We start from the raw sequence: 110,936 nt of genomic DNA, 5'->3' as shown, positions 1-110,936 counted from the left end.
TCTACCACGGGTTGGGGTGCCATGTGCAATGGGCATGCAGCCGCGGGTTCCTGGACAAGACCCCAGCGCCTCATGCACATCAATTGCTTCGAGCTGTTGGCAGTACGCCTCGCCCTGCACCGCTTTCGAGCACTGCTCAGGGGTCAACATGTACTTGTCCGCTCAGACAACACCACTGCTGTAGCGTTCATCAACCACCAGGGGGGTCTACGCTCGCCAGTTGTCCCAGCTCGCCCACCACCTCTTGCTATGGAGTCAGAAGCACCTGAGGTCCCTTCGAGCTGTGTACATTCCAGGAGACCGGAACCTGGCAGCCGACGAACTGTCACGGATCCGCCCTATCTCCGGCGAATGGCGACTCCATCCCCAGACGGTCCAGCTGATCTGGGACCAGTTTGGGGAGGCTCAGATAGACCTGTTTGCCTCCCGGGACTCATCCCACTGCGCCCAGTTTTACTCCCTGTCCGAGGGCACGCTCGGCACAGATGCACTGGCGCACAGCTGGCCTCGGGGCCCACGCAAGTATGCGTTTCCCCCAGTGAGCCTCCTTGCACGGGTGTTGTGCAAGATCAAGGAGGACGAGGAGCAGGTCTTGCTGGTAGCCCCTTATTGGCCCACCAAGACGTGGTTCTCCGAACTCATGCTCCTCGCGACAGCACCTCCTTGGCCTATTCCTCTGAGACAAGATCTACTCACTCAGAGACGGGGCACTCTGTGGCACCCTCGTCCCGAACTTTGGAGGCTACACGTGTGGCTCCTGGACGGGACGAGGCAGGTCTGAGTTCGCTGCCACCTGCGGTGGCGGCAACCATCACTTCCGCTAGAGTGTCGTCCACGAGACACCTTTATGCGTTGAAGTGGAACCTCTTCGTCAACTGGTGCTCTTCTCGTGGAGAAGACCCCCGAAGATGTTCGATCAGTGTCGTGCTTTCCTTTCTGCAGGAAGGGTTGGAGCGTAGGCTGTCGCCCTCCACCCTTAAGGTTTACGTTGCGGCCATTGCCGCATCTCATGATGCAGTAGAAGGTAAGTCCATTAGGAAGCACGACCTGGTCATCAGGTTCCTGAGGGGAGCGAGGAGGCTAAATCCGCCTCGTCCTCCCCTCGTACCCTCTTGGGACCTCTCAGTAGTTTTAAGTGCTCTGCAGAGGCCTCCCTTTGAGCCTTTGCAATCGGTAGAGTTAAAGTTTCTGTCTATGAAGACGGCACTCCTGGTTGCATTGGCCTCCATCAAGAGGGTGGGGGACCTGCACGCATTCTCCGTTGACGAAGCGTGCCTGGAGTTCGGGCCGGCTTACTCTAACGTTGTCTTGAGACCCCGGCCTAGATATGTGCCCAAGGTTCCCACCACTCCCTTCTGGGACCAGGTGGTGAACCTGCAAGCGCTGCCACTGCCACTGTTACACAAGTCCCAAGATCCAAACTGAACACATTTTTTATAAAACAAAAGAGTTAAGTTAAAGATAACATCATGTTTAACGTTAACTTGCATAGAACTATTCAGTAATGCTAGTTTGCAAACGTACGTTTAAAAATGTGGTTAATTGCGATTTTGTTAGTATTCATGTTCACAAACAACATTCATTAACTCATAAACAACTAAAACAAACGTCCAAAAGTTGCATATTTGAGTAAATTAATTAAAAAACAAAACTTCCAACCTACCTTATTCATCCGAGTGCGAAAAAGAAAATAGCGGTTGAGCAGAGTTCCAGACAGGCTCGTGCGTCATGACGTCAGGAAAAAAACGTCTGACGCGAGGGTCCTTAAAGGGAAATTATACTTTGGGTGAAAGCGAGATATCTGAGTGTCTGTGAATTTCTATGCGTTCAAGTTGAATGAGTGTACAATAATCAATTACGATTAGGAAAGCAGAAATACGAAGTAAATAGACTCAAATAGTTCTAGTAATCCAACTTACACCCATATTCACTTTTTACAGTGCATAGCTGTGAACCCTGAATCAAACTCGCTATGCTAGCACATCCGAGGACGGCAGCACAGACGAGCCATCTCCAGAGGACTCCAGCTCACCTTGTGATGCGGCGATAAACATGATTTCATCAGCTGGGGGACCAAGTGAGAACGCGGGCCCGCGGGCGGGCTCCGCCCACTCACTCTGGACCACGTGGGTTGCAACGTGAAAGACGGGGTGTGGACTGAGGAATTTTTCGTCGGTTTAGTTCCAGACCTGACGTCTTTTGGTCACCCTGGCCACCAGCCGAAGTATTATCTCACGTGGAGAAAAATAGTTTTGGTTGTGGATGAGGGGACTCTCACTCTATTGAGCTCATTAAGTCTCAACCATTATACATTGCGATGATCACGTTCCCACTGAGAGAACGTGACACACCCATGAGCACGTCTGAGCGTGATCAAAGCCCAAACACGTCAAACAGCGCTCGCGCCCATCAGCTGACTCTATCAGAATACCGCACTCAGGAATACATGGGCAGATCATCTTTAAAAAGACGTGCCGCGTGCACACTCTTTCAGTGAGAGGAGAAAACGTCTCTGGTTACGTATGTAACCCTAGTTCCCTGAAGGGAACGAGACGCTGCGTGTAAACGCAGTGGGAACGCCTCTGCGTGACGAGTCATGAAGCACGTATGAAATCTGTCCAATGGCGAGACGGAACGTCATAGGCGGGATGACGTATCGACCAGGAAACTATAAAGCATCCCCGAAACACAAGCGCAACAGCTTCTGATAGGACTGAAGCAAGCGCTCACGGGCATGCTGGGAGTATGGCATAGACACGCAGCGTCTCGTTCCCTTCAGGGAACTAGGGTTACATACGTAACCAGAGACGTTCCCATTCAGGGAACTTCGAGCTGCGTGTAAACGCCGTGGGAACGCTAATACCAACGCCGCCATGCGAGCAGGTGTCCGTTGTGTGAAATCAGGCACATATTTAGACGAAAGCACCTGCGCCCCTGGAGCGGAGCTACCATACCCCTGGTTGAGTGAGCCCAGACAGCCAAAGGAGAAGGCTGACCGGCGGACTCATATGCAAATGAGTTTGCCTCGACCACTCACTTACTCAACCTCTGCTCAGATGCGGGACAACCTTTCTTCGGAGGTCCAAAACAAACAGATAACTGTTCAGGCTTTCTCCACAGGGCAGCTCTGTGGACATAAGCATCTAGAGCCCTCAGAGGGCAGAGCAGATTAGTTTCTCTTGGTCTGACCTCACAATACCACGAAGAAAAAGAATTACCAATGGGTATCTCCCGTGAAAAGCTCCACTCAAAGGGACGTGGTAAGCAGATAGGCCACCACATACATCCTTTAGTGTGGAGTGGGATAACCCTGTGGAGAAATGCTCCAAAGGAATTCCAGCACCGCCACACCGGGCAGTTAACTGGGTCCAACTGGTGTTCTCCCCACCAAGAGGTGAAACATTGCCACCTCAAGGCATATAATCTCCTCGTGGACGGAGCTCTGGATTGGAGGATGGTCTCCACGACCTCAGTCGAGAGACCCGATTCTATGAGCTGGGCCCCCTCAGAGGCCAAGCCACAACCTCCATAGATCTGGGCGGGGGTGAAGTATCGACCCGCATCCATACTCGGGCCGGCCAACGCGGGGCTACTAACAGTAGAAAGACTCCGACTCGGTGAACCCTCTCCAGAACTCCTGGGAGCAGAGCAATCGGGGGAAATGCGTACAGGGGTGACCTCGGCCACTCCTGTACCATCGCATCCAACCCCAGAGGGGCTGGTGGAACAGAGAAACCACAGCATGCAGTGTCTCAGTCCCTGGATTCAAATAGGCCTACCTCGGTATGACCGAAATGACTCCATAGGAGCTCCACCACCTCGGGGTGGAGTCTCCACTCCCCGGGCCTCGGCCCCTGCCTCGACAGGATGTCTGCTCCCCGATTTAAATATCCTGGGATATATAATCGCCAAAGAAGAAGCTTTCCCTGGGCCCACAGAAGGATCTGGCGCTAGCCTGAATAATGGACATGAGCGCAGACCCCCTTGATGGTCTATAAAAAGACCCCCGATGTGCTGTCTGACCGGACAAGAACATGGTGACCCCTCAGGTCTGGGAGAAAGTCCACAGACCCCGGGCTGAGCGACCACTCATGATCGCCCCCAGCCCGTGAGGGAGGCGTGTATCGTTAGCTTCTTTGGAACAATGAAGTAACGGCTGTAATACCCCAACTCTCTGTCGGGGGGAAGAACTCGTTCTATCGCCCCCTTCAGTAACAGAGCTTTCACCTCTTGTTCCATGACCAGAGCCTGCTCGGGGGATACCACTGTAGGCAAAATCCCCCGAAAACGAGGCGGACGTGACCTGAACTGGATCGCGTACCCGCGTTCGATAGTCTGCAGGACCCATCGAGATATATTTGGAAGACTTTCCCATTCTGCCAGAAATTCCACTAAGGGTACCAGTCTCTCGAGACTGGCCTCTGGAGTAATTATAGAGACAGAAACAGTGCCCTGTGACCGCGCACAGGCAGGGTTTAATGACTGTTCTGTATCGCTCCTCGGAGCAAACGAGCTTCCCTCGGGAAACCACTCGCTAGGACCGTCTGCGTCCACCCTCACAGGCAGGTTCAGCAGAACGGGTCCCTGCAGACCCCCCTGGTGGTTTATGTAAGAGACCACAGACATGTTGTCTGACCGGACAAGAACATGATGATCTCTGAGGTCTGGGAGAAAGTGTTTCAGAGCCTGAAACACCGCCATCATCTCTAGACAATTTATATGCCATCGGAGATGATGGTCTTGCCACAACCCGCGGGCCGAGCGACCACTCATGATCGCTCCCCAGCCCGTGAGAGAGGCATCCGTCGTCACCGTTACCCGGCGACACGGGGCTCCCAGCGCAGGTCCCAGGGACAGGAACCAAGGTTCTTTCCACATAGCCAGGGCACGGAGACCACGTCGCGTGACCTTGATCTTGCGGAGCGGCTTTCCCCTCGGGGAGAACCCCTCGGTCCTGAGCCACCACTGTAGTGGTCTCATGTACAGCAGGCCGCACGGTAACACGTTGGATGCTGCTGCTATCAGACCCAGAATTCTCTGGAATTCCTTTACAGTGAGTGACTGGCCTAGCTTCACTTGCTTGACAGTCGAGATAATCGAGGCTATACAAGCCGGCGACAGACGTGCCTGCATCGTCGTCGAATCCCATACCACGCCTAGAAAAGTGGTCCGCTGAACTGGCGAAAGCACACTCTTCTTGGCGTTGAGTCTCAACCCCAACCTTCTGATGTGGGCGAGGACGGCATCTCGATGCCGAATCGCCTGATGCTCCGATTGAGCCAGAATCAACCAATCGTCGATGTAATTTAAAATGCGAATGCCCTGGAGACGCAGCGGGCCAAGGCCGCGTCCATGCATTCCGTGAAGGTTCGAGGAGATAACGCTAGGCCGAATGGAAGGACCCGATATTGGTACGCTTCGCCCCAAAAAGCGAACCTCAGGAACTTCCGATGTTGCGGAAGGATGGAGATATGGAAGTACGCGTCTTTTTTTAGGTCTATCGTGACAAACCAGTCCTCGGACCTGATCTGTGACACGATCTGCTTGAGAGTCAGCATTTAGAACTTGAGCTTCCCTACTGACCGATTTAAGAGGCGCAGGTCTAAAATCGGACGCAGCCGTTCATCCTTCTTTGGAACAATGAAGTACCGGCTGTAATACCCCAGCTCTCTGTCGGGAGGAAGAACTCGTTCTATCGCCCCCTTCAGTAGCAGAGCTTTCACTTCTTGTTCCATAACCAGAGCCTGCTCGGGGGTCACCACTGTGGGCAAAACCCCCCGGAAACGAGGTGGACGCGACCTGAACTGGATCGCGTACCCGCGTTCGATAGTCTGCAGGACCCAACGAGATATATTTGGAAGACTTCCCCATTCTACCAGAAATTCTACTAAGGGTACCAGTCTCTCGAGACTGGCCTCTGGAGTAGTTTTTAAAAACAGAAACAGCGCCCTGTGACCGCGCACAGGCAGGGTTTAACGACCGTTCTGTATCGCTCCTCGGAGCAAACGAGCGTCCCTCGGGAAATCGCTCGCTGGGACCGTCTGCACCCCCCATTACAGGCAGGGTTGGCAGAACGAACCCCTGAGGGCACCGAGAGAGAGCGGGCGCCGGATTCAGCGGCGAACACCTCTGTCTCACGGTGGGGACCACCCTCAGTAGCCTGACACCAGTGGCGTCAGGACTTCTTCGACGAAGCCTTCCTGGCGACAATAACCGTCCTCAGATCGGTTCTATCCCGGGAAGACCTCGCCTGAGAACGCCGCGTCTCAGCCCAGTTTTGCTGGGGAGGAGCCCGAGACGCGACGCTCTCTCGACGGGCGGGGCTGCTCTCGCCCAGCAGCCCCCGAAGGATGAGTACGGAGGGGGAGACATTTCTGGAGCGACAGCGGTCGACAGCGGCGCATCCAGGAGAAACGCTTTATCTTTCTCCTTCATATTAGCCAGATTTAGCCACAGATGCCTCTCCGTGGCCACCAGGGCTGCCATAGAGCGGCCGACTGATCTGGCCGTCTCCTTGGTGGCACGGAGAGAAATATCTGCCGCCTGACGCAGTATCTCATTAATCACGTCAGTGCCGACGACCTCCCCCTCACTCATATCTCCTAGACCCAGCAATATTAGCATACATAGAGGTCTGGTGTGTCAAAATTCTAGCTGACACTGGTTTGTACCACGATCTACACACCTCGGTGTGTAGATCGGGGAAGAAGGGCAAACACCGGCATGGAGGTAGTGAGTGTGATATTAAAAATCTCTCATCCATTTTACTCTCTCGACTCTTGTTTCTCAACTGGCCATTCAATGCTTAATTTTTCCACAGCCCGAGTCAAAAACCTCCATTTTTTTTTTTTTCCTTTTATTTATTTATTTTTTTTTTACTACATTCGCGGGAGACTGGGATGGCAAACGAGCTTCCCTCGCTCTCCACTGAGTCCATAGACTCTGCATCCACACTTTCAACATCCAGCTCCTCAGAACTGGATAATTGAAGTGATGGCGCCTCAGCCCGGGCAGGAAAAACCGCAACGCGGACCCCCGCAGCGAGAACTGAGGCACTGGATCTACCAGGTAAGGGCAGAGAAAGGGCGGGGCCCGTCTCAATCCCCGCTGATAGATCCATCTGCGATCCCCACGACGCAAGCCTTCGCTGTGCCTCGGCAGCAGCGGGACCCGAGCCGCGGGGAGCGCGCACCGAACCACTCTCCTCGAAGAGTGCCCGGCGGGAGCGAAGTGTCTTCATGGGCAGACACTCGCAGTGCTCACAGCCGGCCCCCTCGAGAGCCGACTGAGCATACTGCACTCCCAAACAAACAACACACAGATCGTGTGTATCCCCACCCATGATGAAGCGAGGGCAGGGATGAACACACTTTCTGAAATTCTGCTGTTGTTTGCTCGCCATATCAATATATATAAATATACAAAATTAGACAGACAGACAAAATTCATACATAGAGCGCTTGTGAAGACTCAGAAGCTGTTGCGCTTGTGTTTCGGGGATGCTTTATAGTTTCCTGGTCGATACGTCATCCCGCCTATGACGTTCCGTCTCGCCATTGGACAGATTTCATACGTGCTTCATGACTCGTCACGCAGAGGCGTTCCCACGGCGTTTACACGCAGCTCGAAGTTCCCTGAATGGGAACTTCGAGGATGTTGAAGCGACCAGGGAGAGACACACACACTGGCAGACCACTGCTCAGATCGCAAGCAATGTGAAACTCGCTGGGTACCGCCGTCACACCAACACCAGAGAGTTCGCTCATCTCGAAGAGGTGAGTCTCAGTAGTAACTCAGATTGTGTGGCTTGTGGAGTGAAGAAGTTCTCTTGGCTCCGAAGTGAAAACATACTGCGGTTGCATCCGCTTCCTCACTCACGGGGTGAGGCGGATATACGCCATGCAAATTCCGCAGACCTATGGCATTTCTTTGCCATTAGCTCGTTTTTTAATACTCGAAGAGGATTGGCTTTCTGGGCGAAACCCCCATTCTCCATCATCCGACGTAACTCAGAGTGACTACGAAAGGGAACTACAAGAGTTTTCTCAGACTTCTGTATTTATTTAAAATTTCCATGTACTTTTCCCTTAGATGCTGTTGTGTTCTAAGTATCAATACGAAGCCAGGCCATAGCAGGTGAACGGGTTATAACTTTCTTTATTATTCACTCACAGAACTCGTGCTCAACACTTTCCATCACTCTTCTCTTTTTCTTCTTCTCCCCTCTTAATACCTACTTCCCTCTAGTGGTCTCAGCAAGTATTGCACTGAATAACAGGACACCACATCTCCCCCATTACGTAAAAAACAATTTCACGTAGTACAAATTATCTCAAACAGTTCTCAATTTCAATATGAACAAATAAGCGTAACTTTTGTTTTATTACAACCAAATTCCTTTACAGCAATTAAACAACTGTAATTGCATCCATTAAATTCTCAATTTCAACAGAATTACAGAATAATAACATGACTATATTCAATCTCCATCTGCTCTATACCTACATACAGTCACTTTTAATTAGTTTCATAATCTTGCAACCAAATAGGTGGTTTGCACTGTCGAGCAGAACGTCTTTCTGTGCTCTGTTCAGTGTTCGGAACATTTTCCACTGAAGCATCAACAGCAGACTGCTCTGAGGTTGGCTTCAAGGCCTCTGGCACTAAAGACAAGTGAGTAGAGTGCCACACTCTTCCATCTGCCAATTTGTACGTGCTTGGGCCCTCTTGCTTTTCTATTTCCAGTGGCTGTGTGAACTTTGAATGTCCTTTGGGAACATGCGTTGGTTTGCGTACACGCACTCTATTCCCCACCTGAAATGTAGACTTCCGAGCCCCTCGTTTCGCATCAGCGTATTGCTTCATTTTGTTCTGACGAATTGACACTCATGTCTGACTTCCTGGTCCCGTGTGTAACTGGAGTGAGATGTTATCACAGTAAGTTTGGTTCTCATTTTCCTACTGTACAACAGTTCGAATGGTGACACACCAGTCATTGCATGTGGAGTAGAACGATACGTTTGCAAAAAGTCCAGGACTGCTTGATTCCACGGCTGCTTTTGCAAAATGGCCATTTGCACACTTCCATTTGCACACACAGTCCTTAAGAACCTTATTGAACCTTTCCACAGCCCCATTGGCCGCAGGATGGTATACGGAAGTTTTGGTGTGTGCGATGTTTCGTTCGTCCAAGAAAGCGGTAAAGATTGAAGAAACGAGATGTGGTCCATTGTCTGTTACCAGACACTCAGGGTTTCCATGCCTACTGAAAACAGAATTCAGGAATCCAATGACTACAGGTGTAGTAATGGAAGGCGTAAATGCCACTTCAGGCCACTTTGAGTAATAGTCGGTCAGCTTAATAGCATATCTACAGTCATAAGCAGCTGTCTCAAAAGGCCCTACTATATCCAGACCTAACTTCAACCATGGGCCCTCAGGAAGAGGCACCGGCTGTAATGGAGAAGCAGTAGTCTTTGCCATCCTATCTGACTCCTGGCACAATGAACATGCTGCAATCTGAGTTTGGACCATAGCATCTATTCCTGGAAACCAATACAACTCACGCAACAGCTGCTTGGTCCTTACTATGCCTTGATGATTCTTGTGTGCTAAAGTCACCATGGTTCTGCGCAACGTCACTGGCACCACCAACCGTGAACCTCGGAACACTAGATTGTTTGTCACGCAAAGTTCATGTCTCATTTTGAAGTACGATTGCAGTGGGGAATCTAGGGCTTTCACTGAAGCTGGCCAACCCTTTTCAATCTGAGCACGCAGGGCAGAAAGCTCAGAACAAGCCATAGAAGCAGACTCAAACTCCTTTGGAGTAACTGCCGTAAGAGACATTGATAGCAACGCAACTAGCTCAGGTTCTGTGTCCGAATTCATGTCTGTAGTAGATGGCAGGGGCAATCTTGAAAGACAATCAGCTGTATAGTTCAACGAGCCTGCACGATAGACCACGTCATAATTGAAGCATAACAGGCCCGCAGCCCACCTAGCTATGCGCATGCCCGCCCTGTCTGCTCCTTTTGTACAGAGAAGTGTCGTTAGAGCCTGATGGTCAGTTCGTAGTGTAAATTTACGCCCCCAAAGATAGGTCCTCCACTTCTCCACCGCCCACACGCATGCCAAAGCCTCTTTCTCCACAGTTGCATACTTCCTCTCGGTCTGAGTTAAGGATCTAGAGGCAAAAGCGACTGTTCGCTCCGTGTTGTCTGGGTGAATCTGGGTAAACACTGCCCCAAGACCATAATCTGATGCATCCGTAGAGATAATGGAAGGTAAATTTGGGTTGTACAATGCTAATGCTGAACTTGCAGCCAACAATTGCTTCACAGTGACAAAGCAGTTCTCTGTTTCATCACTCCACTGAACTGGTCCCTCTTGTCGAAGACATGCACGTAAGGGTTCAATTACGGTCGCATAATTGGGTATAAATTTATTATACCATGAGAGCATACCCAGGAATGAACGTAGAGCTGGCGCATCCTTAGGAGGTGGAGCTTGTACGATTGCCTGTAAGTGTTCAGTATCTGGCTGGACTCCTTGTGCTGTAACCAAGTGTCCCAAAAAACGCAGGCTCTTTTGTCTAATTTGACACTTTTGTTCGTTCAGCCGTAACCCAGCCTCCTTTAGCCGGCTCAGTACTGTGTTCAGCGCAGCGTCATGTTCTGCCACTGTGCGTCCAAAGCAAATTACGTCATCAAGGTAGTTCTGCACATTTGGTACACCTTTGAGTATGCACTCCATCACCTTTTGGAATACCGACAGTGCTGAAGCCAAACCGTATCCTGCAAAACCGGAACAGTCCTTCATGCGTGATAAACGCTGTCAAATCACGGCTCTCCGGATGTAAAGGCACTTGATGATATGCACTCTCAAGATCGATTGTGGATAAGATTGTAGATCCAGCTAAGGCAGTCAACAATTCCTCCATGTGAGGCAGGGGGTAACTGTCTATTATTACAGCCTTATTTGGTTCCCTGAGATCTACACACATTCTTATGCCACCAGTCTTTTTCATTGTAACCACAATCGGTGACACCCATGGAGATGCATCGATTTTCTCTATAACTCCAGCAGAAAGTAATCTGTCCAACTCAGCGGACACAGCTTCTCTCACAGAAAAGGGAAGGCGGCGTAATTTCTGTCTAACTGGCACGGCTGACTCGGACACCTTGACTTTATGCATAAACCCTGCAACGCAGCCAACTGGGGGTGAGTCCGCCTGAGTAGAAAGCTGTAATACAGGTTCTGAAGAGCAAGATGTGGCAGTTGTAGTATGATCTGGCAGGATTGTATCTCCTTTAATGCACAGTTTAAGAGCTGATATGAGATCCATGCCCATTAATGCAGTTCCTTTATCCAGCACATAGAAGTTCACAGAGCATTTGCGGCAGTCTTTTACTACGGTTGCGTGCAAGCACCCGATCACATGGATTGGAGTACGCGAATAAGTGACTAAGCATGCTGCAGGTGGCTGTAGAGGTACTTCCCCAAAGTAATCATCATAAATGCTCTTTGGCAGCACTGAGACAGAAGCACCCGTATCAACAGTCAGTGTCACAGACCTCTGAACCGCACCGGCTTGGACTTGAACAGTACAGTGGAGTTTAGCGCTTACATACATCCTTATCTTGTAGTTACAGTAGCGTGTACTCAGGCATTACTACTTCATGCACTGTGTGAGTTTGCGTCGTTCTACAGATCTCTTTACCACAGATGCTTTTTTTGCTTTGTTTTTTTTTTTTATTATTAAATCTTAACAATACAAACAGTAAGACACAAATAAAGTCATTAATACAGAAAACACAATATTAAACAAAAACAGAGCCAGGGGAACTTTTCCCTTAGATGCTGTGAACTGATGCCACAGTACGTGACATCATCAATTTAGGAATCCCAAAAGTTTTTACATCCCATGACATTTAACCAAATTACATCTAACCAATAAGTATATACACAGTATAGTGGAAAAACTAGTTTTTTTTCAGAGTGCTGAAAAAGTGTCCCAAAATAACAAAATAATTTACAGCTACCATTAAATTTAAATACACTAAATAAATAAGCATTTTAGAGGATCAACAACATCCATCATAAACAATGAGGATTATTATAGACATTTAATACAAGATATTATTTATTTATTTAACTGTTTTTAACGGTTTTATTATTTAAGTTAACTGTTTGACATGTTTTTATGCCTTTATTGGTTAGGACAGTGTATCCTCCTGTTATACAAAAATGACATTGAGGATTTTTTGCTGATGCTCACACCTTTAACTGGAAAAAGTTAATATTAGATTAAAGTCATACAAAGTCAGGGTCATAAAGGGCTGGACCTTTGTCTCCTTCATTCAGTCTTCGCTTATTTTAAGAGAAAAGCTAATCAAGGACCTTTGTGGTCTGGAGTCAAACTCACCTTGGATGTATACTGAGACAGTTACGGAGCTAGAAGTGTAGAGTTCTTCTCATTCTATGGCCGTCTATCCTCAACTCTGCAAAAGTTTTGACCAAATAAAACAATAATGGACATATTAGGTGTTTATGTTTTAGCAGTGCTATTTTTAATCCATGGACCCTCCATTGTGCAAGGTAGGTTTAATACAATGTTGAAATATTTCAATACTTGCTTTCTTATTCATAATTCTTAATCTGTATTATATATATATGTTCTGAGTGTTTTTTTATTTTTATACAGTAATTCTTTTGTAGAATATTTAATACTAGAATCTGTAATAACATATATCTTATATAATTGATTAGACAATACAAAGTAGAAGGATGCTGTGAAATAATGAATTACTTACATTTTAAGCAGTGATCCTGATATTAACATTGTCCATTTTGCCACTTTGGAGCACTCATTAACTTAATTTAAAAGCATTTGGCATCCCAGACAGTAACAGTAACATAGATTCACCCAGATCTGGCCTACATCTGGTACGCATGCATATGTTATAAAAACAAAAAACAACAACAAAAAAAAAAACACAAAACAAAAACATATTAGTATATATTAGTATATTTTATATATTACTTGGTTGTAGAGTAGATATGCCTGAAAGAATGTGGATTCTGCTCTCTAATTAAATTCTTACTAGTAAGAATGTAATTGCAGAGCTCTGTAATTAAACTAGCTCTGCAATTACATTCTTACTAGTAAGAATTGAATTAGAGAGCTCTCTAATCATAATTAGGTAACACTTTAAAATAATGGTCAGTAGTTAACAAGTAGCTATGCAGGAAGTAATAGGTAGTACTGCATTAACACCTAAGTTAATACTATTAACTAATATGGAAGCAATATTAACTAAGCATTAAGTAATAGGTAATTAGTACAAAGGTAGTTCCTTGGTAGGTATTTGATTGTTACTAAAGAAATATATCCTCATTGAGAACTACTTGTGAACTAAGAATTAATAACCAATTAATTACTAATCACAAAAGTAACATGTCTAAAAAGTGAACAATTGTGGGGGTTTTACTCTTAACGTGGTCATAACATTTCAGAAGCACATGCCTCAAATGGGTTCTTTGTGGAAACCAGTTTATGAAGTTTATATATCCTCCCAAATACATTAGCTAGGTTGAGATTGTGACCACTACTCTTGCCAGGATGGACGCATGTTCTCTGTTTATTTAAAACTTAAACATAAAATAATCCTAATAAAGACAGTTTTTAAAAATAAACCTTAAATAATTATGAAGTGATGCTGACACTCTCATGATTGGATTAGTTCACTATTATGAGCTCTATTGAATGTCAGTCACATATATCTCAGACTCCAAAGACCTATAACTTTATGTTACAGTAGCTGCCTGAGGAGGACTTCTCTTTAGGACATGAAAATAAACATTGATGTTCACTTGTCAAAAACAATTTGTATCTTTAATGAAGAAATTGGCAGCATTTATGTTACGATAAGCAGAAAAACCACATCTTCCAGATTACAGTGTTTGTTAGAATATTAGTGCCTTACAGAACCTGTACAGTATGTGTCAAATATAAAATTAAATTACTTGTATCATTTGTGAAAAACATGTTAACTCCTCACTAACTACTTAAGCGTTACCTTGTTATCCCGCAGGAACTACTAGTGATGTGGCCCATTATTTTAAAGTGAAAAACATGTTAACTCCTAACTAACTACAAGCGTTACCTTGTGTAAACATTGCGGGATGACGAGGTAACGCTTGTAGTTAGTTAGGAGTTAACATGTCATCCCGCAGGAACTACTAGTGATGTGGCCCATTATTTTAAAGTGAAAAACATGTTAACTCCTAACTAACTACTAACTAACTACAAGCGTTTAACGCTTGTAGTTAGTTAGGAGTTAACATGTTTTTCACTTTAAAATAATGGGCCACATCACTAGTAGTTCCTGCAGGATAACAAGGTAACGCTTAAGTAGTTAGTGAGGAGTTAACATGTTTTTCACAAATGATACAAGTAATTTAATTTTATATTTGACACATACTGTACAGGTTCTGTGAGGCACTAATATTATAACAAACACTGTAATCTGGAAGATGTGGTTTTGCGCTAATCGTAATATAAATGCAGCCAATTTCTTCATTAAAGATGCTAATTGTTTTTGACAAGTGAACATCAATGTTTATTTTCATGTCCTAAAGAGAAGTCCTCCTCAGGCAGCTACTGTAGCCTAACATAAAGTTATAGGTCTTTGGAGTCTGAGATATACTGTATGTGACTGACATTCAATAGAGCTCACAATAGTGAACTAATCCAATCATGAGAGTGTCAGCATCACTTCATAATTATTTAAGGTTTATTTTTAAAAACTGTCTTTATTAGGATTATTTTATGTTTAAGTTTTAAATAAACAGAGAACATGCGTCCATCCTGGCAAGAGTAGTGGTCACAATCTCAACCTAGCTAATGTATTTGGGGGGATATATAAACTTCATAAACTGGTTTCCACAAAGAACCCATTTGAGGCACGTGCTTCTGAAATGTTATGACCATGTTAAGAGTATAAAACCCCCACAATTGTTCACTTTTTAGACATGTTACTTTTGTGATTAGTAATTAATTGGTTATTATTTCTTAGTTCACAAGTAGTTCTCAATGAGGATATATTTCTTTAGTAACAATCAAATACCTACCAAGGAACTACCTTTGTACTAATTACCTATTACTTAATGCTTAGTTAATATTGCTTCCATATTAGTTAATAGTATTAACTTAGGTGTTAATGCAGTACTACCTATTACTTCCTGCATAGCTACTTGTTAACTACTGACCATTATTTTAAAGTGTTACTCATAATTGTTATTAGTAAGAACTGAATTAGAGAGCTCCCTAATTGTAATTGCTACTCGTACGAATTGAATTGTAAAGCTCTCTAATTGAATTCTTACTAGTAAAAAAATAAATTACGATGAGTAAGGCTGGGTAAGCTACAAGTTAAGCTAAAACTGCTTTCCATACCTTCGGGTTTCACATGCTCTCTCTGCATGTGTAATTGCGCATTAACGCAGACAACGACACAGAAGTATAATAGGAATGGGGGCAAGTTAGGCTGAACCAATTCACTAGAATTGATCTGATTTGCCACGCCTACAAATGAGAGCAGTTTAGGCAAGTTGTGGACGTGTCCAATGCTTCTTGTTGGATAAAGTAGCTATTTGTAAAGGAAAATATACATTATTATTCTACTGTCAGGTCAATGAAAAAGTTAGCGCCGTTGCAACTTTAGTGGAAATGTTATAACACCCCAACAAAATGAATAGGCTATGACAAATTTTACTAGTCATTGCATGGGTTCAGATGTTTTACACAATAGCTCCTAAATCCATAAACAGAGTTACTCATTGATAAATGAATACTTGCAAAAGTGAGATTTTTTCCTAAAATCCCATAAAAAACTTAAGTCAGGGTCATAGTCATTACGAATTCATTTAACACCAACCTTTAGGTTCGGGTCTGGCATTTTCCCCGACTCAACAAATATGCTAATATGTAATGAGCTGGACCTGGGCAGTGACGCTCACCTCTCAAACCAGCAACACCGCTTTTTTATTTATTTATTTATTTTTATATGTTGACACGTAATATATTTGTCATATATCCAATTGCCACAAGTGGCAAGTGATGTTTTGTCAGATTTAATTAACTCATATTTCTCTGAGCAGGTCAGTGCACCAGCAGCCAGTTCCAGTGTAATAATGGTCAGTGTATAAATCAAGACTGGAGGTGTGATGGAACGAAGGACTGCACGGACGACTCTGATGAACTGAACTGTCGTGAGTATCGCTGACTTGTTGGATTAACCCATGACAAGATGTCACGTCAAAGCATGTAATGCCCTTTATTATTATGCACAGGGAATATTTTCATACATCTTCTCATTGTATTTTCAGCATTATCTACTTGCAGCTCTGTTGAGTTTAAGTGCCTGACAGGAGGGGAGTGTATTCCTCAAGCGTTTGTTTGTGACGGAGAACCGGACTGCACCGATGGCTCTGATGAGCAAAGAGCCTGCAGTAGGTCTACATGTGCCTTAATTTAAATGACTGAAATAATACAGTTAATTCAGCAATTAAAATGGGAGTATTAACACAGGTGACCCTACTGTTTGTTTTCTAAGGTGGTCAGACATGTAGCCCCAACCAGTTCACTTGTCGAGAAGGGCAGTGCATTCCCAAACAATACAGATGTGACCATGTATCAGACTGTGTGGACAACTCGGATGAGAACAACTGCAGTAAGAGTGTTTGTTTATACTGCAAATCTGTTAGACATACAAAAAAGTAAAGAAAAACTACTAAATTCTATATATAATATAATTTATATATATACAGTTGCGGTCAAAATTGTAGCTCTTGTAGAATCTGCAAAATGTTCATAGTTTTAACAAAATAAAAGGGATCATACAAAATTAATGTTATTTACAACTGTTTTTTTTATTATTATTATTATTATTTTGTGATGGTTGTTCATGAATACACTGTTTGTGTACCTGAGAAGTTTAACTGTCCAATAGTCTTCAGAAAAAGCCTCCAGGTCCAGCAAATTCTTTGGTTTTCCAGCATTTTGGCATATTTGAAGAAGTGACTGTGATTTTGTGACCCACTGTGGTTAAAATCAAGCTTTTAAGGTTGTTTATATGTCTATGTGATGTTTTTAATATAGTTTAAAACAAAACGTGTAAATTTATAAGTCAGCACCATCGCTGAGTATATTCTCTCTAAAACTACAGTCAGTGAACCGAAGACAGTCAGAAAAACACAGTTTGAAATCGTTGGTGTTTCTGACGTCATAAACTGCCTTGTCACCAATCACGTCAAAGTGTGACCATCAACGAGAGGATCTCTGAGCTGGCATTAGTCGGTGGAGGCGGGGCTAATTTGCATATTCATAGAACCCCATATACTAAATGAGGCAAAGAGAGTTGTTTTAAAGCTATTTTAAAGCATGAATACATTTATTTTCAAGGGAAAAACATTTAAATATGTCATTTCGGTGATCAAAGATGAGTTTTAGGGGATATAATTATGGAGGTGGACTTGAAGACTCAGGGCCAATCCCAATTCTAACCCTTACCCCTTCCCTTTCCCCTAGCCCTACCCCTTCGCCTTCCCCTTGACCCTTGAAACAGAGTGGCAATGCGTAGGGGTGAAAATATTCCCCTAAGAAATGGGACACCACTACGCCTCCGTTAAACGTCATTATAAGTCGTCGCTAGCGCCTACGTCACAGGAGATGCGCCGATGTTTATCACAACTTCCAAGATCCCGTCGACAGCTGCAGTTATCTCAGTCGCGTGGGTTACAGCTATTTTCTTGCATCTTGTGAAGTTCGCAGGAAACAACGGAGACGACGAAAATATGTTGCGGGACTATCGTTAGCAAACTACAGTCATTTTAGCGATTTTTTTTTTTTTTTTTTTTACAAACGTTTCTGTGAAGAAACTGACCGTAAATATGAACACAATATTGAATGTAACATAAAGCAAATTATTATTTGTCGTTATAATACTTATTAAAGCCACAAATACTTAAATTTATGGGTCTCCTTTGTCGCTTGGGCAGCCAGCCCTGGGTTAGCAGTGACACTTCTCATACCCCTTCGTTTGAAGTGTGCTCGCGAAAAATCTTCGTTTGAAGGGCTATCTGGCCCTTCTCCCTAGCCCTCCCCCTCCAACCAAAAGAGAATTGGGACAGCCCTACCCCTTCACGTGGACGCGCAAAACGGAGGGGAAGGGGAGTAAGGGGTAGAATTGATTGGCCCAAAATAAGTACAATTTACAAGTTCAAAAAGTTTTCAACCCCTTTGTTCATTCTGGAGCATATGTTTCACCTTTCGTAATACATACTTATGAGTCCCTCAATTGTCCCTGTGAAAAACGGATCTCAAAATCATACAGTCACTGCTGGAAAGGGTTCAAATATGCAAAATATGCAAGAAAACCAAAGAATTTGCAGGACCTGGAGGATATTTCTGAAGAATGTTGGGCAGTTTAATGTCTCAGGACTCCTGAACACCCATTACAAAACAAAACAAAAACAGCAGTGATTCATTCAGGTAAGAATCAAGGGTATGTAAACTTTTGAACAGGGAAATTTTCTCTTTTAGACTTTATGTAAGCATCCTTTATGTCAAATATCTTATTCAGGACAGTACTAAATAATAATATAAATAAATAAATAAAAAAACATTTATTTTGAATGACCTAATTTGTTTTTGTTTTAAATAATTAACATTTTGCTGATTCTGCATAGTACACTTTTGACCACAATATTAGTCCTAAATTATTAAAATAAAATGCAAATATATATATAAAAAAATCTAAACATGGCTCAAACATATATTTAGTAACAAATGTGCATGTTTATTTTAGCACTTCCATCATGGAAACAAAATAATGCATCCTGGGCCTCTCTTTCTACTGTACAATGAAAAGAAATCTGCCGTTTACCACTCAGTAGCAATACAGACTCCTACTAATCAATATTTAGAATGCTTAAAAAGTCTCATAAGGTTAAAAAATTAAAAGTATTATTTCAATAAACATTTTATTTTAATAATCTAACACAGCATATACTTGTTAATGATATTATTTGATCCAGAATGAACTTCAAAAACTAAAATGCATTGCAAACAGGCTTCTGATGAATGTTACAAAGGTCTTTAGCAATGTTATCTTTACAAGACAAAAGGCATATGACCACTTTTAATTGTCCAATACACATAAAAATCTAAGATAAATCAGTTACTATTTTAATATGGTATGCTGGTGGTGGGTAATGAAAAAATCATCTGGTTTTGGAATGCCAATAAAATGCATTGAATTTCCTCTTGTTGAATCCAGATTACCCAGCCTGCACAGAGAAGACATGTGCCAACGGTGCTTGCTATAACAACACTCAGCACTGTAATGGGATACTAGATTGTCGAGATGGATCAGATGAATCCAACTGCAGTGAGTGAGAGTGAACCATCAATCATAGATGCCAGTAAAGCATGTTCAGATTAACCCATTTGACCATATTCTTTGTATTTCTTCCCTGAAACAGCAAGGCATTGTCAGTCACATCAGTTTGAATGTGCCAGTGGATACTGCATCCCGATGGCCTTCGTCTGTGATCACTGGGATGACTGTGGCGACAGCAGTGATGAGAAAAACTGTGGTGGGTCCAATACACACTGAGGACAATACACTTCACCTATTCTACCAAAGCTAGCAATGGCATTACAGAAAGTTAATGTATCAGAATGTGAATGTGGGTGTTTTTGGTTCTTTACATGTGTTGTGATCAAAGTACATTAGATCATTAATACAAGTACCAAAATTACCTTGTATTTGGTATTACCATGATTTTTGGACATGGTAGTAACATGTACTTTTGACCATTTAAGTACCATGGTACATAGCTAACTAATAGTTCCCTTTCGAAGGGAACTCAACAATACGTCGAATGACGCAATGGGGAACGCCTCAGGCGTGACAGGTGTCTGAAATCAAATATCAACTCACAGTAATCAGGTTGACCGGCGACAGCCCGTGCATCATCAGCTTGAATGATGAGCGCGTCAATCTGGATGTATAAGAAGGGCGCCTTGAAACCGTGACAACATTCTTTTCGTCTTCAGGGACTGTTTGTCTGTTTGATAGTATCAACGATTAAGCGCGCAGAGACGTGGAGAAACACTTTGCGCGAGTGTGCCGACTTGTGTCCAGATATTTCACACTGGAGGATTCACACGATCTGTGCGTGTTCTGCCTGAGAGAAGAGCATTCGCGGGAAGCTCACGAGGGAGTTTTTTGCGCGAACTGAGAGTTTTCCTTTCAGAACTCTCTGCTCTCGTCTGACCCACTTCTCGAGGGAAGTGGGCGCGGCATCTGAACCCCGCGGTTCCGGTTCCCGCTCGGGCTGAGGCTCAGTGGTGGTTGAGCTCGTGGAGCTTTCAGACGGAGCTGGCAGATTATCGGGAGAGGGGCGTTAACCTCGCGGATGATCTACCAGCTGACGAGGGTAAGTTACAGATTAATGTTGAACATCTAAGAAGAGAGAAAATGAGCACTCTCTCTCTTTGGTGAATCTGTAACTGTTCTCTTCGGGCAGGGCAGGAGTTGGCTGTAATATATATATATATATATATATATATATAGAAAAGGATGTCAGTTTGGTTGAGACCGAACCATTTCAGCCCTCCTGCCCAGTGTACGCTGAGCTGGTTGACATTATGGGGCGCGCCACAGACAGATTGCAGTTGCAGTGGAGGCGCGTCTGGGAGGAACCCGCTCATGGTATTTTGGATGGCTGGTTCCTCCCCACCCATAAGCCACCAGCCCGGATGAGCCTTCCATTCCTTTCTGATCTCCACGCTGGGATTGAGAGGGTATGGAAGAATCCGTTCTCCTCACGTCTCTATCTGCATCAGCGGGCTAGTTTCGCTGCTGTGGAGGGAGCCGTGGAGCACGGATATGTGTCGATGCCGCCAGTGGACGAGACGTTGGCTAACTATCTCGTCTCTGGTTGGTCCTCTTCACTAAGAGCTCTGACCCTGTCATCCAAGCTGCTCAAGACATCTTCATGCTTGAATGACAGAGCGTACATGGCAGCAGGTCAGGCAGGTGCGGTTCTGCACGCCCTTGTGGTCCTCAGGCCTACCAGACTGATCTGCTGCGGGACTCCGGGCCACCAAGCAATCTGCTGTTCCGTCAGTGCTATGGTGGCCACGGAGAGACATCTGTGGGAGCTCCCACATACTGTGGTTGCCGGGTTACAGGCCTCACTAGGCCTTCCTGGTTATGAGCTCCCACTGATTGTGGTCGCCAGGTTACAGGCCTCACCAGGCCTTCCTGGTTATGAGCTCCCACATGCTGTGGTCGCTGGGTTACAGGCTTCACCAGGCCTTCCTGGTTATGAGCTCCCACATACTGTGGTTGCCAGGTTAAAGGCCTCACCAGGCCTTCCTGGTTATGAGCTCCCACACATTGTGGTCGCCAGGTTACAGGCCTCACCAGGCCTTCCTGGTTATGAGCTCCCACGTACTGTGGTCGCCAGGTTACAGGCCTCACCAGGCCTTCCTGGTTATGAGCTCCCACATGCTGTGGTCGCTGGGTTACAGGCTTCACCAGGCCTTCCTGGTTATGAGCTCCCATATACTGTGGTCGCCAGGTTACAAGCCTCACCAGGCCTTCCTGGTTATGAGCTCCCACATACTGTGGTCGCCAGGTTACAGGCCTCAATAGGCCTTCCTGGTTATGAGCTCCCACACATTGTGGTCGCTACGTTACAGGCCTCAAAGGGGCCTTCCTGGTTATAGTTCCCACATACTGTGGTTGCCGGGTTACAGGCCTCACCAGGCCTTCCTGGTTATGAGCTCCCATTTATTGTGGTCGCCAGGTTACAGGCCTCACCAGGCCTTCCTGGTTATGAGCTCCCCCTTATTGTGGTCGCCAGGTTACAGGCCTCACCAGGCCTTCCTGGTTGTGAGCTCCCACATGCTGTGGTCGCTGGGTTACAGGCTTCACCAGGCCTTCCTGGTTATGAGCTCCCACATACTGTGGTCACCAGGATACGAGCTCTCACATACTGTGGTCGCCAGGTTAAAGGCCTCACCAGGCCTTCCTGGTTATGAGCTCCCACACATTGTTGTCGCCAGGTTATAGGCCTCACCAGGCCTTCCTGGTTATGAGCTCCCACATACTGTGGTCGCCAGGTTACAGGCCTCACCAGGCCTTCCTGGTTATGAGCTCCCACACATTGTGGTCGCCAGGTTACAGGCTTCACCAGGCCTTCCTGGTTATGAGTTCCCACATACTGTGGTAGTCAGTTTACAGGCCTCACCCAGCCTTCCTGAATGTGGGCTCCCACATGCTGCGGTAGCCAGAATACAGCCTCACCACCTTTCCTGAGCACTTTGCTCCCACTCTGTGGTCACCAGGCTTCAGGCTTCATTGGCCTTCCTGGTTATGAGTTGTCACATATCAGGTTGCAGGCTTCACCAGGCCTTCCTGAATGTGAAACCCCCACTTTTCGTGGTCGCTAAGTTGTAGTGGTGAGTCTTCACATGTCAGGCTGCAGGCCTCAGCGGCCTTCCTGAATGTGAGCTCCCCATGCATTGGGACTATCGGGTGTTAGGCCTTGTCAGGCCTTCCTGATTATGGGTTCCCACTTGTTGTGGCTGCCAGGTTACAGGCCTCAAGTTCGGCCTTCCTGAATTCAGAGTGAAGTACACAAACCCATACTTCACCTATTATTGTGGTAAGTCACCCGACGAGATGTCTTGTGCACTTTTTAAAACCCATTCCTTATGGTGAGGGTCACGCGCGGTATGCTTCGGTCCCTTCTTATGTGGCTCAGACCCCGGTCTTTCCTCGGGTCCCACTTTAAGAGTTCTTAAGAGCTAACTTCTCGAAGTAGCTCCCACTTGGTGTGGTTTTTCAGGTACACCAGGCTGGGTCTCCCTGACCTTCCTGAGTACGAGCTGCCACCGGATGTGGTCGCCAGGTTACAGGCCTTACCAGGCCTTCCTGGTCACGAGCTCCCACACACTGTGGTCGTCAGGTTACAGGCCTCACTAGGCCTTCCTGGTTATGAGCTCCCACATACTGTGGTCGCCAGGTTACGAGCTCCCGCATACTGTGGTCGCCAGGTTACAGGCCTTACCAGGCCTTCCTGGCCATGAGCTCCCACACACTGTGGTCGCCAGGTTACAGGCCTCAACGGGCCTTCCTGAATTCAGAGTGAAGTACACAAACCCATACTTCACCTATTATTGTGCTAAGTCACCCGACGAGATGTCTTGTGCACTTTTTAAAATCCATTTCTTATGGTGAGGGTCACGCGCAGTATGCTTCGGTCCCTTCTTATGTGGTTCAGACTTCGGTTCTTCACTTTGGGTCCCACTCTAGATGTGTCTTTGTCACAATACATTACGACAGGCACTTCCCTTGTTCAAGCTATCTCCCACAACTGGTGGTTTTAGGTCTCATTAGACCTGTTTCGAGGTAGCCCCATATTGTGGGTCTGTCAGGTTTCTAGCCTCTGGCTTTCCTGAAGGATGAGCTTCCACATGCTGTGGTCGTTGGGTTTCAGGCCGCACAGTGTACGGCCTTCCTGACATGAGCCCTCATGTTTCAGAGCTCCCCACACAGGGGGTCATCAGGTCTTAGGTCTCATTGACCTTCCTGATTTTGATCCCTCTCTTACTTCCTCAGTGCTCAAAGCGAGCACTGGGTGGAAACTCGTGGATTGAGTGTACGATTCCCGTTGTTTTGAGGTTGAGTCACACTCTCTGGAGGATCCCGTCTCTGTGATCCGAAACTTGATGGTTTCTGCCAGCTTCGCGGGCCTTCAGTTTTTGGATGCCTTTCCTAGGCAATTTCCAGAGGCTCTGTCTTGGACGGACAGGCTATGGCCAGACTGTGTGTCTTAGTACAGATCACCAGGCCAGCCTGGGGGCATTTCAGGAGGAGTGTTCTCCTGAATAGTGACTGGCTGGGGGTCCCTTTGGCCCCCTAGCCACACTCCCTAGAAGGGACCCCTTCTATTTTGAAGTTGTGGTCCTAAAGCCTTTGAGCTGGCCCCGATTTACCCACGTTATTACGTTCTGGTTTTTCTTGGTTCATTAGCTTGGGCTATGACCGGTAGGGAGTGCTGTCACTGACAGCCCGATGTAACATAGGGTGAGTGGTTTCAGTGTTCCTTGGAATTACTGGTTCTGACAGTTGTCACTGCCTTTTCGGCATGCACTCCCCTCAGCATGGCGGAGTGGGTATTTCGTTCCCCATTGCGTCATTCGACGTATTGTTGAGTTCCCTTCGAAAGGGAACGTCTCAGGTTACGACTGTAACCTATGTTCCCTGAGAACAGGGAACGAGACAATACGTCTCGTTGCCATGCCTCGGGGCCTGCCTGCAACAGTCCCTTCAGACGATAGGATGTTGTCACGGTTTCAAGGCGCCCTTCTTATACATCCAGATTGACGCGCTCATCATTCAAGCTGATGATGCACGGGCTGTCGCCGGTCAACCTGATTACTGTGAGTTGATATTTGATTTCAGACACCTGTCACGCCTGAGGCGTTCCCCATTGCGTCATTCGACGTATTGTCTCGTTCCCTGTTCTCAGGGAACATAGGTTACAGTCGTAACCTGAGACGTTTTTTTTTCTGCCACATAAAGCACTGCTGTGTTGTCTTCTTTGCCAGAGTATCGGACCTGTGCTGGGTCAGAGTTTGCCTGCAGTAATGGCCGCTGTATGCCTCAGCAGTGGGTGTGTGATGGTATCAACGACTGTGGAGACTTTAGCGATGAAAATGGATGTGGTGAGATTGACACCTCCTTTCTCCTGTCAATATGCAACAGATTCAATCACATCTATTAAATAAGATTTAGATGATAAATAAAAAACATATGATTAATTAGTTAAGCCTATATGCTGAGGATTTCATACTTCAGACCCAGGGATCCGAAACTGTTATCCTGGTGAATGGCCCTGTCCTGGCTCTTCGATGTGTGTGCCAATAAACAAAGTGTGTGACGAACACCCCGACTGCCCTGGTGGAACAGATGAGAGCAACACTACAGCACATCTGACCTGCGGTAAACACCTAAAAGACATTTTATAAAATTATTTTATTTTTTTACATAATTATTATTAGTAATAATAATAATATTATTAGGGTTGCGTTTTAATTTTCACCTGTTATGTATATACGAAATTAGGAAATGCAAATGTAAACCGCGTATTGAGTCGCGGTTTCAAACTCATTGATCAATGGGTTATTGTGACGTTGTGCGGAGAAATAGTGCTGAGGCTGGATCCAGACGCAGTGTAGCTTTATTAATCAAACTCAGGAACAGGGTACATAGACTAGAACAGGACTCGGAATCAAAAAACACCAACGTTACATACAGTACATTAATTCAACAAACAATAAAGACAGGGCAGAAACACAGGGCTTAAATAATCAAGGACAAACGAGCTAGACAAGATAACAAGGGGGCGTGAAAAATAATAGACAGGGAACCACTAATAATGAAAACACACAAAACCCACATTATGACATACCCCCCCCCCCCCCCTCAAGGGCGGCTCCTGACGCCCAGAAACACAACAAAAAATACAGGAGGGCGGAGGAGCATAGGCAGTCCTGGGGGAGGGATGGAGGGCCAGCCCCGTGCAGGGGAACGGGACCAGGAGGTAGCCAGGGCGGGCCTGGGTCGTACAGCGCGGGCATACCAGACTGGGCCGGAGACCAGGGCGGAGCAGGACGAGGCGGAGGCCAGGGCGGAGCAGGACGAGGAGTCTGGGTACGCTCACCGGGGCCTGGCAAACCGAACGAGTCCTCCTTCTCCTCCTCCTGTGGCGGCGTGTCACAGGGCTAGACAAACTCGCTGGGCTGGACGACTCACTCAATTGACTTGAAGATTCATCACTCACTTGAACTGGAGATTCATCACTCACTTGAACTGAAGACTCATCACTCACTTGAACTGGAGATTCATCACTCACTTGAACTTAAGACTCATCACTCACTTGAACTGGAGATTCACTCGCGGGCTTGAGTGAAGTGTATGCTCGTCGGGGCTCACGTGAAGCGCGGGCTCGGCGGCTGGGCTGACGTGAGTCCATGAGTCGCGGGCTCGGCTGGGCTGACGTGAGTCCATGAGTCGCGGGCTCGGCTGGGCTGACGTGAGTCGCAGGCTCGTTAATGCACACGTGAAGCGCGGCCTCAAAACAAGTGCTTCATTGCTCTGAAGAAGAATTTAACTACACCAAAGGACTGGAACTCGTGACCAACATTCGTTAAGGCAGCAGAAATAATAAATCATAAAGATAAATTAGAATTGGCTGAGAGTTGTTCTGAAGGAGAGGTTCCACATGGTATCAAAGGAGGTATCGTAGTCTCTTTACAATGAAAAGGGATTTGGAAACACTCAGAAGCAAGCCATTAGATACTACAACAGAAACAATGGCTAGAAGGGTCCAGGCAAACTCAGAGCTCTAGTACATTGGTTTATAAAAAAAAATCTGCATCTTTTGTGAGAAGTCTTCAAAGTTCAGACCAGGAACAAAAAGTAGAGAGCCGTTAATCTAGTCTGCGTCTTGGCAGTCTGATGCTGCAGTTAGAAATGCAGCTTTAGCCAACCAGGATAAAAGAATGATTGCAGTTACTAGCAGAGAGCTGATAGCAGAAGAAGCTCACTACCGCAAGAGTTGTTATACATTTACATTTTATTTACATGTATTCATTTAGCCGACGCTTTTATCCAAAGCGACTTACAATTGTTATGCATGTCAGAGGTCACACGCCTCTGGAGCAACTAGGGGTTAAGTGTCTTGCTCAGGGACACATCAGTGTCTCACAGTGGATTCGAACCCGGGTCTCACACCAAAGGCATGTGTCTTATCCACTGCGCCATCATCACCCACATGTTATACCAGACTAAACGCCTGGGACACTCTGTATCTTACACATAAAATCTTACAGATTTTAGTTAGGTTAGTCACCTAATTATCAAGCTGGAATATGCCGACGTTGTCTGGAGGCTTGCCCTACTATCCCTAGCCCGGTGGGAAAGGTTAGATTATTTATTGATAATTAATATAATTTATTCTTTGATAAAGAATGGCGACCTGGAGCCGGACTGGATGATTGGCCCAGCAGCTCCAGAGGCAGAGCTTGACTTCATATCATACAAATGTACATGCTCATGCACTCTTCCAAAGTGTACCTGTTCAGACCTATGCAAACTGGATTGTGACAAAAGAGAGCAGAAAGATTTAGTGGAAAGTGGCCTTGACATTGGTGGGGATGAAGATAATGATGACAGGCACTGACTAAGTGATTCTTAAAAGGATAGTTAACGCAAAAATGTAAATTCTGTTAGTAATTACTCTCATGTTGTTCCAACCCCGTAAAACTTTTGTTCATCTTCGGAACACAAATTAAGATATTTTTGATAACACATAAGCATTATGCTGTTAAACTATGTGAACTGACTCGAGGTCCACAGAGAAGGAAATTAATTGTTGAAATAAAGTTGTTGTTGTTTTTTTTTTTTTTTTTTTTTTTTTTTTTTTTTTTTTGCGAGATTGAGAACTTTACAGTGAGAAGATTGAGCCACTGTCATTTGGACTAATTTAACAATGTCTTTAATGACTTTTCAGGGCTGGGAAGTTTCAATCCCTTAGAAGCTTATGGAGGACTGATCCAGCTCTCAGATTTAATCACAAATATCTTCATTTGTGTTCCGAAGATTAACGAAGGTCTTACGGGGTTGGAACAACATGAGGGAGATTAATTACTGACAGAGTTTACATTTTGGGGTGAACTACCCCTTTAAAGCTGCTCATTTGTACACTCTAAGATTTTGATAGGGTTGATAAACCACTCTTGTGCTTTAGTTTTCTTCTTGGGGCTAACATCCAAGGTGGATGTTCATGAAAATGTTTTCCTAAAAATGTAGGGAGATATACTGAATCATATTTGTACAACATATTCTTTTGTGTTCATAAAATTTCAAAATTGTGTTATATTTTCCTTCGTTTTTTGTATATTTTCTTTCCTAAAGAGCCTATCCATTATTTTATTTTACTTTATTCAATTTCACCGTGATATTTCATCATTAAAGAGAAGATCTAAAGCAATAGATATGTCAATATAACACAGTTAATAAATATTGAGATTTATTTTGCATAATTTGAAAATTTCAGCACGTTTAAATGTAAAATTGATCATTTTCATACCTTAAGCTACATTCATGGCACTGCTATCATGCATTTTTGTGGTCAGGGGGCATGCCTGTTTTGAAAAATAAACATTAGAATTGGTGCCCTTTTTGATACCAATTTTCTGCCCGCCTCACGGACTATAATGTGAACTCGGGAGGTGTCGAGAACGAGCCAGTAATAAGAGGTCCTCCAAGGAACAAGCCTGAGCTATATACCGGTCAAGAGTCCAGTTGGGAAAGTCCCGTGGCATCCATCGAGCGATCTTATAATCCAGCCCATTCAGAAACAGGCCCATGAGCTGGATAGACTGGCCCTCTTGCAATAACGTCGACAGGTACAGTATTCTCCCAGAGCCCGGTTGCTGACAACTGCTGGACCCATTTTGTGGTTGGTTGTTCTGTGACGTTGTGCGGAGAAATAGGCTGGATCCAGACGCAGTGTAGCTTTATTAAATGAATTTAATAAACAAATAAATAAATAAATAAATAAACAAATGTGTGAAAAATACCTTTATACATATGGAAATAATAAGTAAATAAGGGCATAAAGAAATAAAAGTAAAAATACTCATTTATTTGTTCTTTTTTTACATTTCTTTGAATATTTATTTATGTATTTATTTATGTATTTTTGCCTTTTTACATTTCTTTGTATATTTATTTATGTATTTATTTATTTTTAAACCAGCTTTGGCATTCCATACTTCAGCTTATTGGTCAAATTCAGATAATTCAGAACTTTTTAGACATTTTTAAAAATTATCGTGAGGTCGAGAGGTTCGGCTCGGCTCATATTTTCCTAGCACACGACAAGAGCCCCAGATTCCCTTTCAGTCAAAAGAAACCTTCGTATGTAGAGCAGGCTGTCGCAATGCAGTTGTGTCCGGCTTCCGCCTCCTCCTGGTGGGGTAATCCACGCCTCCTGTCCAAGGCCTGTAATTTTCGTCCGAGAGTTTACAAGACCTGTGTACAGGCTGCTTCCGCCCTTCATGCCATGGCGCTCTTGCAGGTCCACCAGGCCCAGGCGCTCATGGACATGAACGAGGGTGGTTCTGACCCAGACCTCCTCTGGGGGGCTCCGTGTGGCAACCGACCTCGCCCTCCGGGGGACAAAGGAAACCACACGTTCAGTCGGTCCGGCCCTTTCCATAAATACAGAACGGTCCCTTAATGGCGGGGAAACAGTAAAGTAGATTGTGAAGTACACAACCAGTGGACTAGCCTACTTAAAAATTATGTTACTCCGAATTATTTGTTCACATCTTGTGCAATGTACAAAAATATTTTCAGAAAATGTATTTGTCTGGGTTAAAGTCACATATTATTATAATATTCATGATGACCAGATATTCTTTGATGTGACATTCATTTGCATATTTCATGCATGTGACAGACAAGCTGTGATCACTCAGCTGCCCCAGATACTTACAGTAACTAACTACCTCTGATAACACTCTCTGTCCTGCAGGTTTACATCAGTGTTCTGCACTGAGCTGTGAGTACCGCTGTCATCCCAGCCCGCAGGGTGGAGCCTGCTACTGTCCCGATGGCTTCACTGTGGCCAATGACAGCCGCACCTGTGTGGGTCAGTGCATAAGACCCCTTATCTGATTACAGATCTGATTATTATCACATTATACAAGACATAATAATCTCTGATAATAATAATCTGAGTTTATACAATCCAGTTTTTCAAAATAACCCTTAATATATTGGATTAGCACTTTAAGATGGATTTAGCATGTGGGTTAATGACTAATAAGGTTGTCTGAGATTATGAAAAGGAGAAATCCTTTAAAAAACTAGTTCAAAATGCAAGTGTCAAGTTCTCAGAAATGTAATTTTTGTATTCAGATTGCTTTCATACATTTTTGATAGACATTGTGTCAATATAATACAATGTTACACCTTAAAACTCAAATGCATGTGAGAATACATGAAGAGTTCAGATGCAAAAGCCTCTAAGTGCCATTTGAAATTTTCTTTTAGAACGATAATTTTTATCGAGTAAGAAATTACTGAACTTAAATATACAAGCTTGATAAAAATGATCATTCTAGAAGAAAATTTCAAATGGCACTTAGAGGCTTTTGCATCTGAACTCTTTACATAATCATTGTTTTTTATTTTGTTTTATTTATTTATTTTTTTTAAAGAAAGTATTTTAGGTATTATAGTTTTAATTTTAAATGACAACAAAATGGCTTCTTGTCACATGACAATAAAATGGCTTCCTGCAGTTTGGTTTTGCAGCACTTTGATTTGATGGACAAATATGTTTAGACAGATTTACTGCTTTTTAAAAAAGTGAAATTATATACAATCTCTGGAATTTTTCACCACCTAGACATGACTTTAATCCTAACAAAAACATCTAAATTACTTTTAATTCTGAAATGTAAAATGTATTTCGCAATGCAAGTCATTGTATGTATGAATGCAAATGATTCACTTAACAAATCTGGACAAAAGAAATGAGTCACATCATTGACCCATGTATGTGGTTCATCCTCAGACTATGATGACTGTAAAATTTGGGGTATCTGTGATCATTTCTGTGAGGATCGCCCAGGTACACATCATTGCAGCTGTGCTGATGGATATTTCCTGGAGCAGGGTCATGTCTGCAAGGCCAATATTTCAGGCAAGTGGAAAATAGAACTGAAAATGCTTTTTACATGCTAAAATGTGTCAAACATAATGCTTGCCGTAATGAGTGGTATTTCTAAATTTAATTCTAATGTAACAAGTAACATACAACAAGTAACAAACAAAATACATTAATTCCAATGTAACAATTCTAAAGTTTGAAATTTTAATACAAGATCACAGCAGCCTTTCCCACAGTACTTTGAATACCATTCAAAGCAATTTTGTAAAATATGTAATTTAGTTATACAATACAGATAAAACAAAAATTGTATATTCATATAGTCAAATGTTATAGTATTATATAGTTAACAGTTGTTTTATTTTTTAGGCTGTGCACAGCATTTTAGAATTGTATCTACATTTCGATAGTAAGTTGTAATGTCTCATATCTTCTTGGTGCTGACAGGGGGTTTACCACAGCTGATCTTCACAGATGGGCGTGATATTAAGATGGCAGATATTCATGGGCGGTTTGTCAGACTTCTCGTCCAATCAGACGGTAAAGGTTACGCTGTGGGTGTTGGTTACAACTGGCACACTCAAAGGATCTTCTGGACAGATACCAATTCTCAGAAGGTGTTTCATGGTTTATAGAGTGAAAATACAATGTTCTGTAAATGTGAATGCAGTTATGTTCACAAAAAAAAAACAAAAAAAAAAAAACAACACATTTTTTTCAGGTTTACGCCATAAATTTTGATGGTAGTGATAAGACGGAGGTGCTGTCTGAAGCAGTGCACAATGCCCAGAATGTGGCTGTGGACTGGATCAACTTCAAGCTGTACCTGGTTGAGGAGCGTGTGGAGAGAATTGAAGCATGTGATTATGATGGGGGAAACCGTGTCACGCTGATCGCAGAAAACTTGGTGACTCCTCATGGGCTTGCTCTGGACCCAACTGTGGGGTAAGTACAGTTTGTGTGTGTATGTGATTCAGTGTGTTGTAAAGAAAACTTGTTTAACTCATCTGATCTACCTTATTGTCTATTGCTCTATCCTGTCTCCTACAGATACATGTTCTTCACAGACTCTGGCTATAACACAGATAATGTAAAATTGGAGCGGGCCTTCATGGATGGTAGTAACCGATTTGAGTTGGTTAAGACCAGACTGGGTTCCCCTACTGGAATCACCTTGGATTTGGTTACCAAGAGAGTTTACTGGACAGACAGCCATTTTAACCTGGTAGAGACCGTCACATATAGTGGCTTGGACAGGTATTGTACTCTGCAACTCGCTATTTTAAACCTTTTAGGACCATGTAAATGAGTGGTTCTCAACCAGGTAGCCAGATCCCACTAGGATGCCTTAGCAAATATCCAATATCCTCATTATGACCTAATTTTTTTTTAAAAATAAGGTAAAACAAATACAATTCAGGATATTCTTCTTTTATTGCATCCCCTCAAAATTAGTTTTATATATTTATAAAACACACTTTGTTGGGATTTGGTTAAATTCAGTGGATTTCATCTTATGTCAAAAGTGAGGAACAAATTGGGACTTATATAGACGCTTTCAGCAGTGACAACATAAACAAACGGTGCTGCGCATGTGCATTAATCTGGCCCAAACTTAACTTCCGCCAGACTTGCGGAGACAATCCATAACAAGTAAATACCTAGTAACTGGTATTTCTTGCCAGTCAAAGAAAATAAATGTTACCTGGCCAAACTGAAATGTGACACTACCAGACCATTGAACAAAAATTGGAGACAAGATGTTTTTCTACCGACATGTCTGATTTACCGCAGTGTTAAAAAAAACTGTGGCGAGCGCAATGGCGGGGTTTGATAAGGTTAACATAGCTCTCCTTATTAGCTAGGCTTCTTACATGCTTGCTAACCTTTTTTTAAGGTGGGTCCACATTGACAGCATGTTGGATGGATCTGTGCAGCGCTGTTTATGATACTAACCATTCAATACACAGACTGGTCCGCTGTCAATGTGTTTGCGAGAGAGAGAGAGAGAGAGCGTGCGATTATGCGCTGCACGCAACTCTGCAGTCAGTCAATTACAACTTTTCCCATCTTAAATTGTTAAAAACACGGAAATCAATATGTGGCGGTCAGCGCTGATAATGTGGTGGGCTGCCACTAATAAATGTATGGGAAACACTGTACCGGTTATCACTCGGATAAACATAGGCTATTTTAATACCGCCGTCTCCCTCATAGGAAACCTTGACATTTTTATTTTTTAAAAATTGCGTTTGCTCCCTAGGTCATTGCACCCCACAGCTCAACAACCTGCTCATCACCTTAACTTTCACTGCATTTGTAGTCAATGCCATATTATCCAGTAAACACTAATAAACGAACAGAACGGAAGTTAACTTTGGGCCAGCTAATCACCATGGCAACGCGTCTGATGAAAGCGTCTATTGAGAATGAGGAGTCACGTGCCTATTTGGGTGGGGTCTGAGCCATTCGGCCATGATGGTAGGTGACGCTATCGGTTACCAGGGTTTTTATCGGTTTTTAACGCAGCAGTTACTTCCAGCCATGGTAAAACAGTGCGATATTGCGAGAAACTCCTCTACTACCGAGCTAAAAACACACGTAATCAATACTGTTTTGTCGTGGGAATCCTACCAACATGGCGGAAAGGGGAGGGGCACTGTAAAATGACGTCAACTTCTCATTCTCAATCGACAAAAACTGATGTGAAGATGTTCTTATGCGTACATCAACTGAAGAGCATGCGTACAAACTTTTCGTGCTCATGATATACCAGTAATTAGAATAATCCAACATTTTTTAATAAAATGTAAATATAAATATACAATCAGGTTAGCTAAAAAATGTTGATAAGGTTGATGACGTCTGAACCATAAAGGGGTATTTGTGGGCATTCTGTAGGTGGAGTTGATGCACTGGTTCAATATTGCGGTCAAATTTAAACTGAAAATGGGATTTATAAAGTGGGGTGCATTTAGGAAAATAATTGTGCATGGACATTTTATCAATCGTTCGTAGGATCATTCTTGAATTTTTAAAATTGTTGGATTTCAAACATTTTTGTGGACAATGGGGGTCTTTGTAGACAAAAAATGGTTGAGCCCCACTGATATAGTGCATTTTAAAAAAAACATTCTGATTGATAAATTTATGTTTATATGTTTGTGTAAATTTATGTTTGTGTGCTCTCAAATGTGCCACTAGGAAAACAGTGCTGAATGGAGGTCATCAGGTCCCCCATCCTGTCGGGATTTCAGTATTCGAGAACCATGCCTTTTTTACTGACTGGGTCAAGATGGGTGTGATTCGAACCAACCGCTTCAATGGCAGTGACCCGACTTTTCTCTACCGCTCTACTAACAGGCCTGGACAAATTGTGGTTTCCCATCCAGCTCTTCAGCCCTTCGGTGAGACAAAGTTGAATGTTTATAATACAAACTATAAAATACTCACAAATTTACCGAGAACAATGTTAAGGCTCAATCCCAATTCACCCCTTGTCCCTACCACTTGGCCCTTCCCCTCCATTTTGCGTGTTCATGTCTAGGGGTAGGGAGTCCCGATTCTTGTTAAAATCGAGAGGTAGGGCGAAGGGGTAGGGCAACATAGCCCTCGAAATGGAGATTTTCTTAGAGGCACACTCCAAAAGTAGGGCTACAAGAAAGTTCACAGAATGCATTGCAAATCACAGACAAGATGGCTTCTCAAACGGTTAAACATTTAAATTTAGCACCAGATGATTCCACTATGCACTTTATTTACTCTTATAATAATACTGTAGTCATTTAAATTAAATTAATGGTATAATAAATTACCTTTCCGAATCCGAAAAGACATACATTTCGAGGAAGGAATGTTATAAATTATAATCATCATGTTTCCTCAAAGATAACCCTTTCACACGTACGATCATACCGGTGTGATCAGTCTTGGCTGGTCCCTGGAGCGTACGATCACACCGGCGTGATTAGAACGTTCAGTGCATCTTGTCAGCAACTGCTAAATTCAAACTTGCTCTTGCGCGTTGGCTAGCGCTCAGCCAGAGACAGACGCACTCAGTGCTGTCATATATCACAACTATTGAGTGCTTTCAACCACATAATGTTTATTTTAGGTTTCAGACATTTAAATACACATATGTACTAGCAAAACAATGATTTTGAGTTTGTAAAATACACACAGATGTCTATGGAAGTGGCAATAATAATCCTTTGAATTATAATAAGACGACACGTTTTATTCATATCAGATACACATTGTGTAAGAGCTTAACATTTGACCCTATTCTTCTCCCAGTTCACCAGCCACTTACTATCATGTATTTCGTGAGAAGTGGAGGAATTGACATTATAAATCCAACAGATCCGATTCTCTGAACTGAAAAAGAAACTAAAATGGTGCCGCCCATTGTGCATACAGCTCAACCAACGCGGTTATAAAGATTTCTAAACAACAAAACCCATCCACTTGCACATATTTGACAATCGGAATATCAGTGTTTCATGATATAGCTAATACATTTTTGAATATTTTAAATAAAAAAGGAAAAATTACATAAAAGCAGATCATCATTCATTAAGCGCTCTGTTGTGTTTGTGCTGTGTCGCGTGACACGCAATGACGCGTCACCATGGAAACATTAAAGTGGTTCTATAAAGTTCTAAATAACGGTCGCCTTGAAAAACTCACGCTGGGGGGTCAGTTAGAATATTTTAAACTTACGTGTGGAGCTGCGCTGATTGTCAGTCGTTGTCATGGCGAAATCCTGTAAAAACTCCGTAACGGCAAAGCCATCGACTGATGATGTATTGGGTTCATGAAGGGTTGTTCCATTTCGTAGGGGAATATTTCAACCCCCTGTCCCTTGTAACTCTGGGCCAAGGGGTATACTCGAAAACAAGGAGTACGGCCAAGGGGGGAATTGGGATTGAGCCAAGTATACATTTAAGTATACATCATAATTGCCCTTTTCTGACCGCAGTGATAAACCCATGTGGCAGACACAATGGCGGGTGTCAGCAAATCTGCCTTCTGAGTCACCGCACGGACAACGATGGATTGGGTTACCGCTGCAAGTGTCGCCTAGGATACGACCTTCAGGATGACCGCCACACTTGCTTTAGTGAGTGACAGACAGAGGAAGCCTGCCCGGCAAATCATGAACCTCACCAGGGCCGGATTAACCATTAGGGCAACTATTTACATCATAGCAATAATTATATAAATCATTTTTACATTATTATAATAATTGTTTGGGATCCTAAAACACCATTGATAATGTAATGTAGACTGAGACTCAACTAAAAAGATGTTTGAGCCCTTTTTATTGTCCTGGTACAAATCAATGCGTTTTCTTTGTTCAACAAGCAGTTCATGGGTTGAAGCTCTTAATTTTGATCTCTCAAAGAGTACGAGATTGATGCATTTAACCTTAAAATGTACAAAATTTTCTTGCAGGGGAGCATGCCAGCGGAACCCCCCTAGAGGAACAGTAACTCAGTAAAACTGTAAATGCTATATTAAGGGTCCACCCAACATAGTTCCATAGTCACTTCGAGTTACGTCAGAAGTGACGGAGATTGGGGGTTTCGCATAGAAAGCCAATCCTCTTCGAGTATTTAACCACGAGCCAATGGCATGCAATGCCTTGGGGCTGCGGAAATTTGCATAGCGTACTCCGCCCTACTCCGTGAGTATAAAAGGAGGACTTTGCGCTTCTCCCTGGACGCCTCAGCGCTGAAAGAGTGAATTTCCTCCTCTCTGTTGAAAGAGCTACACGTGGCACGTCTTTTTAAAGATGGTTCGGCCGTGTTCTTCTGGATGCGGTCGATTCATGTCGTCCTCTGATGGTCACGATTGCTGCTCTGTTTGCCTGGGTATTCAGCATGCAGCAGCAGCGTTCGTGGATGACTCATGTTCCTTTTGTGGGGATATGACCATCTCTACACTGCGATCGAGACTCAATGATCTGACTAAAGTGAGAATCCCCGCGTCCTCTACTCGTTCAGCTTCTTCTTCGAGAAGCTCTTTGACTCGCGGACAGGGTGATCTGCTGGTGACGGTGTGGAACAAAAACCCGACGAGAGATCCTCGGGCCACACCCCCCGCCCCAGTGTCAGAGCTAGCGAGCGCTGCTTCGATTCAGGCGTCTGCCTCTTCGCAGGTACCGTCTGTTTCGTTAAAGCAACGGCTATCTTACTGGATAGTGGACGCCATTGCTTTGTCTTACCAGCAGCAAGGTCGACCGTGCCCCCTTGGTGTAACGGCCCATTCCACTCGGAGTGTGGCCTCCTCTTGGGCTCTAGCGCATGGCGCCTCACTTACAGACATCTGCAGAGCTGCAGGCTGGGTGACACCAAACACCTTTGCGAGATTCTATAATCTGCGAGTCGAACCGGTGTCCTCATGTACTCGCTTCCGCCAGTACTGGACCCGCTTAGGTGTCTTCGCTTGCTCGCCATTCCACTCCTCGGACTAGATACGTGCGATATTCCTCAGTAGTCTTCCGTGAAGCCTTGAGTCCTCCAGCACCCATGATGTGGGCACCACTGCTGTTGCTCTGGTTGCCGGCTAGGTGCCTCCATGTGCACGGTTCCCGACGGTAACTGTCTCATGTGTATTTCCACTGTAAGCCTCTCTGAGCATGTGTCTTCCCTTGGCAAGCCATCTGCCACCCCTGGAGCTATTCTAGTAACCACCTGCGGTTGGTGCTCCAGTGATCTTCATATGTGTCCCTATGCGGCCATATGTGTATTCGTAAGTCCTCCCTACGGTAGGCATCTGGTAGCATCTCCATCCCGGGATATGTTTCCCAGTGTACCTTGGTATTCTTGTGTCAAAGTAGGACTCCTGGTGATACCCAGGTTCAGGGTTCAGGGGTCTAGACTTTCGCAGGGCACTGGAAGACAGCTTGAAGATGGCGTGATGGCTTTGACCCCCAATCTCCGTCACTTCTGACGTAACTCAAAGTGACTACAAAAGGGAACGTCTTGGTTACGGATGTAACCCTCGTTCCCTGAGTAGGGAACGGAGACGTTACATCTCCCTGCCACTTCTGCTGTACCGCTGGGTAGACGCCTGAGTTCAGTCTTGGCTCCTCAGCGAAGACATACTGCGGTTGCGTTCACTTCCTCCTTTTATACTCACGGAGTAGGGCGGAGTACGCTATGCAAATTTCCGCAGCCCAAGGCATTGCATGCCATTGGCTCGTGATTAAATACTCGAAGAGGATTGGCTTTCTATGCGAAACCCCCAATCTCCGTCACTTCTGACGTAACGTCTCCGTTCCCTACTCAGGGAACGAGGGTTACATCCGTAACCGAGACATTTTACAAATTCCTATAGGAAAGAACAACCATTTATGAACTTTACTCCAGCATAGTTCAACAAAGTTAATTTTAAGTCGGTAAAACTGTAAATGCCATATTAAAATGTCCTTGGACAAAATATACATTTGGCTTGCCTAAGAGGGGGCCTACAAGACATTATGTCCAGGGGCCTCTGAACTCTTAATCCAGCCCTGAACCTCACTGTTTGTTTTGTTTGCTTACAGTCTTTATTTTCAATTCAACTGCACTAGATTCTCTGAAACAAACATGTCTGTCTCTTTCAGAGATTAAAGATTATTTACTGGTGGCCACTGCACACGCGGTCAGGGGAATTCCTCTGAACATGTCTTCTCAGGAGGATGTCACCCTGCCGCTCGCTGGCATGGCCGAAACCTTCTCTGGTTCTGGAGTGGAGTATGATGGGTCAATGGAGACCGTGTTCTACAATGACAGAATGCGGCAACTCATTTACAAATCAACCATCAATGGCACCAGTAAGTTGTCGGAAAACATGCAGCTTTTTTGTTGTTGTTTTTTAACAATTGGATACTAAACTGTTCAGTGGTTTTCAAACTTTTTTATGCCAAGTAACATCTTTGATTAAATTTAAACAGCAATGTTAAAATTATTCTGATATTATAAATGAAACATGGAAAAAAATAATAATTCCATAAATTTAGTATTTATTACTTTTTAAATTAAATTGAATTCATATAAAAAATTATAAAATGGATTTTCACCATTTTTATTACCATTTTAAAAAAGAACTAAAAAAAATATTTTGTGGTTATATCTCAGATCATGAGATTCTGACAGGTTACAGAGTGGGCTCTGTGGAGTCAATGGCATATGACTGGACCTCTAAGATCCTCTTCTGGATATCCAGCACATATCGCACCATCTCAGCTTTTAAAGTAACAGATGGATCAAGACGGGACATTGTTGTTAAAAACCTGAAATACCCCCGAGGAATTACTTTGCACCCCAGTGCAGGGTATGAGACATCATGGTCAAGAATACATAATTGAGAATTTAATTTTGTGCTAAATAAAACATCTTCATAATGTAGTGTAAATACAGAATAACTTAATCACATATAAAACCTAAATAGTCTAATAATCTAAATAAAGGTCTATTTTGCAATTTTTAGATACCTCTTCTGGTCGGATTGGTACCGTCCAGCTGTGATCACCAGAGCATACACAGATGGAAGCAATGCTGTTCCTCTAATTAACACAACTCTTGGCTGGCCAAATGGACTTGCTGTTGACTACCTGTAAGGAAGTCCTCTTAAAATTAACCGTTTGATTTCTGAAATAGTTTGTAAAAAGATTTTATTCATTTTCCATTTATTCATTCCAACACAAATATCAGTTTGGACAATTAAAAAAGAGACCCAAAGGCTGTGGAATGTGTCTTAGATGTTTGTTGTGCTCCACAGGATGGATAGGCTATATTGGGTTGATGCACAGCTGGACCGGATTGAGCATGTGAGCATTGATGGACTTGACCGACAGGCCTTCTCCAGCATTGGACAAATCACTCACCCTTTCTCACTTACGATACACACAGGTTGTCACTTCTGTGTTTCTTTATTCATCTCAAAGCAACAATTATGATGTTGATGTTGAGATGTTTTTAAACTACACTATTATACAGCATTTTTTTTAGATTTGTTCCACTTGTCACTGACTGATCTGTCTCCACCATTTTTTAGATCATTTGTTTGTGTCAGACTGGAGGACGAATTCTGTTTTCCGAATGAGGAAGAGGGATGGTGGGGAAAATATAGTTCTCCGAAAGGGCATCTCAGGCATAATGAATGTTAAGGCCTATTCAGCTGATCTCCAGGACTGTGAGTGACACAGATAAGCTTGTGCTTACTGAACAGGTTATAAAGTTTATTGTAGCTATGTGGGCGCTCAGTTTGTCTGTAATTTATCCAAAATCTTTGTAAAAGATTAATGCTGTAAAAGATGAAGTGCTACACACTATGACTCAATGGAAAATGCTAGACTAAAACAGACTTCTCCGCTCCTCAAATACATAAAACATTAAGATCTATTTTTTATTATCCTTGTACTTGTTGTTAGATGTAAAGTATTATTTGTCACATGCAAAGTAAGTAATAATCAACTACTGTAATCTCATTGCTGTGTGCAGTATTCAAAAGCAGATGCAATATGATTCCAAACGGTCGCTGCAGCCACTTCTGTTTCCCTACGCCTGCATCCAGCCGTTTGTGCGGATGTCCCTACGGCATGAAGCTGCAGGACAACCAGAGAGACTGTGTGAAGGATGACTCTGAGCCCCCACCAGATAATAACTGTGGAGACTATGCTTTTCCCTGTGACGGGGGCCGATGTGTGCCAAATTCTTACCGTTGCGACGGTGTGAACGACTGCGTGGACAAAACAGATGAAGCCAACTGCACAGATCCAGGTGTGTATGAACATGTGAGTGTGCTTGAGCACCACCTGAAGACCTAGACATGTCTATGAACAACTAATTTATCCTTTTTAATCAGGTACAACCTGCTCTCCAAATGCCTTCACCTGTGGGAACAAGCATTGCATCCCTGCTAGATGGCGCTGTGACGGACATGATGATTGTGGTGATGGTACCGACGAGGATAACTGCCCCACACGTGGTCCAACCACCTGCCCATCCAACCTCTTTGCTTGCACCAATGGAAACTGCATCCCAAAAGCGTGGGTGTGTGATGCCTTCAACGACTGTGGCGATGGTTCTGATGAGAGACAGTGCAGTGAGTATTGAAGAATTTCAGTAAATATGCATACATTTTTATTGTCAAAGACATTTTGATAAAAAAATACACTCTAAAAAACCTTAGCACTGCCCATGTATAAATTTGACACAGCAATACATTAACCCTTGTGCATCCTTATGGACATTTTTGTCCTTTTCATTTTTGTTTTTTTGATCACTTTGCCTGTGTTAAAGGAACACTCCGACTTTTTGGGACTTTAGCCTATTCACCTTACCCCCCAGAGTTAGATAAGTCCATACATACCTTTTTCATCTCTGTGCGTGCTATAAGTCTGTTTGACGCACCCACCGCTAGCCTAGCTTAGCACAAAGACTGGATGTGAATGGTTGCAGCTTTCATACTAATCCAAATGAGTGACAAAATAACGCAAACGTTTTCCTATTTACATGTTGTGGTTTGTATAGTCACAGAGTGTGCAAATATCAAGGCCATATGAGACACAGACATCTTTTGACCGTATAAATACTATATTTTCTGAAGGGGAAGCACTGCTACTTGGGCAGAGTGATAACAATCACCTGAGACGCACCGTGACGAGGAGCAGAGTGTTCGCTCAGTGTTGGAGTAAAGAGTCAGCAATTACTAACGTTAGATAGAAAAGCATAGTTTATCATGGGTGTTTGCTTTATTGTATGAGCTGTGACAATAAACAGGGGAGACCAGGTAATACAGTACCATGTTTCATTGATTTCCAACCAAAAACGCACCCAGATTTATAAATATCACATGAATAAATAATTATTATTACAGGAATCAATATATTTTAAATGCAATTTATTAGCTGAACCAAATGTATTCAACAGTAAATACATTTGCCTATATAATATACAGTATTGCATTACTATAGGATAGAATAAGGGGAAAGTAATAGCACAAATTGTTTTTGCACAATGAACTCACAGCCTATCGTACCCTTTTGCACGCTCAAGTTCGTTATTTGCATGGTTATTTCAAATTTAGGCTACTAGGCGCGCCGCGCGCAGGGTGCAAGTTCAACGCGGTGAACGCGCTCGTTTTTTTTTCCCAAGCGCGTCCGCACCGCATCAAGATAAAAACATATTCATACCCTAATCATATAATAGTGTCTCTGACGTTACATTAGATCTGGCTAAAGGCACTGTTACAGTAGGTCATCTAAAAACATAACGGAACACTTACCTCAGCCGCAGGTGATCCACTTGTCCTGTACTATCGATGGGATGGCCGTATCCTTCAGCACATTATGGTCCGTGTGGCAAATTCCATTTTTTCAAAATAGTCGTCCTCATTGAAATGTACCGAGCAAACATAATGTCCCTTGATAATCTTAGGTGTGTTTGGATAAATATCCAGAGTAAGTTAGCCATTTCTTCATCCAGTCAGCGTTTTTAGTTGGAATTCTGTGAAACATGGTATTACCTCCCCTGTTTACTGTCGCAGCTATTTACAATAGAGCGAAAACCCATGACTCTAAACTACGCTTTTACTATTTATAAATTGCTGACTCTATTACCCAAACACCGAGCGAACTCTCCGCTCCTCACCACGGCGTGTCTCCGGTGATGCGGTTATTACGCCGTCAAAGTAGCAGTGCTTCGCCTTCAGAGAATAGTTCCCAGGTTTTATACGGTTAAAAGATGTCTGTGTCTCATTTGACTTTGTTATTTGTACATTATGTGACTATACAAATCACAACATGTAAATAGGAAAACGTTTGCGTTATTTTGCCACTCATTTGGATTAGTATGAAAGCTGCAACCAGTCACATCGAGTCTTTGTGCTAAGCTAGGCTAGCGGTGGGTGCGTCAAACAGACTTATAGCACGCACGGAGATGAAAAAGGTATGTATGGACTTATCTAACTCTGGGGGGTAAGGTGAATAGGCTAAAGTCCCAAAAAGTCGGAGTGTTCCTTTAAAGCTAACTGCAAAAAACTTGGCACAGGTGTGTATTTTTATTGGAATTTTACTATTTCACCGTCATTTTCTTAAAAAAAATATTTTTTTGCATTAGGTACAAAAAATACTCCCTCTCAGCACCTTTTGGACAAAAATGTCCCCATTGAAACCCATTAAAACTGCCATTTTTAATCCCCGTTTCAGTTAACTATAAAATTATGCAATCTTTGTTAAGAGGCTTTCATTCTGATGGCAAGGCTTCAAAATTTTATTTTGTACTATTTTTTATCTATGGTGCCAATTTGTTTTAAGTTTGGCCTATAAAAGCAATATCGCTTTATTCCTGTTTTCTGGTTCGGCATACTATAGAGCCAACTGGATAAGTTATGCAACAATATTGTGTGGGTGTGTTGGTATGGATTTCAGAGTGTGGTTAGTATGTGTGTTATAAAAAATATGTGTGTGTGTTTGGATTTTGAATTTGCAGTTTTTCTCTCTCAGTATTACAATTACTGTGAGCACCAGTGGGGTTTTGCTGGCACCCAATGGGGAAAATATGTTACTACGCCCAAACAAACTGTTACCGAAAGCTCATTTTTTGAGATATCATCCTCAAATTTGGAACACAACCTATTTAGATTTATTAGCTTTGATTTTATTGCAGTTTTGAGTTCAACCTAATTTATAAAATATATATTTTATATAAAATATTTTGTATAAATAATTTTCATAAAGTTATACCTATATAACTTTTTTTGGATTTACTTATTATTATTTTTTTTACTTCAGCAATAATCCGCAAAGGGTCTTCTTTAAAATGATACCAAACTTAAGTCTGTGCTCCAAAGCGTCACATTTTTATGACAGTTTTTTGACATGGACATTTTTGTCCTCTTTTTACCTATGTGTAACTTTTTTTTAATTGATGCACAAGGGTTAAGTTAATTATAACCATTGTCATTCTCCTCTGTCCTCTTCCAGATTCCACTGTCACCACCTGCCAGCCTGGCTTCTTTCTGTGTCCAGATCACCGCTGTATCTATAACTCATATGTCTGTGATGGAGACCAGGACTGTTTGGATGGCTCTGATGAGAAGGACTGCGGTAAGACAGTGATTTGATTTTTAATGCGAATCACTACAGGCAAAAACAGTGTTTTTTCAGACTAGTGGACAGAAAACATCCAAAATACACTTTAACTGTATCTTTTAAAGCACTTTATCTATTTGGGTCTGTAGATTTCAATTACAGTATATATCTTTAAAGGCCGTTTTCTCAAAAGGAGTTTTTCCTCCTACATTGAGTCAGAAATCTCTACTTTAGTAACACCTTCACACAGCAAACTTATTTTACAGTTTTATTCTTAAATAGATCTGAAGGTTTTTAGAGAGGGGTTTGTTCATATATAATTGTCCTGATTTTATATAACATTTATTTATTTATTTATTATCAGTGGAAAAATGCATTTATTTTTGGGTGTTGACAATATTTTCTAATTTGTGGAGTGATAAATAGAGATATCCAAAATCTCCTTTCTAAAAACCTTTGACTGTAATATATTAAAAAAAATGAAACAAGAATTTTGAAATCTAAAGTTCAGATTTTTGTTCTTGAAATGTATGCACATTAATGCATATTTAATTAGATAATGCCTCATTTGCATATTTAAACACATAATTTAAAATTTTGTAATTATGAATGTAATCAATTAACTGGTGAAGCATGGTAATACAATATAATAGATAATTTGGAGCCAGACTTGTAAGATTTGTATTTGAGCATCATAATCTTAAAATCGACTCGGAACCTAACTGGGAGCCAATGAAAGGACTGGAAAACCTGAGTGATATGGTTGCATATTCCCAGTTAAGCGAATAGTTCCCAGTTATTCCTATACCCAGTTAAGATCCTAGTAGCCGAATTTTGTTCATGTTGAAGCTTGCGTAGTCTAGATTTAGAAACTCCGGCTTAAAGGGCGTTACAATAGTCAATCCGAGAGACGACAAAGGAATTTCAGCTACAGGAAAAGTTAACATTGGCCGCAATCTAGCGATTTTTCTTAGATGGAAAAAATATGTTTTTACTCTGAATGAAAGAATCAAATGAAAGATTAGCATCAAATATAACTCCAAGGTTCCTCATTTTACTTTGGATACCCAAAACAGAGCCATCAAGAGTCAAAGACAGAGAGACAACTTTGGAAGTTTGATGACGAGAACCAATGAGCATAACCCCAGTTTTATCACTGTTCAAACACAGGAAAATATTACTCATCCAGGTTTTTATTCCAGTAATAAAGTCAGAAAGAAGATCAATGTATATAAATCTGCATATCGTCGGCATACAAATGATAAAAGAGGCCAATCTCAAGAGATAGCCAAGTGGTGATAGATATATGTTAAAAAGTAAAGGGCCCAGAACTGACCCCTGGGGCACACCAATGAGAACAGAGCTAATCTCAGACCTATGGTCACCCATTGAGATGATCTGGGAACTGTCAGAAAAGTAGGATCGAAACCACTTCAAAACTGTCCCTGACACACCAGACACTCTCTCAAGACGTGTAAGCATTAGACTGAGATCAACAGTGTCAAAAGCGGCTCTTAAATCTAACAGAATGAGAATAGATGTTGCACCAGAGTCAGATTAAACTGATCATTGTTGATCCATACAGACCAGGCCCCACAGTTAGGTGTGCATGTGATTCTTGGATTAATTGCAAGTTTAACCACCATAGAGTAGGCAAGTTTAACCACCATAGAGTAGGGTGACCACCCGTCCTGCTTTGCGTTGTACTGCACAGCATTTTCACCCCTTGTCCCGCACGTTGCATATTGAGGAAATGTCCCGCATTTTCATCAGTCTATTGTTTTTTTAATTATCATATTAAGAAAATGTGCATGCGTTCTTTTGCCTTTTTAAGAATGCATTTCCTACTTATTACTTTTGCTGCATAGTTCCCTTTCAAGGGAACTTCGAGCTGCGTTGGCTAACGCTATGGGTACGCTCTGCGTGATTGCGTCGTGAAGCCTCTGTACAATCAGTCCAATGAGAGAGTAGGACGTCATGTGACGTCATAGACCAGGAAACTATAAAGCACCCTTGAAATCAGACCGCGACAGCTTCTGTAGCCAGCAAGCGATCTCTGTACTCTGTCCTTGTCTATTTATTGTTGTTCGTCAAAGCCAATATATATCACTATCTATATTTATGGCAAACAAGCAAGATTATAGATGGTGTGTGGTTCCTTGCCCTCGTTACATCACGGGTGGGGACACACATCAGCTATTCGTTGCAATGTTTGGGAGTGGAGCATGCCAGCAGTCAGTTCTCGAGGGAGCTGACTGTGGGCATTGTGAGAAATTGTCCGCGAGGACGCTCCACTCCCGCCGGGCGTTCTCCTAGGAGGACGGTTCGGTTCTCGTTCCCCGCGCGGGTCTCTCTGTTGCCGAGGCATGGAGATGACTCGCGTTTCGGGGTTCACAAATGGATCTGACAGCGGGGGTTGGGACGGGCTCAGCCCTATCTCAGCTTTCACATGCCAGATCTAGTGTGACTGTGATTTCCAGTTCTGAGGAATTGGTATCGTTCGTGTTTTGTTTAAAAAGAAAGAGTACAAAACAAATAAGAAATGTTAAAGGGGGCGTTGACTGCGATTTTACTTATTTCATTTTAAATAGTGTGTAATGTTGCTGTTGGTGCATGAACAGTATCTGCAAAGTTGCAGTGCTGAAAGTTCAGTGTAAGCAGAGAAATCATCAAAAATCAGGAAGTATATTGCCTACAAAAACGACTCGATTGGGACTACAGCTGGGTTATGGTACGTCACTAACCCACACATTTGCATCAACCCCTCCCTCAGAATATGCAGAAAATGGCATGCCATATTTCTGAGGCACGTCGACTCGTCCGAGTGTGTTGTTCACGCAGCTGTCAGGTCTTCTTTGTTCGGGCTTCCCATGGACGCTATACTTCCTCAACAATGGATACAATTTATGTTTGATTATGTTCCTGAAAATGACGATCGTAATCTAGCTCTCTGTGCTGCGCATTTTACGGAAGACAGCTTCCAGAATCTCCACGAGTTCAACACCGGATTCAACAAGAAACTGTTACAAAAACATGAAGCAGTTCCGACTTTAAAACAAGAGGCAGCAGTTGTTGGGCCACAATCTGTAAGTAGGCTAAGACTTCATCATTTTAAATGTATTTGCATGTATAATTCCAGACGTAGCCTTTTGTTTTATTTTTTTCAAATGCCAAGCGCTGGCTTTATAGCCACTACTAGTTAGCCTATGCTATTTTGTATCTACGACAAACGCGTACAATAATAATAATAATAATTCATTACATTTATATAGCGCTTTTCTCGGCACTCAAATCGCTTTACATAGAGGGGGGAATCTCTTCAACTACCACCAGTGTGAAGCATCCACCTGGATGATGCGACGGCAGCCATAGTGCGCCAGAATGCTCACCACACACCAGCTTACTGGTGGAGAGGAGACAGTGATGAAGCCAATTGGTATATATGGGGATGATTAGGAGGCCATGATGGACAGAGGCCACTGGGCAAATTTGGCCAGGATGCCGGGGTTACACCCCTACTCTTTCGAAAGACATCCTGGGATTTTTAATGACCACAGAGAGTCAGGATCTCGGTTTAACGTCTCATCTGAAGGACGGTGCTCTTTGACAGTATAGTATCCCCATTACTATACTGGGGCATTAGGACCCACACAGACCACAGGGTGAGCACCCCCTGCTGGCCTCACTAACACCTCTTCCAGCAGCAACCTGGCTTTCTCAGAAGGTCTCCCATCCAGGTACTAACCAGGCTCAGCCCTGCTTAGCTTCAGTGGGCAACCAGTCTTGGGTTACAGGGTGATATGGCTAATAAAACATTATGGACCCGAATTTTCTATAAGTACTAATGTTTTAAACGTATTTTTCATGTGTATATGCTTTATGACGTTATTTTCGATTTGATCAAGAACGTAAACATGCCAACGCTGTTTGAGTATAACATTAGTAGCCAGTCAGTTGCTATTGTGTAAAATAAACATGTATAAAGTTAAAAAATGTAGCAAATTATCATTCAGAAACATTTAGTAAGATCTGTATGTATGTATGTGGTGAGGTTCTGCTTGACTCTCTTCATCGCGGCTTTCTCGGTCTGATTATGCCTGAAACTGATACTGCAGTTCGACCATAGACTGTAAAAAAATATGAACGTAGTATCCATGATGTCACCCATAGGTTTCTGAAGAGCGTTGTTGAAGCCTAAAGTGGGCGGAGCCGGCCGTCGCCATCTTGGCAGTGCGTCACCTCTCGTCACTACCGGATAAATTAAAATGGGCAAAGAGGCGGGACGCGGGTGGAGCTGAGGTGCTAATGCTATGCTACTGCCTTTTACTGTCTGTGGCTACTGCCCTCGTGCTGAATTGACAGCTGATGGAAAAAGTAAAGCCAATGCTTAAAGTTTATGTTTTTGTTTTTCGAAATATTATAATAGTTAAGACGTAACTAAAAGTGAGACTACTTTACTTTTTTTATCAACTTTATTGATTTCACAAGGGGCAATTAGTTAAGAGCATGTATATACAAGTATACATAATCACACACATTTCACACACTCACAACATTCAAGCAGTCAACTATGTGCATTGTGATGCATTATTATTCTGCTGGTTAAAAATGAATTAGTTACTTACAATATTGCTCTAAGCTTGTGCATGTGAGTGATTCAAGGCAAGCACATCAGAACTATAAGGCTTAAATATATTTTAAACAGATGAGTTGTAAAAAAATTCACCCCCCTCACAGTCGTCATGAAGGGCAAAATTAGCGATATACTGTAAACTAAAACAACCATTTGCCACCAGGCTGTAAACATGTTTTTTTTCTGCTGTGAAGTTAGACATTTTAATTTGGTGGAGATACAGATTTGAGATACAGATTCACTCGATGAATTGCAGTTTAATTCACTTCCGTATTGGCTTCAAGGGAGGTTGCCCCTTAAGTTCGACACATATTTACATCTGGACTGGAGCTCATGGCATGCACGTTTCGCCCTAAAGGTGGGCGTTAAGCTTCCGGACAACGTGAGCGACAGTTTAGCTAATCACAACACACCGGGCCAAACTAACCAATCTGAGCCCACTACGTGTTTCTGATGGAGTGTTTTCATAGAATCAGGAAGTGAACCCACTCGTTCAGGGGACAGAGGAGAGCGCGGCCAAAGAACGTATATTGACAAGAAGTGAAAGCCAATAGAACGTTCCATTGCAACACCAGCGCCCAGCAGCAGCCCTACGCTTCCGCCATTTCGGGGTGAAAGCGACTCGGCAGTCATATATAATATACATATATTTAGTCCAATGCAGAGATCATTTTTAGGTTGAAATAATTAGGCTAGGTGATTATTTAACTTACAACAGTTAACTTTATAGCAGTTAAAAAGAAGTTGCTACTGAACCGGGCTTTTACCCCCACATACACATTGTTCAAGCAAATCCAGAGGCCAGTCTTGAGAGACTGGTTCCCCTAGTACAATTTCTGGCAGAGTGGAAACTACTGCCACACATTTCTCAGTGGGTCCTGCACACTATAGAAAAGGGTTTCAGAATTCAGTTCGGTTCTCGTCCGCCCAGATTTCTAGGGGTCCTCCTCGTAGTGGTGGACCCCAGCAGGCTTTGGTTATGGAGCAGGAAGTATTGACACTTCTGTAAAAGGAGCTAGGCCAGTTACTCACTGTCAAGCATTTTTAGACTGGTGGCTCTCATGGCAGCTGTGTCCAACATAGTTACTTTTGGCCTTTTGTACATGAGACCCATGCAGTGATAGCTCAGGACCAAGGGGTTTTCTCTGAGGAGAAAAACATTTCGCATGATCAAGATCACGCGGCTTTGCCTTCGTGCTTCGGTCATGTCGAAGAACCTTGGTCCCTCGCCCAAGCCCAGTTTTGGGGGCTTCTTATTGATGCATTATACTATCGACCGATGCTTCCCTCACAAGTTGGGGGTGATCATGAGTGGTCGCTCGGTTAATGGTATTTGGCAGGACCATCTACCTTTTAGCACATAATTGGCTACAAGTGATGGCGGTATTCCCAAAAATCTCAATACTTCCTGCCTGACCCAAGAGGTCACCATGTGTTTGTCCTTTCGGATAAAACACTGATGGTCTCGTATATCGGAGCAGATATCCTGTTGAGGCAGGGGCTGAGGCCCAGGGAATGGAGACTCACCCCGAGGTGGTGGAGCTTCTTAGGGAGAACTTTGGTCAAACAAAAGTCAGTCGACATTTCACATCGTTGGTACAACGCATTGCTCTATTTGGTTCTCCCTCACACATCCAGCTCTGCTTGGACGTGATGTGATGTATTCGGTGTGGTTAACACTACACCGGTACACATTTCCCGATATCTTTGCTCCCGGGAGTTCAGCCTCATTTGGAGTTTGGATACTGTGGCTTGGCCTCTGAGGGGTCCCGGCTCATAAAATCCGGTCTCTCGACTGAGGTCGTTAAGACCATTCTCCAAATCCAGAGCTTCTTCCAAGAGAGAAATTATATGCATTGAAATGGAAATTATTCTCCATCTGGTGTGGTGAACATAGCTTGAACGCAGCTCGAAGTTCCCTTGAAAGGGAACGTCTCAGGTTACGTATGTAACCCTGGTTCCCTGAGAGGGAACGAGAGCTGCGTTCACCTGCCATACTTCCTGCATGCCCTGATTGACTTTTCAGAAGCTGTCGTAGTCTGATTTCAAGGGTGCTTTATAGTTTCCTGGTCTATGACGTCACATGACGTCCTACACTCTCATTGGACTGATTGTACAGAGGCTTCACGACGCAATCACGCAAAGCGTTCCCATCGCGTTAGCCAACACAGCTCTCGTTCCCTCTCAGGGAACCAGGATTACATACGTAACCTGAGACGTTTTCAGCACTTCGTGCTGCTGCGTCTTCTCTCTCTGCACTAGGCAAGCACTGTTGCAGGCGTCGATACACACTCGCGTTTAGGAGTCGTGACATGACGGAACTCCTAAACGCGCACTCTCAGAGATGTCTTTCACTGTGTGCACTTACAGTAAAGCCTAAATCCGCCTCACAAACAGCTCGCCAGAAACAAAAGTTTTTAACCCTGGATTATATCACTTTAACAGTTAAAAACATGCAAAATTATGTCAAAACTCTGGTCTTGGTGAGTAACCTCAAAGACAGTCGGTTATGTCTTAAATTAGCATTAAATGCGTGTGACAGACAGACAGACAGACAGACAGACAGGCAGACAGTAGTACTATAATGAGACAGTAATGGATCGGTGCTATAGTTCTTAAAGTGAACGCAGCCATATGTGTCTGCCATTAATTCAGTTGTCATAACAACATAGTATTAATTGTAAGCAATCAGAATGAATAGCCTATGTATTTAATTCAGTCTGGGCTAAAAAGACTATACAGTATTATTTTACATTGGATTACTTTATTCAGTTTCTTTAGTATGTCTGACATACAAAAAAAAAATAATTATTTTTTAATTTATCTCTTTATTTGTGTCTATATAATATATATATATAACAGTTTCAGGGTATGTTTTAGTGTTGGTAACATGTCCCACATTGTCCCACACAAACTTATAATTGTCCCACATTTGGTTTGTTTGATGGTGGTCACCCTACCATAGAGTGAAATTTTATAATTCGCACGCTTTTTGTCTTGCACAAAAAGTTTACACATTCAATAGATTTTAAACCATTCCAGTGCTAGAAGAGGCAAAAAAGAATTTATTGCAGTAATGTGTACACTGTTGTGCGCACAGCAGCATGTACACACAGAGAGGTAGGTTCCAGTTATAAATTCAGTTCTCTGAATTGATTCCTCTTCCAAGTCTCCTTGCACTTGGATGGACAAATACACACAAAATTATGTTAAATCCCCATCTCGGCAATTTTCTCATAAACACTGTTGGTTATGTCTTAAAGGGCGATCCGTTGCCGAATAATTGTTTATTTGCGTGTATTTTATTTGGTAGTTTGAGAAGATTTAAGGGGTTAAGTTTAGTGGGTTTTAGTTATGTTTATTTCTTTGCTTTAGCACCGCTCATTGTCCCTTTCTCCTGTGTTTGTGTTTTTGTGTTATCATTTGTGTATATTTTGTAAATCCTTATTCCTTCACTTTAAAACTGTATAACCATCAGGTTATCATTATGGCCTACTAAAAAAACTATTTACTAAAAAAAAAAAAATATATATGATCAACTCAATTTTAAACCCGGGATAGCGCATCAGCCACCACATTATTCACACCTTTTTTGTACTTTATTTCCAAGTTATAATCCTGAATAATGAGGGACCATCTCATCAATCTCTGGTTCCGGTTGTGCATGCGTAAAAGAAAAGTCAGTGGGTTATGGTCTGTGTAAACAATTGCAGGAAGGACAGTCGAACCAACATACACGTCAAAATGTTGAAGAGCCAACAGTAAAGCTAGAGCTTCTTTTTCAATAGTGGAATAGTTGCGCTGATGTTGGTTATATTTCTTTGAGAAATAACAAACAGGATGATTGATCTCATCCTTACCCTCCATGAACAGGTTTATAATTTCAAACAAACTGCAACTTGACACAGCGAACAAACAAATGTTCCAGTATGAATTACTGACTGCGAAAAACATGAACTTGTAATTAGTATTTATGCCTTCTTTATTCGTCACATTAGTCACACAGAAATAAATTACTAGGTTTCACAAAAGAAAGAGGACACACTTCTTCAGTCGCATCTGTTCCTGTTTATTTGGTAACTTAGTTACAGGATTTCTTATGGGATATAAATATGTCATGTAAGTTACAGGACATATCGGGAGCTTTACCACTCTCTCAACTCCTACAGTAGTAGGCTACAGATATTTTCAGTCAGAGAAAAAGGGAAGCTCCCGAAAAGAAAGTTGCTTAATTTCATGGTAGTCAGGTATAAAGACGAGACGTGGGCTATCTGACAGATAAAATAAGAAAATGATTATGATAGCCTTTATGATTGGTCTGATTTCTTCAAACGTTCACCATGTATTTTCTTACTATGCGCAAACAATGCAAGAACAATCATATGCAATATATTCTTATCGAATTTCTAGGTTACAGAAAGTAAAAGAAAACAGAAAGTGTCTTCTCTACTTTACTCAATAGCTGCTAATGTTATTCATCAAATAGTCTGTTAAACTTTTCACTATAAATGTTCTACTGTCTATATTATAAAATACACAACCAACCAACTCACTCACTCACGTTTAATTTTTCGTTCAATTTGGGACTTTGGTGACGAGGATTTCTTCTCCTGTGGCTCGGCATACGTATGAATGAACCACCATAGAAAATAAAATTGCAATTCAGCCAGGTTTAGACCTCCTATGGTTTAGACAAGCGCTTCTCACCGCTCTGCTCGTCCAGTTCTGCTGCTTCAGTCACGTAACGCTGGCTCTGAATGAAACCGTGTTGTGGAAATGCGTTTGCCTAGTACTTTTTGATCCTCTCTGCTATTATAGTTTTTCAAGATGACGGAATGACATAGAAGCCTCCGTGGACTTACCCGTCCCATGTATATAAAGATAATAAATTCTTTGTTTACGAGGTATTTGTACAACACTGAGGACATATTTATGAATAAAAATATTGATTTTAGATAACAAATCGAATTTAGATAACATATAAAAAGTTACACACAGTCACTTTAAGTGAACATAAACAGTTGAGAAAGATATTGAATGTGTATCAATTTATTGGATTCATTAGGTCTTAAAGTGACAGCAGTATACGTTTCTACCATTGTCTATTTCATTAATGTATATCAAACAACAAAACACAATCTAAACTAAATTTATACAGTGAACATTTAATTACATTCAATTATTATATTTCTGTACCTGAAATAAATACTACAGACCTTACTTTATTTGTAACTTTTTTTTTTTTATATTGTATTCATTTTTGCTTGTAATTACTGTATTCTTTTTTTTACTAACTGCTCACTTGCCTGTTATAATGTTTAAACTTTATGAGTTAGGTAGTTTTTGCTGTGGTATCAGAGTATTTAAAGTGTCCTTTAAGTAATAAATGGAAAGCAAAGTAACCCAATCCAATCAACAATCAATGCATAGAACTAGGTCTCCACCCTACATTTTTTCTTTGTTGTTAATCTGTTACACTTGGATGTATCACAATATGAAAGAAAAGATCTGTAACTTGTTCTGTTTCATTGTGGCTTTAATTAACTTGTATTTGTGTTTTGGGTAGTGTACTCCTGTGCGACGTATGAGTTTGCATGTGCGAGTGGAGATCAGTGTGTGAGTCAGAGCTACCGCTGTGATGGGGTTTATGACTGCAGGGATCACTCAGATGAGAGCAGCTGTCGTAAGTTATATGTTTAGAAGTCCTCTTTCAGCTTGGTTTTAGGGGATCATATGAAATGAATTTGGTTATTTTAAGATTTTTTTTGCTGTTAACTCTAACAAAAAAAAAAAATACAATAAAAATAAAACACATTAGATTGATGTTCTTGGAGTTGGAAGTGAATCAGTTTTTACATATTTAATTTAATTTATGCATGGATTGTGAACAACATAAAAGGTCTTATAATTCTTTCATAATTATTAATTGTCAACCAGTATTTTAATCTTTATTAATTTTCCACAAGGTTTACAACCTTTTATTTTATATCTAAATACATTTTAAAACCCTGATTTCTGTGATATAATATATATACATATAAAAATATAAATATTTATTTATTTATTGTAATTATTGTAAATTGATGTTTAATTGTTGTTGAAAATAATGTATCTAACATATCTAAGAGTTTTCATAACAGAAACATGGGATTGTTCCATATATGTTATCATCATCTTTATATGGATATAAGCTACTAAATGTGTATCTAGCAGTGTTAATAAAATAATGCTAGTGATGACTAATAGCTGTTGTTTTATGTGCAGCCACACGTGGCCCAGGTCTATGCCATGACGATGAGTTCCAGTGCCAGGTCGACGGATTTTGCATTCCGAAAATGTGGGAATGTGATAGCCATCCAGACTGTGAAGATGGCTCAGACGAACACAATGGCTGCCCACCCCGTACCTGTAGTTCTATAAAGTTCCAGTGTGCTAATGGAAACTGTGTGCCTCAAAGTTGGGTTTGTGATGGGGAAAATGATTGTAGGGATATGAGCGATGAGACAAACTGTCCCACTCCACCATTCAGCTGCCCATCTGGGCAATGGTTGTGTCCCACAGACCAGGTGTGCATCACAGAGGCTCAGGTGTGCGATGGCCAGAGAGACTGCCCAAATGGAGCTGATGAGTCTCCCCTCTGCAGTGAGTATTGCTGCTGCTTGAGTAAAGCAGGTTGCTATATGTTGTTGATGAATTTCTCAGACTGTTTTTCTGTCTCTTTCTCATTATTTGTCTTATAAGATGAAAACGACTGTCAGGTAAATAATGGTGGCTGCAGTCATGGTTGTATTCAGGGTCCGTTTGGAGCTCAGTGTACCTGTGACCCAGGATTCCAGCTGCTCAACGACTCAAAGACCTGTGACGACATAAACGAGTGTTTGATCCCTGGATTCTGCAGTCAAACCTGCTTCAATGAGCGCGGCTCCTTCCGATGCTACTGCCAAGATGGCTACCAGCTGGAGCCAGATGGACGTACATGCAAAGCCATCTGTAAGTAACATCTCGATTGTTTATACATCAAACATGGTTGAACTAAGACTTTATGTTGCCGAATTGCATTTCTAGTGAAATGGATAAGAACTCAATGGTTTTAAAGGGTTAGTTTACCCCAAAATAAAAAAAAATCTGTCATTAATTATTCACTTTCATGTCGTTCCAAACCAGTAAGAACTTCGTTCATCTTCGGAGCACAAATGAAGATATTTTTGATGAAATATATTCTTTCTGACCCCTCTATAGACCGCAACAACCACTTTCAGGTCCCAGAAATGAAGCAAAGACATTGTTAAAATAGTCCATGTGACTCCGGTTGTTTAACCTTAATGTCATGAAACAATGAGAATTCTTTTTGTGCACAAAAAAAAACAAACAATAATAACGCCTTTATTGAAGAATTTCTTCTCTTCTGTGTCAGAGTCTCCTAAGCTGTTGATGTATTAAACCCATTGCTACGCTTTCTGGGTTCTACGTAGAACGCGGCTTTGTATTGATTAACTCCTGCTTCAGCATCACACACATGTGTCGTGGTGCTCACATGAACAGCGTCTGCCAATTGACGTCAGCGTTCTGACGTAGAACCCGGAAGAGCTGCACTGTGGTTACAATTTGTGGTTACTCGTCGCTTCACAACATTAAGGTTTTAACAATGTCTTTACTGCCTTTCTGGGACCTGAAAGTGGTTGTTGCATTGATGTCCATGGAGGGGTCAGAAAGAATCAGTGTTGTAGTCGAGACCACCTCACTCGAGTCCGAGTCGACACCGAGACCAGAGAGAGTCGAGTCCGAGTCAAGACCGAGTCCATAGAGAGTCGAGTCCGAGTCGAGTCCGAGACCAGAGACAGTCGAGTCCGAGTCGAGACCGAGACCAGTGAGGGTTGATTACCTTTACTTTTATTTACTTAGAGAAATCCTTTTTTTTTTTTTTTTTTTTTACTGAATTTACTTAGAGTTTAAAAAATATGATCAGTTTAGGGTAAAAAGGCCACATAGTAGGTGGTGTTAAAAGTAATTTTATTACAATTTGTCATGCGCAGTTGCGCACTAGAAAATCACCAATCACTGGGCGTGTCAATCAATTTAAATAAATATTTTATTAACATACATTAATAATCATGAAAAATATTTTTAATTGAACTCAAGTGGACTCGGGAATAATTCCGAGTCCTAAAAAAAAAATGCTCGAGTACGAGTCAATTCCGAGTCCAAATGAACACGAGTCCATGACAAGACCAAGACCATTAAAATATGGTCTCGAGACCGAGTACGAGACGAGTCCGAGTCTCGAGTACTACAACACTGGAAAGAATATATTTAAACTAAAATATTTTCAAGGTTTGAGGATGAGTAATTAATGATGACATGAGGGTGAGTAATTAATGACAACATTTTCATTTTTGGGTGAGCTAATCCTTTATGTATAGTTGCTCCAACTAACACCAAATCCAAAACATTTCTTGTGAAGTAGTTATAAAGTAGTTAAAAAATTATTTGTACAGTAATATAAGAATAGTAAAACCTGAAGTCTGTGAAAAATGTGTAATCTGCTCCAGCCCCAGGTGATGCCTTACTTCTGGTGGCCAAGCGCAGTCAGATCGTCGCTAACCGCATCTACTTCAGGCCCCCCCTTGTCAATCCCGTAGTCAGCGGTGTGAGCATCGTTGCTGTAGACTTTGATAATGTCAATAAACGAGTCTACTGGGGTGATTCATCTGAGAAAATGATCTATAGTTCATTCCGAAATGGCACAGACAAAAAACAGGTAAGTAATAAGAAGAAATAAAGATTGGACTTGTTGTCTTATCGGGCTTATGCATTTCATTGTATGGATATATTGGTTCTGTGTTAATCAACTACAGTTTAGGATTAATTAATTTGTTGATGTCAATATATTAGGTCTTCTCATCAGGACTGATGATGCCTGAGTGTATAGCAGTGGATTGGGTTGGTAGAAACATTTACTGGACCGACTACGTCATGGAGAACATTGAAGTAGCCACTCTGGATGGCCGCTTCCGGAAGATTCTGATTACCAAGAATGTCACCAGCCCTCGTGGACTGGCTCTAGACCCCCGCAACCAGTATGCATATTGGACAAACATTGAGAGACTCTTGAAAATTAAAATTCTATCATCATTTACTCACCATGACATTCCAAACCAAACATTTTTTAAACCGAAATTGCTTGACGCAGGAGAACAAACCTCATAGACCTTATTCAGAGCAGCGCCATGACAGGTATGAAAGTGAGGCTGTGAGGGATAGACTTACCGTGTTTCCAATGGCATCCGCTTTAAAAAGCTGAATAAAGCGGCTAGATTACTTACAATTTTCCACAACTTACATTGTCGGGAGTTTTTTGTCAACTGACATTTCTTGCAAAGATATTTTTCCAGTGTTTCATGAGCAGAACAATCCGAAAACACATTAAATAACAGTACAGCCCATTGTAGAGATGCAAGTCTATCCCTCACAGCCTCGCTTTCATTCTCATTAAAAATCAAAGATGGCGCTGCCGTGAATAAGGCGTATTGGTCCTTGTGGAAACTCCAACGTGCTTGCATGACCAGTGAGAACGAATGTTAGTTCTCTCATGTTAGGCAAGCAGGTTTGATATCCCGTTAACCATATTTGATGTGCTCTCTGTATGTGTGTTAAAGGGGACCCAATATGCCCCTTTTTTACAAGATGTAATATACGTCTCAGGTGTCCCCAGAATGTATGTGTTTTTTTTTAAGTTTCAGCTCAACATACCCCACAGATTATTTATTATACCATGCCCATTTTTGAGTCAAAGGAAAAACTGGTTTTGTGCATGTATCTTTAAATACAAATAAGCTGCTGCTCGACACCTTGCTTTCCAGAAGAGGGCGGAGCCTTTACAGCTTGTGCCTCGCATATTCTGCCAAAAACTAAAACATCTGTTTGGTTTTCATTATCATCTCTATTGCGGTTAATCTCACGTGACATTTTAGTTCTTTATTATCATGAAAGTTTATTATCTGCTTGCTTTTTTTTAAGCAATATCAGTCTAAACTTCTGATAAATGGTTTTCTTAGCGCACACATCCGAAGCATCTGCACAGAAAGCTGGATGTCAGTGTGATTTTTGAATATTCGTTTAGTTGAGTTAATTATAGAATATCGAATAGGTTGTACGAGTATTCTCTAAAATAAGATCTCCATGTTTTTGGTGCTGATGATCTGGTTCATGTAACCAGAGAGTGACGCTGTCAATAGCGCACATAACAGCCGTCACAAGAATTAGCAAAAGTAATGATTACGAATGTGACAAATATAGCAAGGAGGCATTTTAAATGTTTATTAATAATTTGATTCATATGGATTACGATTACGATTTCGTTATGGACTTTTTGAAGTGTCAAGAATGAACTTTCGATAGAGGGACAGAAATCTCTCAGGTTCTATTTATAATACCTTCATTTGTGTTTTGAAGATGAACGAAAGTATTATGGGTTTGAAATGACATGAGTATTAGTAAATGATGACAGCATTTTCATTTTTTTTGTAAACTGTCCTTTAAAGATCACTTAATGTGGAGTCTTGTTTTTATAAAATCATAATTCCTTCTGTTTTCTTCTCAGTACCAATCTAATGTTCTGGTCGGACTGGGGTCAGAACCCACGCATAGAACAGGCTAGTATGGATGGATTGGGAAGAAGAGCAATTGTGACTAGCAAAGTATACTGGCCCAATGGACTTACCCTGGATTACACAACTAGAAGACTATACTTCGTTGATGCCTACATGAAATATATTGACTACTGTGATTATGACGGCAAAAACAGGCATCAAGTCTTTGCAAGTGACATGGTAGGAGTTAAAGTGCCTGGTTAAAATCCATCTATGTTTTACATGAAGTATAAGGGCACAGTCTGAGTTTATTTGGTTTCGTATTTATCACTCATCACACATCTCTCAATCTGCAGGTTCTTCAGCAACCACATGGCATAACCATCTTTGAAGATAACATCTACTGGAGTGACCGCTACACAAGTCAAATCATGAGGACTAACAAATTTCATGGTGGAAACATCACCACCCTTCTGACCAGTGTGTACCAGTGCATGGGTATTGTCATGGATCACCCCGTCAAGCAGCCTTTAGGTTAGGTTTTCATGCAGGTTATTTATGAAAGGATATCTGGCTGTTTTTTCTTTCTTTCACTTGACTAACATAGTCTTTTGGCTCCCATACAGCACTCAACCCCTGTGAGAACCATCCATGCAGTCAGCTGTGTCTGCTATCAACCTTAAGACCCCGATACTACATGTGTGACTGCCAGTCTGGCTGGACCCTAACCGGCGATGGTCGTACTTGTACTAAAGGTCAGAGTCTTTACAAAATGACTGTATGCCATTTGAGTTCTTGATGTCTTATGGCCTTTTACTTGGACTTAATTATGCTGTAATACTTATTTTTTCTAGATGACACACCGTTCTTGATGGTCGTCAGAGATACAGTGATTATGGGAATCCCTCTCAACCCCAATGACACGTCCAACAATGCCATGGCACCAATTTCAGGCATCACACAGGGCAGAGATATTGATTTTGATGACCAAGAGCAGTTTGTCTACTGGGTGCAAGGCACTGTCAGTAAATCAGTCAAAATCTTGACCATTCCATAACATTGTTTCGGAATTAACTCATAACATTACTCTTGAATTAACACTTTTTTCAACTATTCATCAATACTTTAAAGTCAAATTAGTGCAAAATAACACTGAAAAGTTAACTGAAAATAATGAGAATAAATAGTTATAAAAAATAGTAATGTTTATCTTGAAACTAAGGTTGAAATTTTTTCATAGGGTTCAATTTATAGAAGCAACACAGATGGAGCCAATCGAACTCAGTTTGCACCAGCTGCTATCATTGGTTCCCCCTCCGGGCTTGCCTTTGATTGGATTACACGTATCATGTACTACACTAATCCCTCCGTTAAAGCCATTGAGGTGAAAATCATCATTTCTTAAGATCAGTAGCACACATCAGCATATTATATCATACATATCAATTTATTTAATTAAATTGGGTCCCACTTTATATTAGGTGTATATAACTACTATGTACTAACATTTGAATTAATATTTTGATACAATGCACTTGACTTATTGTGTACATACACGGTTTTACAATGTACTTATTTTTTTTAAATACCTGCATGTAATTACAGCTGTAATTAAACTCTGTAATTACATCTATAATTACTCTGTTGACCCTTCCACTACCCCTTAACCCACCCTTAAACCTACCCATCAAACCTGTCTTAACCCTACCCATATTTCACAATTGTTTTGCAATAAAATATCAACACAATAACTTCATTGTACTCATTTTTGTGTAAGTACATAGTAGTTAAGGACACCTAATATAAAGCGTGTCCTTAATTTGTAATTTATTGAATTATTTCTTGTATTATTATTATTATTATGATGGTTATTTTTTGCTCTTCTCCCCCCAAAAGGTCATCAGGGTTGATGGATCTCAACATTACAGGAAGACTATCATCGCAAACACAGGGAAACCAGAAGGAGCTGGAGAGCCAATAGGAATAGCTCTTGATCCAGCCAGGGGGTAAACACTTTTTGTGACTTGTAGACATTCTGTGCTTATTCTTTAGTTATTAATGTACTGTCATCATCCTCTCACCCATGCAGGACACTGTTCTGGACAGACAGAGGTTCAGACAGTGGAGTTCCACCAAAGGTGGCAAGTGCAGACATGGATGGTGGGAACCTCAGAAACCTCTACACTGGTAACTTGGGCAGCGTTGAATTCATCGCTGCAGACATAGAGGCCGGAAAGATCTACTGGGGTGTCCCTCAAACTGGGATGGTGCGACATTACGTCTCATAAATCCACATGCAGAAATAATTCATTATGCGCTTGCATTAAATTCCTGGTATTGGTATTTGTCTGTGATCGGCAGATTGAGTGTGGAACCATGGATGGTGTGAGCAGGGTGACTATCGTGAGTGGCCTGTCTCATCCCTGGGGTATCACTGTATACCAAAATTACCTCTACTACACTGACCTTGACTATGAGGTCATTGAGAGAGTGGAAAAGAGCACTGGCGCAGACATGGTGGTGATGAGGAGCGGCATGTCTGGGGTGCGAGCACTGAAAGTGCATGCCAGAGACAGTGAGTGAAGCAATGCAATTTGCTCTTTATTGGAAGTAAAGGATAATAATACAATAGCTTTTGTTGGCATGAAAAAAGAGCGACCCCGTAGTGATGCAACATAATTGAAAGTAGCAATATTGGACAGTGGTCCAATATTCAGTCTAGCATTTATTAAACAACATTGAACATCTAAATCCAAATATTAACCAATGAGAAACAAGTATTCTTTTCAAAAACAAAATAATACATTTAATAGTGCAATATAAGACCAGCCAAAAGTGTAATAATCTGTATTTTTTTTTCCTTTTCTAAATCATTCATTACATTCTGTTCACCCACAATCCATTAAATCCAGACTCTGCTGGCACTACCAATGCTTGCAGTACAAACAATGGAGGCTGTCCCCACCTGTGTCTGCCTAAACCTAATGGACAGAAGACATGCGCCTGCACCACAGGTTTTATCCCATCCCTGGATGGGTCTCAGTGTGAGCAGTATGACTCTTATGCTATAGTGTCCTCTTCTAAATTTATTAGAGGATTCCACATCAACAGCTCTGACCACTCTGAGGCCATGGTTCCTGTAGGAGCAAGTGAGTATTGGTTACAATATGCTAAGAAGTTTAATTCTCATTACAGAGGAAGTTGTATAAATATGAATTATTAATTGGAATACAAATATATAATAATAATAATAATAATAATTAATATTTAAATATGAATAATAAATATTCATAAAATCACACCACAGGTTAGTCCTATGGTGTAGTGTTGTGTACTACAAAATATAATGTGCTTTTATTCTGTAGGTACTTATTCAATTATTGACAAGCTGGACATGCACATTGCCTCTGGATTCCTGTACTGGACTGATAACAGCACTTACTCATCCTACAGAGGCATTTACAGGACTAAGACAGATGGCTCACGCTATTCTACTGTCATCAGCCAGTTGGGCACTGGAAGGATTCAGGGTTTGGCAGTCGATTGGATCGCGGGTAAATTACTGTGAAAATGAAGTGATACCATGTACACTGTGAAAATAGCTTTATGTGTTTGTTTGTATATATCGGTCTGATCCTTGTTTTTTTTATATCAGGAAACTTGTACTTCACTAATGCATTCCCCTCTCAGACATACATTGAGGTGTTACGTCTGAACACAAGCGTTCAATTGATGCTGCTGAAGAGTTCAGTGGATCGTCCCGTAGATCTTGCCGTCAGCCCCAAATTGCGTCTCCTCTTCTGGACTGATGCTGGCCAGACACCTAAGATCGAGAGTGCGCTTTTGGATGGTACCAATAGGACAGTTCTTGCCTCTGAGAGCCTGTCATCCCCACGAGGCCTTACGATCGACTACACCAATGACTTCCTGTACTGGGTTGACGATACTCTGGATATGATATCTTGCATGGCGGCTGATGGCTCTCAGCGGCAGATTGTGCGTTACGGTAGTCGCTACCCTGCACCATACAGTGTCGCCATCTTTGGTAAGTACATGCTGTGGATCGATCGCAAGCTGGGCAAACTCTTTCAGGCTAGCAAGCTTCCTGGGAATACAGACACACCGGAGGTGATCCGAGATGGCATTGAGGATCTGACAGATGTTGGAGTGTTTGACTTGCATGTTCAGCCCACTTCTGCCAACCTGGTGGGCTTCAACCCATGCCATGAGGACAACGGGCGCTGCCAACAACTTTGTTTTGCAATGCCTGAGCAGCAGCAACCCAAATGCGGCTGTGCCCATGGCTCTTTGCTCAGCAATGGAGTCTCTTGTGGCTTCGGGCTGGATGAGTACCTAATCTTCACCACGGATTACACCGTGAACAGCATGAGGCTGGACCCAGAGGACCACAGTGCACCATTTCCTACCTTTAACCTGGGCTATGGTGTTTTAGCCACAGAGTTTGACTTCCAAGACAAGAGAGTGTTCTTCACCCAGTATGTGGGTTTAGGCAGGAGTAAAATAGGATACATCACAACCACCAGCAGCACTATCCCACCGATCACCATAGCTAGCGGTACAGTCTGATGCTTTAACATTCTCTAAATGAATAAGCAGAAAACAACCAATAACAATGTTAAAGAATTCTCTGCTTTCTTCTAATCTGTTAGATCTGGATGATCCTGAAGGTCTGGCCTACGATTGGATCCACAAGCGTCTTTATTTCACAGATTATTACAATCGGAGTGTGCAGTCAATGGGAATAGATGGCCAAAATCGTTCATTTATCGCACATGGCGACCGCCCCAGAGCTATTGTGGTGGATCCCTGCTATGGGTAAAAACACTTTAGGGCTTTTTACATTTAAAATCGTCATCTAAACCCTGGGTTATCTTTTTCAATGTTTCACATTTTCTTCTTTACCTTGGATAAAATATACCTTGGTTTTGTTGCAAACGCTTAGCATATGCGTAAAACCGAAGTTTCACTCTTGCCAGTCGCTATTTCTCTTCAGAAGCTATGACCAATGAATTTGTGCTTTTTTTAACTTGAGTTTTGGGTATCTCTTATTTGCCTTTCACATGCTTTCGTCACCACAGGCATCTAATTGTTGTTGCCATATCCGTGTTATTGTTGTTACATCTCATTCCTATATTTTTCATCTGTGAAACAACGGGCCAGTGTAGTGTTGGCCACCTTCTGCACAAACTGACATGTAAAAAAAAAAAAAAAAAAAATTCAAGAAGCATGTACGATTTGATCATAGAGAGTATCTGGCATGTGCATGGCTGATGATGACATTTAGGTCACATGCACTGTGCACATACCATAGACTGTAAAAAATATGGACAAAGCATCTGTGACGTCACCCATAGACTCTCAGAAGAACGGGTTTGAAGCTGTTTATGGGGAGTATGGGCGGCGCCATACTGGAAAATCTTGGAAAATACAAAATACAAAAGTTTCAGAAAGGATACAGAGGTAGTATGATGTGTTGTGTCAGATCATGGCCGAGACGTCAAAATCACTCGGACCAGCCCGTTATCAGCTGTCAATAAAAGTTAACCGCCCTTATTTGTCATACATTTTATATCTAAATATGATCTAAACTAACGAGTAAGAGAAAAAAATCACCCCCCTCACAGTTGTCAGGAACGCGGAACATATTGAAGATTACAGTAAAAGTCCATGGGACCAAACTGTAAACATATGAATTTATGCTGTGAAAACGGACATTATAACATGACGTCTATGGATATTTGCTCCCTTTTGGGACCAGCCTCTAGCGGATTTGAGATGTATTGCAGTTTATCGCACTTCCGGGTAGGCTTCATCTTTCAGATTAGAATGTTGCCGCTTGGCACATACCCTAGTGTACAGGTAATAAAGTACACTTTGGCCTTTAATTCTGTACTGTTCTGTATATTTTTTATCACTAGATACCTGTACTGGACTGACTGGGGATCCCCTGCTAAAATTGAACGAGCCACACTAGGTGGAAACTTCCGGGTCCCTATTGTAAACACAAGTCTTTCTCAGCCTAATGCTCTCTCTTTGGATTACGAGGAAAGACTACTTTACTGGGCTGATGCAACACTGTGAGTTTATGCTCACAGTCATTTTACATCATGTTTAGTGCAGACAGATGAGAAACATTCAGCTAATAAAAACTAATTTCACTCTCCCACTCACAGGGATAAGATTGAGCGTGCCTCTTTGACTGGACAAAACAGGGAGGTCATTCTAAGTCAGACACAGCACCCGTTTGCTGTAACTGTGTTCCAACAGGATATGTACTGGACTGACTGGAACACAAGGATTGTGTACCGTGCCAACAAGGACGACGGTTCTGGCCTGACTATAATTGCCACTGATCTCCAATATAGACCCAATGACATCCACGTCTTCTCGGCCAGTAGGCAGGAGAATTGCTTGAGTCCTTGCCAGCTGTTCAACGGAGGATGCAGCCATGTTTGTGTCCCAGGTCGGTCTGGTGTCCCAAGCCAAGTGTGCATGTTATATATAACAATGATATGCTATAACTGAAAATGAATTTTAAATATTTCAAATTTGTAAAAATACATTTTTGTACATACAGTCAGACGATACCTATATATGATTGCAACATGGAACCATTTTTATGTACTCTCAGACTTTCGGACCCAAATTCTAGTGTCTTTGTTTATTTTTATTTTTTCTCTCTTTTCTCATGTCCGTTGTCTCTGGTTTATCACTTTCTCAGGTCCATCTGGTCCAGAGTGTCAGTGTCCCAGCACTGGTAACTGGTATCTGGCCAATGATGGGAAAGACTGCATCCTTGATAATGGGCAGCGGTGCCATGCGGATCAGTTCACCTGTTTGGACGGAAGCTGTTTGTTCCAACGCTGGAAGTGTAATGGCTACAGGGACTGCTTGGATGGCTCAGATGAGCTTGAGAGAGTGTGTGGTAAGTGACTTTAGCAATAAAAAAAATAGTTGAATTTAGTTTTGCATAATTGTTTTTCTTTATACATGAATTTTACATTCTACAGCTTTCCACACCTGCTCACCTACGGAATTCACCTGTGATAACGGAGGCTGTGTGCCTCTGTACTATGTGTGCGACTTCACAAATGACTGTGGAGATAACAGTGACGAGCATGGCTGTCCCTTCCCAACCTGTAACCCTACCACAGAGTTCACCTGTGCTAACGGACGCTGCATCAGTGCGACTTTTGTGTGTGATGGATTCAATGACTGCAGAGACAACGGCACTACGGATGAAGTTAACTGCCGTGAGTGTAGTGTTATTTTAGTATCTTTTAATATTATGAATTAGCTTTTGTTTTTAGAGATTCAGTTTTAATTAAAATTTTTAGTAATTCTGTTATGTGCTTTTGTCATTTTTTTGTTACATTCTTTTGTCATAGTTTTTTAATATCTTTTCAGCTTTAGTTTTAGTAATTTTAGTACTTCAACCTAAACTCATTTTATTTAAGTTTTTTCAAGTTTAAAATTTAAACTTACATTTTTTTTGTGAAAATGATTTTTAATCGTTGTTTTAATAGTTGTTTGAGTTAACAATAATAACACAGGGTCATTGACACCAACTTCTACATTTGCATATCATTTTCTACCTTTCTTCCCTTTTGAATTAAAAAAAAAATGATGTTAAGCCCTGCACGTGTAACTCTTTAACTGGTATGATTAATTAAATGTGATGTGTGCAATTTTTGGACATTGAACAATCATATTTATTTGATTTATTAGCTGACAGAACCTGTGCGCCTGGCTTAGTAAAATGTGACACCACCAACATCTGCATTTCTTCAAGTAGCCTATGTGATGGTTTTAACAACTGTGGGGACAACAGTGATGAAAATCCACTCTTCTGTGGTGAGTTACGGGGTCTCATCTTTTAGATGTTGCCTGCAGATGCCCTTCATGACAGAAGTTTTATGTTTGAGTTAAATGTCCCTTTAATATAAAAAAATACTCTTGCATGTCCTCAAAGTCATGTCCTTTACTGCTATTGGTCAACAGCTGGCCGGACCTGCTCTGCAGACGAGTTCCGCTGTGATAATGGGAAGTGTATTCCCCTGTCATGGGTGTGTGATCACATCCCAGATTGTTTGGATAAAACAGATGAGCCAGCCACCTGCGGTACATGTCGAATCCCTCTTCTACTTGCAAAGCAGAGCTTGGAATCGCTATCTAATACTCTCTTTGTCTCTTTACACAGAGGATCAGGTTTATACATGTAACCCTCTGCAGTTCAGCTGTGCAAATGGAAACTGCATTCTGGAAAAGTGGGTATGTGATGGCAATAACGACTGTGGAGACAACAGTGATGAGGCGCAGGAACTACAGTGCGGTAAAGCCTGTCATTCAAGATTGAATACCAGCAAGTCAGTGCACTTGTTACTTGTTAGTCTGACTTGTATTTTGAATTTCAGGATCAAGGACTTGCAACCCCAATGATTTCACATGCCCCACTTGGTACCAAGGCTCTCCTCGCTGTATTCCATTGATTTATGTGTGCGATGGTGAGAAGGACTGTGCAGATGCTGCAGATGAGCTGCACAACTGCCCCAACCGCACATGCCACATGAACGAGTTTGCTTGCGCCAATGGTCGCTGCATTCTGGTGCCCTTCCAGTGAGTCTTTACTCTCCGCAAGTATCCAACAATGCACATCAAATCAAAAGCTACTCAAAATATTCATAAAATATATACTGTGTGTTTAAAACTCCTCAGCTGTGACCGTGTGAATGACTGTGGGGACAGCAGTGATGAGATCGGCTGCGTGTATGACACCTGCTCCAGCCGGGAGTTTACCTGCCAGAATGGAGCGTGTATCCCATCAACGTATGCATGTGATGGTTATACAGACTGCCAGGATGGCTCTGACGAACTCGAGGGCTTGTGCAGGAGCCCAGAACCCACCTGTGCACCTGGTCAATTCATGTGCAATTCTGGGGAGTGCATTGACATCCACAATGTCTGCAACCAGCAGAGAGACTGCTCTGACAACAGTGATGAGAAGGGCTGCGGTAAGACACCACTTAGTGTTTGGGAAAAGGCTAGTAATGTGCCTGAAGCAGCAAATAAATTATTTATGAATAATGAATTCTATTGAATAGTAGAAAAAAATTGTTTGACTGATTATTCAACAAACACAAGGTTAAAGCAAAATCTTAATGAGTATATATAAAATTACATTTCAATGAGGAGTCATTAAAGCCATTATGTCTAAAATGTGAAAACCCACCAGCTCCACCTGGTATTTATGTATGTCTATATGCAGCAGCATAGCTTACATGCTCACAGCTGCGTGTCTATGTATCTATTGTCAGTAACAAGTCCAAATTTGCACTGCAGCAGCAATAATTAACATCAGCAGCCAATTACATTTAACATTGCCATATCCAATAACATGCTAAAACTATTTTGAGAGTTGTCCTGATTAAAATGAGTATATACTTAAATACAATACCTTTCAAAAAAAAACTGTGGTCGGAAAGATTTTTAAAAACATGTTTTTTAAACTCTCTTTGGCTCACCGAGGCTGTTAGCATTTGATCAAACAAAGTTAAATATTATTCTAATTTAAAATAACTGTTTTCTATTTTAATACATTTTAAATTGTAATTTGTTCCTGTGATGGAAAAAGCTTGAATTTTCAGCAGCCATTACTCCAGTCTTCAGTGTCACATGATCCATCTGAAATTATTCTAATATTCTGATTTGGTGCTCAGGAAACATTTATTATTATCAATGTTGGAAGCAGTTGTGCTGATTAATATTTTTGTGGAAACCATGATACATGTTTTTCGGGATTCTTTAATGAATAGAAAGTAAAAAAGAACAGCATTTATTTTAAATGACTTGACTTGTATGTAGTTTTGACATATTTCTGATTTAAGCTCCGCCCACATGCAAATACAGATCATATTGTCATTGCAAATATACGTACAAACATATAAATTACAATGAATCTAATTAACTGGATGAATTAGGTAATGATGTGCCTTTCTGTCCCTCCACAGGCATAAATGAGTGCAGTAACCCAGCCATTCACCAGTGTGCTCAGAACTGCACAGACACACTGACGGGTTACTACTGCTCCTGCCGGGACGGCTACAAACTCATGCCAGACAGCAAGGCCTGTGAGGACATAGACGAGTGCAAGGAATTACCGGGAGTCTGCAGTCAGGTGTGCGAGAATGCTGTGGGCTCATTCTACTGCAAATGTGCTCCAGGATACCTGCGAGAGCCTGATGGACGCACCTGCCGTCAGAACAGTGGAATCGCACCATACCTCCTCTACAGCAACCGTTACTACATCCGTAACCTGACCGTGGATGGTTCGTCCTTGTCGGTGGTGCTGCAGGACCTGTCAAATATTGTGGCTCTAGACTTTGATACCACTGAGAAGCGTTTGTACTGGGTGGATCTTGGGACATTGCACATTGAGAGGATGTATTTAGACAGGACAGGAAGGGAGGTCATATTGCAGAATGACCTAGATGGAGCAGAAGGCTTGGCTGTGGACTGGGTGGGCCGGTAGGTTAATGAGGAGCTGATTCACTGATATATTGCAGTATAAGTATATTCTAAAAACATCTGTGCAATGTTAATCTATGGGTGGATTTTTCCTTGCAGAAAGTTGTACTGGGCAGATGGGACTATTGGAGCCATTCATGTCTCTGAACTTGACGGTCGTTACCGAAAAAAACTCCTGAAAGGTTGTGTTGATGCCAACTCTACCTACTGCTTTGCCAGTCCCCGGGCTGTTGCTGTTAACCCTAAATATGGGTGAGGTTAAATATTTATTTTTATTTTATTTGTTTAGTCGGACATCTGCTATTTTTGTGTGTGTAAACATGTCCTTTTCCATTCCTGGTCAGATGGCTATATTGGACAGACTGGGGGAGGACGGCTTTCATTGGCAGGGCTGGCATGGATGGAACTAACACATCAGCTATCATCACTACCAAGCTTGTGTGGCCTCATGCCCTGACCATCGACTACACCAACAACAAAATCTTTTTTGCTGATGCTCACCTAAATTTCCTTGAGTAAGTTGTGTCCTGTAATGTATCCAAACCAAATCTGATCTCCAGGCAGTAATAGATAGCCCTGCTTCATGTTAAAATTACAATATTATGAATTGGTCAATTTCATGCAAAATAAATACTTATTTTAAGTTGATTTGGTAACATTCACCACATGCTGTAGATGCATTTTGAAGCACAATAACAAAAGTATTAGGGATGCACTGACAAGCCAGTCTATTGTGCATCCCTAAAAACTACCTTTCTAATGTCTATTTTCCTATAGTTATGCCGATATGGATGGACAAAACCGGCACAGAGCCATAACAGGTTCCATGCCCCATGTTTACGCTCTGACCCTGTTTGAGGATTTTGTGTACTGGACTGACTGGAACACCCACACTATAGAGAAAGCCCACAAGTACACTGGCGCTAACCGTGTAGTAATGGGCAACAACACACACCGCCCTAATGACATTCACATCTATCACCCTTACAGACAGCCACGCAGTAAGAAAATATATAAATCATTTCACTAATAACTTTAATTGCATGATGTTTTTTTAGAGTTTTATTAACATTTTCTTAGGTGAAAATCCCTGCAATGACCATGACCTGATCTGTAGTCACCTGTGTCTGATTGGCCCGGGCGGAACAACAGCCAGATGTGAGTGTCCGGATCACTTCATTGGTCTGGCTATTGGCTTTAAGATCCAGTGCGTGGCTGACTGCTCCAGCACTCAGTTCCGTTGTGGAGACAATGAGAGGTAAGTGAATCTGTTCTCTTATGGTGATACTTGGATGTGGATGTGGATTTTTTTTTTTTTAATGTGGATTTTTCAGCATACGGATGATCTTGTACTCTTCCTCTCACACTTTTTTTTCTGTCTGCCTTTTGTCTCCAGGTGCATTCCCATATGGTGGAAGTGTGATGGTCAGTCAGACTGTGGGGACAGCTCTGATGAACCTCAAACATGTCCTCCACGTTACTGCCCAATTGGACGGTTCCAGTGCCAGGATGGGAACTGCACCTATCCGTTTTTCCTGTGTGATGGCCACAATGATTGCCTTGATGGATCTGATGAAGATGCTGCACTCTGCAGTATGCAACACTTATATTCTAGTTTATCCTAACCATGGCTGTTTAGGCATTAGCCCCTTTCACACATTAAACCTGGTAAATATCCATAAAAATAACCAGAATGATTTGTTCCGGTAAACCAAATAACCTTTAAATGCTACTTAATTTTCTTAATCCAAGTAGATGAGAAGCACTTTAGTTTTTTAGTAAACATTGTGATGGCATAAGGGAAAGATCACAAGGAAGAATTTTGCTCTTAAAAAACATGAGATGCATAAAAGTTACTATAGTACTGCAGTTACTATAGTACACAAAAGTCACAACAGAGCTGCAGTGCTGATGCATGGAAAAGAATTCAGGGTCTTGAACACAAAACAGCACAATGTGCGTGTAGCATGTTTACATAGAAAAACAATTAAAAGCAGCTGAGATAATGTAAACGATTTTAATTGAGCATTATGATTGAGCCAGAACACACTTCTTACTTTAGTACTCCCTGCCTTGGTACATGCTCATACAGGTAGTCCTATTCTTTGTTCACACATAGCATCATAATGGTAATTAATACTAGTAATGTTACAACTTCTCACACCAAAAAATTGCTTTCATTATTTTTCAAAAGATCCTGTTTCAAGTACGATCTCTAAATGGTAATTTACTAGTAAAGACTGCATGTGTGAAATGGGGCAATTGTTATAATAGAACAAAAAAAAAAGTTTTCTTAAGTTGTTATCAAATAAGCAGTTTTTGGTTGACTATTGTATCTGGGAATTGAACTGCATAGCAGATTGATCCCAATTGATTTTTTTTTTTTTTCATTTTAAATCCTCTTTGTAACCCAGGTGACCACCGTTGCTCCGAGAACCAGTTCCAGTGTAAAAATAAGCACTGTATCCCAATATCCTGGCACTGTGATGGTGTGCAGGACTGTGCAGATGGTAGCGATGAGGAAGCCGACAGTTGTACAGAGAAGACCTGCAAACCTGGACAGTTTCAATGCAAAAACGGACTCTGCATACCACCTAGCTACGTGTGTGATGCACAGAATGACTGCGGAGATAACTCAGATGAGCCGTATGAGGAGTGCAGTGAGTGTCCTTATGGGAAAAATGGCTTTTCTTTAACAGCTTGGTGTTAACTGACCTTTGACATTTTGTCTTTTTCCTGCATCTCTTTTTGTAGTGGGTCCTGAACACAAGTGTGATGGAGACACTGAGTTCTCCTGCAAGACAAACTATCGCTGTATACCTCTGTGGGCTGTGTGTGATGGTGCCAATGACTGTCTAGACAACAGTGATGAGCAGGGCTGCAGTAAGTCCCATATACTGATTTAAAATATTTGCATGAGACAGGTTGACTCAAAACAAAAACATATTCTTTTAATGGTAGGCAATTTGTTTTATACTGTAAAAACTTTTTGCTATACTAGTTGAAACTGTCTTCACATCCTATAACCCTGTACAGGCCAAATTCCCTCATTTGGCCTTTATCAATCAAGGCCTCCTAAAAATAATCCCCTTGCTTTTTCAATTGGCTCTCTCTATCCCTCTCTCTCCTGTCCACATAGCTGGTGTGTGGTGAGTGCACTGGTGCTGTGTCGCATCATGCAAGTGGATGCTGCATACTGGTGGTGGTTGATGGGAGACCCTCTGATATGATTGTAAAGCACTTTGGATGTACAGCAGTACATAGTAAAGGGCTATATTAATGCCTCATTATTAATATATTTTATTTTTGCATAAAATCTTAAATATTAAATTTGAAACAAATATAAAATAAACAACAAAACAACAACCAAACAGGCTTCCAAACAAGTTCTTTTATTATGATTCAACAAATAAACAATATATATTTTAATGTATTGCATAAAAGGGATTATAATTAAAATACTGAAAATGAACCAGCACATTTTGCTTCATGCAGATGAGCTGACCTGTGATCCTGTGGGAGATTTCCGCTGTGATAATCACCGCTGTGTGCCCATTCGCTGGAGCTGTGATGGGAACAATGACTGCGGAGATGGATCTGATGAGAGAAATTGTGGTGAGTAAAGCCCCGTTCACACTACAAGCGACAAAGCGACACCATACCATTCATTTAAATGGGGAGCGGGCGGTTTCCGGCGACATGCGCGACAGCGACTGGTGGGGCGTGTCTGGTGACGAGTTGAGATCTGTTTAACTTTATGCAAATGCCGAGCCACTTCTGGGAGCGACAACCAATAGGTTGTTTTCATATGACATCATGCCACTGCGTTGCCATGGCGTGAAATGCAGATGGAAGGCAGGAAGAGATTTTCTATATTTAGGAAGCACTATAACCACTATAACAAACTCAAAGTTGAAAATCGGTCCTCTTCATAACGTTAGGATCATGTCCAACATATGTTTAGATTTTCTGTTTATATCTCTCTTGTAATAGCGTCTAAAGTAGTACAGTACGGATTTTCCTCCATCTCGTCCATTGCATTCTTGGCTCCCTGCCCTCCATCTGTATTTCGCACGTCAACAGAATCACGTGACTGCAAACCACCTATAGGAGTGAAGTCAGTGGAGCGCGTCAGTCTTCAGTGCTGAGTCGGACCGAGGCAAGTTGAACGAGAAGGTCATTTTAGCAACTGTCCTATAATGGACTATATGCACGCATAAGTTCCGCATTTGACGTAAGGATGCTCGTCCGTTTCCGGTTGTGTAGATTAAAGGAACTGAAAACCGGAGAAAACGGGATTATGGCAGAGTCTTCAATATTTACTGTCCTCCCGTCTTTGAAACAAAACGTACATACGTTTAGATGTAATTTTATATATAGTTATGTTTATTTAATATAATTTTAAAAAGAAGCATAAACACAACGAGGGGTGTCTGTTTTATCTGTTTTTGTGACTAACGTTTCATTAGTATAACCATGGAGTATAAAATTCAAAATAAATTCTCGGTATTGCATTGGACTCTATGATCGGCGGAAGTTATCGAGCATCCTTAATCCTTCACCGGAAATAACGCCGTGCATAGAGCCCATTATGATATATCTCCGTGTACACACAGTAAGCCCGGAACACACCAAGTCGACGGTCAGCCGTCTGGCAGAAAGTTTCCTTGGTGTGATACGCACGGTTCCGTGCCGTCGGCTGAAAATAGTCCTCGTCGGCTTTGTTTCACCCGATTCGAAATGTAGAATCGGCGTCGGGCCGTTGGGGAAAGAGAGAACTCTGATTGGCTGTTCAGCTTAGTGAAAGAGTCAGTGCACAAGAATAAAAGCAAAACAGCAAGCAAAGAAGTCAAAGCGGTAAAGAGAGTAGGCTGTTCTTATGTTACGTCTTCTTACCTGAGTGATCCTCGGCGAATATTTCAATATTAACATGAGCGGAGTGGAATAAAGAAAGTGTTTTGCAGGATTGATATTCAAAATGGTAAGCACGCGCTGCTTTGTTTACGTTATGTGTATCTGCAGCCGGCAGCATCGGTTTTCCTTTTTGAATGACGAATAGAGACTAATATATCTGCAGAAATAGACAGTTGGCTCATTAAACGTAGGCGCAGAACGCACATTCTAGCTGACAGTCGGCTGCAGTTCTCTCAGTGTGTTCAAGTGCAGCTTTTTACCTCGACGAGAGCAGACGAGAGGCGACAACGCAGTCGGCTTTCATCAGCGCTAGTTCGCTGGCGTCTGCTTGGTGTGTTCCGGGCTTTATTCACCATACTGACTCCGTGCTGAATGGTTTCGGGAACCAAGATAGACCGGGTATATGGATCAGATAGGTATTTGCCTGTTTGCTGCAAACAGCACTATCTGTTTCTTGTTCATCTTTAATATTATACATTATTATGTACTGATTCCATTTATCTGGTGACCTGCAGCGACAAAGTCACTTGTAGTGTGAATGGGGCTTAAAGCTGCGTTCACACTACAAGCGTTTGTCGGTGCAGGTCGCCAGTGGCTGCACTGGAGGGCATTCCTACTACTGGTTGCCTAACAATGTTTGTGAGTGACATTGCCACTTGTCGGAAATCGCCCGCTCCCTATTGAAATGAATGGTATCGTGTCGCTTGTAGTGTGAACAGGGCTTAATGCATTGGCCATCCATTTACTTCTACACATGTAGGTCACCTTAACATTGTCTTTGCAGCTCACAGTTTTTATGTATGTGCTCACAGAACCCAGACCTTGCTCTGAGAGTGAGTATCGCTGTGACAACCATCAGTGCATTCCAGGATCTTGGGTTTGTGACCATGACAATGACTGTGGAGACAATTCTGATGAGCGGGACTGCGGTAAGTTGAAGTAAAAATTAACCCACTTTACTCTCTTAGCTTAGCGACAGTCAATAAAGAGCTCTTATCTCTTTATTGACTGTCGAAACTGGCACCCATTTTCAACCCCTCCCCTCCAACCACATGTCATTTAAGACCACTTTTCATGATCCAAACAACTCTTGATAAATAACATTAAGTCCCTCTTGCCATTTTTCTTCTTCTTGTTGAATATAAAGCTTCACTCAGAAATATGCAATAAGTAAATGCTTCATATAAAGAAAATTTGCTTACAAAATGCTAAGACACATGGATTTCATAGAGCTGCGGACCTGTCGTCCTGGGACATTCCAGTGTACATCTGGACACTGCATCCCAGAAGCTCTGAAATGTAATGGTTATGCCGACTGCCTTGACTTCTCTGATGAGTCCACCTGCCGTGAGTATGCTGAGCTAGAAATATATGGACCTTTAAGTCTTCTTATTCCATATACTGGAAATGTTGAAATGGTTCTGTACTTTTTGTTTTCCCAACAGCAACTCGATATCCTGGAGGACGCTGGTGTCCACCACACCAGTTCCAGTGTAACAACAAGCTGTGTGTGAACCAGCAATGGTTGTGTGACGGCTTCAACGACTGTGGAGACCGCTCAGATGAGCAACTCACCCTCTGCTGTAAGACATTATAGGAAACTGGAATTATTCTATTTTTTACAGATAACTTAAAGCATTACAGTAATACATTTGGTAACACTTTATTTTGATAGTCCACTTTAGACATTCAACTAACTATAAGTAACTTTGCTGCTACATGTCAACTAACTATCATTAGAGTATTAGTTGACTGTCAGCTTAATATCTGCTAACACTTTATTTTGTTGGTCCCTCAACAGACATTCAACTGACTGTAAGTAACTTAGAAACTACAAGTCAACTTGTTCTCCTAACCTGAACCCTAACACCTAACCCTAACCTAACAGTCTACTACAGCCTACTAATACTCTAATGACACTTAGTTGACATGTAGTTGAAAAGTTACTTATAGTTAGTAGAATGTCTAAAGTGACTATCAAAATAAAGTGTAACCATACATTTGTCTCTTTATGGCACATTACCAGCCCTTAGGTCTTACAACTTAAACCTGGAAATTCATGTTGGCTTAAGATGGTTATTTTGGCAGGAATAAGATAACACTGTCTTACTGTCACAATTGTTTTGTGATCAGGGAACATTACATGTGAAATGCCGGCCAAGTTTCGCTGTGACAATGGATACTGCATTTATAGTGGTCTCATGTGCAACAAAAAAGATGACTGTGGGGATGGCAGTGACGAAAAGGAGGACCACTGTAAGAGATTCACCCATATTTTCACTACTTAAGTCAAGCTCTTTTTTGCATAAATATTTATACACATAATAACTGTTTTATATTAATAGAATATAAATATACAAATATAATTTCGTATTTTTCCTGTGATGGCAAAGATGAATTTTCAGCATCCATTAATCCAGTCTTCCGTGCCACATACAATCCTTTAGAAATCATTCTAGTAGGATTCTTTTGTGCCCAAGAAGCATTTATTATTAATTATTATTATGTGAAATAGTATATGAAAAAAGTTGATTTTTTTCTCACTCCGCTGTCTTTTTGTCCCTTGGTTTAAGCTTCAATCTAAATCTTTTTTTTCTCAACAAGATAAAATACAATTTGCCAAAAAAGAGACATTTTGATAACTAGTTGACGTTAGTCAATGCATTAACAAACTAACATTAACTAAGAGCTAGAAATACTTTTGTTACAGTCTTTATTAATATTAGTTAACATTATTTAATTAAAATGATCATTGTTAGTTCATGTCAACTCTGGGCCATTAAATAAATTAAACAAGTACAGCTTTTGATTTGAATAATGTATTAGTAAATGTTGTTATACAGTTTTTAATTGTTATTTCATGTTAACCAATGTAGTTAAATAATGTTTACAAATGTTACCAAATTTTTAATACAATGAACTTTATGTTAGGTAGTTTATTTCGCTCCTGAAGTAAAGGTATATAATTTACTGGAAACCAAAACAAATATACTGATTAAGAAAACGATCAGTGATGACGGTAAAAATTGTGTTTTTCAATTAGGTCAGGAACCCACTCTCGCACCCTGCACGGCCAATGAGTTTAAATGCACTAATGGCCATTGTGTGGCCCTGCCTTACGTGTGTGACCATAACGACAACTGTGGAGACCTTACTGATGAACTGGGCTGCAGTAAGTCAAAAAATATCACCATATATGATCATTAACTTATAATGGAACATTGTAAGATTAGGTAATTGAGTGAGTGATTGAGTGAAATGAGTGACTCTTTTTAGATTTTGGCCATGACCGCGACTGTGATGAGAAGTTATGCCAGCATGAGTGTACAAACCTGAATGGCACTGGCTTCATCTGCTCTTGTAGAAGCGGCTATGCTGTAGATCCGGATAACACCTTCCGCTGCAATGGTACACACAAACACACATATTAAGCACCTTATCATAATTTTCTTCACAGTGGAGAAAATTTTGGCAGGCAGTCTTAAATTTTCGAAATGAATCAGAGTCTGTAAAAAAGTTTCACCTTAGTATGTTGCCACACTTAATCCATCACCACCTTACTCCTTGCTGGTTTAGTGCCTCATTTGACTTTAAGTTGGTGTCTCTTGCTCCCTGCAGATATAGATGAGTGTTTAGAGTATGGCACGTGCCCGCAGGCCTGCAAAAACACTAAAGGAAGCTATGACTGTGAGTGTGTCCAGGGCTACAGGAAAGTGGGCACTGGCAATCAGTGTGAGGCTGAAGGTAAGACAGAAATCGGAGGGAACAAGCCCGGAGTTTCTGAGCATGTGTGGAATCTTAAAGCTTCTCTTTCTTAGGTCCTGAACCGCTGCTCTTGCTTCCGGAGAATATCCGCATCCGTCGCTACAACCTCCAGACAGAAGAGTACCATGACTTCTTGCAGGAAGAGGAGCGTATTGTGGCGCTGGACTACGACTGGGACAACAACAACACCAAACTTAGTATATACTTCGTATTAGTATAATTCTAGTACCTCAGCCCCTTAAAAATTACACTACGCCCTTGGTGTATTCTCAAGCCCATTTCCACCACATAAGAAAAACAATAATGCTTTTGTAATTCATAATGAGACAAAAAGTAATAATTATGACACGTCAAAATTTCGATATAGTCGTAATTATGATATAAAAAGACACACATTTTTGACTTTTTATTTTATCATTTATTCAGGTTTACCAAAGTATCTAACAAAAGTTCCTTTGTGGTGGAAATAGGCTTTCAATGGGTTTCCTTGATCATTATTTATCTTTATCTTCCTAATCATACTTTATCACTTTCAGAGATACAATAATGCATTAATGGTTAGTGGTATGTCCCCTCTCTTGTGTATTTTAGGTATGGTGTATTTTACAGTAGAAGGGAGTGGTGCATTGCCTGGTGCTATTAAAAGAGCTTATCTGCCAGCTGTGGATGATCATAATAATAATATTGCTGCTGCCATCGATTTGGACATAAAGTACATCACCAAGCCTTATGGAATTGCAGTCGACTGGGTCGGCAGGTAAAGCACTCGCACATTTCATTTTACGGTCAAGTCAAGTCAACTTCATTTGTATAACACTTTTGACAATCCAGATTGTTTTAACCCTCAAAAGGTCTTTGTTTCTGTTTACAAATCTGGTCTTTGGGGTCAATATGACCCCAACATTGATAGAGAAATTGTACAAAAACTATACATTTTTAATAATACAAATAATATATATATTTTTTTTGTTTACTTCTCATCTATTCATTAATGCTGTGTTTTGGGAGATAAGAAGTACTTTTGTGCCTATTTACAACACAATTCCTCAACCACACCATAAACTTGCAACTGAAATCTTAATTTTTTATGAAAAAATCACTTTAATAATGATCAAAATTTAATTTAAATTGCTTCTGGATATTGAGCAAGGTGCTATGTGTAGAATTACGCCATCTACAGGTTAGAGATAAAACTAAATTCTTTACAGTTTTAGAAATAAATAGTTTTGACCAGCAGAGGCAATAGAGAGCCATTCATTTTACTGCATGTGGCCTACTACTTCTGTCACAACTTTTGAAATACATTTTATGAATTTTTATATATATATAAACATAAGAAAGGACATTTAAAATTATAAATTTTTTAAATAGTATAATTGTTGTAGTTTTTGATGCATTTTGAAACGTCTGTTTTTACAAAGTGCCACAGAAAAAAGGACAGCTAAATGCCACATAAGACACACCTAAAGGACAAGACTTGGAGTCAGATTTTAGTTGCACATTGTTGATTTTATTGAACAAAGTGTAAAAATAAATAATTAACTTTAGAATGCAAAATAAATAAAATAAATAATATGAAAACAAAAGCAATATGAGTGAACATCTAATCTATCATTTTTTCCAATAAAATTCTGAACTTAAAAAGCAATAACAAGCTACAAAAAACATGTAAAACAAATTGTAAAACTATAATCAGTGTGTGAGTGTGTGTGTGTGTGTATTAGGTCTCACACTTTAATATCTTTGTTCTGCATTTGTGACTGATTTCATTTGTGAGTTCTAAAAAATGCTCTCTGTGGCAGTACACTAATACATGTTTGTTTGCGTGTGTTTTTGTGTGTGTGTGTGTGTGTGTGTGTGTGAGTGAGCATGTTTTTTCTACATCACATTTATGCTCTAGTAGTAGGCCTTTATTTCTGTGTGGAAATTTTCTGATTTATGATGGATTTATATATTTTTTTGGACAAATGAATACAAAATATTTAGTTTTTTTCACATTTCCCATTCATTTCAATGTGGGGTCATATTGACCCCGAAGACCAGATTTGTAAACATTTTTTTTTACACACCTTCAGAACAACCGAATCAAGCCCAGTTTTTTTGTGTGTGTATAGATAGATTTTGTAGGAAAAGTCACAAAATCTTATTCCACTCAGATAAAGGAAACCATTTTTTTTTATCAAGGAAAAGTCGATTGGGGTCACCCCAGGGACCGATTGAGGGTTAAAGCAGCTTTACAGTGATTATAGGAAATTAATGCAACAAAGATTGTTTTGGCTGTAGAAAATCTTTGTCCAGTTTAAATAAGTTTTTGATTGATTCATTTCCGTTGTAAAAATCGTCTCGGTTACGTATGTAACCCTCGTTCCCTGAGTACAGGGAACGGAGAGGTGTCGTCGGGGAGTTCCCTGACGATTTGGGGTCACGCTAGGGAGCCTTATTACCTCTGATAGAATTAACACGAGCCAATAACAATTGGCATGCAATCTTTTGCATTATGCGAGCCACCTACAAGCGTGGATATAAAAGCGGAAGTAAAACATTGCATAGACGCTTTTCGCTGAGGAGCCGAACAGAGTCCAGACCTCCGCGAAGGTACAGCAACATGGCGAAGGGACGACATACGTAACCGAGACGTTCCCTTTCGTCCTGGGAACTCCAACGTGTCGTCGGGGAGTTCCCTGACGAATTGGGATCCCTAATAAAACGCCATGGTGCTGGCCCCTTCCAGCGCCCAGCGACGCTACCCATGCAGTTTCAGAAATAATGGTAGCTAGCTAGGGAGTCACACTGCTGTTCCGCAAGAGACCACTGGACATAACACCCAGTCTACAGAACAACTCCCTTAGAGGTAGTAGAACTGGCGCCTGGCGGTCCGCCACGCCTGGCGCCGGAGGGGTGATGGAGGAACTCCCGAGGCTAACAAACGTAGGGCGCCAACGGAGCAGAAGACGCACGTATCCGGCTAAGGCACGGAGTGGCGTAGCAAGCCGACACAACCTATTCCCTCGCACCATTTGCCGTAGTGAGTACTCGGGAGGAAACAGGTTCCACACGTAGACTATAGAACCTAGCGAACGTGTTCGGTGTCGCCCAGCACCTTGGGCACATATCCGGGGCGGAGTCTCAATATAACACGAGAAAGGCCCGGCCCGAACTCTAGGCACGATTTGTCGACCGAAAAAGCCTGCAGATCCCCAACCCTCTTGAAAGAGGCAAATGCCAACAGGAGCGCTGTCTTAAAGGCTCAGTAAAGGCTCAAAGGGAGGACTTTGGAGAGCTCTTAGTACCAGAGCTAGGTCCCAAGATGGTACAGAGTGCAAAGTACGAGGCGGATTTAACCTCCTAGCACCCTTGAGGAATCTGATGACCAGGTCGTGCTTCCTCACGGACTTACCTTCTACTACATCGTGATGCGCAGCTATTGCTGCAACATACACCTTGAGGGTGGAAGGGGACAGCCTACGCTCCAGCCCATCTTGTAGGAAAGAAAGCACGACTCTGATCGGGCAAGTTCAGGGGTCCCTCCTGGCGGGAAGAACACCACTCGATGAACAAGTTCCACTTCAAGGCGTAGAGGCGCCTCGTAGAGGTAGCTCTAGCAGAAGTGATGGTTTTTACCACTGCCTGTGGTAGATCACCTAAAACCTCCGCGTCCCGTCCAGGGACCAGACATGCAGTTTCCAGAGGTCTGGACACGGGTGCCATAGAGTGCCCCGTCTCTGAGAAAGAAGGTCCTTCCTCAGAGGAATCGGCCAAGGAGGGGCTGTCGAGGAGCATGAGTTCCGTAAACCAAGTCCTGGTGGGTAAATACTGCGCCACTAACAGGTCCTGCTCCTCGTCCTCCCTGACCTTGCACAGTGTCTGTGCAAGAAGGCTCACTGGGGGAAACGCATACTTGCGCAGGTCCCGGGGCCAGCTGAGGGCCAGGGCGTCTGTGCCGAGGGACCCCTCGGACAGGGAGTAAAACCATTGGGAGCGTAGACCACCTTGACGGTTGATATACACAACGGTCGCAGTGCTGTCCGTATGGACCAGTACGTGCTTGTCTTTGAGAAACCCCTTGAGGCGGCACAAAGCTAAGCATACTGCTTGCAACTCCAGGCAGTTGATATGCCAATGCAGCTGGGGCCCCGTCCACAGACCCGAGACTGCATGCCCTTTGTACGTGGCCCCCCACCCCATGGCAGAGGTACCCGTGAAAACCACAGCATGGAAACCTGGACTAAGGGCACTCCGGCCCGAAGAAATGCAGGATCCGACCATGGGGAGAAGGTTTGGTGACCGTGCGGGGTTACTTTGACCCTGAACGTGGCGCTCTGCCACGCCCACCTCGGGACTCGATCCAGTGCTGGAGCGGTATCATATGTAACAGGCCGAGCGGAGTTACTGCGGCTACGGATGCGGCTGCCATATGCCCCAGGAGCCTCTGAAATAGTTTCAGTGGAACCACTCTCCTGCCTCGAAAGGACCTGAGGCAGGTGAGCACTGACTGGACGCGTTCCTCCGTGAGGCGCGCCGTCTGAGCGACCGAGTCCAACTCCATACCGAGATAAGAGATCCTCTGCACGGGGCAAAGTTTGCTCTTGTCCCAGTTGACCTGAAGCCCCAAGGTCCCTGTGACCACACTTGAGAATGCGAACGCCTTGTTCTCTCATGGGAACAATGGCCTCCTCCGCGACTTTCGTGAAGACGCGGGGACACAGGGCCAGCCTGAAGGGTAGGACTTTGTACTGATACGCTCGACCCTCGACCACAAACTGTAGAAACGGTCCGTGTCGAGGAAGAATCGAGACGTGAAAGTACACGTCCTTCAGGTCGATCGCTGCAAACCAATCCTGGGGACGGAAGCATTCGAAAATGCGCTTCTGCATGAGCATCTTGAACGGGAGACTGTGCAGGGCCCGATTCAAAACTCGCAGGCCCAGGATTGGTTGTAACCCACCGCTTTTCTTGGGTACAATGAAGTAGGGGCTGTAGAACCCGGACCTCATCTCGGCAGGAGGGACCGGCTCGATCGCGTCCTTCACCAGCAGGACATCGATCTCGAACTGCAGGACATGGGCGTCCACTGACCGCACACAGGAATTGCACAGCCGAACCGAATGGTTCGAGCCCAACGTGCCCCACCCGAACCACCGGCATACTCGCGGAGGGGCAGCGAGATGGAAGGCAGGGACCCGGCTCCAGTGGCAAAGTATCCACTGGAAGCTGGGTCTGGGCGTGAAGTTCGCCAGGAACCTGCTTCCACCGGGGGGCAGACGGCAGAGAGAGCCTGTAGGCTTTCTGCTGCGGGCGGCCCCGTGGTGAGGGGAGGGGAAGAGGCGGAGCACGAGGCCCTGCCTCCTCGTAAGCTGGTCTGTGCCCCTCCAGGCCCAGCTGCCGACAGGAGCGACGCAACCGAGGAAGCGTCGCTGCTATCTGCAGACTGGGAAGAGGGGAACGAGAGCGATGCTGCTCGGAGACAGCATCCACTGCCGTTCGGACCCTCTTGGGTGGAGGAGACCGTGTGCCCGCCAGTCTCCACCAAAGATGACCTGAAGAAGGAGGAAACTGCTCTATTACAGATCTTTTGGGTACCGCTGACCGTGTGGTCAACGGCGGAACAGCCAAAAAGATTTTCCGCCCGGCCCTCCCCCGGGGGAAGAAGCAGATTCCTGGACCTCCCTCAGATCGCCTGAGTCAGAAAAGCTTCCCTCCCTTCCTCTTAAGGCAAGGAGCCGGGGGTTCTGAGCGGACTGGGCCGTCAACCTACAACCAGACTTCCGGCCTCCAGGGTTGGAAAGCTGCGCTGGAGGGGGGGCTGGTGCCGGAGGACGGCCTCGGCGACGGGGTGCAGCCGGAGGCTGTACGGCCACAGGAGACGGCCCACAGAAGCCCGCCCCCTGTGCAGGACATGCCGCACCGCCTCCGACTGCGGCAGACACTTCCGGGTGAAACTGCAAGCCCTTATGCTGCTCTCAGTCGCGCTGATCACACAAGCGCCGTCACACCAGCAGCTGTCAAAGAGTCTTCTTTCTCCAGCTTGTTTCTCTTCAAAAGGTAAGGAACAGCAGCGGAGAGGCAATACTGAGAGGCTCCGAAGTAAAATCGTCTATGCAATGTTTTACTTCCGCTTTTATATCCGTGCTTGTAGGCGGCTCGCGGAATGCAAAAGATTGCATGGCAATTGTTATTGGCTCGTTTTAATTCTATCAGAAATAATAAGGCTCCCTAGCATGATCCCAATTCGTCAGGGAACTCCCTGACGACACGTTGGAGTTCCCAGGACGAAAGGGAACAGTAATTATTAATTTAGGGGCCGCTTACACGACAACATTTATAACTGAAAATAGAACACTTTTAATCTGTTCTGGCCATTCATTTACACGACAACGGTGTTCTGGTGGCCTGAGAACGCAAACTTTGAAATAGGTTTCAAAGTACACGTTTTTGAAAATGAGTTTTGAAAATTATACCGTTATCATTTCCGTGTAAACTTCAAAAACGTGAATCTGAAAACAGTGACGGCATGCACATGCATATTACATGTTAAGTCTATAGGCATCCACGTTTGAATGCATATGTGCGCGGACGCATAGTCTTTCTTTACAAAGTGACATTGCCAAATTGATAACAGATCATTAGAATATTATAAGGACAATGTAAAAACATTTATGTACATAATAAGTGCATTGTATCAAATGATTAATTGAAATGTTAGTGCATAGTAATTAAATACACCTTATATAAAGTGGGACCCATTTTACAATAATATTGTTAAAATATTCTAAATCTCCCCTGAAGTTGAATAAAATTGAATAATAACTAATAGTTTGGCCAAGACTAGTTGATAAATCAGTCTATAACAGCTCATGAGCTTTTTAAATTATTGTAGGAATTTGTATTGGGCTGATGCACAGCTCAAACGTATAGAGGTGGCCATGTTGGATGGGCGTTACAGGAAGCATCTGATTAAGACTGACCTGGAAGAACCCACTTCTGTGGCCGTGAACCCTCGTTTGGGGTGAGATTTGCTTCCTTATTGCTTGTGGTTTGTTTAAAGGGACAGTCAACCCCAAAGTGAAAATATTCTGTTCAAATATATCATTTACTCACCCTCATGTTATTCCAATGCTGTTATTTTTCTGATTTTTTTCTTGTTGAATCTCCAAAATTACTTAACTACCATTTCTTCAAGCTCGCCATTTAAATGCCAATGTTTGAATTTTGTTTTGTCATGCTGTGGTGCAGCATGCTTTACTGGATTGACAATGGCAACACGGCCCGTATCGAAGGCTCTTGGTTGGATGGTCAAGAGAGAAGGGTTCTGGTGGATAGTGCTTTGGGTTGGCCTACAGGCCTGTCCATCGACTTCACTAACAGTGACAGAATCTATTGGTCAGATGCAAAGGAGAGTCGCATTGAGTCCATCCTGCCAGATGGACAGAACAGACAAACTTCAGTTTTCATAGGTAAGGGTTTGATTGGTTCAACAATCAATTGTCCTAAGTAGAAACTGCTAGATATTAATAAACTCCTTGCTAAATAAAATTAGGCTTAATTGTCTTAAATGTGCACTATTTAAAAACAAGTGTACTTGCAGATAAATGTCACGTACACACACAGGGAAACAGAAAATCCAGTTGCAGTAAATTTTAATTAAGGGCAATCCATCTCGTAGTCATCCAGGCAAGGTTTAAAGTCCATGTTATCAATCCAAATACAAAATAAACAAACATAACAAGAAAACCGGCAAGGGACACAGAACTCCAAAGTGTGGTGACATAAAACAATGACTCCGTACACATACTAACACAGACAGGGAATACATACACATCTAACAAGACTAACACAGAACAGCTGGGAACAATGATTATGGGGAACAGCTGAGTGCAATGATCAGTAAGTGACAGAACAGGATGATGGGAAATCCAGTTCCAGATAGTGAATGACACAGTGGGGAAGGAGGACATCTAGTGGACAAACAAGGGAACACATCCAGACACTGTGACAATAAATAATTCAAATGAAAGGCCACTCGAGTGTATTTGAAGAGAATAAAATAATAATTTCATAAAATCATAGAATAGAATAGAAAATTCATAGAATAAAATCTTGATCAACAGCTTATTTTTCCACCTGAGATTGCCACCACTAACCTCCGACCAGATATTGTTTTATGGTCTGGATCAGCAAGCAATGTTCAACTGATAAGAGTTAACAGTGCCATGGGAGGATGCGGTAGATGAGGGATATAAGAGGAAGAAAATGGGGTACGCTCATCTGCCCACTGAAGCAGAACATTGAGGATGGAGAATTCAGGTTTATCCAGTGGAAGTGGGTTGTCGATAGCCTGACTTCGTCATACTCATATTCAAGAAAGAATATGAGTCTGAAACTCTTCCATTGGGCTTTGATTATGAGGCGTGTCGTAACCGAACCAGGACAAAAAAAACCTCTGCACTCAATTGGATAATCGGTAGACCTACCAACCAATCTGAGCAACGCATAAGTCAACTCCTTTGAATAGCGCAGTTTTCAAATACAGAACGTAGCCTACTTTATTTATTTTAGAAGTTAAATAACGAGTGTTACTTCTTTTACTTACTTCTCCATGAGTGCCACCAAAGGAGAAACCACAACGCCCACAGGCATTTCATTACGTCCCATCTTCTTAACGACCGTCCGAGCCAGCTGATAAGTTACACTTTTCCCGAATCATGTAGGAAGGACGCCAAAAATATCTTTCCGATCGACAAATGCCTTGATTGCAGTTCTCTGTTTGTCTATGAAAATGAATGCGCTGTCGATTTTTTTTCTACAAAAGACGCGACAGTGGAATCTACATCTCAATTCTCCAGCTGCAGTCATCTTTGACAAGCACACTTTGATGACGTGAGTATTACGTTACTGAAGACCACCTGTCAATCATCGTATAAAGCCCGCCCTGGCAATTTGATTGGCTCGATGATTTCTGAACGAACCGATCATAATTTCTCCTCAATGGATCGAGTCCAGACCGAACTTCCCGTCCAAAAAATGTTGTGGGCGGAGTTCGGGCTGGCATCCAGGCTAGGTTGTCGAGGATTTGTGGCACACTCTACAACCCGAGGTGTTTCTCAATGTCAAGGATACTTCCTTGGCAGGACGGGTCCTTCCAAGTCATTTCCTTCAGAGGCTAGGCAAGGGTCCTCTTTAGCATTCGGAGAACACGTAAATGGAACAGGCTAGAAAGTGCACGTCATTGCGTCATTACATCAGTGAAAGGTCCGCTTCGGCGCTGCAAAAATCATAGTGCTGGTGTACTGCACTGTTTGTTGACAGTCCTTATTTTGTCTTGTCAGTCCTCATAGAAATAAATAAATAAATAAAGTATAAGGGATAATGTATAACCAGGCGGTTGTTATAGTGAATACAACCCCGCAAACTCTAAAGCAGAGGGGTCTTGATTGAATCAGCCTGAAGGGGTTGTACCTACCAAACGGCCACCTACCAAATAAATCAATAATTTGACACAAAATATTTATTTAAAAAGGAGTTTATTCATTCAAAAACGATTATATTACCGTAGTGAACAGAACTAGCACTACGTCCATAGCAACATGATCTAGCTGTTAAAACACATGCAATGGTAAAATATGTGACCAACAAAAAAGGCTAACGTTATATGAAGTAAAAATTAAAAAGTTAATCACCAGTAAAAGGGAACAGCTTTAAATCCCCTCAGCAAATTTGAGCCGATATGTTAAATAGTTTAACAAACATTAAATAAATGGCTAAACTGAAATTATACTTGCTTACATTTGAAAGCATATTGCCGTTATCACTCCGACTCCGCTAACCGTCGACATTTTTTTATTTTTTGAACAAGATAGCAAAGCTGCGCATAGGATTGTGGGTGATTTAAGAGCGCGAAGGCTACACATATGCATCCTTTCCTGTGTATGGGATATTTTCCGAACGAAGGACTCAGTCCTTGGTTGAAATTCTGAGGATCCTCGACATTGGAACAGTCCTTCGATGGACGTCGATGACGTAGCATCCTCGAAATTCCGGCTTCCGAGGATCCTTTCTTGACATTGAGAAACGCCTCCGGTTCCTCGGATTCAGTGGCCAAGAGTTGCGTTGCTCAGTACAGAGCTTGTCAGAAGCAGCAGAGAGGAGCAGCAACTGGCTGTGGTTGAGACGGAAAGATTCTAGCTGGCTGTGTACAGGCCGCCACGCTACGGTTTCATTGAATTCTTGAAAAACTCAGAAGAGTCTGTTGGTTTATTTGTATAGTTTGCTTAGTAATTACATTTCTGTCTATACTGCGTGAATGAGGGTTGGTGTTTGGCCAGATATTGTGTTTTGCGGTAGGTACCATATTTTCCGCACAATGGGGCGCACCGGATTAAAAGGCGCACCTTCATTGAATGACCTATTTTAGAACATTTTTCATATATAGGGCGCACCGGATTATAAAATACATAAGATACTGCAGTCACACGTTTGACTGGGTTTGCGTTATGCATCCACTAGATGTGCTAAAGGCTAATATAAAGGGAATGTAGCAAGTGCGCGGCGCCGGAGGTGAGGCATTTATTTAGTAAGCGTGAGCGCGCTGGGGCAGGCACGTAACTTGCATTCGCAGCCTGACTCATATGAGTATTCAGTGTGCGGCGGCTCGCTGACAGCAACAGCTAATAAACGTTCATAACTGTTTCTAACCACACTTGAGTACAATTTAAAAAAGAGAACTTTGTAATAATGCCAAATTAAAAGTACATTTTAAATTATTGTTGCTTTAAATCATGCTTTACACTTATTTTGATGTGCTGACTGACATGCTAAAGCACATGTAAAGTACTTTCACTAAAATCATTTTAGCTGTAATCGATTTTACATTTAAAGTGAATATATTTTAAATGTGATCAATTGAACTTTCATCATTACAAATGTGTAATTACAAATATATTTAAATAGATGTAATTTCTATTGAAACTTACATGTCATGTAAGTACAATTTAATTTACCATAAATGCCTGTCAGTACATTCAGCTGTTTACCATCTACAGTAAGACAATTGAAGAAATTATGAAATTACATATGATATACTTAAGTGGGTGGGAAAAACACTCTAAATTTGCATTTGATATCAATTCAAAGTATATTTAAATTTAATTGTGATTAACATGAAGAAAACATTCATTTCAGTTGAGTATATTATTTAAAGTGTATTTTTTCTGTAATTTACATTTACATAATAAAAGTACTCTTTTTAAAAGTATGCTAAGGTGTACTTCTTTTTTACAAGGGACATTCATGTCTCCAACCACGTTTTTTTCCTCTCAGATGTAAGAAACCCCTTCAGTGTGAATGTGTTTGAGGACCATGTGTACTGGAGCACGCAGGAGAAGGGCGAAGTGTTCCGACAGGACAAGTTTGGCAAAGGCACTAAAACCAGACTCCTAATAGCTGGACCTTGGCTCACACAGGTCAATGTCTACCAGCAGCAGAAGTACAACTCTATAACCCGTAAGTAACCTCAGTAAATTGAGAGTTGCATGATGATCTATTTATAAATCCAGTCTTTGGTTAAACTTTAGCTAACTTTTATTGTGCTGATACAATATGTTATGATGGTAATTTTGTTACTTAAATGTTATAGATATAGAGAGGTTTGAATGTGTGTTAACTGTCTCACGTCCACAGTGAAGAACCCTTGTAAGGGCACATGCAGTCACCTATGTCTGTTGAGGCCGGGAGGCTACACCTGTGCCTGCCCAGAGGGCACTAGCTTCTTCCCTGCCAGCAGTACCGACTGTGACGCAGGTGCCTTTTATACTCTTTATCTCTGTCTTTATAGTCACCTTAATGATGTGACCATAAATTATTTCATTGTAGCTGAACACTGTGTTGAAACCAACAGTGCTGACGTCAATCTCTGGTTTCCAGTAATAATAAAGTATATAAGAGGGCACTTCACTCTAAATATGTCATTCCCTCACATCTGATTGTTTTATTGTTTTATGTGATTTGTTAGGGGTTGAGCCTGAACCCACCATGCCCCCTCCATGTCAGTGCAAGAATGGCGGAACCTGTTATTTTGATGACAATAAAGCGCTCTGCATGTAAGCTTGTGATCTAATAATGACAGATCTTTCATAGATATAAAAGCAGGGATTAATAAACTGGGGTAATGCTAACTTTTAATTTGCCCCTACAGTTGCCCCTCTGAATGGAAAGGAGATTTATGTGAGACCAGTGTTTATGGTGTAGTGTCAACCTCAGGTAAAATTTATGCCAGTACATAATATCAGCATTGAAGTTATTGTGCAACAATTTAAGCTGTCTTCTTATGCAAGAAAAGCACAATGAATCACATCCTTTCTGTGTTGCTCTGTCCATCCACAGTCGCTATTGCTCTTGGAGTTACAGCTGTTGTGGCTCTTTTCCTGGGTTGCTTGATATATTCTGCGAAAAAGAAGGAGAAAATAATGAGCACGCTGCATAACATTAATCTGCCTATTAGTGTATCCAACTTCAGTGGGCGCAGCTTCTGGTGAGGATGAAAAAAGTGTCTGAAAATAATTCATGCAGATATTACATATTTAAAGTGCCCCTATTATTCTTTTTCGGATATTACTTTTCATGCAGTTTGTAATATAGTTTGTGAATGTAAAAGGTCTGCAAAATTTTAAAGATCAATGTGCACAACAGAAATTTATTGTCTCTTAAAAGAAAGAATCGATTTTTAACTACTGAAACGAGCCATCATCAATTCCAGTCTCACTCCATGTTATAAACCTACATAACAATGTAAAAAAAAATCCATAATGCAAGCTTATAGTCTTCATTGGTTGTCTGTGAACGATGTCAACTTTGACCCGCTCTCAAAAACTGTAGTTGTACTCAAGGCCCTAAATAGTTTAGTTTGTGTTAACATGTTGAGAAGACAGTTTGCATGCACTTCCAAATGGAAGGAAATACATTGCACTGGAATTGATTGGGAAAAAGCAATGGCGTCATTATTGTTTGTATTACTGCGTATCAAGCTCTGAGGAAGCCTCCAGATCTGAAATTCCAACATGGTAATAGGTGTTTCGTTTCTTTCATGCACTGTAAGCAGTAGACCAATCACAAAACAGTCTGGGGCTTCTGATCAATCAGAGGTTAGTAGTCTGTAATAGTCTGTGACAATTCCAGATCAGTTAAAGGAGGGGTTTAGAGAGACCAAATCTTCGAATTAACCCTTTTCAGACTCTTTGAGAAATGAGGTTTAGAAACATTTATCATGAGAAACATTTATCATGAGAAAGGTGTTTTTTGACCTTGGATGCATGTGAAAATTAGGAACCTTTAAAATAGCATAATAAGGGCACTTTAATACAGTTAATACAGTTGCTGTATTTAACACATTAAATCAAGTTGCTGTATTTAACACATTGAACCTTTGGTTTGGTTTTACTTCACATAATTAGGGGTGGTAACTCTGAACGTTTTAACAACCAACCAGAAAATGAAAATGACCGGAGCAACTTTCAAGAGGTTTGTACTCGCCATGTATTTTAAACATATCCAAAACATGTATAGTTTGTTTTATATATATATATATATATATATATATATATATAGAACAAACTATACATTTTTTGGAACATGCATAACATGTATAGTTTGTTTTATATATATATATATATATATATATATATATGCAAAACAAACTATACATGTACAGTATATACATACTGTATATACTATATATATATATATATATTCCGATAATAACCGATAATATTGAATGGGCACGGATGCAATTTAAGCCCTCTAAATCAAGGAGCATCTTGATAGTTAAAGGAAAGGTAGAAGATAAAACATTCTTCATTAATGGTGAGGCTATACCAACAGTTTCTGAGAAGCCAGTAAAGTGTCTTGGGAGATGGTACGATGGAGATCTAAAGGACACAGTTCGAGTGGAAGAAGTTAGACGACAAGCAGTGGAAGCGTTGAAGAGCATAAACAGCTGTGCTCTAGCAGGCAAACTAAAACTTTGGAAGAGGGGGGTTTAGGCTCAGTTTAGCTCCTCCTAAATGGCACAAGGCAGGCCCAGCTCAAAGGAGGAAGCTGGTAGTCAACGAGGTGCGATAGCAGGAGGAGAGGATGAGGTGTATAAAGGCCATTGCCTAGGCCAAGCAGGGAGAGTGGATGAGATGGAAGAGTGTGGAACAACGAAAGATGTGCTGGCAAGACCTTTGGTCAATGGAAGAGAGTAGGATCAGTTTCCTTATCAGATCAACATATGATGTTCTCCCATCACCACAAAACCTAAACCTCTGGGAAAGAGAGGATCTCCTAGGAAGCTGCTAGGGAACTGGAAGATGCTAGCTGATCTTGATCAACAGCTTATTTTTCCACCTGAGATTGCCACCACTAACCTCTGACCAGATATTGTTTTATGGTCTGGATCAGCAAGCAATGTTCAACTGATAAGAGTTAACAGTGCCATGCGAGGATGCGGTAGATGAGGCATATAAGAGGAAGAAACTGGGGTGCGCTCACCTGGCCCATCTGGATTCAGTGGCCAAGAGTTGCGTTGCTCAGTACAGAACTTGTCAGAAGCAGCAGAGAGGAGCAGCAACTGGCTGTGGTTGAGACGGAAAGATTCTAGCTGGCTGTGTACAGGCCGCCACGCTACAGTTTCGTAGAATTCTTGAAAAACTCTGAAGAGTCTGTTGGTTTATTTGTATAGTTTGCATAGTAATTACAGTAATTACGTTTCTGTCTATACTGCGTGAATGAGGGTTGGTGTTTGGGCAGATATTGTGTTTTGCGGTAGGTATCATATTTTCCGCACTATGAGGCGCACCGGATTAAAAGGCGCATCTTCAATGAATCACCTATTTTAGAACATTTTTCATATATAGGGCGCACCGGATTATACGGCGCATAAGATACTGCAGTCACACATTTGACTGGGTTTGCGTTATGCATCCACTAGATATGCTAAAGGCTAAAGGGAATATAGCGAGTGCGTGGCACCGGAGGTGAGGCGTTTATTTAGTAAGCGTGATCGCGCTGGGGCAGGCACGTAACTTACATTCGCAGCCTGACTCATATGAGTATTCAATGTGCGGCGGCTCGCTGACAGCAACAGCTGGTTGTTTTGAATGAGACGACCCGTTGTTACTGTAAATGGGGAGCGCTTTATGAACATTCTGTGACGCGCGAGCAGCGCCGGGGACAGTGTGTCTGTTAAGAGTGAGCGCTTAAGAGCGGGCACGTGACTTACACACATAACCTGATTTATACGAGGTTGAACTGGAGGTCTTGAGGCCCTCTTGAGGTGTCGTGGGCTAGTCGACGAAACACTGAGGACGGAAGGTGCCCACTTGAAGACCCTAGAGATAGGGGACTCGGCTCAATCCAGATGGTTGTCGTGCTGGTCCACTGGGGAGACCGCACTGTATTTGCTGCCGTCATGTGCTGACGTGCCAAGCACTGCAGCCGTTAACGTCGGACAGAAGGAGATTCACATCACCATATGGAAAGATGCGTAAATGGATGGAGAAGCATAGTTTACTGTAAAGCTATGTCTTAGTTTGTGCTATCTTGGTGAAAGCCGAGTACAAACCAGCATGGAGTTAACATCTACTCTCATTTAACGGAAATCAATCATTTTAATCTTTTACACTAACATTCAAAAGTTTGGGGTCAGTCAGATATTTTTTAATTAATACTTTTATTCAGCAAGAATGCTTTAAATTGATCAAAAATTTGAGTAAAGACATGTATAATGTTACAATATATATATATATATATATATATATGTGTGTGTGTGTGTGTGTGTGTGTGTGTTTTTTATAAATTATATTATTTTGAGATTTCTAGTCATCAAAGATTCCTGAAAAAAGGTCAATCACAATTTAAACAAAAAGGGATCATGACACCGAAGGCCGGAGTAATGCCTGCTGCAAATTTGAATTATTAAAAATATTTACATTTATTTTAAACTAATATTAAAATAGAAAACAATTATTTTAAATTGCAATAATATTTCAGAATATTGCTGTATTTTTCTGTATTTTTGATCAAATAAATGCAGCCTTGGTTTAGGAGACTTATTCAATAACTAATCCTACCAACTTTTGAACGGTAGTGTATTTTTAGATTAATATTACATGTATTATATGTAGTGGTTGAAACATATTTTAAAAAAGATTGCAATATCTATAATTGAAATATTTAAAAATGAAAATAAACATGATGACAATCAAATAGGTTTATGCTAGTTTGAAGTTTGTTTGCCTTGTCAGTATCTTCACTTTTGGCTTTTTTAATTACAGGAATCCAGCACATCAGTTGAAGAGGAGGGAACAGGAAGGAGTTTTGAAAACCCAGCATACAGTGATGACACACAGGGTTCTCCTGCTGCCCCTAACGCTGTAGCTACTACAGTCATGAATGGGCCTGCCAAAGTATGACCTCTTCTGGCTTAAAGAGTTTACTGCATGTTATCTTTTTCAAAGCAGGGTTCCTCAAATGCCAGTCTTCTCAGAGTTCAGCCACCCTGATCAAACACACCTGAGCCAGAAATATTCAAGGTCTTCAGGATCACTAGAAAATCACATGTACGTGAATTTAATCAATGGTGGCAGAGAGATCTAAATAATAATAATTAAAAAAAACACCAGCAAATTAAGATAACGTCATCAGTTTGGCAACACGTGTATGTGCTACAAATACTCACAACGGTAACAAATACAGAAACGCACTGCAAATAGCATGGCCATATTTCAAGGGGACTCCAAAAAGTGACAAACCTCTTATTGTTCAATATCTGCTCGTTAGTGGTTTTGTTGATGACCAGAAAGGTGAGGTTTTATGAAACTCTGCAGGGCAGTGGCCCTCTAGGACCAGATTTGAGGAACCTTGATTTACAGGAATCAATTTGCCATTTTTTTTACACATACATTTTTGATAACCCGTCCCGTTTTCACCCTGTTAGGTGAACTATCCAAATGTTGACTGAAATTGTGAATTGAATAATTTAGATGCTTTTTAGGCTCATTTTCCTTTTTTAATTCTGAGTTTCAGGAGAGTGTTGAAAACCCACTCTATGCTGCTGAGGTGAGCGTTGTGACCCTGCCAATTGATGCTGCAACCCCTGTCATTGCAGATACCAAACCAGTCTGCATTGAGCCTGATAAGGTTAGCCATGGTCATAGTGACCACATGATGCATGGAAATGATCTCGCTTTGTTTGGTTGTGTGATTGACTCCAGAATCCAGTCAGATAAAGACCATGAACTCCTGTATTCATTTAGCTCTCGTAAACCCTACCACCCCAGCCTAAATATGATGGAAAACGTCTTTTTTTCTGAAGGAAATAGCAGGTTTTACAAGGGCAGCAAATAAATTAGGGTTGTAGTGGTACACAGACTGGTTGTTTGGTATGCACCTCAGTTTAAAACAAAACATAGATTCTTCTGTTTTTTTTTTTTTTTTTGTTTTTTTTTTTACAAACTATGACTGTCTTAAAATGAAAAAAAGATAGTTGGTACTGAGTCTAATGGCTGCAATACACACTTCGTACTGCAGTTTATGGTGCTGTTGTAAATGATGGAAGACATTTTAAGTCCTTCCACTTTTAGATGCAATACATTTTAGAAAAATGCATATTTTAGTCAGAATTATTGCACTTAGCCTGTCTAATACGCATGGGTGTGCCGACGCTCGTTCATTGAAGGTGAGCCTTTATGCAAAGAATATAAAGAATAAGATGAAGGGTCTCAAGAAATGAAAATGTTTTGGTATGAATGTGTGTACTGTTACACCCCCACAATAAATGTTAAAAGTTTAAATTTCAGTAAATAATTTTTTTTTTTTTAATTAAAAAAGATTTGGTTTCAGCCTTGTTAAGGGGGGAAATTATTGGGGTTTAAAACAAACCCTATCCAAAATGTTTGAGGAATATCAAGATAGTGCTGCTGTGCAAACACTGTAGCAAAAAATAAAACACACACACACACACACACACAAAATAATAATCTAAACATATACCCACACACCAGGAGTTATTCTGAAGATGTGACAGGAAGAAAGATATAGAGTATGTGGGAGAAGAGGACACAGAGGATTTGGAGAGACTAACATAAAAAAAAAAAAAAAAACAGCAAAAACCCTCAGGCGACCTTCATACCTCACAGCATTCTAGCACAGATAGATCTGTGTTTTGGTCAACTGTTATTCCAGTCAATTCTAAGCGTGTCTGTCTTTTAAGCTGTCTGTTAATTTCTTGTTCTTTCTTTACACAGGCTGATAGTTCACAGCTACAGCGCGAGGCGGATGTGGATATGTTCGCCAACCCCTTGTATATGGTGAGATAAATGTAAAGAGAGCTAAATGTCTCACGACCAAGTCGTACAAATTCGACGAATGATTAAAAAGTGGCTAATTCGTAACAATTCATACGACCTCACTCGTACGAATGAATACGATTTTGCTAAATCGTACATATTTTACGAATTGGCCTATTCGTATGAATTCGTATGAATGACCTACCCCTTACGCAGAGCCGGCTTCAGACCGCTTTTAGCAGGGGGGCATTTATTTTCAATGGGTGGGCACTAGGTATGGGGACTTTTTTTCCCGATATTAGATATCCTATATTTATTACTGCTACTGCCTTTTCTGTTAGCTATTAACATGAAGTAATGCAACCCACACAATAAACACATAAAACATTACACATTGTTGCAAGACGAGCGACTCTTAAGAAATTTGATCAAGGGTAAAATAGGCCTATACAAAAAAAAAAAAAAAAAAAATTGCAAGACCGACTCTGACCACAGCTTTATAATAGCAAAGCTAACGAACATGTACATAGTCTCTCACTGACAGAATAGCCGTTTATATGCTATCTCAATGGCGGAAGTGAGAGAAAAAAAAAACCTAAGTTACTCATCTTTATTCTGCTATGTTCTAACATAAGCATTTATATTCGTAGCCTTAAAAAAAGCATCATGTAGTTACCTTTATCAAATAAAACCTTTAACACCTTTAACAAATAAAAAACACCCACAACATACACAGATATTATTCTACAATTTCCATTTACAAGAAAATATAGGCTTAAACACCTGTTTCTCCACGGCGGGAGTGAGTGACATTTCAGGACAATGGGCAGCGCAAAAACTAGGCCAACTAAACTATTAGTTTCATCACGTGACAACACATAGTGAACATTACAGTACATGGCAGTTAGATAAATACACTTACGACTCGGACTCGACTGTCTTTGGTCTCGGTCTCGACTACAACACTGCACGGTAGAAGCACCAAATACCAAAGCCGGGCTGTCGTTGTCTTGCTGTATGGGGTAATCGATGTGTAAGGAGAAACTGTGGTATTGAACCATTTTCTAATTTCCATTTTTGGAGAGTTTTCATCTGTTTGCTTTGTTTTGAATGCAGGAAGCTCGCGCGGTCGCGCCAACTGAAAATCATTTCATTCAAGTATTAACGTGCGTGATTGGGGGGGCGGCAGGGGGGTTTCCTCACAGCGTCACACTGGTTTTTATGTTGGCTTTATTGTATTTTCAGCTAATGAGCCGTTTGTAGACATATATTTGTATTTCTCACTGAAATGTGAATTAAATTAAACTGATAATATTTTGTAAATTATGTCATAATTCAATTTGGGGGGGCACAAAATACATTTGGGGGGGCATTGCCCCCTAATGCCCCCCCATAGCGCCGGCACTGCCCTTACGCCGCCCCTAAACCTAACCATCACGTGGGTTTAGACAAATCGTACGAATTAGTACGAGTGAGGTCTTACAAATTAGTTCGAATTAGACACTTTTTAATCATGCGTCAAATTCGTACGAATTGGTCATGAGATAGTGTTGGATTATATTATCTAAATATGATACTTTTGTTTCATAATTTTTACTGCTATCAGGGCATTCTCATGTTTTGTGGTATTTATGGAACCATTTGGCAAGTGAGGCATGAACTGTCATTGTCTTATCTAAAAATTAGCCCAAAAAAGTCTTTTGAAATAGACTAATGAAAGGTCCTGGCCTGCCTCTCAGATGCTTAAAATATGGCAGTGACATAGATCTAGCTCTGATTTGCTCCGTCGAGGCCTGCGAGGAGATTGATTTCTGTAAATGCAGATTAATTTTAATTATGGTCTGTTCCCACTCACGTAAAATTCCCTTCATCTACGGTGACATTTTTGCCCCACCTCAGCAGAAACGTAAGGCACCTAATGGCTTGGTAGATAATGATATATAGTGATTAAAGTATAAATAAAGACATCCTCTTATAAATGTGCAGGACAAATTGACCAAAATTGTCTAAATTTGAGGAAAGGCACCTGATACACATTTATTGTGTTTTGACAGGATAAAACACACATTAACAGTCAGGGAGAATCTACAATCTGAAGACAATTTGAGATCATCTTACAGGATCAGCTCTCAATCACTTCAGCAGCTAAGACGTATGGCTGGTAAATCATGCTGCTGTGTACTATCCATCAACATGCCGTAAACTGTGAATAGCTTTGTTGATTGTTCAAGTATATTGTTATAGATACTACAGATTTCTGTAAATTGGTGCAATGATTCTCTTTAATTTAAATTCTAACTCTATGAATAGTTTCATGTAGTTTTCAGTATGTGTATGATCATTTGTTATGCAGCTTGTTCTCACTTTAATAATAAAGTGTAATTATGTCTTGCAAAATGGATTTCAAAAATAATCCTAAAAAAATCCTAAAAATTGTGCCTGTCAATTACAGTGTCATTCAAAAAAGAATAATAACACATAAATAAATAATAAATAAATAATTAAAGGATGGTAAGATGTATTTGAAAGTCTCTTATTTTCACCAAGGCTGCATTTATCTGATCAAAAATGCAGTAAAAACAATATTGTGAATTTTTTTGAATATAATTTAAAATGCCATTTATTCCTGACAGCAAAGATCAATGACATTACTCCAGTCTTTAGTGTCATTCAAAAATTCTTATTTACTGAATTTGTGCTCAATACACATCTATTGTTATCCATGTTGAAAACAGTTGTACTTTATAATTATTTTGTGTAAACTCTAGTGATATTTTTTTTCATGAGAAAGTTCAAAAGTTTAACTAATATTATTATTTTTTTTTTACTTTATTGTCACTTATAATCAAATTAGCAAATTGTCATTGCTGAACATTTCTTTCAAAAATTGCTTTGCTATTCTCCATATCTAAATGCCAGATATGATCTGATAAAAAAAATAAAAAAAAAGATTGAGAAAGGAAGTTATGATCCAGAATCATCCCCATGAGTCTAATAAATAATCCTCTTGACTTCGCATGTCAGGAAGAACATGCTAAATGTCTGTTTTTGTTGCTATTGTATTCTCTTGTCCATGTCTACTGTGAGTGCGTGTTATTGAAAAGTTATGAGCATTAGTGTACCTGTGCCAAGTATCTGAGTAAATGTAGTATCTTTCTTAAGTATATTTTTGGCTACTTTGTAATGTACTGAGAATCAAAGGTATTAGCAACTTTTACTCTATAATTGACTATGTATTTGAATAAGTATATGTACTCTTCACTCCAATACATTAGTGATGAGTAATGCAATTAATGGTTACATTTTGCATGGCACCTAACTTTTTCTGCAGCATTTTATTTCAAATATTTACATTTAAAGCAGCACTATGTAACATTTTCAACCTTTATCCACTTAACTGTCACCGTCCCACAGGTGGGACGTTTGCCACTATATTTTTAAAACAATAATATCTTAGTAAATACCTTAAATAATATTGACAAACTATATATCATTTGAAAGCTTACAATCTCTAGTTTCTATATTTGGTGACTGATTTTCAAAATATATTACAGAGGAGCCCTAATTTATCAATATAAAACAAGAATATTTTAATACTCATAAGGCGTGTTCAGACCTTTATTTTAAAATAGCAGTAAACATGAAAAATCATGAAAAAATGGTAGAAACCTCAGTTTGTTTTCATGGCAAAAGTTCAAAAGATAGAATCCATTCAATTATTTTGGAAAAAAAAGGTCTGAAAAGTTTGAAATATCAAGAAAAAAATAATAAATTCACCATTTGTGACGTGGCAGCTAGCTATGACTTACATGCGTGTTCTTTGTATGTGTTTCTTAGAGGTTCAATTCATATCAAAATCTGCCAAACTTCCCATACTACTTCTGAATAGGATCTCTACTTCAGAAATTGTATGAAAATTGTGAAAATAATGGTTCATATCACTCAAAACACGAATGGAAATGCAGGCGCCCTTATATGGGCAGTAATGGAGTCTGATTGTGCCCTAGGGAAAAAGTTTGGTACTGCGCTCAAACAAAATCTTACTGAAAGCTCATTTTTTGAGATATCAACCTAAAATTTGAAACACAACTTGTTCAGATTTTTGGCTTTGATCTTTCTGCCATTTTAGAGTAGCCCAGGTTTTGAAAATATATATTTTATGTAAAATATGAAAAATATATATTTTTACATTGTACATTTCCATAAACTCAAACTTCTATAACTTTTTTTTTGTTTCACTTTCTTAATTTATTTCACTTCTACAAAAATCTGCCAAATGTCTTCTTTAAAACAAGACCAATCATATGTCTATATTCCAAAGCATTCTTGAATTACAACTATTTAAGTTCGAAATGTGCATTTTCATGTCTATTCAAAAAAGGGGGGGTGACAGTTAACAGGTTATACTATTTTTCCAAAACCCTTGAGATGGTACACCAACCAGATGTGCGATAGCCTGACAGTGTCTGTATCGCTTTTACTGACACTATGTAACTTCGGGGAGCGGGTAGGAACCTGAGCACAAAAATTACTGACACTATGTAACTTTGGGGAGCGGGTAGGAACCTGAGCACAAAAATAACTACAAAATTCGACTGCTTTAACGGCATACATCACTTCCTCAAATTCCGACGCGAGAGCCCAACCAGCGCTTTTTTTGCCTCTGTATGTTGTCATGGCTAAAGCAGCAAGTAAAACCAAGAAGACAAAGGTTTTGTCAGAGGACAGTAGAAAGAGAAAAAGGGGGAGTGGCAAAATAAAAGGCTGGACAAGGATCAAATGAATATTGGTCCAGCGTTAGCTCGTTGGCGCCACTCATCCATAGGGTACACCAAAATGAGCGAATGAGTGATTTTTTTTATACTAATACTATTTTAAAAACATTAATTCGTAATACTATTCCATAAAAACGTAACTAATTTCCCCAACTCCGGTCCGGTGCATCAATCTTCCCCCGCCTAGCAAATGTGAAGTGCGTCAGAAAAAGAGCGTGTGCGCGATCAGTTTACTGTTGGCAATGTGTTGGGTAACGTAGCTTCGCCCCACGCCGCATCCAATGTAGACTGCATTGCTTTCTTTTGAGGGCGCTTAACACACTCAATCATCCCCGTAGAGCCGGGGCAGGCAGCTCGCGCCAGCTTGAGGCGTGAAAGTATACTGATTACTGAGTTTGGTAGGGGCTACATTCTTGCAAATAAATAATACATGATTAGAGGGACAAAATAATCGGTCAGGATAACTATCCTATGTCTGCAGGCTGATAGTCATTTTTGTTATTTATTTTTCTGGTGAAAGTATCTTTCCTCAGGCTACAATGCAAATCGATTTTTCAAATTTGCAGATTCATCTATGGTAGCTTGATATTATATATTGACTATGGCTATGGCATTGAATGTTAATTCAATTCAGTGTTTTGTTTGGTAGATAATAGCCATTTTTATCTACCACACAAACACTGAATTGAATTAACATTTTAAACAGTAGCCAATAGGATAACGTTATGAAGACGCTGGCTTGTAAACGTGAGCTACGCGATCTTTTGATGCTTGAAAAAAATAAAGCCCATGAAACGTCTCGGTTACGGATGTAACCCTCGTTACCTGAGTAGGAAACGGAGACGTTACGTCAGAAGTGACGGAGATTGGGGGTTTCGCATAGAAAGCCAATCCTCTTCGAGTATTTAATCACGAGCCAATGGCATGCAATGCCTTGCGGAAATTTGCATAGCGTACTCCGCCCTACTCCGTGAGTATAAAAGGAGGAAGTGAACGCAACCGCAGTATGTCTTCGCTGAGGAGCCAAGACTGAACTCAGGCGTCTACTCAGCGGTACAGCAGAAGTGGCAGGGAGACGTAACCGAGACGTTCCCTTTCGTAGTCACTTCGAGTTACGTCAGAAGTGACGGAGATTGGGGGTCAATGCCATCACACCATCTTACAGCTGTCTTCCAGTGCCCTGCGAAAGTCTAGACCCCTGAACCTAGGTATCACCAGGAGATCCTACTTTGACACAGGAATACCAAGGTACACTGGGAAACATATCCCGGGAGGGACATGCTACCAGATGCCTACCGTAGGGAGGACTTACGAATACACATATGGCCGCATAGGGACGCATATGGAGATCACTGGAGCACCAACCGCAGGTGGTTACTAGAATTAACTCCAGGGGTGGCAGATGGCTTGCCAAGGGAAGACACATGCTCAGAGAGGCTTACAGTGGAAAATACAGTTACCATAGGGAACCGTGCACATGGAGGCACCTAGCCGGCATCCAGAGCAACAGCAGTGGTGCCCGCATCATGGGTGCTGGAGGACTCAAGGCTTCAACGGAAGACTACTGAGGAATATCGCACTTATCCAGTCCGAGGAGTGGAATGGCGAGCAAGCGAAGACACCTAAGCGGGTCCAGTACTGGCGGAAGCGAGTACGTGAGAGGACACCGGTTCGATTCGCAGATTATAGAATCTTGCGAAGGTGTTTGGTGTCACCCAGCCTGCAGCTCTGCGAATGTCTGTTAGCGAGGCGCCATGCGCTAGAGCCCAAGAGGAGGCCAGCTTGCTTGGTCCGTCCCCTCCTCGTGCACATTCCTGAGCAGCTAGCAGGTGCTCATTATATGCAGGGCGGAGGCTGCCTGTCCCGCCGCTCTACAGGATCGCGCCGCCATAGACGACGAGAACCTATAGGCTTTGGATGGGCATCTGGGAGCACCGCGGAGGATGCGCTCTGCGGACGCAGCTGCAGTGCAACAGAGCGCTCCACCGGGGGAGTCCCAGCGTATCCACAGGCAACCGCGTCGCCGAGGGGAGGAAAGGCGGGGAAACTGAAGCACGCTCTCGGGGGGACACCCAAGTGCGTGTCAGTTCCGCATGCAACTCGGGGAAAAAGGAAATTGGGGTTGGCTGTGGCCGTGAGGCGGCAGCGTTACCCAAAAACCAATTATCCAGCCGCGAGAGATCGGGACAGGGCGGAGTTCCACTCCCACCCGATGCTCACGGAGGCCCGAGATAGCATGGCCGTCATCGCGGGATCAGACACGGCGACGTTGACGCTCCTTAGGGAGGCAACGCAGCCGCATCCTCACTTCCCGAGGAGTCAAGCCCGCCTTGTGATGCTGCGATCGACATCGCATCATCCTCTGGAGCGCTGAACAAAACAGACGGTACCTGCAAAGAGGCAGACGCCTGAAGCGATACAGCGCTCAGTGGCTCTAACACTGGAGCGGTGGGTGTGGCCCGAGGAACTAGCGTCGGGGGTTGTGCCACACAATCACCATCATATCACCCTGTCCGTGAGTCGAAGAGCTTCTAGAAGAAAAAGCAGAACGAGTAACGGACACGGGGACTCTCACTTTATCAGATCATTGAGTCTAGATCACAGTGTAGAGATGCTCATGTTCCCACAGAAGGAACATGAGTCATCCACGAACGCTGCTACTGCATGCTGAAAGCCCAGGCACACAGAGCAGCGATCGTGACCATCAGAAAATGACATGAATCGATCGCACCCAGAAGAACACGGGCGAGTCGTCTTTAAAAAGACGTGCCGCGTGCAGCTCTTTCACTAGAGAGGAGGAAATTCACTCTTTCAGCGCTGAGGCGACCAGGGATAAGCGCAAAGTCTGGCAGACCACTGCTCAGATCACAGGAAATGCAGAGTCTCGCCGGGTACCGCCGTCACACGAACACTGAAGAGGACGCTCGTCTCGAAGAGTCTTGAATCAGTGAGGCTGGCTTGAGGAGTGAAGAAATCTCTTGGCTCCGAAGCGAAAACATACTGCGGTTGCGTTCACTTCCTCCTTTTATACTCACGGAGTAGGGCGGAGTACGCTATGCAAATTTCCGCAGCCCCAAGGCATTGCATGCCATTGGCTCGTGATTAAATACTCGAAGAGGATTGGGTTTCTATGCGAAACCCCCAATCTCCTTCACTTCTGACGTAACTCGAAGTGACTACGAAAGGGAACTATATTCCCGCCTGCAGGCCCGCGTTCTCATTTGGTCCCCCAGCTGATGAAATCATGTTTATCGCCGCATCACAAGGTGAGCTGGAGTCCTCTGGAGATGGCTCGTCTGTGCTGCTGTTCTCGGATGTGCTAGCATAGCGAGTTTGATTCAGGGTTCACAGCTATGCTTTCCCGGGCTTCCACGAGTATCGGGTTTGTGTGGAAAATTCTGCCATGTCCCGAGCACTTAAGGCTGATGATTGGTTTTTGGGGGTGGCGAACCCAAATCCTTTCTTCCCGGATGTGCATGAAGAGGCCGTGAGATCTTGGAAGTCTCCTTTGACTTTTCACGATCACTCAGCGCCCTCTTCCGCCTTCTCTGTCCTCATAGGGGCTGCAGTCTAGGGTACACTGGGGTTCCCCCCTGTGGAGTGTTCTGTGGCAACACTTATGTGTCCCCACAGCGCCTCCACTCGCCGTGGCAACCCTAACCCCCAATGCCGTAGGTTCTTGTCTACTCCGGTGGCGGGGACCTATAGAGCTGCGAGGTAGGCTGCCACCTCACTGTGTGTTATTGCCATCCTTTGGGGTGTGCAGTGACATGCACAAGGGTAGGGCTGATTCAGGGCTCATCCTTGAGCTGTCTGCCTTCACCGACTTCGCTCTACGAGCAACGAAGGTGACCGCATGCTCCCTGAGTCAGATGATGTCCACATGCTTGGTCAGACATTTCTGGCTTAACCTGGTTGATGTGCACAAGGCTGAATGAACCAGTTTCCTCAACTTTCCCATATCTCAGGCTGGCCTCTTCGGCGGTGCGGTCGAGAGCTCTGCCCAACAGCTCTCGGCCGCCCAAGCGGACTGTGGCTTTGTCTGACCCTGTGGTTTCTGCTGCAACTAGCCGCCTGCTCAGATGCCTCAGTTTACTTGCCGCCGAATGCGCCCTCCTGCCCGTACCAGCCCCGCAGCCCAGTGGTCGCAGGCCCACTCCTTCCCCCGGTGGAGGGCTGGGGGAAAATCTTTTCTTCAAGAGCTGCATCCCATCTCTGCGCACACAGTGCAAGATGAAAGTGCCCAACGCCCCTGTGCCTCGCCACTCTCATTCTCCTCTGTCTCTGAGGGTGCGGATGAGAGTGTGTGTCGTCCCCGGACCACGCCACTCCCATCCCCCTCTATCGCCAAACCTCCGGCAGAGCAGACCCCCGTGGAACGCTGGTCCTTCCCTGGTTTCCTCTGTCGGGGAGCGGAGTTCGATTGTGCACATGCGGGGGGTAACACCTCTGCGTCTGCCGGTCTCTCCGCCCCTCCGGGGGGACGTCTGTGGCTCGGACGATTACACTGGATCAGTTTTTGGGAGCTTTTTTTTCGCGTTTTTCCCTCGCGTTTTTACGATTGGCTGTTTTTAGCACACTCTCGAGATCAGGTTTGCGAACACAGATCATATAACACCGATATCATCTCTACACTGGTTACCTATTAAGTTCCGGATCAACTACAAAGTACTACTACTGACCTATAAAGCCCTAAATGGTTTAGCTCCTATGTACTTAACGGACCTTCTTTCACCCTACAATCCACCGCGTTCCTTAAGATCACTAAATTCAAGGCTTCTGGTCATTCCTAGGATATCTAAGTCCAGTAAAGAAGGGAGGGGGTTCTCGCATTTAGCTCCAAAACCCCGGAATAGCCTTCCCGATACGGTCCGAGGCTCTGACTCGCTGACACAGTTTAAAACTAGACTAAAGACGCATCTCTTTAATCAATCATTCACATAATGCTTACCTTTTAGTTCTCTGTTATGCCATACGAAACCGTTTGCCACTGAAACTGCTTAACGCACCAGTGGGGCTCGACAGCCTTTTAGACAAATGGGTCGGCGCATATGGTTGGGTTGCGGAGAGTTTGGGTTGCGGAGAGTTTGTGAGATAGTGATTTTCTAACACCGACTCCCGTAAAATGGAAATCATTATGAACATCAGCTATGTTAATTATCTCCCATCTGCCTTTCTGCTGTTATCTCGGGACGTTTGTCCCGAGAAAAATGGCGTTCGTCAGGTCCAGTTTTGTGTCCAGTCTCTGACGGGGATTTCGGATGCCCCAATGCCTGTGATGAGAGGACCAGCGCCTGTGAAGAGACGACTCAACGCCGGAGATATGTTATGGCGTTGTTTTATATATAAACAATATTTATATTTAATATTTATATATAAACAATATGAATGTTAGCCAGAGGAGAACTGGCCCCCGACTGAGCCTGGATTCTCCCAAGGTTTTTTTCCCATCCAATCTGATGGAGTTTTGGTTCCTTGCCTCTTGTCGCCTTGCTTTTGCCTTGCTTTTGGCTTGCTTAGTCGGGGTTATTTATTTATTATTTAATATTAACAATATTATTGATCTGTTGTACTACTTTCATGTTATCACTGTGAACCTGCTTTGATACAATCTGTATTGTGAAAAGCGCTATATAAATAAATGTGACTTGACTTGACTTGACAGAGACCTTGTGCTCCGGCACCTAACCCGTCTGGGCCTTCGGGTCAACTGGGAGAAGAGCAAACTTTGCCCCGTGCAGAGGATCTCTTTTCTCGGTATGGAGATAGACTCGGTCGCCATGTCCGCGCAGCTCACGAGTGAGCAGGCACACTTACTGCTGACTTGTCTTCGACAGTTCGAGGGCAAGAGTGCGGTCCCACTAAAACTTTTTCAGAGGCTCCTGGGGCATATGGCATCCGCAGCCGTAGCCGCGGCAACGCCGCTCGGATTGCTTCATATGAGACCCCTTCAGCTGTGGCTTCGCGATCGAGTCCCGCGTATATCCGACCTGCCGTCAAACCTTCTTCCCGTGGACGAACCTCAGCTTCTTGCGGACCGGTGTCCCTCTGCAGCGAGTTTCCAGGCATGTTGTTGTCTCCACAGATGCATCTGCCACGGGTTGGGGAGCCATGTGCAATGGTCATGCAGCTGCGGGTTCCTGGACAGGACCCCAGCGCCTTATGCATTTCAATTGCCTCGAGTTGCTGGCAGTACGCCTTGCCCTGCACCGCTTTCGAGCGCTGCTCAGGGGTAAACACGTACTAGTCCGTTCAGACAATACCGCAACAGTAGCGTACATCAACCATCAGGGTGGTCTACGCTCACGTCGGATGTCGCTACTCGCATGCCACCTCCTATTATGTCAGAAGCACCTGAGGTCCCTTCGTGCTATTTACAGTCCAGGAGAGCGGAACCTGGCAGCCGACGAGCTGTCGTGGTTCCGTCCAGTGTCTGGCGAATGGCGACTCCATCCCCAGTCGGTCCAGCAGATATGGGACCAGTTCGGGGATGCACAGATAGATCTGTTCGCTTCCCACGACTCATCCCATTGCGCCCTGTTTTACTCTCTGACCGAGGGCATGCTCGGCACAGACACCTTAGCGCACAGCTGGCAACGGGGCCCACGCAAGTATGCGTTTCCCCCAGTGAGCCTTTTCGCACGTACTCTGTGCAAGATCAAGGAAGACGAGGAGCAGGTCTTGCTAGTAGCCCCATATTGGCCCACCAAGACCTGGTTCTTCGAACTGGTACTCCTCGCGACAGCACCTCCTTGGCCTATTCCTCTGAGGAAGGACCTCCTCTCTCAGAGACAGGGCACCCTGTGGCACCCTCGTCCCGATCTGTGGAGGCTACATGTATGGCTCCTGGATGGGACGAGGCAGGTTTGAGTACCCTGCCACCTGCGGTGGCGGCTACCATCACTTCCGCTAGAGCGTCATCCACTAGACACGTCTATGCGTTGAAGTGGAACCTCTTCATCAACTGGTGCTCTTCTCGCCGAGAAGACCCCCGGAGATGCTCGATCAGTGTCGTGCTTTCCTTCCTGCAAGAAGGGTTGGAGCGAAGGCTGTCTACCTCCACCCTGAAAGTTTATGTGGCTGCAATTGACGCATTTCATGAAGCAGTCGAAGGTAAGTCGTTGGGGAAGCAAGATCTGATCATCAGGTTCCTGAGGGGAGCGAGGAGACTGAATCCTCCTCGCCCTCCTCTCGTACCCTCTTGGGACCTCTCAGTGGTTTTAAGTGCCCTGCAGAGGCCTCCCTTCGAGCCTCTGCAATCAGTTGAGATTAAGTTCCTGTCAATGAAGACAGCACTCCTGGTTGCACTGGCCTCCATCAAGAGGGTAGGGGACCTGCACGCATTCTCCGTTGACGAAGTGTGCCTGGAATTCGGGCCGGCTTACTCTCACATGATCCTGAGACCCCGGCCTGGATATGTGGCCAAGGTTCCCACCACTCCCTTCAGGGACCAGGTGGTGAACCTGCAAGCGCTGCCCCTGGAGGAGGCAGACCCAGCCTTGGCACTGGTCTGTCTAGTACGTGCACTCCGTGCTTACGTAGACAGAACGTGGTGTTTCAGGACCTCAGACCAGCTCTTTGTCTGTTATGGTGGGAGCCAGAAGGGAAGGGCTCTCTCAAAGATAGTGGACACCATCGCTTTGGCTTACCAGCAGCAAGGTCAGCCGTGCCCCCTTGGTGTGACGGCCCACTCCAACCGGAGTGTGGCTTCCTCTTGGGCTCTAGCGCATGGCGCCTCGCTAGCAGACATCTGCCGAGCTGCAGGCTGGGCTATCGTTGTGCTAACAAAGCATGGTTGTCATCAAGGCAGATCTTATTGTTAGGCGATCATGCTGTTCCTGAGATCTTAATTTTTCTATCAATTGTTTTCAATTTCATAATAAAGGTTGCGATTATTCTTGCAATGAAAGCCATAGCTATGCGCTTTCACTCTTCGTTTCAGGCTTTCAGATGGCTTTTGGCCTTCAGAGACCCGTATCCATCACCCTGCCCTTCTCTAACAGAGTTTGTTAAATTAGTTATGTTTTGCTTTTCTTTCAGGTTCCTGTTTTCACATCCTGATCACGTCCGGTTTTTCCTCCCTCATCTACACTTATGAATTGTAATTTAATATTTTTCCATCCATAGTTTGCTCGCAGGCATTCAAATTTAGGTAAGTATTTTAATACTAATTATCAAAGTCTGTTCACCGTACCCTCTCTTGGTTTGCTACTTAAGGCATAGCCAAGACCTGTAGTAAACCTCGGATAAACGCCTGCCAATCACAAGATAAAAAACGTTTATAATTGTGCCCTTTTCGCAGGATATTTGGTGGGCCTCCGGTGTGTTTGGAGCAGAATTCCCCACAGATAATTTTGAATAGCAGGTTGGAATGGTCATTTCGAAGATGATTAAGCATGTAATTTTGTCTATCCCTTTGGATGTGGCAGGACTGCTACTCCCAGCACAGGGGTGGTAATTTCATTAGCTTGTTTTGCAGCTTCAATTACCTCTCACCAACAATTTTGAACTTTTCGCTTGTTCAACCAGAATCATTCAAGATGAAGAGATTCATGTGTCAACAGACAACATTCCGAATGGTTATTGATAAATTATGTAGCTCATCGTAGCTATCTCTAGTCACTAATTAGCTTATTCTGTCTCAATATTCTTTAAATCATGTCCAGTTGGCAGGATTCTTTCTAATTTAGGTTGTGATGCACTAACCCAGGAGGGATTTTGTTTGCTACCCTCAGAGCTGTTCTAACCTTTAAAAAGCAATTCTTTAATTCTCCCATTGCTTGAACTCTGATTGTTGTAACCTTGAAGATGTTGGTTATGTTTATACAGTAGCATTGCACACTAAGTAAGTTAGAAATCAAAATCCTTCCACACCCTTTTTATTACCTCCTGTGCACAATGGTTTCTGTTCTATTGTTATTCAGATGGTAGCTGTCTATTTCATGGCTCATGCATCCAGGGGACTCACTCCAGGAGCTAAATACTCCGATTTCCCCATGGTCTTGTTCTGATCTGCGTTTCTCACCTAATTTCTTTACTCTCTGTCTTAAGAACTCTAAGAATGATTCTCAAGGCTTTGCAATTATGTCCCTTCTCATCTATGATTTAATTTCTTTAAATTCCCCTTCATTTATCCTAACTAAAGAGCACTTCTCTCTAAGCCTAGTTCGGGACTCAAGTTTCCGTCCTCAAAAGCTACAGTTTATCTCCCTCCAGTATACTGGTTATTCCTTCAGGATTGGGGCTGCCACGACAGCAGCCGAACATGGCATTTCTACAGCCAGTAAAATCCTGGGCAGATGGTCTTCCTCTATATTCGAGTCATGCATACGACCTGATCAAAAAATCATCCTCGACGCTCAGCAAGCTCTTCACTAAACGGTTCAGGTAAATAACCTTTGCAACTACTGGTGGTGGTGTCACTTTGGTCAACCTCGGTTGTTTTTAAATGTGCTTTATAAATAAACCTTCTATTCT

General features: G+C 42.3%; 1 protein-coding gene across 2 annotated transcripts; it reads left to right on the top strand.

The window, feature by feature from the left end:
- Window positions 1-12,412: 12,412 nt before the first annotated feature.
- On the top strand, window positions 12,413-99,194 carry lrp2b (low density lipoprotein receptor-related protein 2b). 2 transcript variants are annotated; one of them, XM_039691185.2, is made up of 79 exons: window positions 12,413-12,600; window positions 16,165-16,275; window positions 16,393-16,515; window positions 16,620-16,736; window positions 19,344-19,454; window positions 19,549-19,662; window positions 24,695-24,811; window positions 24,945-25,088; window positions 29,692-29,808; window positions 30,739-30,867; window positions 31,282-31,451; window positions 31,556-31,779; window positions 31,885-32,091; window positions 34,039-34,241; window positions 35,816-35,956; window positions 38,447-38,656; window positions 38,961-39,156; window positions 39,313-39,438; window positions 39,604-39,734; window positions 39,880-40,017; window positions 40,326-40,604; window positions 40,690-40,929; window positions 43,811-43,933; window positions 54,118-54,234; window positions 54,816-55,193; window positions 55,293-55,541; window positions 57,101-57,309; window positions 57,444-57,628; window positions 59,152-59,380; window positions 59,497-59,674; window positions 59,767-59,895; window positions 59,995-60,161; window positions 60,381-60,524; window positions 61,037-61,146; window positions 61,230-61,407; window positions 61,502-61,715; window positions 62,053-62,289; window positions 62,506-62,694; window positions 62,796-63,716; window positions 63,811-63,976; window positions 65,080-65,238; window positions 65,335-65,624; window positions 65,883-66,086; window positions 66,172-66,414; window positions 66,890-67,015; window positions 67,163-67,282; window positions 67,362-67,493; window positions 67,576-67,777; window positions 67,877-68,172; window positions 69,169-69,685; window positions 69,785-69,937; window positions 70,030-70,200; window positions 70,463-70,686; window positions 70,766-70,943; window positions 71,082-71,278; window positions 72,100-72,345; window positions 72,440-72,568; window positions 73,181-73,300; window positions 75,412-75,528; window positions 75,830-75,946; window positions 76,045-76,182; window positions 76,733-76,855; window positions 77,643-77,771; window positions 77,876-78,007; window positions 78,218-78,343; window positions 78,418-78,561; window positions 78,956-79,121; window positions 85,242-85,370; window positions 85,598-85,818; window positions 89,681-89,863; window positions 90,041-90,160; window positions 90,372-90,459; window positions 90,555-90,619; window positions 90,743-90,890; window positions 91,810-91,876; window positions 94,672-94,803; window positions 95,423-95,536; window positions 96,643-96,705; window positions 98,739-99,194. In XM_039691185.2, the coding sequence occupies exons 1-79, from the start codon at window positions 12,534-12,536 to the stop codon at window positions 98,778-98,780; spliced, it is 13,809 nt and encodes a 4,602-aa protein (XP_039547119.2). In that variant the 5' UTR covers window positions 12,413-12,533; the 3' UTR covers window positions 98,781-99,194. The 2 variants fall into 2 exon arrangements, with proteins under 2 accessions (XP_039547119.2, XP_088977998.1); XM_089121872.1 differs by lacking the exons at window positions 12,413-12,600; window positions 16,165-16,275; window positions 16,393-16,515; ... (5 more) ...; window positions 29,692-29,808; window positions 30,739-30,867 and having other exon boundaries at window positions 31,285-31,451; window positions 95,417-95,536.
- The last annotated feature ends 11,742 nt before the right edge of the window (window positions 99,195-110,936 follow it).

The sequence above is a fragment of the Pimephales promelas genome, chromosome 17 (assembly GCF_988280905.1).
Source record: "Pimephales promelas chromosome 17, fPimPro1.hap1.1, whole genome shotgun sequence".
In the NCBI taxonomy this organism is placed as follows: Eukaryota; Metazoa; Chordata; class Actinopteri; order Cypriniformes; family Leuciscidae; genus Pimephales; species Pimephales promelas.
This window is presented reverse-complemented; position numbering and strand designations above follow the sequence as displayed.

Bases quoted from the DNA above. Each gene is read 5' to 3' on its own strand.
- lrp2b (XM_039691185.2), top strand. From the start codon at position 12,534: ATGGACATATTAGGTGTTTATGTTTTAGCAGTGCTATTTTTAATCCAT. The intron at 63,717-63,810 runs GTACAGTCTGAT...CTAATCTGTTAG, and splicing joins ACCGATCACCATAGCTAGCG to ATCTGGATGATCCTGAAGGT. The intron at 89,864-90,040 runs GTAAGTAACCTC...TCACGTCCACAG, and splicing joins GAAGTACAACTCTATAACCC to TGAAGAACCCTTGTAAGGGC.